The sequence below is a fragment of the Agelaius tricolor genome, unplaced genomic scaffold (genome assembly GCF_023055355.1).
Source record: "Agelaius tricolor isolate 1412-34295 unplaced genomic scaffold, bAgeTri1.0.p SCAF_53, whole genome shotgun sequence".
In the NCBI taxonomy this organism is placed as follows: Eukaryota; Metazoa; Chordata; class Aves; order Passeriformes; family Icteridae; genus Agelaius; species Agelaius tricolor.
In genome coordinates this window covers 544124-685000 of record NW_027269313.1, presented here as the reverse complement: position 1 = coordinate 685000, position 140877 = coordinate 544124, and the positions used below count along the sequence as shown (strand labels likewise).

Here is a 140877-nt window from a genome sequence, read left to right as displayed (position 1 = left end):
GAGCCCATCTAAGATGCTTCCTCATCTGCCCTGGGTTCAGTTTATTTGAGAGAACTACAAAAGTAAAAAAGTGACCATTCCAATGCTTTTCTTGAAGCAGCAGAGCTGCAAAATCCAGGCATAGATATCAAGACAGTTTTGATAGTTTAGTACTGCTGGCAAGTGAATATGACTGAGGAACCTAACCCTTGGGGTACTGGTCCGATGCTCTTACAAGAAAAATCCTCTCCCCTTTTTATCATGAATTAGAAGGTGAACTTTTCCATGTGCATCAGGAGAATAACATTCTTAAAATCAAAAGAACAACAGCAAAGGGACCAGGCTGTAAAATTCAACCTTGTATCAACAAGAAGTGTGTGTGGACTCACATTCTGCAAAACAAGCAGAGCATGAGTTGAATTTCTCCCTCTGAAGCCATCAGACATTGGCCACAATCACTTCCTAAAGTCCTTGTGGAACACAGGGGCTGCAGGGATACAGCCCAGAGAGAAGGAGGGTGCACAGCTGACCTGTGGGACAGGTTTTCCAGCTCCTGCCACACCTTCCTTACAAATTGCTTACCCCTGTTGCCTGCTTCACAGCTCTGCGGGGGCATTTCCTGCTCCAGAAGTGACACTGCAGCCTTTGATCCTGCCCGAGTCCCACAAATGAGAACCTACAGCAAGGGGCTCTCCCTTCTTCTTGCTCCCAGCCCTCACCAAACCACGTCCCCACCTGCACTTCAGCAGTTCACTCCAGCACGTGCTTGACACTAAGGTCATGCAGGACTTTGTTGTGATTTAAATTAAGCATGCATTTAAATGCTGTGTGGAGCTGGGACCTCAGTGAGGATGGCTGCTGGATCAGCCTGCTATGACCTCTGCTGAGCTGATTATAACTCAGCCTTTTGTAGCATTCTATTTTTTTTCCCCCAAAAGTCATAGTTTGCTCACTGTGTCTTACAACAGAAATTTAAATGGTCCCGGTTTTAGGTTTTTGTTCTTTTTTTTTTTTTTTTCTCTATAGCACTGTGCAAATTGCATAGATTTTTCTATTCCTGCAAATATTTGAGATGATAGGAAAGATGTCCCACACCCCCCAGCTTCCCCCCAACTCATTCTGTAACACCTTCTGTACACGAAGGAGGCATGTGAAACCTAAACATACCTTTTAAAGTTATGGGAAGGAAATAAAATCAGTTTCTGTAAAAATTTCAAGTTTCTGCAAACAAAGTTTAAGAGAAAACAGGTGGGTGCCGTCTTTGTGTGTGAATCGGAACAAAGAAGAATGGTTAATCACCCCACACCACAGACATTCCTGACTTGTCCTCTTCTGACCACTGAAAAATGTGTTGGCATAAATAATCAGGCAGATTTCCTCCACTTTCTCTTCTGAAGAATCTTTGCTTCCTTGCTGGAAGCTCAGAGAGGAGCTCTGAATACGCCTGACTTCTGGTTGAGAAGCAGATCTTTAATTTTTGTTCTACAGATTCATATCTGTGGATTATGCTAGTCTACTATCCCAAAAGGGGAAAAAAAAATAAAAATAATAATAAAAAATAAAAAAAAGAGAGAAAACAAACAGGCCATGGGATCATCTGCATCACTGCTGTGAACAGATTAGCCCCATGTCATGTGAAAACTCCTTATCACACAGCTGGGATTTTACCTGTGAGGACTCACTCCTTTGCTGTGTGGCCTGGCATGTCCATTTCACCCTGAAGTTCCAAAGGCAAAACATTCCAACGTCACTTTTTCCAATTTACCTATCGCCCATATTATGAGCAGAGACAGCTGATCTTCCTTCTGATTTTTAATCCTTCCCCCTTTCTGTCCAGAAGGACTGCTTAACCTAAAACCTTAATCCTTAAGCTTGGAAAGTCTGCAGTCACTTGCCTTCATAACCATGTTAGCTTTATCACTGCATCATCAGAAGTGCTATTTTTTTATTATTTTATTTCTTTTTTTTTTTTTTAACAGAAAAGTCGATGTGCTAAGCCTCTCCTCCAGCACTGCAGTCTTCTGATATTTCACCCTCAGATACAGCTGGTGTCCTCATAGCTGGGGCACTTTGTAAATTTAGGTTTATTTTATCACCCTCAGCAAGCCAGGGAATCTTGGCTAATGGGGAACCAAAGGGTTAGTAAAAATTTCATATCTTACCCCAAGAGAGGGAAAAAAGACCTGTTTGAGCAGGCAAAAACAGGGGGTGAAAGCCCAGCACTGTGAAGCCAAGGAAAGCTCTGCCATCCACACCAGCAGGGCAGAATTTTACCTGGGATGTTTTATTTGGTTCCTGGGTGCTCTTAGCTTTGGCTCTGCTCTCCTTGGGAAGCAGCTTAAACCCTGTTTTGTTTTGTTTTTTTCTTTTTCCAGTGAGAAACCACTCGTATAATTGAGCTTATGATGTTTCCTTTTTCTTTCCCTGAGAGTGGCTAATAACCTCACCCTTTATTAGAGATGGGAAAAAGCACATAAGAAGGAGATGCTGAAAACCAAAATTCATTATTTCTGCCACTCATGGAGGACTTTTTCTTCATTAAGAGAGTTATCTTGAGGGCATAAGGGAGCTTTAAATCCTTTTTCTCTGGTTCAGGCTTCTGTTCTCGTGCACTTTTACCACTCCATCCAAGCATTTCTCCACTTACAGCCTTGGCACTTCATTTTCTTTTTTCTTTTTGGTTTTTCTACTACACCTCTCACCCAAACACCTCTCCACAGCATTTGTTCCTTTAAAGACATACAGAACTTCTCCGTGATACATGAGATGCCTCTGTTAACACGAGATATGCAAAATATATGCTTCACATTTTCATGCCCCACTGTCAAACTGGGTAATATGAGATTAAATAAAGCATGTGGATAGTCTTGTTTAGCTCTCTGGTACTCATGAATGAAAAGCTGAAACCTCTTTTTTTCCCCTGAATATTTACATTTCAAGTCTTAAATGTGTTTATAGTATTAATATTAATATTAAATGTGTTTATAGCACTAATATATTTTTATTTTAACTAATGAAAAAATATTGTTTTTTCAATATATTGAAAATATATTTTCAATATGAAAATATATTTCATATAGACAATATATTCCACTTTTCTTTCAGAAAAGGGTAACTTTTAATGAAAAATAGGGAAAATTTGTAATATAGCAAACAGAGATTGACAAGTTTAGACTTCAGTGGTCACTTCATGTGAACAATTTAACGCTGCAGAATTTTCATTTTTTATTAAAAAGTCACTAATGAAAATGACAGTCCAGCAGCTAATATCTGATGCCATAAATTCTTCAAAAACTGAAGAAGGACCTAAAAATTGTCCTTTATAAGACTTTTGTGTGAAAGCAAAGCAGTTAAGCCTTTACATGAGGAGTTCCACACCTGATCTATAGGGAAGACATGCAAAAGCAGCCTTCTCTGCATGGAATTTTCTGGAATTACAAATTATTGTGTATTTCTGGCATGAGTGCCTGCACACATCTGGAATCCTGCAGGACAGAGTCAACCCAGCTCCACTGAAACCACTGCCACCTCACTGTTACCTCCTGGGCAAGGATTCTGGGGACAAGAAATGGAGATCTGTGCTCCCCACAGCACTGCCAGTGTGCCCACAACCAGCTCAGGTGGTTTGTTTTTCCTTCAGATTCCTCCTCTGAAAGGCTTGTTAGCTGAGCTGGCAAGATTAAAATAAAATAAAATAAAATAAAATAAAATAAAATAAAATAAAATAAAATAAAATAAAATAAAATAAAATAAAATAAAATAAAATAAAATAAAATAAAATAAGCACTCCTGATTAAATAAAAAGCAAGGCATTGGAGAGCCCGTGTAACTTCTGTTGAAAATTGAAGCTTACTCTGGCTTACCTTAACATAAACATCATTTTTTGCATGTCTGTTGTGCTCCTAATGCAGAAAATTATGCTGTACAGATGTTGTAGTGCCAAAACTCTTAAATTTAATCCATTACCTTCTCCTCCACTGGTATTATTTATTTAACAGCATCAGACAAAATCAAGGCTCCATCCTACTCGACTATTCACCAGCATTGTCAAGCAGAAGAAAAAAGAAAATATGCAATTACCTGAGGTATGCAGAGTTTGTCATGTTAGGTCAGATTGATCCCATCTCTGACAATGGCCAAGAGCAGATGCTTGAGGAAGGAATACAAGGTCAGAACAGCCACAGAGAGATCTTTGCCTGGTAATAGCCCTCCACATTCTGAAGAAAAAAATAAAATACAAATAAGGTAAGCCTCTACAAAACCGAATGTATTGCTGCATGCTGTGAGAGTTTGGTTGTGTAATTGCCCCTGTGCTTTGTGTCATGCGTGTCCAGAAGTGGCTTCCAATCCAATCTCATACTCTGAATGGCTCACATGGATCTGCATGGCTCACAGGGCCAGCAACTCCATCAAAAAACACCAAAGCACCCCAGAACAGAGCTTTAAAACTGCAAATTTTGAAAGTGGTGTCTTTCAAAGAGAGAAAGTTTTTTGAATTTTCAAAATTTTCAAGTTGTTTTTTTTTTTTTCAAATGTTGAAAGTGATGTCTTTCAAAGAGAGCAGCACCACCTTGTCGAGCCTTCCATTTTTACTTCAGCTCAGATTTTCATCTCTGGCCCGGTGTGGACACCACCACCTCCACAAACCCTCCTCCAAAACGGGTTTAATTGGGAATGAAATGGAGCACACACCTAAAATAACAGGAGGAAAATCCACCAGGCTGCTGCCTGAGCAGTGGAAGCTCTAAAAGCACAGAGGAATCTGAGGGAGTTAACACCATGGGGACGACAGTCACGGTGCTACTAATGGCCAACCCTGCAAACTATTTGGCCAAAACAGAGCAGGCAATTCCTTCATTTCTGTGGGACAATCCTCACTGTACTGAGCTTGGATTGAGGGGCCTGAAGCTTGCCAAGACTTTGGCTTTATCAAATGCTCTGCAGCAGCTCAGCCAAAATCAACTCGCTTTGCACCGGCTGAAGAAGCTTTCTGTTCTTTTCTGCTTGGGGTTGGTGCTGTGAGCATCACCTGGGTCTCCGAGCATTTCCAGAGGGGCTGAGCAAGCCAGCTGGGCTCTGTGGTGCTCCTGTGGCTCTCTTGCCCTTTTCCAGCAGGTTGTTTGGGCTCACAGGTGTCCTGCTCACATAGTTCTGTGTGTTTTATGCATTCAGACTCCACATACACATATTGCTTGTGTGTTTGCACGAGCCAGGGCAATTTCAAAGGAGCCCGTTTTCCTTTTCAAACGGTGGTGCAGTTTGCAATTGTCTGTATACAGCTATTTTTTAGCGTGGCCCCAAGCCCTGACAAGATGCTCTGTTCTGTTCACAAAGTGTGCAGGGTTGGAGGATCCACTGTGCTCTCCAGCCATGAAGGGCACTTGTTACCTTGGGAAACAAAGGCAAAGCTGGTTGAGGCCCCATGGGATATTGTTCCCCTCCTTAAAATCCTTTCTGAGCTGAAGGATTGACCGATCCTTCCATAAAAGAGCAAAGTGCAAGTACACCTAGATGGAAAAACTATTTTTTTTCTCAATTTGTTTAGATGTGTGGCAGGAAGGGGCTAATCTCTTGAAAAGGACCATCTGAAGATGGAAAAAAAAAAAAAAAGCCTGGCAAATGAGTGCAACAGGCTGCTTGTTGTGCCACAGCATGGCCTTGCTAGGTGAGACCAGAAGCAGAGTTTTGGAGGAGGAGCAAGGGGAAGCATCCTTCCCCTGCCCGTAAAGTGGAGGCCACACTGAAAACCAAGGATGCACGGGCGCTCCTCCTTCTCCACTCTGCTCCTGAGGAAGAGGTGGCAGGAGGATGAGGATGCTGGGAATACATCCAGAGGGAAACTCCACTCGGAGCAAGGAAGACGAGATGCCCTCAAGCCCTGTTGTGGTTGGTGGGGAGGTTTGCATTAATTTGAGTGGAGAACATTAATGAGTGGTGGCACACCTTGTTTGTATGGCATTGAGCAGCGCAGCTCCCCAGCTGCAGGAGTGAATCAGAAAGGTGCAAAGCTCATCATGCATATGAAATCATTTTTAGATACCGATCACGCTACAGGAAGTCTTTGATCTTCAAGGAAAACCTCACTTTGCCTTCAGCAACGAGGAATACACACACACAGTGAGGCAGAAATGTCCTCCTCAAGCAATATTTGCTGTTGTTTCACCTCCCCAGTGAAACGGGGGGTGAGAAAGTGACGGGGCTGAAAAAACCCTGAGTAGGAAACAGGACCAGGCTGCAGCTCAGGACACTTGGCCATTTAGGAAACGTGGCCTCCAGGCTGATCAAACCTGACTAGCAGTCATTTTCCCACAAGTTGTTTCCTATTATTTGGCAATCCAATTTCCAGCACGCCGCCTGTGCCCAGCCCCAGCAGTTGCTGAAGGGCAGGAGCTGGGTGTGAGGCACTTGTGCAGAAATCAGGGCAGTGTGGTTTGTGCCCCTCTTTGCCACAGGAGGTGCCTGTGGATGCCAGGGTTAGAATAATTCCTGGTTATTCCTTTCCTTCTTCACTCGGCCAAACCCCCCTGTGCCTTAAACTGAGCATGGGGACTTTGTTTTTTTTCCTCTGTAAACTGGATATTTTCTGCAGGCAACGCTGGCATTGAAAGCCTTTGTGTGTTGCTCCACCTTTGTTACAGATCTACCATGGTCTTTCAAAATTTGGTTTGTTCACCCTCTTCTCAATGTTTTGAATGCACTGGTAATATATTGGTGCTGTTTTGGTAACACTTGCCCGAAAAACTTTAGTTCAGCATTAGTCTTTAGTGTCTGCCATTCCTACCAAACATTTTTAAAGATGCTTGCTCCACTTTTATGCTGAACACTGTTTATATGACTGGAATGCAAACACGAATTCTACAAGATTTGCCAAGATGAATGGATTACAACTTCCACTTAAATTTTTCTGCAAATCTCAATGACTGCGGTTATAATTTTCCCAAATTCCTAGACTATGGAATGGATCTGTTCAGTCTAGGATGCCAATAACTTCTAAAGTGTGGTGATAAAAGTGTTGTGAAAATATGAAATTCCTGTTTTAAAAGTCTTCAAATTGCTTTCACTGTATTCACAAAAAAAAATTATAAAATATTAATATATTTCAGTACAACTACTCTTTCATTCAAGCCTCTGTAAGAGAAGACTATTTTTTTAAACCTTTCCAGCTATCAATAAGTTATTGGGAAACCATTTATATATTGCCAATTAATTATTTTAAAAATTGGCTCAATTGGAATTCGTTTAGCACTTACTGCTAGAAAAATGCATGGAACCACAAAAGAATTTTTAAGATTTACTTTTGAGATACCAATTTTCTGTATACAGTTATACAGAAAGTTATACACAAAGTTATAACTTTACAACTGGAGTTATACAGTTTTGCCAAAATGCTACTGTTATGCCTTTGGTAATTTTTAATCAGAAAATGAGTCAATTAATTAAAATGCAGTGAAATAGTAATGAGAGTTTTTTACTTCCTCTTCTGAATAGAACAAAAAGAAAATTCAAAATATCGAACCTCTCTTGAATTTAAAAGTTTGTTTTCTTGACAACTTTACTTCATGGCCATTAAAAATTACACACTGATTAACAAAAAGAAACCTGAAATAATAAGTGCCTGGATTAATTGGTCGCCTTCTGTGGTGTGTTTTTTAATTTTTCAGAATAAGTTTAATTGTGTTCCGTTGCGTGGCTGAGGCGACCCAATACACCCATGCTTCTCAGGAAGATCAATTAAAAGCCATTGCATCTTCTTCTCTCATGTTCCAGAGAAAAGGAGAGAATAGGAAATGATTAATGCTCCCAAGACTTCAGGGAAAAGCATCACTAGTGGCAGGGAATGGGATTAATTTGATTTTTGTCCTCACTTGCAAGAACATTTCTTAATGAACCGAAGAACAAGATCAACAGCATTCACATTTCAAAATCTGAGCTCTTTTTTTACCTTTCACAAACACTTTTTTTTTTTTTTGAGACAGGAAAAAGTTAGATGGCCCTCCAGACACAAATTCCCTCATCTGCACAGCATTCGGTTCCAACACTTTGTTCCAGGTCACATCTTTGGACTCCAAGGCCCTTCCCAGCCCTGATTTCAACCTCGAGTGCCCAGTGCAAGAGAAATGTGCTGGTGGAGCAGGATGAAAGGAGTGGCTGGATGTAGGGAGACATCTCAGTGGAGATAAATGTGTCCCTCTGGTATTTGAATATATTTTATTTTAAATATTGTAGATTTTTTTTTATGATGCAGAGGAATAATGAGGAGGATTTTATTTTATTTTATTTTATTTGAAGGTAAATTATATTATATTTAATATTTAATATTTAATATACAAAATATACATAATATATAATATATTATATATAATATATATAATATATATAATATATTATATATAATATAATATAATATAATATAATATAATATAATATAATATAATATAATATAATATAATATATTATAATATTTATTATATTAGAATTTGTTAAGTATTTAATTGTACTTTATTGTATAGTCCTTTGTGACTGTCAGTTGACAGTCTTGATATACATATATGGATTTAATTGATTAGTGAATTAAAATATTTATATTAGAATTTAATTATTAATCTTAGGTAAATAATTTTTATCATGTATTAAAAATCATATTATAGTTAATATATTATATACATACTATATATAGATACATACTAACTATAGATAATAATATAATATAATATAATATAATATAATATAATATAATAATATATAATTTAATAATATAACAATATCTATTATATATAATTAATATATAATATATTAATATGATTAAATATTCAAAAATTTTATTTGTGAATAAATACAGGTGTAGTAAATGAGATAAGAATTGGGGGTTTTTTTGGGGTTTTTTTTTGAGGTTTAGAGAATACGAATTTTAGAAATTTCTCGGGAAGTTGTGCTTTGCTTTTCTCTGTGAGGAGAAACGTGGTGACTCTCTGGGGCCCCGGGGACAGCCAGCCCGGCTGGAGAGCAGATCCTTGGGAAGGACAGGGGAATGCTGCTCCTCAGCCTCATCCCCAAGGCACGGGACAAATGAGGCAGGACAGACCTGGCTGACAGGCACTGGAGATATTTTAGATTTTAGAGGATTTTAGGTGAGCAGAAGGTCCTGACAAAACTTGGCAGAAGCGAGGTCGAAATTGTGAGGAAAACAGCCAGGACTGTGATCTTTATTATTTCTTTTTTTTTTCCCCTCCAGTAAAGGGATGAGCAGGAGTTACTGCACTTCCTACCTGAGAGCATTCAAGCAGTGGGATTCTTCTGTACTGTTGAATTTTACACAGCAAGAAGAATTACTGCTATACAGTGAAACTTTTGTGTCTGCTGCAATCTTCTTTTTATGGTGCATTCCCCCAATGCTAAAAAGTCCATATAAACTTGTTTTTGCTGGTCTGGCTTGGGATCTAATTAAAAAAAAAAAAGAAAAAGAAAATTAGGAATAGTGTGTGAGACTTATTAAAACTGAAAACTACAAAATGCAAATAAACCTATTCAGCCTGTGGTGTGTACTTACACTTAAGTGTCTTCATAGGATACATCTATCTGTATCACTGCAAATCTTTCAGGTGTTCTGGTGTTTTGGGGTTTTTTCATATAATTTAATAATATGTAAAATAACTTAAAGCAAGAACAATAGGATAGAGAAAACCATGAAACAAAGACTGCAGAAGAAAAAAATGTCATCTTTGCCTGCTATTTCCACAGAGGTAAGCTGATGAAAAAAAAAAAAAATCAGTGTTTGATGGTTAAACTATGAAAAGGATTGAATAGGAAAAATGGAATTTCTTGATTTTGCAAGGCAACATTGGAGACAGTGGAGGGTATTGATGCATTTAGACCACAGAACTCTCCAGGAGCAGTTGCCTCTGTATCCCTTTGTGAAAATTAACAATGAGGGAAAATCATAGACCTCCAAACCTTTTTTCTGGCCTCAAAATCTCCACTGCTCAAGTCGTTAGTGCCTGAACAAGGTTAGCTATCCATGGGCAGAAGAACTGAGGAGGATTTTGAGCTTGGCACAGTGGGAGCATCCTGGTGGCAGGATGTGTGTGGCTTGGCTGGAACTCCTTGGCTGGTGGGCAAAAGATCTGGAATCAGATGGGCTCCAATGCTGAAATGGCAGGAAGCCTCGAACGAAATGAAAAGGTCTGGCAGGCTTCGTAATCTAGGAGTGAAATGAGAACTCCCAAAACGTGTTCCAAGGCTTCTGCAACTGGGGTTGTGTGTCAGGCAAGGAGATTAGTCCTAAGGGCTTGTCTACCCAGGAAATGGGCTGGTTACACTGAAATAATGATACCTCAAGAGCTTGGCTGGTCCATTTCCTGATGCAGATGAGACCTTAGCAAGGCAAAGAAACCCTTGGGAGAGAGGGAAAGCACAAAGCTGGCTGGGCTCACCCATCAGGCAAAAAACTGTGGCTATCCCAGAGCTTGGTCTGAGGGTGGATTTCGGTCCTGCTTGCTGGGGAGGACGAAGGTAAAACAGCTCATGGCAGATGAAGAGGTCAGCTGGGGAACTGGGCTCCTTCTGGTGCTGAACACTGAGGCAGGAGCTGCACACTGCCCAGGAATGCCAAGTGTCCACCTCCTGTGATTCACACCTCCTCTGCTGTCCTTCCATCCCAAGGGGCAAAGAGCAATTGCTTTAAATAAACTCGTGGAGCACCACACTGCTGTGATTTGATCAGCACATCAGGTTTGGTGGAACAAAACTGGTGAACACCAGCCCTCCAACCCCAGGAGTGCAAGATGAAGAGCGAAAAGACCTTTTGAGCTCCTCACCAGCAAACCACCCCTGAGCTGGTGTGCCAAGGGGTTCTAGTTGCTGTGAAATCACATGGCAGCTTGATTTTACACTGAGGACATAGAAACCCATGAGTAACTGGCTATGAAGGCAATTAATCACTCAGTACATTAATCCCAGGGACAATTAAGTAGGTAGGGAAACCAATTAATTTGTTGGAGTCCCTATTTTTTTTTTTTTCTAGTCATGGGTTCTTGTAATGGAAATTCCCATTTGCAGCTTGAAAGTTGTGAAGAGGGAAAACAGATATCACTGTAGCTCTGGACTTTCTCACCTGGAAGGCACAAGAAACACTTTGAAATTAGGGAATAAAAAAAAACTTCAGAGGGCTTCTATGAAATGATCAAAAGGGAAACAGTTAAACATGCGAGCCCAGCTCTAAAGCTGATGTTTAAGTTAGAAGAATGTGAAGAATGACAACTTAAGAACATACTGAGATGAATGAGACGGTCCAAACCTCTTGGAGCTATTGCTCCAGGCTCTCTGCAGACTGAGAAGTACCTGCATCAGCTGTGTTTGAGGCACATTTATCAGAATTTAATTTGCACTCACAATGACTAGAAACACGTTGTGCAACATGCACACTTGGACCTTGGAGAATGACCAAGCACCAGGCAGAAGCTTCCACAGGCAGCAGCACCTGCAGTAAAAAAAAAAAAAAACAAACCAAAAAAACCACCCCAAAACAATAAAAAATTACTGAGAACAGAGCAGGCAAGCAGCAACAGGTCTGATAATCCAGTCTAGAGACAGGGAGCAATTTCCAGTGCACATTCAATGGAACTGGAGCTAACTGGCAGAATAAACCTGACTTCATCCCCAGCATATGTAATTGACCTAGTTTTCCTTCTGAAGAGCTGCAAACTTAATATTGTTCTCACCTTTTCTACCCAAAATGTGTACCCTAAGTGTTTTCCATGAAGCTACTAATTTCTTTGTGGCTGTTCTGAAAAAACTTTGCCTTTGCTGGTGCATTTCCTAATACCCACTATGTCCCTTTCAATCTGTCCCAGATACCACCACTGAGCATCAGCAGATGATTCCAGCTACATCTCAGCCTTCCCCTGAATCCCTTCCTCTGGCTACTACTGCAATCAAGTCAAAATTGAACCTTTCTTTTTCTTTTCCCTTTTATGACCCTTCCCTGTTCTTCCCTTCCCTGTTCTTCCTTGTTCTTCTTCCCTTCCCTTCCCTTCCCTTCCCTGACCCAGAGCAGAAATCACTCTCACAATAACATAACTAATAACATATCTGCTAAATCTCTGCTCAATTATATCACTTCTCATTACATTCCATGTCAAGTTTTGATGCTCGGCATGTTTTACTATTAGAATAATAAGTACCAGCTTGATTGCAGCTATATCTTTTGAAAGACTACACCAAAAGGAGTACCACCCACTTGCAGTTGTCAGATTTTCAGATAAATTAGTTCATTACTGAGGAAATGATGGCTTTTTTTTTTTCTGCCATCTTCTTTTGAAATTAATTCAAATATTAATATATTGATTGGACAGGTGGCATTTACATAGAGACTGATATGTATAAATAATTGTTACCTTTCTGAAGACAGAATGGGATGCTGAAATATTTTTGCAGTTGTAGGTGAGGATTTTTTTTTCCAACTGTGCTGGTACTATTTATGGACTTTCTTTTGTGTTCTTTTCTGCATCTTTCTTTTGTCCTACCTTCTCCCTGTTAATGGGATCCACCCAGTCACCTCAAAAGCCTGGGCTTCCATAAAAGATCTGGAAAATCCTCATATTTTTTGTGCTGGAAAAAAGGAAACAAAATGTCCCCAGCTGTTTCCACATGTTAGTGTAAAAAACATTACTATGTGCAGTCACAAGACAGGTAAGGATGTCCATAAATTATGAAATACACTTGAATTTTTGGGGCTTTTTAGTTGCTTTTTTTTTGTTTTTATTTTCTTTTTAATATGCATTATAGCACCAGTCTCCTTAAAGATGAGGTTACATTTCATGACAACAGGATTGGTTATCCCTGACTAGATAGTCTGCAATGCAATCACTGGAAATATGAACTCACATCACAAATGGTGCATCTTCAGTTATTCTAGAGAACAGAACAGCTGTGAAGATAAAAACTGGGAAAAAATGCCTTCTACATAATTGTCACAACACAAGTATAGGTGAGATGTTGCAGAAGAAGGGCTCCTTTGAAATACAGCATATTAAATTAAATTAATGCAGAGAGAAACTCAGCAAAAAGTGTGGTTTAAAATAAAGGAGGTCAGGGTGGGCATTAGGAGACAATAACTCTGGAGAGATCAGAAAGGGGAGCAGAAAAGAAATGTAATTTTTAAAACAGACTAAGACTTTAAGAGGTATCACTGAATCATAGATAAAACACCAATGGAGAGAAGCACATAATTGCAATACATAACACCTACAAAAAAAAAAGAGAAATCTCTAAATTACTGAAAGGAATTGGTAAAGATTATTAACCCAATTAGATGCAAGAATGAGCCAAGCAGAAGGTTTAAATTAGCAGTTTATCCATTGGAGTCAATGAAGCCAGCCAAATTGCATCAGCTGAGGATTTGGCTGATCATTTGGAGATGTGGAATAGGGAAAAAAAAATTAAAAGTGCCATAAATACATGGGATTAGAGAAAATTCAATGTTTCAACAGAGATGAATGGCCAGCAAATGGATGAGGAAGACCTTGGTTTTCTGCTGGCCATAGATTCAAAATCCTGAGCAAAATCTCTGCAGAGGGATTTTGTCAAAACCCCTCCAGAGCAGCAGCAGCAGCAGTGACAAGCTCAGAGAGAGGAAAGGTGTGCCCAAAACAAATGACATTATTAGAAGAACAGAGCTTTGGCAGGCACTTCAGCAATGTTCCACTTTCTGCAGTGTGCATCCCTCTGCTCCCAGGGAAAATGAACTGGAATTGACCCACGGGCACCACTGGGACTTCAGCAAAAGCTGACGAAGAAACAACTTCATTAGGAAATAAACTATAAACTGGAGTCTTTCAAAAAGCAGAAGATAAAATACATTGTTTCCTTTTTATATCTTCAAAGGCATGCAAGATGGGAAATCAACTACGCCTGAAATCCTTCCACAGGCAACGAAAATACCTGCTGGAGTTGCTTCAAAAGAAGAAACTTGGGCTAACTTTGTAATGTATCAATAAAAATGTCATCAAACTGCATATACCAGACAGATTATTCTGTGGTAGCAGGTACTTCCCTACAAAGCCAGAGATGGCCTTGATCAATTTTATGGTGTGTCTAGAAAAATTAGGTATCAGAAAAACCGGCTAGGAAGGGGAGCTCAAGCCTTTTGGAGGCTGTATATTATACAGGTTGGTTAGGACACACAGAATAAAAATTATTGGCTGGTATTTGAGGGCTTAAGTTTTAAAAATACTGAGGTGTTAGAGAGACATATCAAGAGATGTAAGGGTTCTATTTAGGTCTTGGGAAAAAAAAAAAAGGAAATGCTTTTCTCAAGGTGTACAAGCACAAGCAAAAATAGATTTGTATTGAATTGCATACATCTAGTAAAATACACGAGGAGGGGGGAGCACACTCTGAAAAATGACCAGTAAATATAGCCAGAAACCGTTTGTATCTAACCCATAAATTCAAAATCATTTCACAAATCACTCAGTACCTCTCTCCTCTGAAGACAAAATCAAAATGTTTCTCTCCTTAAGAAGTCTTCTTAGCAGTGAGCATAATGCAATATTGGGATACCTTATCCCAACCAGCAAACTGTTGTCATCGTCCAGAGGTCAGATGATGTAAAATGACTGCAGTTTCAATCTCATTGACTCCATCTAAAGCCATGCTGAAGGTAAATGAAATCCAGCTGTGTCTTTTGAAGGACTGAATTTCATAAAACTTAATTTGCACCTACAGCAAAGAATATTTTGCTTCTAAAGATTTCAAAAGTGAAAAAAAAAGTGAATTTGATTAAGCTTCGTGGTCACTGCTTTTTAGCAGTAAGTGAAGTCAGGATGTGCCTTTAGCTGCTTAGAAATCCTTGTTATGGTAATTGCAGATTTTTTTTGCAAAGTCGGCTTGTTGCTTGTATTCTAGTGCTGGATAAAACTTCCTTTCGACTAGACGGCATTCTATTATTTTATTAAATCAAAACTTATCACTGAGGAGTGGATGCACGCCGACAAATTACTTAATGAAGATCTAGGGCCATTTGTGGTTCACGTTTTAGCGACCAACGGATGTGTTTAGTTTGGTTCCAACCCAGTTAATTTTAACACTGGAGGAATTCTTTTTCATTAACTCCACTGCAAGTTTCACTGGTCTCTCCAAATACAAGTTTGTTGTTTTTTTTTTTTTTTTTCTCCCTGCTGCCTGCACTTCCAGGCATGTTCTGAGGCTGGGGAAGTGTGACCTGTGGTACCCACCAAACCCACCTTGCGGTCTACCACAGCCTGCCAGCACCACACACATCCATTATTCCTGTCTCACGCCTCAGTTAAAAGGTTTTGGAGAAGGACTGGTTGTCTGGTTCTCTTTGCAAAGTGATTTCTTGAGTCCTGGTCCTAGTGAAGAGTTTTTGAGGAACGCTGGGGGCAAGTATAAAAACCCAGCTGTGAGTTTACTCAAGCATTTCGACTGTTAAAGATTCAGCTTCCTCAAGGGAGCAAAACCTCTATTTCTAATAATTGCCACTTGTGCATCTGTCGGAGAAGGAAGTTACTTCCAACATCCAGCACGGTCCTCACCAGTGCACTTCTCTTAAGCATTCTCAGCAACATAAAAATACATCTTTCTGTGGGTTTTTAACATTCTAGGGTGCGCCTGCAGACAAAAGTGATCTCACCGTGAAGAGCTTGCTCTTGGAGATCCCAGTCTGAGCACTACCACGTTGAAAGAAAAGCATTTCAAATTTCGTTAGCAGGCTAAAAGTTTTGTGTTTTAATGGGAGAATTTTCTGAAGAGTTCTTAAGAGCCTAGATTTGCACTATTTACAGGTAAAGCTTCTTGAATACACTGCCGTCTATAAGAGTACTTGCGTAAAGGAAATTTTCTTGATGAGATTATGTCCCTTGTCTTTCATAGATCAGCACTTCCAGACAACCAGCTTCTCCTCAAAGTTATCTCCCAAAAAGGAAACTCGTAGAGGTTAAAAAAATATAAGACCTACCAGGGTAAAAGTCAGATCAACACATTACTAATCTTTTTTAGACAGGAAAGTGAAATTCTCTCAAGAGCTGGAGAACATAATATTCTACAGACAGACTGGTATTCAGTTGTTCAGGGAGCTGACACAATACTTACTTGCCCCTTGCATAAGGACTCTGAAGCCTGGCTCTGGTAGGACAAAACAGCTGTGAAGAAGAGGAGAATAAATACAAGTTCATACAAACTTGTTGTAGGAAAATGAAGAATTTCTTCCAAATCTGGGGGGGGGTAAAAAGAGAAGCCACTTCCAGTTCTGTGAGGGGACATTAACAACAGTGCTTCACTGCTGACTGTGTACACAGATTTTGCTTTCAGCATCTTTATTTTCCACGTTGCTTTCCTGATGTCTCCTGCTCACTACGGCTGTGTTCACTTTCCATGTTAAACGCACCAATTTGCCATCCTGAGAAGATAATTAGACCCCGTGGAGAAACAGGTTTGGCTGGGGGGAACGGGCTAGGAGGAAAGGAAATTCAGGACAGCATCATCTTGATCTTTCCACACCATCTTCTCTCCCCTCTGCCTGGGGTCTTGCTACCCTGGGGCTCACAGGAACAGGACACAGGTGTGTCCATGCAAACCTGACTCACTGCACCACAGCCAAGCCCAAACTGAGGGATTTTGAGGGATTTTCCATTTGCAAATTGAGGGATGAAATGCTTGGGATCGGGATCAGGCTCAGGCTGGTCACATTCTCCGGGTGAGGAAAGATACAGTCAGTCCCAGAGGCTGGAAAGATGCTTGTGTTTGGTTCTTCTTTTTCAACTGTTGGTTGAAAAACCAACAGTTGTTTGGTTGGTTTTGGGGTTTTTTTGTGGTTTTTTTTCGCCTCACCCATGGCTTTTTCTTCCCGTGGCTACATGGTGGAACATCAACCAGATAAACGAGCAAAGGCTTAATTTCTTTAATTTAAAACCAAAGATCTTCTACTGTGGCTTCCAACCACCACGGCGGTGGGACACCACCTGTGCTGGGAAGACAGGAAGGAGCTGAAATCCCCCTGAAATCCCGGAGCGGGGCTGCCGAGGGCTCCGGAGCCCCGGGACATCCCCCGGCACCCCGAGAGGAGCCAACCATCCCCATCTCCCTTAATGGGACACTTAACCCGCCGAGCTAATTAACACCAGGGGGCTGTCAGCAAGATTAACCCCTTTACTGCCGGGGCTCTCCAGGAGGGTCCCCCCGCTCTCCCACCACCCTCGCAGGGTCCTGCACCCCCCGGGCTCGCCCCTCTCCTCTCGTTAGCCACAGATCCCCCTTCCTGAGCGAAACCAGCGCTCCGAGGGGCTCGGGGTGGCTCGCCCTTTGCTTTTTCCCCGCTTCTTGAGAGCCCAGCGTGCCCACCTCGCTCGGAGCGCCCTGGGGACGGCAGCAAGCCCGCGGGAGGAAGTTATGGACCACGGGAGCCCCGGGGAGCATCTCCCCGCCCCGAGCCCCCCGCGCTGCCCCCGCTTCCTCCGGGGGTCCCCCCGGGGCTCGGGGGGCTCCTCCGGGACCGGCGAGCGAGGGATTCCCCCCTCCCCCGCCTCCCAAAGAGCGGGGGGATAGGGCGGGAAAACACTTCCAGAGTATCTCCATGAAGATCCAGTTTCTTTCTTTCTGGTCAGAAGCAACGTGTTTTGTGGTTGTGGGTTGGTCTTTGTCGCTCGCTTTTAATTTATTTTAATTTTTTCTCTTTTTTTTTAAATTTGTTTAGGTTTGTTTTTGGTGGGGTTTTTTTTTTCTCTTTTTTTTTTTTCCCGTTTGTTTTTGTTTGTTTGTTTGTTTGCCTGGGTTTTAAATTTAAAACGCTGAGAGACAAAGAGGTGAATTATCTGTCTCGGCGTTGATGGTACGTCAAGGATTGCAAAGCCCAGGCGCTCTGTTCCTGCGATGAGGATGATTTATAGAAAATTGCAGGCAGAACACATGCACATTCTGGCAGCCGTAAAGACAGTCCCTCCCTTTTCCTTAATGTTCTTTTATCAGCTTCTTAGGAGGTGTCCGCTCCGTTTGTCTGCATGAAACCAGGAGTCTTAGTAGGAATCCTCAGTTTTGGTGGGTTTTTTTCCCCCTTTTCCTTAAGAAGAATTCTCTAAATCCAACAGTGCTCCTTCTGCCCAGATATTATCCTTCCTCCCATTCCTCACAGCACTTGTTTGGGGTGGAGGGGGGGGAGCGGAAAGAGGGGAGAGGAGGAGGAGGAGGAGGGAGAAGATCTTTCTCCTGTTTAGTCATTAACTTGCACGGCTCAAAGAAAAGGAAGATTTAATGGGAGAGATCCTGCATGTGTGCTTTGTCCTCCCGGCATTCTTGCGGATGGGAAGATCGGAGGATGCATGGGTTTAATATTTGGCCACCACCTGGGCGACCGATTTTCGTTCATTTTTATTTTATTTCATTGCTGTGCTCAGTGCTCCTGCGCTTGGTCTTCAGCTGAGCTGAGAGAGACACAGTGAAGTTCTAACACGCCTGACTTCTCAACAGAGTCAGTAAAACCCAAAAAAATTTCCAGGAGATCACCTCAGGTTCACCACTCACGTTGCTAACTTTCCTCGGGAGCAAGGGAGCATCTCCCCCCTCCATCCGAACCGGAGCTCCGTGGTTCTAGTCCCTCTCCCAGCCATGCAAAGCTGCAGAGCTGGAGAAACCCCACTGATGTTCCAACACCCAGCCATGCCCTTGCGCTCAAATTGATTTTGCCTCACTCCCCGCGTATTGATTTACTGAGTCTGCACGTAAAACCCTAATTCCTCCCGCCCCTCCACCCCCATCCCCCTTTCCCTCGCCAGACATAACCCCAGAAAGAATCTGACCTGGTGCTGTGGGAGGGGAGGGGGGGGCTTGGTTTTGAGCTGAGGTGGGGGTGCCGAGCAAAAAAAGAAGTAGCTCAGGACAATGCTTAATAGAAACGAGACTAAATAAAAATGCAGGCTACAGCCGCTTTGTCTTTGTCTGCTTGCCTTCATCACCCAGATACCTTTCTTTGTGAGCCTTGATCGTTAGTTTCCACGGTTTTAAATAATCAGTCACAAAAGAGGCAGACAACTAGGTGTTGGGAGGCATAAAAGTTGTTTTAAGTGGAATTATTTATTTTATTTTGCGGGCGGAAAAAAAAAAACAACAAAAAACAACGTTTCACCAACGTAGAAGTGATTTTGGTGATAGTAGTGCAAGCTCTCTTTTCTCCCAAACGCTTGTGAGAAATAAAAAACCTGGAGATGACTGTCTTTATTTCCAGGAGTAGACTTCAAAATACGTGCCAGAAATGGACAATTCGAGTGTCCTTTCTCCACATCAAATGCGAGCTGGAAGGGGGATTAAAAACCAACCACGTGGTAGATCTGGTTTTATACTTTGCAACCTCCAGCTCCATTTATGTTCTTTACCCTGCTCAGGGAAGATTAGCCTCTAGATGGATGTGTCTGAGGGATCACCTCGGGGGCAGATCTGCATGCAGAAACCGGTTTTTGTCATGGCTGGAAGAGAGCTATGACCCAGCAGAGCGCTCCATCCCAGCGGCTCCCCCAGCATCGCAGGAGCTGCTGAGCGCTCCTGCACTGCAAGCTTTGTGAAGGCAACAGCTTGGGAAGGGGAAGATCTTCAGATCTTTCCCCCTTCTTCTCCTCCTCCCTGGCCTGTGAGTGATTCAGTGTCCCAAACCTTAACTTTTTGTTACCACCTTCCTCCTCTTAATCTCCTTCATCTTCAACACCTCCTCCTCTATCACTACCATCTTCTCCTCCATCTGTCTGCCTGCTGGATCTCTCTCGCTTGCTTGCTTTCCCCCCTCCTCTTCCACCTCCCTCCTCTTTCTTCTTGCCTTTTCCTCCTCTCTTTTCTTCTCTCTTCTTTCTCTTTTTCCTCCTCTTCCCCTACACGTTGTTGTTGTTGTTAGAAAGGATTCTTGCACCCCCTGGTGCTCTTGCGTTTTGTGTGGTAGGAGAGGAGATTGTCTTCTTTCTCTCTCTCCCTCTGGTTGCTCATTATTCAGAGAGAGACACAGAGGGTGAGAGAGAGAGAGAGAGAGAGACGGATATCTCAGGTCATCTGCAGCTGCAGCAAACCAGTGAAGGAGAGAGAGAGAGAGGGAGAGGGAGAGGGAGAGAGGGGGGGAAAAGCAGGGAAAGATGGCGATCCTCCATTGCTGAGACCTGGCAAGGAGCACATGAGACTCACAAAACAACTTCCACAACAATAACAAGAAGAGCTAGGCAGAGAGGAAGAGGAGAGGAGAGGAGGCAGCAGCAAGAGCAGCAGTGCCGGGACGCTCCTGTAAGTTCTTGCAATTAAAACCCATCTCTGGTTTGGCATTGGAGAGATCATCTCTCGTTTGTGTTGTGTGCGTGTGTGTGTGGTGTGTGTGTGTGTGTGTGTCTCTCTCTCTGTTGTGTGTGCGTGTGTTATTTTGTTTGGTCTTTTACGTCTGTCTTTCTTTCCACCACCTTCCTCTGAAATCCATTCATTCGGTCAACGGAGGAAGGAGGAAGAAATAAAGGAAGGAAAAAAAAAAAAAAAGAGAGAGAGAAGAGAGGGGAGCGAGAGCGGGGTGTTTTGTTTGAGAGAGAAGTCTCTTGCATGGAGGAGGAGAAGAGGAGGAGGTGCTGGTGGTGGTGGTGGTGGTGGTGGGAGGAGGAGGAAGGCGGTTAATTAATTTTTTGTTGTTGCATTACGGGGGGGGTGGTGGGGGGGAGAGGTGGGGGGAAATATGGGGAGATAAGTGAGATACCAGCCGAGCTTTCGGGGTGGGGGGTGCCTGAGAGGATATGTGTGTGTGTGCGAGGTCTGGATGGTGCTGTGCGTGTGGACTTGGATCAGAGACGGAGAGACACACGGAGGAGAGAAAAGCTCCGTGCTGGCACGACCCAGGCAATCGGGTGACCTCTTTCTTCCTTCCTTCCTTTCTTCCCTTCTTTCTCTCTCTCTTTCCTTCTTGCTTTCTTTCTTTCTTTCTTTCTTTCTTTCTTCCTTTCTCCCAGCCACTCTTCCCCCTCCTCCTCCTCTTTCCTCCTGGTCCCCACTTCTCGCTGCCCTCCTCACCCCGGCGGTGGTGCCCCCTCCGCGGCTCTCCTGGAGTTGGGATGCGGGGGTCCCCGGCGGCTGGAGCCGGGGCTGGGGGGCTGCTGGTGCCCGCAGGAGGTGGCTTGGAGGAGAGGACAGCGTTCAGCTGGAGAGCAGGAGCCATTACACACGCTTGTGCTCTCCTTTGAGAGAAAGGAGAGCGAGAAGGGAAGAAAGGAAGGGGAAGGAGCCCACTTCTACTCGCTCAGTTCCCCGATGTCCCTACCTTTAAACCAGGCAAGGGAGAAGGCGCTTTCTCCCCTTTGCCCCTTTCTCAACCCACCCGGAGCAGGTTTCTCCCTATCTCTCCCCCTCTTTCCCTTTCTTTATCTCCCTGTCCTCCATTTGCAAGCTGTCTGCTTTGGTTCCAGTCCAGGCTCCACAACACAAAGCTTCTCCTCGCTCTCGCACACATGCACACACACAGTCCACAGGCTCTTTATGTCTTCTGGAGAAACCTTCTCCTTCCTTCTCCCCCCTCTCCGTGCCCCCCGGCTCCCCTCAGCACTGTGGTTTCTATTCTCCTCACACAGAGAATCCTCCTGGAGCTTCATGTGGTTGTGATCTGATAGGATTCCTCCCTTCCCTTTCCCCTTCACCTCCCTCTCTTTTTTTTTTTTTTTTTTTTTTTTGGGTGGGGGGGGAGAAAAGGGCAAAAAGTTTCATTTGTTTCTCTGGTGTTTGGAATGGGAGAGACCTCCCAAGTTTTTTGAGTGCTTTCTTGCTCCTGCTTTGTGTGTGCGTCTGTGGGGGTCTGTTTGTCTCATGAAGGCTGCTTGCATGTCTAAGAGGAAGTGACTAGTTTGGCAGAGAGCTGTGATCTGAGTCAGGTAAGCCATGTCATGTTCTCTAGCTCCACCAGAAAATGGAGGAGAGAGAGAGAGAGAGAGAGAGTAGACAAAGCTGAGATGGGAAGTGCTCCTAACATTGTGGATGTCTCTCCATGTTTCGAGGCTTTGCTGGGCAGAGGAGCTGGCTTAATCATGATTTTTTCCCCCTAAGGTTTTCCCCTTCAGATTTTTTCAATGCACAACATTGTGATGGGTCTTCTCTCGCTGTCTTCATGCTATCAGGAAATGAGGATTGGAGGAAATTGCTCAGATTCTCCTTCACACAGAGAAACACATCCTCAGGCTTTTTTTCTCTGATGCTCTCATGCGGAGGTCACCTTTCTAGATATTTTTCCTTGGTTAAAGACCACAGGATTTTGGAGGTTGATCAGTTGGCCAAGTAAATAGTGTATATAAGCATATATTTTTAGATTTCTGAAAGAATTTGGAGGTAAGTGCGTGCAGCTTGAGGCTGCTCAGGTTCTTCCAGAGGGTATCATGAAATGTCTCTTTTTTTCCTAGGTGATGATGCCTAATTTTTGGGATTTTTAACATCTCATTTTCAAGAGCATTCCATCTTTTGGATGCGTTTTAAATTAAGATGGAATATTTCTCCCCACTCACTAGGTTGCATTAAAGTGATACTGGCAAGCTTTTAGTAGGTTCCTCAGAGCATCATAACATACATAATTTCTCTTGGAAAAAGCAAAACAGTTTTCACAGCTGTCTTTTTGGTGTCATAAAATACTGTTTTTTCCTGAAAACTTACAGCAACATTCTTACTGTGATTTTAATGTCATTATGGAAACCTGAGATCTTTAAAGCGAGATAGCAGTTGAGCAGGAATCCGTGTGCTTTGTTTTTAACCCACCTTTTAATCTGAAGCAATTTTGAGTAGACCCAAAGCAGGCCTCAGATCTTTTCCCACCCACTGAAATATGCACAGTAGATGCAATTCCTCAAAAAGTTCAAAATCCATCCTGAAATGCAGGAGAGGGACACTGGGGTGGGGTGCTGCTGAGCTTGAAGGCACAGCTCCATGGAAAGGTGTCAGTGATGTCCATACATTGATTATTCTAAGGTGTTTAAGGACAAATATGGGAAGATGTTAAGTGGTAGGATGGGCGACCAGTGAATCTGAATCAGAACACCCTCCCAGATGTGCAAAAAACCAGAAGGATTTGAGGATTGCAGTGACGGGGTGATGAACTCGAGATCCGTCTTAGAGGTTAAAAATCAATGCCCTTGTTTTATTTTTGCTGTGGAAGAAATGTTTTAATGTGCAATCTAATATACCTCGGAAGGATATTGCTTTATCAACTGTGCATTTCTAAAGTTCTGGTTGCTGATGTGTCACCCAAATTATTGAGGTTCTCTGGTTGTCTCCATCTTTCAGAAGAAGGCCATGGAACATACCATTTCAGAGGTATGTTTAATCTTATATTTTGACAAAAATAGAGGCTAACTGCTTTTGGTTTTGGGGTTTCGTTTGTTTGTTTGTTTGTTTGTTTTTGCTGCTGTTGTGGTGTTTTGGGTTTCTTCCCCCCCCACCCCCCGAGGTGATATTTTTTGATGTATTTTTTCAGACCTCTGCACAGGTCTAAGTCAGCCATTGAAGAAAAATTGAAAAGATTTCCCACTGACCTTTGCTCATTTGGGTCGGATCCCAAATATCCATCCCCTACATGGACTGTATGCAGAGTGCTCATGGTTCAGAGCTGTGAATTCTCCTCTGGCTTCTGGGGAGGTCAGCCCAGTGCTGGCAGTGCCCTGCAGACACACTGCCCTTGAGCGTGGCATGTGCAATCCAAGAACGGCTCTGAGATTTAAGATCAGGATCTTTTTGGGAGGGCCTCTTAACGCCCTAGAAAACCAAACAATGTTGCAGTAGTCCTAATGGGGGTTTTTTTGGTTGTTTTTTTTTTGGGGGGGGGGGTTTTTCCTGGGTTTCCTCACTATGAGATTGAAACCTCTTCAGAGAATTGTACTCTTGTTAATGGTGCTTCTTGCTGTGGTTCCAGGCAGACTGAAGTTCACCTTGCTGTTAAAATTCTAGCTGAAGAACTTTGATTTAAAAAAAAAAAAAAAAAAATCCCAAAACAACACAAAACAGTTCTACCCAGAAAAAAAAAAAAAATCCCAAACAAACAAAATCCCCAAAACCCATTGGTTTTTTAAAGAAGCTCCAGAAAGATGATCTTAATTCATGCCATGGTGGTGACATGAATGTTTCTCCTAATCAGGCGTAAATTTCTTCATTCAGACACTGGCTTTCAATTGCTTTTGGTTTGGAGCACACAGAATCTTTTATTGGTCCAGTCTCTAATAGAAAGAGTAAGCATTGGTAGCTTATTCTCCAGTATTTAAATATGCTTTCCTTAATCACTTTTCTCACACCTACTAGACATAGCCTATGAACCACTGCTTTAAAAATATTTAAAGGATTATTTGATTTCCTTTTACATTTTCACTAGCTTCACACCAGGTTATGTTGTTGAGAAACTTGATATGTCATGTTTAGAATTTCCTTTCATAATTAAAAATATTATTTTTTTGCAAGAAGAAAACTAAAAGTACAATAATGTGTATGCTTGGAGTGTGAAGAATATGAGTACATAATGGGGTGCTGGAAAGGGAAAGCAGGGCAACTGCAAGTGGAAATGGAAAATAATGTGATCATCCAGTGACCTTTATAAGAAAATTCATTAGCATTGTGCACTTTGACTTAAAAGAGGAATTGACTTTTATGAAGACCGATAAAAGGATGATTAAAAAGAGAGTTGACAAGTAGATGACTATTGTTCAACATAGATGTCTGGACATCTGGCAGATGTTTCTCTGGGCCCCAAGGAATGGGCAAGTTTAATTTTAGCCTTAAAAAGGAAATGGGAAGAACTTAAGTCTTATAATAGTACAACTTGCAGTTTGAGGAAGATTACTTCAGAAGAGCTCAAAAGATGTCTCTTGAAATCTGGAACTCCCAGAAACCCAGTGTGAATTAGCATTTCCTATTGGGTTTTCCCATTATTCCAAACAACATGTGTGGAGTTACAATATAAATTGAGATTACCTCAGTTTACTGAAACACTTTCCCTGCGTGGTGTTGTGGATAATTTCCTTAAACGGGCAGAACAACACTGCTTTGAAGTAAGAAACTCCATAAAAAGGGCTTGAAAGTGTGAAACTGGTGAATAGCTGTGTACTACTCATTAACTAATATTGTCCCATGATGAAGCTTCACCAGGCAAACTTAGGGACAAATGCAGAAGTCCCCAGTGAAATAGGGATTGGAAGAAGCTGCTGATGGAGGAATGGGGTCCTGTTTTCCACAGATCAGGAAAGGTCTACAAAGGCCAAGATGTCTGTATTATTTTGTTTCCTTACATTTTGCTACACTTCCAATCTATTGTGGGAGAAAAATAATGGAAATACTCCTTTAGCATTGTGTATTTCTCTTATTTTGACTCTTAACAGATACTTTTCTACCTTGAAGTAGAAGATTATATATTTTATGGACTTGTTCTGGATGAACATGGTCTGCTACCAGTGCCACAGCTGTGTGATTGGCTTAACTTGCATGCTTGATCCAAGCTGTGTTCAAGTATGAACTTCCAATTGCTGGCTTCAGCAGAGATGTTGAACTTCATCAGCCCAAATGCCTGCTTGCTTTTCCATCAGTTGGGTACTAAACAATCAAGAAATCTCTGGGCCCACAGGAGGTGAGCAGGAGGTCTGCTGAGAATTAATTGAGGAGAGAATGAGAAATTCCATCTCCACTCTTCAGAGAGTGAGAATAATTTTTGAGGGGGGGCGGGGGGGGAATAAAAGGAGCGTGATGAGAGTGAAGGTTGCTTAAACATCAGCTAAGTTCTCAGAGAGAGGAACTCAAAAATTGTTTAATCAAGAGGTGCTTGGAGGAGAAGGTGGCGTGATGCAAGTCCTCAGCTGCTGGCAGAGACACAGTTAACACTGTACACGGTTGAACTTCAGCATGGCACTTCTCCAAATGAGTTGACTGTTGAAAATAAAATGTTCCAGAAGAACTGGGAGAACAGGAAAGAAGTTAAAATAGCATGGTTTGTATGCCAGTGCTGAAAGAAGAAAAGGGGGGAGGAAGGGAGATAGATCGACTTATGATAATTATCTTGTTGGTTGTAGCAAAAATGAAAGGAAAAAAACCAAAAAAGGTCTTTAGTAGAAGTTTCCAAACTTAATGGACCAGGTTTAATAGATGTGGTCTTTATTTGCATCCTGAGTTTTGGAAGTGTTCTTCTGCTTTCAGCTTGTGTTTGGGAAGTTCAACACATAGGTAAATAGAAAGTTGTGTGAGTTCTCTTGCTTTTGGGTTCTGTTCCATTTTGTTCTTTCAACGTTAAAAACAATACCAAAGATCTAAAAAGTCTGCCCCTCATCTCTTGAGCTTTATTAAGCTGTGCCAGAGGTTGCAGCACAAACACGTCTCTGAAGGGATTTGAGGAAGAGCAGAGAGTTTGAGGTAGGGAAAGGGGAGCCATTGTGTTTGGTGTCTAACAGTTGAACACAATCTTAAATACAATGTAATTTTTTTTTTCCCTCTGGGCTCTTTTCACCTGGGAGTTGAAGGTCTTGGTGCAGTTGGTTTGGTCAGCTTGAGGCAACAAATGTTACTGCAGTAACTCAAAATCTCCCTGCCTAATCACTACTTGAAGGAACATTTCCTTGAGCAGCGTTTGGCAAAGAGCTTTCCCACATGGTTGGTTTTGACTGCTTTGTAGCCATTTTTGAGATACACTTGCTATCAGAAGATAACTCCCAGACCTGGCAGCAGTGCTATACATTGTACTTTAGCTTGATCAAAAGTCTCATCGTTTTCGGCTGGTTTTTGTGGTCTGTAATTATAATTATGGACCTCCACAGCTGCTGTCTAGGGGGAATACAGTGGGGTTTTGGCTTGGGCTAAAAGCACCTTCTTAGGTAGAAGATGTTAAGATCCATCAGGAGAGGCAATTAATTAAGTTGAGTTTAGCAGGTAATTGAAAGAAGATGGAAACAGGAGACCTCAGGATGTTCAGGAGTTGTTCTTGAGTGGAGTCAAAGGAAGTCTCTTAAAGAATACTTGTTTAATAATGTCAGCATAGAGAGCTGTAGGCGCAGCATCAATGTCATGAGTGATTAGGAAGGACTTATTTAGAGCTTATTAGGGTAGCAATCATTGCAAGGCCAGTGTGTGTTGAGGACAAATAATTCTGGGAAAGCACTTGTATCACTGGGTTACTTCTGTTAGTTTTGAACCAGTTAAATTAAGGATTCAGTTCTTGACGTGTGTCACTTGTTACTTCCTGGTGGAAAATAAGACCTTCTAATTGGGATTATGTGTGAAGAAGCTAAGTGCTTGCATTATGTGACAGTGTTTTTCCTTCTCCTTCCAGTTCCAGGAATATGCAATTAATAACTTGAAGTCATTTAGATAATGGGTGCTCAGCAGCCCGGGATGTTGTATTTGCAGCACTTGTTACAGATGCAGGCTTTGTGCTGACCTGAAGATTAGGAAGTGGGATGTTCATCAGAATGGCATTACAGTTGCTATTAAAAAGGTCTGGAAAGGGGCCTGAGAACCCCAGCTGCTGTCATGGTGTGGAGGAAGTCAGGCCTTCAAAGGATACAAGGATTAGAGCGTCAGGAAAAGTAAATGGTAGCATCAGCACAAGTAGAAAATAGGCAGAGCTGTTCAGCAAACAGAAAAAAAGTAGGCTAAGGCATGCCATAATTATGTGCAGTGGAAACTTGCTGCTAATGGAGCAGTGGCATGGGGTAGAGAGGCAGGAGAACGATTTTTCAAGACAAAACAAAGCAGACATTGCAGAGAACGATATAGGAGGACTGAGGATTCAGTGTGCTCGTGATAATGTGAAAGAGAAGACTTTGTTTTGAAAGATGCTAAAAATGGAATCTTCTGATGCACATGTGGTCAGTGTTTCCGTGGCCTCGTAGGACAATGGGGGCTTCTTTTGCATTGCTGGGATGAGCAAACCCTTCCCTTCCGCCTGCAGCCCTTGGGTTCAAGCAGTGGCTTGAGATGGTATCTGGGTGGCTGTGGAAAGAAGGCATCACAGGATATTCCTTTTGGGAAGAAGATGGGTCATCCTGGGCTGGACTGTTGTCATGCAAATGCTTCAAAACACAATGGCCACTTCTCACAGGGGCCAGGCAGGCACATTCCTCCCACACGGCTGTCCCCAGACCCCTCCAAAGAAAAGGGCACAATGGGAGGGAATGTAACACTTGGAACCTGTGCTCCAGCAAGCACACAGCATTTCCTTGAATTTCTCTTAATTTTTCTCTTTAATTTCTTAAATTTTCTCCCCCTGCTTGTCAAATAAACAGCAAAGATAAGGGAGAGACTACTTGTGCTGGAAGATTTTGTTCCATCGTGATGGTGATGTGGAGGGTGGTGCATTTACCTTCTAATGACTGAGTTGCTGGAGAATTTGATTGAGTGTGTAGCTGGGAGAGGGATCATTAATAAAGGCCTTGCTGTGGTCCAAAAGTCAGAATTCAGCTGATGATACTTTAAAATGGTTGGGGTTTTTTTTGTTGTTTTTTTTTTTGTTTGTTTGTTTTTGTGGGTTTTTTTTGTTTGTTTGTGTTTTTTTGTTTTAGTTTGGGTTTTTTGTAGGTTTTTTTTGTTTGTTTTCTTAGGGGTTTGTTTTTGTTGTTGTTTTTTCATTTCTGCCTCCCTCTTATTGCTACTAAATGGACAGCTAAAATAGATCCTAGGTCAGAAATTCAGAGGGATTGGTGAAGGTGGTTTATGTCAGTGGTGATTGTTTAACAACTTCTTTGTCATTTCCTTTTTTTCCTGTTCTAATTTTTGATTTTCACGGTTTTATTAAACAAAGTGAAAACTGCAGTCTGGGCTAAACTTGGAATAGCTTGAGGAGTGCTGGTCTTGAGGGGGATGCAGTGAGTCAAGGATGAGTACTCATCTCTAGTTGAGCAAACTGCTGCTGAAGAGAACTTAAGAGGCCCATGGATATTTATTTATTTTAACTCAGGCTTGGATTCTTCAGTCATAGTCAGACCCAGCTGGATTTGTGGGCATGTGGCTCTTTGTTAAGGGTATTTGGGTCTCTCTGACCAAAAAGAAAGGAGACCAAAGAATGCTGTCCAGTCCTTGAAATATTGCTCTTTTCTTTTTTCTTAATTCTTTCAACCGTCTATCCCTCTACCCAGTAAAATAGGCATAATTAGGATTTAACATGGATGTTGGAAATTACCACCCTGGTGCTGGATTCTGCTGCTGTGTGTGTTAAAACAAACCAAGATAAGGAAAGAAAGAGCCTCCTTTTGTGAGTGGTTCTGGTGTGTGAGACTGGAGCAGAGCTGGCCTTCTCTGGGCGAGCACTTGAGAGATGAGATGTGGTTACCTGCCACCTTGCCTTTGTGTCCCTGCTGTCATTCTGACTGAGCCTGTCTTCCCAAGTGTGTTGTTGCTTGCGGTGAGTATGGATGAATGTATTTATACGTGCACAGAGCCTACTTAGTTGGTGATGCAGCAGAGTTTGGAAGGCAGTGGCCAACGGAGTCGTCTTCTTGTTTTCCTCTGTCTTGTGAGACAAGTGGCGCCCTGAAGACAAATAAATAAATAAATAAAACGTCAATGTGAACGAATTTGGAATTATTTCTCTCTGTATTTGATTGGAAGCTCTGATTTTGCATTCCAGTTTTGTCTACAGCTGGGTGGCTCGGGCTGCAGGATGTGGGACCTCCGAAGCCTTGCTTCCATCGTGCTCAGCTAAATAGCTTGACAAGTGTAAAAAAATGTAACAAATGGCTGATGGAAAATCGAGAGCAGCCAGACAGCTCTCAGCCTGGTTAATTAGCTCCTTGACTGCTGAATTGTTCCTGCCCCGTCATATGGCTGTGGCTTGCAGCCCTGCGAGAAAGGGTTTGGCTTCCTGGCCAGGAGCGTGCATCCCAAAAGTTGAATTAATGTAACTTGAAGTCAGTGTGGACAGGTTCCTTTTGGTCTAAATGACCTTTTATCTTTGCTGGGGGTGGGCAGTGGGGAGAAAGCATATCGGCTTTCAGCTGTGTCAGGTCATGCAGAGGCCAAGTTCTCTTGTCTGTGATCAAGCATATGGTGTGAAACAGCCCAGTGTGCAACAGCACCGGGGCAGAGGAGCACTCCAGCAGCCCTTCTGTAGGTAAATGTGACCCAGGGCCACGTCCTGCCATGCAGGAGGGGTGTGTTTAACCCTTCAGTGGCTCCTGGTGTGTTTCCATCCTGGTAGGTTGGGAAGGAAGGTGTTGTCGCTCAAGCGCGCGCGGGTTTCTCCTGCCAGAGCACCCGTGCTTGTGTGAGACCTGAAATCTCTGGCTCCAAGGGCTTCACTGTATTACTCACTGGGGCTGCTGAGAGAGTGACTCAGTGTGTTTGGGTCTTTGTGTGAAAAAATGTGTAAACCTGAATTATTTTTAAAGTGATCAGATTGCAGAGGTGATAAAAAACCTACAGTGAACTTTCCATTCCACCTCCTCTACCAGTGTTCTGCTCTCCTTCCACCGTGGGTCAGGGGGGAAGACACAGATTTTCAGTGTGTTGTTCTCCCAAGGAACCACATGAAAAAACCCTGCTGAGGCTGTAGTGTAGTCAGAAAATGTCTTTCAGACAGTCAGAAGTTGCTTGGCAAGATGTCAGGCAGGTTGACCAAAGGTTGCACAAGTTGTGCTCCTGCAAAACGAACATGGAATGCTCGTTGCCCTCCATGGTTCTCCGGTGCTTCCACAGGTTCTCCAGTTGGTGTACAGGATTATAGTTTGCTTGCTGGTATTCTGGTCTTATCTCTGAAGATATTTATTTTAAGAATTCATGTCTACATAGGTTTGTTAATACTGTACTGTAATATCAGATGGGCTGCTGAGACCTCAAGGGGGTGAGGAATCTATTTTTAGTGTGTTTGAAGGGTAGATGATGTTTCAGGTTGTGGAATGACTTTCTAGGGGGCCTGTCACCATATACTGAAGTTTTGTATGTCATGGCAGTGGAGGCCAGTCATATGATGATGAGTTAGTAACTTAAATGGGACATTAAAAAAAAATCCTGCTCTTTGGGGAAATTTTAAAGATAGATGGAGCTAAAATGTCACACCGCCTGTTCTCATGCTTTTTTCCTTGATGTGCTGAAGACACCTAATCCTCTTTACAGGTGAATTAAGCAGTCTGCTTATGAGCTGAAGGCAATACCTGCTGATCTGTTGACATCCAGATTGGAGGGTTATTCATGTCTCAGTAAGACTTTTAGTAGTGGATGACCACAAGAACATTTTAGCTGCCCAGGTGGTGTGAAGAAGACGGTCTGTGATCTCCTTCCACATCAGAAGTCAGTCACATGTAGGAAGTTGGATAGTAGCAGTGCCATCCTCTTTGAGCGTGTTTGACACCCCGGCCTGCAGAGGTTTGGAGCTTTAGGTTGAAAAGATCCAGCCTCAGACAAATGCATGTGTGCAGCAATCTGAGCAGTGAACCCAGTTGCGCCTTTGAAGCACTGCACTGTGGTGGCAGCCACGGAGAACAGATTTTAATGATTTATTGTAGTTAGATTTTATGTGGCTTTGCCTCCTATTTCCTTTGGAAGACAGCAAAGCTGCAACTTTTTACAGGATTCCTCTTACATTCCTGGGATTTTGTTTAGTGTGCAGGCATGTGCGCTTTATTTATTTATTTTGTAACTGCTCACTGCCACTGCTAGGAATGTTAACAAAGGCTTTTTAGTAGGTCAGACCTCACCACTGTTGCATTTTCATAGTTTCCATAGTGCATTTGGTAGATAATAGATGGTGGGGAGGTAAAGCCCTTTATGCTCTGAGAGCTCATTCATGTGAACAGTCGCTGTGCCCTGATTCTGAATTTTCACTGCAGCTACTTGTGTGAGTAAACATTGAAGATCAGAACCTTAGCTGCATGGAGTAATTCTTGTGGAGCTTTTCAGGGAGGCGTTTTGAAAATTACATCCTGAATTGAGGATGCCCTTAACTTTCAACAGCTTCCACCTACATACATGAGATGCTCATTTGTGGTTGCATGTGAGGGCATGGCTGTAGCAGATTTGCAGGATTCAGCGGAAGCATATGCATTAGATAATTCTTTCACTTTCGTTCGTGTGCTCCTTCTTTCGTTCTCACTCTTTGTATTTTGACAGCAGGAGCATGTATGTTATAAATACTCAGCTTTGACTTCAATTAGTGCTGGCATGTCCCTGAAGTACTGTTTCATGTGACTTTGCAGATGTTCTGCTGAGAACATCCCTGTTGCTGTGTTGTCTGTGGATGATGCTCACGTGTTCTGGAGCCCCATCACTAACTGTGGTGGTTTTGGAAGCTGTTTCTCCTCCTCAATTTTCCTCTTAATTAAGGGATTGGCTTGAATAGATACTAGTATGGTAATGGCTTGTTGAAGACAAATGTTTTGGATCAGGAAAAATGCAACCTGGGTCCTTTTACAATGGCAGAAGTGTGTACCTTTGTGTGTGTGTACATAATACGAGTTCCTATCCATGTGGTTCATGCTGCTGTGGTGCTTCATCTGGCAGATCATTTAAATATTTACTCCAAAAGAGCTTGTTCTCTGTTGGTGTGAAGCAGCATTTCCAGTTATTTTTAGGTCATTTTCATTTTAGCAACCCTGTTGGAGATAAACCAGATATGAGGGCTCCAGACCGTCCCTGCATTTTGGTAGAGATTAATAAAATAAAACTTAATGGTTTGATCCCAAGGGGGAGAGAACAGGCCATCTGGTTAACAGAAGGTTAGGCAAAGCAGTGCAGCACTGAGAGTGCCATAAACCAACCCAGAATATCTGGTAGTGTGTCCAGTGGCTGTGTGTGTGAAGCTGAAATGGTGCTCTGGGATCTGCAGAGCCAGCAGTTCTGTTACCACTGCTGTGACGCAGGAGATAATTCTGTTGGGCAAGCATCAGCATGGGGGTGGATCTACAGCACAGGATGTGTAATGTCAACATGAAGCATGGGAGCTGGCAGTAAGAAGGAAAGCAGCCATTTCATGCCAGTGCAGGAAGCCCAGATAGATTTTTTTTTTTTTCCCTTCCCCCCCTCTGCATCTTGTCCTTTTGTGCTGCTTTCATACTTCGTATTAAACAATTACCTTCTCTGCTTTGTCACCTGGAAACTTCAGCCCAGTAGGGTTCCATTTCTTCCTCTCATCCTGAACCTGTGGGATTTTTTTTTTTCTTGTTTTTGTTTTGTTTTGTTGGCTTTGTTTTTATTTTGTTTTGTTTTGGATGCATATTTCTTTTTTAAAAAACCCACACGAAGCAAATAGCAATGAAGTGTGCTCCAAAAGCACGTCTGATGGGTTATAAAAGGGGCTGGGGGGAAGCTGAAGGGCTGCGCAGATCTGGAGAAAGAGAAGAGCTCAGTCATGTGCAAGTCCTGAGCTTCAGATGAAGCTCCACTGTAGATCCTGTTGGCTTTGCTGCAGACACAGTTCGTTCAAAAGCTGTAACCATTTGAGAACATTGAACTGCAGCTGGGAAATGCAGAAGGTATGAAATGCTGGGATACTGTGTAGACCTTGAAACACTGAAGCTGTAGAAAGCTATGGTAACTCTTCCTGCTTTCTTTTTACCAGAAATGCACTTTTAGAACGCCTTTGTCCCATGTGGCTAATGCATTACACCCTTCTGGGTTGTTTTTTGTTGTTTTATTTTTTTTTTTCAAGAGCCAAATATTGTTACTACTCTATCTAAATCTGGAGAACAAAGATTTCTAAATAAGTTTTCTAGGCATTCAGTGGACTTTGAAAATTTGGTGGTATGGCTTCTGTCAGCTCAGTCACACACTTGGCCAACTGGTTTTGGGTTTTTTCCCCACCCATAACATTTGGAGATATCTTCCTGTAGCTTCAGGGAAACTCTGGGATACCAAAGCTTGCTCCTTGATGAGCACAGCAGAGCTGAGCTTCATAATCAGAGCTCTCATGGTTTCCATTGCCTGCTCAGCAGGACCTTCAGACAATGTATTACAGATCCCCTTGAATGAATCCTTGTCCTGGATGCCGTTCTGTGGCAGCCCTGCAAAAGCATGACTTTCTTCATGTGTTCCTAAGAGCTGGAGTGGGAGTAGTCAACCCACAGGTATGTTTTCCCAGTTGCAGTTTGGTGATGGGAGGAGGGGATGCATATAAAACATGGCTTGTGTGTGAAGACTGTTTGTTCTGTTCTGCAGTAGCTCCATCCTTAAAACTGCTCCACTGGCCCCGTTCGGGTTTTTTGATTGGAGCTGTGGCACTTCTGCATAGGGCACATGCAAATAAATGGCACCGAGGAGTTACATGGGACTGGAACATCATCTCTCAGGGCAGAGCTCCTTCTTGGTCCCATAGATATGCCACGGTGTGGCTGTTTCCATCATCAGAAGTATTAAGGATGCAGGCGAATCAAAATATTTTTTTTTAAAAATAAAGTATGGGCACCCCGTTCTGTCCACCGATGTAATTTCCACTGCAGGTTGTATTTTGTAGTGGCTGGTTATTTTGTGCTTTTCCTGGTGGTGTTGGAACAGTTTTCAGAGCACGCTGGAGGAATGTTCATCAGAAGTGAACAAATGAACAATGCCACCAGAGATTGCCTGCACGTTTTCTCATAGACCATCTCTGCACTGCGAAGAAAATGCATTGTCCTTGACTTTTTTCCTACTGAAAAAGGTGCTACTTGCTGAAGATAGTTTATTATAAATAACTACTAAGATGATAATCTCACCACAGCATGCTTGGCAGTCTTCCACTGAGTTAGCCTGTTTCAGCAAGGAGCTGTCGCTTAAGATACAAAGCAATCTGCAGGGACATATGATCACACACACTGACTGTTTTCTCAGTCATCATGGATGCCTTATCGTTTCCTGTGCCTGTAATTAGGAGCTGGAATTATTATCTGGTGAACCAGCAGGATCCACCTCCAGAAAGATGGACCTGAGTTCCCACCTCACAAACATTTTGGTTGCAGAGAAGCTCTCAGCTGTGGAGGCTCTAGCAGATGAATGTCTGTTAGACATGGGCTTTTTTTGCCTTTTATTTTTGTCACAAGGATGGACGTGAACCACTGGGGAAACTCTTGATATATACATATATATATATGTGTATGTATATGCTTACAGCAGTCATTCCTATTAGAAATTATGGAGAAATGCAAGCCTACCCTTGGCAGTGGTGTAGAGAGGTTTTTTTTCCTTTTTATTGTTAGCTTTGTTTAGGTAAATAATGACTTCAGGATCTCTGAATGTTTTGTTTTGTCGGGATGCTGTCCAGAAGAAAGATTAGGATAAAGAGATAAGAGACGATATCCACTTTTTATGAGAGTATCAGAAAACTAATATTAGTATCTGTATACACCTGGTGTCAAGATTTGGCTGTAGTCACATAGCTGGATGGTGGCTTTTTTTTGAATTTGAAAAGTTTACACTGCTTTGTGGTACATGACTGTTGAGTTATCATGTTATTGCAACAGTTATGTGATGGATATCAGTGGCAAACTTCCTTTCAATTAGAGTGCTGGCAAGTGTTTGCCTTTTATTTGTTTGAAAACAACTTGATCAGGCCATCTTTACTGCTTTGTTGACGGTATAATATGAGTCAGAACTTTTTTCTAACTTCCATGTTACTCATGGATTTTATTCTGTGGTGCTTGATGCTTCTCAGTCCTAAAAACTTCTCTTTAAAGCTTGGGCATCTGTGGTTGCTTTGAAGAGTGGAGTGTGATATTTAGTGGAAGAAATTGGTGGGATTGAGGTGGAACAAATGAAGATACCAGCAATGATGATGGACTTTTTCTTCTACTGGATTTGGCAGATGATGTTAAATCCATGTATCTCAACGAGATCAATGAGAAAGCAGGAGACGTGAAGAATTTAGGCAGACACTGACTTGCAAGGCTTAACAACAGCCCTTTTTTTTTTTTTTTCCCCCAAACATTGCAAAAGCATGTAATTGACTCATCCAGACAGAGAGATTCCAAATCTTTATCTAGTGATGGTATCCTTCCCTAGAAACTCTACAAAGGCTGTGGTCTTTTCCTGTGAAGTTGTGGGAGCGGATCAATGGTGGAATGGGCTCTGCTCGCATCTAAGATGAGGAAATTCTTGGAGCAGGTTCCTGGTATTCAGCATCTCATGTGTGACTGTGGATTGCTCTTCGTCTCAACAACTGACCCAGATGCTTTTGCACTCTGGGATGGCTCTTCAGAGTCTGTCACGTCCATAAATCACCTGCCTTGGACGTCCTTGTGTCTTTAAGGAAAATCCTGTGGAACTGTCAGCTCCAACCTTACTGAAGGACACACTCTGAAGAGCCAGCTCATTAAGCGAGCTTTGAAGGGTGTGCTCTGCAGAGCAGCTTCCTGTTATTTGGTTAATGGTTGACCTAGTTCTACTGCCATATGCCTCCTGGAACGCATTCTAATATAAAATATGTGCTAAAGCAAGACTGGGATAATAGATGGAACATCAGAGCCTCTGTGGAACAGAAATCATATAATGCTGTTGCGTTCTGGAGGGTTATCATAGTTACTAAAAATGGCAATATCTTCATGGAACTGTGCTGATTCTGATGGCAAGCTCAGGAATGTTAAACACAGCCATCCATGTTGGGTTTTTTTTTTCAGGCTGGCCTTGTACAAAAGGTTTGTATCAGTAATTCCGCCGTGCTCGGTGTGTGAAGCTAAAGTTAGGTAGTGAAGCATTCAGAGTGATATTACAGCTGTGAGAAAAGATTAGATTAGATTTGGCTAAAGGCAGGAGGATTTTTTCCCTGTGGTAGGTGTTTTTTCCATTGCAACCATGGATTAGCAATTTTTTTTTTTTCCTTTTAAAATGCTGGCTAGAAGCCAGAAATTGGTATTTGAGCTTTTTACCTGATAGCAGAGACTGCATATTTATGTACATACTTACACTTAGGCGCAAATATGAGAAATTTGGAGGTGCTGGGTAAAGTTCAACGTCCAGCCTGGATGTGTGTGCTGAAGTTCTGAAGAACTTGACCGTCTGTGGTTTCTGGTTGATTTGGTTTTGTGCCCTAGGAAGAGGAAGGATGTATGATAACAACTGTTTTCATAAGCAAGTGTGCATTATGGCAGAACAAGGGGAAGGGAAAATTAAAGCCACGTTTTGTAACCTCTCAAGAGCTCGGGACTCTCTATCAGTAGAGGCTGGTGATTTATTTTTCTTCTGGAAGTGTGGGAAACTGATCTGCTCAGCAGACAGCACCACGGTTGTGTGTTCACACAACCTGGCAGTGGCCAGCCTTTGTCTCTTGGGCTGCAGATGGCTTGCAAGCAGCCCAGGTGTGAATTCTGGGCAGAGGTATGTCACCACAGCGGTGGGGGTGGCTGGGGCCAGCCCAATTTGTCTGTGTGGGAAGCAGAAAGCTGTCAGGACACGCAGAGGCAGCTGCTGCTGATGAGCATGAGGAGCGCCCAACCTTCAGAGAAGTGGTGGGAAGTCTTGGGAGTCACAGTAATCTTGTGTCTCTCCAACTCCTTCAAGCCTGTTCAGGTGCTTCTGGTGGCTCTGTGACCTTTTGTGTGAGGCTGGGAGTATTTTGGCACATTTGTGTGGGACACATGCAGCAACAGCCTTGTGCAGTTTCCACTTCTGCCTTAGCATTTAAGGCTGAACTGAGCTTTTTTGTAGGAGAGCTGCCTGGTGGAAAACAAAACTGCAACATTTTTAGCAGGACACGGTGCGTTGTGTGAGCCGTAAATCATATTGGTCATGAAAAAAAAAAAAAGAAAAAAAAAAAAAAAGAAAAATCTCTGCGACTGACACAAGCACACAAGCACAGCTATTTGTGCAACCTGATCAGAACAAAGGATAATGCTTCTGCTGCAAGATCAGACAGATCTGACGTTTCAGCAGGCTGGGCAAATGAATGGCGGAAGTGGTCCGCCTCCTCTTATCCATTGTCTCAAAGATGCAGGCTCATAGAGAAGAAAGGGAGTTTGAATAGGCCTTCTGAAGGAATATGCTGCTTTGTGTTCTGTGGGAAGAGAGCAAGGAGGAGTTCTAGAAGTTCTCTGCATTGGCAGGCTGACAAGCTCGCAATGGGAAAATGTGGCAGTGGACTACTGGTGTTGGAGGAGCACTTTCCCTTCTGCAGCCTGCCTAGAAAATCTGATCTGTAATTAGGAAACTGGTGAAATGTTCCAGGCCTGGAATATGGGACCAAGCCTATCCTGAAGGAAGGTCAGTGGGTCTTTAAATCCAGTGAACTCTGACCTCCTGCTTGAGACTTCTTCTATACTTCTTTTCTTTTTTTTTCTTTTCTTTTCTTTCTTCCTGTGTCCCCTGAATAGTATGTGTGTTCTGGGATACCTCTCAGTTGTGTTCCTGATGGGATTTTTGCACAGGAAGGGCTGGACTGATCAAATTACTGGGACAGCCAGGACCTTCTACTTGGGAGATTCTTGTGGGTTTTGGTGTTCCAGCTGTCAAATTAACCCAACTGGGATTTTAGTAGCAATCTCCCTTTTTAAAAGCATAATGAAGCCAAAGAAATGTGAGAAGGGAGAGAGCAGGACAGGGATTTTTGATAAACTGGATAGAATTGTCGGTTACTTCACATTTCAGAACTACAATATATGACTTCCAGCTTCAAGGGGTATTTAATCTGAGAAATGAATCCTTTGGAGGGTAGGGTGTAGAATTTATATCAGTGACCTGGCTGGTTAGATTTCTGTATATTACCTTTTTGCATGGTCACTGGGACTAGAAGATGCTAGCAGTTATAGGTGCACCATGATCAGAAAGCTTTCATATGGAACCAGTTTTCTGTAAAATCGAGCATTCCTTGGCTCGGGCATCAACAGTTGTATTTTTTTTTAGCAAACACGCTATTTTTCTTTAAGTTAATGGAGAATAGATTTGTGTCTGTGATAACAGAACCAGTCTCGGTCGTCCATGAGATCCCTTCTGCCCTTTGTTTTCCCACGTACAGCCTAGACGATGCTGTCAATCCAAAAGGGACATAAATTAATTCCACAGGATGATGACAGTCCATCATCAGCATGCACTGGGAACAAAGCTTGCTGCTTTAGAATCCCACTTTAAAAAAGCACATCCGAAAGTCATCAGACTCTCCTGATTGGAAGCTTCTGTTGAAAATTTTAAATGTGTGATGCTTGGGCTGCCATGATTGGCGTGTTCAGTGTCCCAAAGCAATTGTGAAAATTCACAGAATCACAGCAAGGGTCAGCTTGGGAAGTGACCATTTGAGGTTTTTTTGGTCCAACCTCCTCTTGTCTTTTCAAGAGGCAGCCCCAGGTCCCCCAGCCTTTCCTGGTGAGGGAGATGCCCCAGGCCCTTCCTCACCCCCACAGCCTTGGCTGGCCCCTCTCCAGGAGCTCTGTGTCCCTCCTGTCCTGAGGATCCAGAGCTCTGGAGGCCCTCCAGAGGTGCCTCCAGAGGGGCAGAGGGGCAGGATCCCTCCCTGACCTGCTGGCAATGCCCTCCCAAGGGCACTCCAGGATCCCCTTGGCCTCCTTGTCCCCAGGACACTCTGCTGGCTCAGGGACAGCTCTTTGTCCCCCAGGAGCTGCAGAGCTGGTTGTGCTGGTGCTGGGGGTTATTCCTGCCCAGCTGCAGGACCCTGCATTTTTGCATTTCAAAAGGTTCTGCTGTGCCCATACCCTTGAGAAGGGCAGCAGAGCACTCCCAGTTTTGTATCATCAGTGAACTTGCTCAGGGGACACCTTCTCACAAGCCACTAAACAATACTGGACCCAGTACCAAACCTTGGGGACACCACAAATTAGGGGACTCTGTGCCACTGGTGACATCCTCTGAGACCTGCCCTTCAGCCAGTTCTCAGTCCACCTCACTGTTCCCTCTGTTTATTCTCAGCAGAGGCCAAAAAGCCATCCCAGAGGATGTGCCATGCTGGATTTGACCCAAAAACCACCAGCATGTGTTTCCAGCTTCTTTGACCTAAGGGGAATAATATTGGGGATGGGAAATAATACCACTAGTGTTGCTCCTTTATTCAACCATGGCTGCAAACTGTGTCTAAACTAAGGCAGTGTTATTTGGATAGAGCGATCAAAAATGTTTATATTCCAAAAATGTCTAGTGGAAGAGGTTCACTGAGCTTTCAATCCATGCCTGAGTGTGAGGACAAGGAGAAAAATCTCATGGTTGCACATAAATCTCTCTCTCAAAAAAAAAAGGAGGAGTATGAGTGTTCTCTCAAGTTATAAAGTTTTGGGTCTAAAAGTGAAAGAACAGTATCAGCCTGGCACAGAGATTGAAAGGTCAACTGTGTATCAGTAAAGGGTGCAAAATGATTTCTTACAATCCTCTACTCACCTCTTCAGGAAATAGGAGGGACAGCAGAAGATCCTGGCTAGGTTCAGAGATCTTGAGAAAAGTATCCTTTGAAGCTGTTACTTTCCCAAATTTATATTAGGCAGATCTTATCTTTGTGGGATATTTTTATTATTTTCTTAGTAATATGACTCCTAAATATATGAGGCAGCTGGACCAATCCCTGCTTTCTAAAAATTCAGAGCACTGTGCCAGTCATTTTTTTTGCCAAAAAAAAAAAAAAAAAAAGAAAAAGAAAAAAATGCTATATTGTGGCCTGAATCAAAGAGGAAGCATGAGAAGCATGGAGGATTGGCTTGCATGAAACTTTGAATGACAGCAGTGTGCTTGGCATCTATTAGGTCAAGCAAAGTGGATGTCTGAAGTTCCTGTGGACAAAACTTGAATTTTGGAATTTACCAATTACACTTAAAAGACTCCAACAGAATTTTGGGCTGCCATTGAATGTTCTCAGTGGAGCTGAGCTGAAGGAGACAAATGGCCAAAACATGTATCCGTACCATCTTTAGATCTATGTCTGACATGTTTTGTGGTTTGGTTTTGGTTGGTTTTTGGTCTTTTTTCCCCTCCACCAAGTAAAAGGGACTGAGAATGTGTCAGTGCCTCAGGGATCACCCAGATGGAGGCACCTGTTTTTTGCAGCTCTAGGAGAAAGGGACCATGCAGAAAGTGCTGGAGAGTCATAGATCTCCTTGGCCATTGGCTTTTCTGGTGTATCAGAAGACTTTTGGATCTTTCCAAGACTGAAATAAGTAATGACCTTGCTTTGATGTATCAAACAAATAACACCAGTGTTGTGCCTTTGAGAGCCCTGATCCCAAAGAGATAAGCAAGGGTTTTCCTTTGTGTCTTGGACCCATTCCATTCAAAACAAAAGCATCCCACAGGTCAGGCAAGAAGGGTATCTGACAGGATTTAAAGAGACTTTTCCTTTTTTTTTCTGTCTGTTTTGTATGCCAGTAATTTATATTTGTTTTAATGTGTCGGGTCTAAAAGCTCGTCATTCAGCCTCTATGTGTAAAAGACAGAAAATGTGGAACAGAAAATGGTCTATGACTCACTCAAGCCACTGTGTTGGCTTTGCAGCCTGTATGGACTTGAAGGAAGACTCCTGTCTTCCTTTTAATTAAAAAAAAAAAAAATTAAAGAAAAAGTGATCCTGCAAAGTAGTAGATATTTGAAATTGTTAGAATAGCTAAGTGGACTAGGCTGGAAATGCTTGTGCTGGTAAAGGTTTGAAGCCTGGAAAGTTGTGCTTCACCATGAGAGCTCTCAGGTAGTCCATTCCTCCCTTTCAGAGGTTTTCAGGAGTGACATTAGGAGGACTAAAAGCAGCCAATTTGCCTGCCTGTGTACAGTACTACAGGAATCTGGAGTCTGTATGAAGCTCTAAAAAGATGCAGTGGCTGGAACCTGAGACTAGAAAGATGCCCATTATGGCAACAATTCCTAATTTCCAACTGAATTGCAGAAAAAAAAAAATAGGAGCTATTGGAATTTCTGATGGACTGTCCAAAGTTGTAAGGGGTCAAGTGTAGATTCTCTTCAGATGCTGTGGTGGGTAAAAGGCTTGACTGATTTGTTTGTGGACAAATTGTGTAGCTGTAAAAGCTGAACCTTCAGCAGGAGGACTCTCCCAGTGCTGCTATCTCAATTTAGGGATTAAAGCCCCTCTGATGAGAATCCTGCCATGTGGAGCTGCAGGGAGTCCAGGGAGGTGGTTGGGTTCTACCAGAATGTGCAAGATTCTTCCTCACCTGGCAAAGGAATGGGAAGCAAATAAACCAAATTAGGTGAGGTGATGAGGCTGACTGTGGGTTTGTAGTTATCAGTTAAGGCTTGATTAGCTGTGCTGGGCATTCCTCCATATCTCCATTTTAGGTTTAAAACTATGGACAAGTGATATGCATCAGGGTTCTCCAAGTGGGATCTGTGCAGGAGGTTGGTGGAAGCTGCTTTCCTCTTCACATTTTTCTGTTGTCTCTACCACAGAGGGGAAAAAAAAGGAAATAGACTTTTTTTTTTTTCCAGTCCTGACAGAGCTACTGTAGATTTTCACACAGTAATTTCTAAAGGATAAATAAATCCCCCAGAAGGAACATCTCTGATTTCCTCTGGAATTTAGCAGCACTTTGGTCACCCCGGACTTTAGTCCTGATTTTACAGATGGGAACCAGAGGCTTTTGTCCTGTAGTTACCGTGGAGGAGGTTGTTGCACAAAACCCCAATCATAATTTGTCAACATGTCAGTTTCCTGGGGTGACCTAACATTCTACTATAGATAGCCCAACCAAACCATCTGAAATTATTATTAGCAGTAGAATTATCATTGTAAACGCTGTTCAGTAGATCTGAGGGTCTCGGCAATTTCAGTAGTAATTTGGTTTCATTTTTTTGTTAGTCATCTCTCAAAATCTCAGGCTTTGGTCTGTCAAGGGTGATAAATCTAGGAAACCTAGAGATTAGGCTATTTTGTCTTCTGTGCTTATAAAAGACTTTAACAGTTAGCACTGTCATTAGATCCTCTTTTTTGATAACTGATGCAAAAACAAGTCAGTTTCAGGGGAAAAATAGTTCATTAGCTTGGTTTTGAAGGTCAGCAGTAGAGGCCTCACTGTAAATGCATTTTTTTTCCTTTCTAAACCAATTACTACAGCAGGATGAAGGAGGATTTTGATTCCCTAATTGACAGGTTGTTTTCAATTCTTAATTTATAGTTTCAGTTTTGGAAGGGTTCTTTCAAAATTCAGAACTCTGTATGGCAGCAGTCTGAGAGCAGACTGAGAGAGATAGAAGCTAATGGGAGAAGGAAGGAGATCAGGAATAAAGAAGGAGAAAGATGTTGAAGCTGTTCCCCTTGTTTTTGGAATGAGTGACTCTTTTAACCTGTAAATAACACTCTTAATTAGTGGTGTCCCATCATGAAATGAAAGTAAAGATAAGATATAAAAAGATTGCTTCCTCTTGACAAACCACTTTTTCTCCCTTTCTCTCCCATGTTCTCTGTCAGATCTTTTCTCCCAGGCATGGGTTGCAAGTCCTTTTGTCTTCAGCTTGAACATTTCCTTTCTTCTAGCAATCAAGCCTACAGATATAGGCCCTGTGTGCTCAGCTGAAAAGGAAACAATTTTATTTTCCTTTTTTGACAGTGAACCTTCACTGCTGAAATGATCCTGTAGTGCAGGTGGCTTAGAGGTACATGATATCAGTTATTTTGTCAGCTTTTGCCACACATCTGAAGGCTCTCCAGGAAGGGTGAACAATAGCACCAGTCCCTGGTTAGCATGTCTGGGCTCTGCCTCCTTCAGCTTCTGAGACCTGGGAGATCCATTGCAGGTTCTGCTTTCAGGTGAGCAGAAACTCACTCCTGTTTCAACCCTCCACTTCATCATAAAAGGCTGTGGTGAGCACTGATCCACACAAAGGTCTGGTCCTCAGCTGGGGAAAACTGGCAGAGCTCCAGCAAATTTCTAGAAATAAAAAACCTAGAGAAGTCTCTAAAACCACAGCAGTTGCTGGGGCTTGCACAATATTCTACAGCTTGCAACAATACAGCAGCATGAAGCTGGGATGACACTGATGGCTTAATATTTTTTTGTGATCTCCTGGGGTGTTTTTCTTTTTTTATGAGAATGAAAATCCTAAGGCGAGAACTTTGCTCCTGTTCTCTTGGTGGCACTGCCTTGCGTGGCTTTGTTTTTCTTTGAAAACTGATAGCAGAAGACTATCCAACCTTCAGGAGTGGAGCCATTATATGTGGGGCTGTGCAACAGGAGCCAGAGTTTAAAAATAAAATACCAGGCTGCCTTCCTGAGGATCCAGACATAGCAAACACACACGCACACACATACGCAGGACCTCGGCTGGCCACGGTTGTATCAGTTACAGAGCCCAGGGCAGCAGACAATGAGAACCAAAAAGGGAGCCTTGTTCCTCAAAAAGAAAGAGGAAGAAATACAAGGCTTTTGTAGCCTCAGATGCCAGTTTCTGGTGTGCACAGGAGGCCCCTCAGCAGCAGAAGGTTGAGGGACGGACAAGTGCCAAGTCATTCCTGGTGATGTTTGCTGTAGGTCCTTCCCTGCCTTCTCTCTCCCACATTTTCTCTGCCCTACTGAGTAAGAGGGTCTGAGCTGAGCAGTCCTTTTGAGAATGTGCTCCTTTCTTAAGAGAGAAAAGCAGTGGCTTTTATGTCATACTGTGGGCTGAGTGACCGGGATGGCAAACACCTTCAGAAGAAAGGAAGGACCAACTATTTTGGCTTCAGAGCCGTGCTGCTCACGTGTTTATCTATTGGATTGCAGAAATAGCAGATGATCAGATCATCTTTCTAGAAGATCTGGAGGCATACAAGGGAGATAGTGGATAGACCAGGAAGAATAATTTGTGGCAGGAAAGCAGAAAGGTATGGCTTAGTGCCAGGAATACAGCCTGGAAAGCAGGGCAAGTTATGTTAGAAAGGAATGGTCTTTTGAAAGAAAAGGTGACTCTACTCAGACAAACAAGTCTAGGAACCTAGGAAGATACAATTCTTCATTAATTATGAATGTGGAGAGGGATGAAGAAGGTGAAAGATTTAACCCTTTTTTGGCTGCTTCCAAGTGCTGATGTGATCTCACACCAACTCCTGGCCAGGGTGGGAAGCCAGGGTTCCTCCGGGGTCTGGGTGTGGAGCAGCTGGGATTGTTCTTCTCTCCGGTGACCCTGACAGAAACTGTGTGCAGGAGGCAGCTGTGTACAGCCTTAGCTGTAGCCTGTGTGCCACCCCAGGTGTGCTGAAAAATTGGAGCCCATGCTTTTGACTGGGTGGTGTGCCCAGATGCACCTTGCAGTAAATGCAAGCTGAGTTTTCAGCCAGGTGTCTTCCAACCGCACCAAGAATGTTTGTGTATCTCAGCTGACAGCTACAGGCAGGAAAAGAAAAAGAAAACACCCAGAGGAGAGGTGTTTTTCCTCATCTCTGCCCAGGCAAAGTCGCAGTCACAGCTGCCCATGACACACTTGGCTTTCAGCAGAGCTCAGGCTGGTTCTGCTCGGCAGACATAGGATGAAGCATGCTCAGTGTGCTTCCTTTCAGCAGGAATGCCAGCAGTATCTTGGATTACTACAGAGGCTGCTCTGTGTCTGTAAGCTCCTTTCGCAGAGTTTGGGTTCACATGAAATGGGATCAGGAGTCCTTGGTAGGCTGTGCATGGCTCTGAGCACAGAGCCTTTTGGAAGGATGTGTTTTCTCAGACATCCAGACTCTCAGCAGGGAACATTTATTTTATTGAAAAACCTTATTTTCAGAAAAACCATAGTAGCTTCACATACTGGTTGAACATAGGCTGAAGGTGATGTGTAGCCTAAAGGTTCTGTAGGACGTGATTCTCATACAATCTAAACATTAAAAAAAAAAATCTATAAAATACCTTTGTCTTGCTTGTGGTGATATACAAACAATGAAGGATAGGTGCAACTGTCAGCATGTGAAAACTAATTGCTTGGTTTGCTGCTGTCATAAATTTTGTCAGCCAGGGTGGAGTGGAAGTGTGCACATGCTTTTGTGGCTCCAGCTAGCATGTGTGAAAGAGAGGTCTGATTAAATCAAACTTCCTCTTCTATGGCCTTGAATATCTCCTGCTTTAAAAAAAAAGACACTAAGGAAGACCCAGAGAGTTCCTCTTGCAGGTATTTTTATGAAGGTGCTCTAAAAGAGACTCTCTTTGATGACTGCTAGTGAGTGTTGATGGGGTTTGGTCCAGATTCTTTGATAGAACAGAATTATTATTATGTTTCTGATTATTTAGAAGAGTTTGGGAAGAAAGACTCAGCAGTCTGGACAAGGTCCTCTTTAAGAGAAAAGCCTCTCAGATCATCCAAGAATTTCAGTTTTTCTAGCTGCCAGCCCTGCAAAACAAATATTCTTCCTCACCCTCATAAAAAGCTTCCCTAAAAAACCAGGTTTTTTTACCACGTGCATCCTCCACTGCCATGTCAAGTAATATGAGGGTTAGACCATGTTCACCAACCCCAAACCCCATCTCTCCACTGGTATTCTTCTCTGCAGCTCTGCAGACATTTTGCCGAGTTGACCTAAATTGTTCAGCAAAAGGCCTGGATTCTGTGCAGAAGGGTGGAAATGGCAACTCCAGCTAGAAAATAAATACAGAGATAAATAAAGAGCATCAGTTGCATCCTTGTGTGTGGTGTTTTGATTTACCCTTCCTTCTGGAATTACAACTTCTGCCGTGCTGGAGAGCATTTTTTAATTTCTTCTTCTGGTGGGAAGTTAGTGCTGGGATTCCAGGGGGGCACAGGAAGGTAGCGTGGCACCACAGGGAATGGCTGGGGTCTGGAAAGCCACTTTGTGCAGCTGGCTGTGCCACAGACCAGCTGTGTGACCTGGAGCCAGGCTGCTTCACTTCTTTGTGGTTCTCCACTGCCAGGGAAAGGAGGAAGGCTTTTTTTTTTTTTTTTGTGGTGCAGACCCACCCAACTTGCTTTTCACACAGGCAGAGCCCACCAACAAGTGTGGCCTGAACTTAGTGAGCCAAATGAACAGGTTGTGATTGGATGGAGTAGACTGTCGGTATTGCTGCCTGAAATACTTACAGATGTCTGATTTTTTTTTTTTGTTTCTTATCTGCAACTTGAAATTGTGAGCCTTCAGATTTCATTTTGAATTTGCAGCCATTTGAAAACCAGGGAGATACTTCAGCCTCTGCTGTCTCTGAGAGCACAAGTCACTTCCACTGGCCTTAATGACTTGTCTGTGATAAATGAATGGAAACCTGAAACATATGATCCTGTCTTTTGTCATGCTCCAGTGTTCCATAAACAGCAGAAGGGAAAATGAAATTTGCGCAGAACTGATTGTACACTTCTCCCATAGACACTTTGTCAATGAGGTCATAAATTAATGTGGAACTTTGACTCTGCCTGCATTCCTGCAAACAAGAACCCACGCCTGAATGAATGCTTGTTGCTTGAAGTGAATAAAAAAAAAAAGCGCAAATGCCTCTTATTCAAATGACTTTTAAAAGGGAAAAAAGTCTAGAGTGGACTGCAAACCACATTATGTTCTTCTTTTTTTTCTTTTTTTCCCTTCCATACCGTTCAAGGACGTTGCCTAAAAACAAATCAAATGTCTCAGAACACTCTTTGTATGAATTCTGGTGTCATGTATGCCTCTTTTGGGATGAAAGAAACAGGGAGGACATCCACCTGGCTGGCAAGTGGTGTTGCTGAATGCTGTGTCTGAAGAGCTGTTCACTTAGCTGGACTCTTCATGCAAGGAAAATATGTTGTTTATATATGTGATTGTCCTTGTCTCCTCTCCATTTGTAAATGAAAAGATGCACCCTGTCCTTTTCAACCACCATAAATCTATTTTTTTTTTTTAACAGTTGAGTCTAACATAGGTTTTCGCACTTTAGGTTTTGCTTTCTGATTTTCTTTGCTTGTTTGTTTCCTTTTTTTCCTTTTGCTTGTTTCCATCTTTATTCCTTTAGTAGGAACAAGATAGAATTCTTTACGTGGTTCTGCTTTGAACTTAATCCTGCTTTATTTAAAATGTGCTTGAGCTGGAGGATTCAAAGACACTTGATCTACTGAAAGTACTTAGATGTACATCTTGGAAAAGCAGCAGGTTGGGAAGGTTTTAAGTGCCTTCCCTTTCATTCAAACTTGGTTTGTTTTGTTTTTTTTTTTTTTTTTAATGGTTCTACAATAATTAGTAAAGATAATAGGAATTATGTACCCATTTGCTTTGGAACTGTGGAATGCAGCACAAGTGCCTTTGCCATTATCATAGGTGAATTTACTTTGTTGAAATCACTGAAAGCCAGAAAACCCTTCCTTTGCTTTCAGAACATTACTTCTGAACTTCCCCAGATTAAAAGGCAAGCTAAATTCCATAATTCTGTTTGTATCTCATCGGGCTGAAGGTTCTGTTTGGTTTATAGATGGATTTTAAACCACCACGGGGCTCCACTCTTCTGGGTTTCTTTTGCATATTTTGAATTTTTTTTTCCCATCTTTTTTGGCTTAAAAACATCTAACCCACTCCTGTGCACTTTTGCATGCAGAGTAAATGTCAAGGTTTGCCTAGCCATGGAGTTATTTAGACAGAGGCACTGCAGTTCCAAACAGCCTTTTTTGGGTTCCAAAGCACGTAGCCAAAAGCAGAATACCTGTCCTGAAGAGCCACTGTCTCACCAATTTTCAATAATGAAACAAAATAAGGGTTTTTTCTAAGGCCAGGTCTTATTAGAAGACCATTTATTGGCCATTTATTTAACAGTTCTCCTGAGGCGTGTCTTTATTGCTTCTTATTATACACAAAACCAAAATCCTGACAAACCCTGAGTTGCCACTGGGCTGCCTTTCCTTGAATTTGTCTAAGAATCTTGGTGGGGTTTTAAGTGCATTTTGTTTTCTCCTAACTGGAGATGGTTCAAAGTTTTAATAGGTACACATGTAAGTGTTTTTTTAAAATTAATTTCCCCAAGAATTCTCTTCTTTTAGACCAGGAAAACTGAAAATCTCTTGCAATCTCCTCTATTACAAAAATAAAGATTTGGGTGCAGATTCCAGGTTACTCAGTTGTTGGATAATTTAGTTTTGGTTTTGTTTTTTTTTACCTCAAGAGATATTTATCTTAACAGCCTAGTCTTGAACAGAACTTTCCTTGTGGCAATAGACACTGGGGGTTAAATATGCAGTTTGGCAATTGTTTACATATTCTGGAGTGAAGTTTTTGCTTCACTTTTTCTTTTATCAGGTGTCATCCTGAATCTTTTAGGCCACGTGTCAATGGTTCTTAAGAAATGAGGGTCATATTATGACAATGGAGACTGATTATTTTGTTCTAAAATTAGATTTTGTCACCTTCCTAGATAAATTTAAATGCTCGAAGATTGCTGAGTTTTAAATCATTAAGAGCATCTGCAACAGCTGAAAAAAAAAAAAATAAAGTGTTGTGTAATGGACTTGCAGAAGAGAAAAAAACTCTTAAGAGTTCTGCAATGTCCACATATTTGCAAGGATTGTAGCTTTTGAAGGATGCAGTTGCTTATAATCTAAGCCCTTATTACAAAGAAAATCAGGGTTTTTTTTTTATTCTTTATGATCCATTTCCTGTTTGAGTATTTCTTAGGAGAAAGAAAAAGAAATTGGATGTCAGTGGCTGACCCTCAAACAGCTTATTTAAAGCAAAAAGAATTAAACTAGGACAGAAGAACTCCATTAGGAGCTTCAATTTCTTACCATTCTTGATACAACTGAGCTATAGTACTAGATTTCTCCTTAATTTGAATGCATTCATAGTAGTGAGGGACACAAGATGTTTATTACTGGAAAGACATGAAATAAGAAACAAGGTTAACAAGAGGTTGGTTGTAGTTTCTTTTTTTTTTTTTCTTTTTTTGTGGGAGATTGTTCTTAATTATTACCTGCATCATTAAGTATAATTTTTTTTACAGACAGGGACAAACAGCTTTTTCCCTGTTTTAATGCAATAGTTTCTAATTCCTCTTTGATTAAACCACTTTCTGGCTGGAGAACTTTCATTAACCCTGGTCGATTTGCACATGTTGTGATCCATAATTGCAGGATCACTCGGAACTCCCTTTCCTCCAACCCTGAAGTGCACTGTAGATGTTCCACTTGGTTTCTTCTAGAGCCCGTCTGCCATCTATGTATCACATTAATGATTATGATTATGAGCCAGAGTGCTATTTTAAGACTTGAGCTTTGTATTATTACACCAACTGCAAAAATCTGATTCCTGGAAGGAGTAAGTGAGTGAAAATGGGGAGGAAAAGGAGCAAGGTTCTCATTGGGACCCAGGATACTCATGGTGCACCTCAACATGCAATCCGAAGGATTAAATCTATATCTGAAGTTGTTTGGGACAAATAAGTTGTTTTTTTGGGCAATGTGTTACCAGCAACTTGCTCCTCCTTTTCTGCAGCATCCCTTCTCAGCTGGCAGGACCAGCATCTTGGTGCCACCACCACGAAACAGACAGGGGACCTTCACTTGCCCAGGTGGAAAAGAACTCTTGGGAGGGGTAGTCAAGGAGAAAAGGTGTCAGCCTAATGGTAATCACTGGTCTGAGATCTGTCAAGTGCTGGAAAAGTATATGTTCTTTTACCTGGGGCAGAGATGCTGGCTGCCATGCTGCGTGTGAGTCAGTGGGCAAATAAAACTGTGTATTCTGTCTGGTATTATAAATGGGTCAGTGATGGATTTGTATTACCTGAGGAAATGAACTGGCGGACACAGAAGCTTCTGCTTGCTGCCCTGCAAATGTCAAATATAGCAGAAAGCTTGGGGGAAGGGGAGGGATAGCTGGAGACAAAGGCAGTGTTAAAATAGCCAGGGTGTCAGTGGAGCTCCTCAAACAAACATGTGCTTCTGAGGGGTGGGCTGGGAGAGCTGAACAATCTTTAGGCTTCGTTAATCAGCATTTTTTCACCCTCCAGCAGGGTTTCAGCAGTGGATCTTGCTTTATAATTGGAGTCATGCATGAGGTGGGCTTGCATGAGGTGGTGTGCTGCTGCACTCAGCTTTGCTGGCTGGCACAGAACATGAATTCTGGTCCTTTGGTTTTGTAGTGTTAAAAACATTCCTCTGAAAGTCCTTTTCCGTCCTCTTCACAAGCTCTCTTGTACTTTTAAAGTACTTCTGGAGCACGTAAGATCTCTGGATGGACTGAGGGAGAGGGCTTCTCACTCCCCAGGGTCCTTAGGAAGCTGAGCTCTTATGGGTGTGACAGACAGGCAGAGGGCTATGGCTCACTTGGATCTGATCCAGGCAATGTTCCTTTGGTTCCCAGCTGCCCTGTGAACTTCTCTTAGCGAGTCTTGAGTGACCAAACAGGGTAACGTGGTGCCAAATTAGGGAAGTGATCTCTGGCTGGAAGATTACTCCTCTCACCAGCCAAGTTCAATCTTTGTCACCACGGCTACAAGAGGTCCAGTTCAGTTTCTGCACCTAAAGGAGGAACATGAGTCCAGAAAAACAACTTTTGACATACATCTTTCAAGCTAGTGATATTCTGGCTTTATTTGGCATCACATTTTTTTAGTTGGAGGCCCAAAGCAGAGCCTTGCTCTTTTGCATTTGTGGTTTCTAAGCGCTAGTGACTTGGTTTTCACCTCTGTGACTACACTCAGACTGCCTGCATGTGTTTTAAACCAGCTGTGTTGGCTGGTCTAATCTCAGATCTCTTAAGATTAAAATTCTGTGGCCCCTAAAATAATCCAGCAGTTTCTGTGTTCCCATGGTTTAGCCCTGTCACCAGTTCATAAAGCTGTATTTAGCCTCTGTAAAAATACTGTGCTTCTTGCAAACTGAGATTTGGTCCTCTTTAAAGCTCGCAGCACTGCCAGTGACCATGGAATGGAGCATGGGAGTTCAGGGTGAATGGCAAGATTACCTCTGAAGGCACTGGAGGGTGTTTTAAGGGCAGATGGCTATCAGGAGATAATCTCTTCTCTCTTCAGACTTTGTGACTGTTCTTTCAGTCCACGGTCCTGCATGGAGTTTGTCATACCTGCTTTGCCACTGGCAGGACCCCCTTTTAAACAGCTTTTCCTGGCAAGGACGAGGTCTTTGCTGGGGTTGTGCCAAGCTGAGGAGCCTGCTCCTCCCCTGCTCCTTCCAGGGTGAGGCTGGTAATGCATCCTTTGTGCGAAAGCTCCTGGAAGGTATTTGCAAATGCATGAGAAGGAATTAGGTTGTTTTCTGGAGTACCCAGGCACCGGTGCTGCCGTGTTCTTCAGCACCACCTACTGACATCTTCTTCCTCTCCCTCTCAAACTCAGCACACACCGGGGTTTGCACCTCTTTCTTACTCGAGGTAATTACCAGTACATTCTTGGCTGGAAATTAGAAACCCCAGACCCCAGTGCTTTCAGTTCCATTGTGCCATATGGGGAGCACTAATGAGCAGGGTACAAAAGCCAAGCTGCTTGGCTCTGGTGTCTGTTTTCCTCGCCTGGGCCAGCCCTCTTGCCCCTGGTGTCTGTGGAGAAGAGCACTGAGGGGCTGTGGGTTGTGCTGGGGAGGTGAATGACTTGGCTCATGTCCTGTTAGCACGGGAACCCAGTGGCAAAACCACATTTCTGCCCTGAATTTTTGCCCCATCCTGCTTCACCTCCCTCTTAAACTAGTTCTGCGCAGCAAATTAAGTGTCATACTTAATAAAGTCCTACTCTGACCATCCGGTTGTTCAGATTCTCATATATATATTTAGTGTCTTTCTGAATTCTGTAGGGATTAATAACTTGCCATGAAAGTAATTCAGAAGATCAGAAGAACCCATCCTAGCCTTGCTTGGAGCAAGAGCATTTAATGTTTGAGAGCCTTTCTCATCAGGGAAGTTCTTTATCCTCAGACTCTGTTGCCTGTGCTCTGTATCGTGTACTGCCTCACAGCTAACCCAAAGGAAAGGGAAAAAAAAGGCCAGAATTGTAATTTGTATGACAGTCTATGTTTGTCATTTGATAAGACTGTGGCATTTTATTTGCAATCTGCTTTTATTTCAAAAAAGTTTGAAGTTTGAAAGTACCCTTCAGGCATTTGGATGGCCTCTTAATGTATTTTTTTTTAACAGATCAGGTATATATGTAGATCCCAGGTCAGAAAGAAAGAGAAGAATCATTATTTGTGAGAAAAGAAGGAGTCATCAGCACTTAGGTAGCTTGAATCAGTAAATCTCTAGCAGAAGCAGACAGATAAGTGCCACTATCTGTGATTCTCCTTTCACACTTTCTTCTAAAATCCATGGTGTGCCTTTATTCTGCTATGGTCTTACAGTGAGATGACTAATAGGTATTAATACTCAATAACTATGTTTTTCTGGGGTTTTGGATATTTTGTTTACTTGTTTTGCCTTTTTTCCACCCCCATTTTGAGAAGTCATAGTCGTGGGGAGCCGGTGTAGTTGATACCAGTGTATCAATCATTTGGACCCATTTAAACTCATTCATGTGAGAGGTTCTGTGAATCCTTGTTTTCTTAAAGTGAAAAAAAAATAAAACCCAACTGTTCTTCAGGCAGCAGTGAGAATCATCTCTTCCATGAGCTTTAAGAATAATGTGGTTTAGGTACTTTTTAATGTAGAAGATTTTGCAAGCTGTGCTAGATTTAGTGTGGTCTTGGTGTCTGTATTCGGGAACATAAATAAATATCAACTGTATGGGAGTTAGCCCTCCTATTTTCCAAGACAGGGAGATTTCTAAAAAGTTTGGAAGATAATGTACAAAGCATGTAGAAGAAGACTTTGTTTTGTGAAATCAGATCTGAAACCCACTTCAGGTTCAAACAGTCTTTCAGGTAGCCGGATAAGGACATTTTGGGAAGAAAATGAGTTTGTGTCTTCTCAGTTTAGATTGTTTTTATTATTGTTTTGTACTGAATCTTCAATAGTAAAGTTATGCCTGAAAATACCTTACATTTTGATATACGTTTCCATGTAAGTCAAGGGAAATTTTTACTTGAAGAATGGAATCACAAGCATCAGCTCTCTTATGTCCTTAGCTGTTGAGTTTCAGAATGGAACAAACAACCCAAAACTGGATGTATGGAGATATTGATAATTAAAGCTGTAACCAGTGATATAGTTTTATCATTAATTCCTTCACAAGAAAAGATGAACCACAAAGTATGTATAGTATGGAATTGCAACCCAACCCATGGAGTTCTCTCAAAATCTGGTTGTATCAAATAAAAAAGAAAAAAAAGTGAAGAAAGAAATGGCATTTCAGTTTAGTTTATGTTGTTACCAGCTCAGAGAAGTAACTCCAAAGACAGTCCTCAGAAGACCAAGAATTCCAATAGCTTGACTTTTCCAATGACTTTTTCAGTCATTGAAAAAGACCCATGAGTTGAGTACATTTACCTGACTGTAGTTGAGAGTTGAATTTATTCCCTGAATTCTTAATTAATTATGGGGTTTCCTTTCATAAATGAAAGGAGAGGTTGGCATCCTCCAGTTGGAATAGCCTTCAGGTTTCCAGTTTCTCAAATGTGCCCATTTTTGCATTCCCCCTATGATTTTCTTTGTTTAGTCCTGATTTTTGCTGTCGTGATCTTACATTATAAAAAGTGTTTAAGAAGAAAAAAATCAGGGGCAAAAAAAGCCCAAAACCAAAGATGAGAGCTGCAGCTCCACTGTACATGGGCTGGACCTGGCCAGGAGCCCAGGCAGCAGGGCTGGAAGGTCCTCAGCACAGCTGTAGGCGCTGGTATAAAACCCAGGCTTCTCTAGCAGGAGAAAAATGCCTGAGGTGTTACTCATGGGAATTTTGAAAACTTGTCTTATCTGTAATTATATGCCAGCAAATTTTGTTTCTGTGGTGTTTGGTAGTTAAATTCTGGATGGGTGGGGAAGACTGGAAAAACCTCGAGGACCATGGAGTCCTCATGTTCACCCACTAAATGATGCCCCCCAAGGTACATATGCACACATCTTTTAAATACCTCCAAGGAGGGTGACTCAAACACTTCCCTGCTCCAAGCTTGGGGGAAGAGATTTTCTCCTCAGCTCCAGCTTTTTGCTGAGTAAAATGAGCGCTCTGAGTGCAACCTGCAGTTGTAGGGATGAAGAGGGCTCTGATCATCTGACCAGAGGAAGGGCTGGAGATGCCTTTGTTTCACATGCAGTGTTACTAATGCTGAGCTGGAAGCTGGTGGAGTGTTGTGTGGTCTGACCTTTTTAGTTGTGGTTGTGCATGTGCATATTCCTAACTTGGAGAAGCTCTGCTGACTCCATCTCAAAATATAACGGATGGGTAGTTCAAACCACAGAAGCTCAGTTTTGAGGTCAGTGCCTTGGGCTTCACAATTAATTTTGTATTTTGAAGCTTTAAAACCAAACTTAAACATAATGATTTGTACTACTTTGGCTGCTGCCAAATTCTGTAATTACTGTTGTTCAACAAGCACAATTATCTTTTGTTTTGGATTTTTAAAAACCTCAAAATCTAATGCAACTGTTCTCAGATGTTCTCAGGCGTTTGTGAGTGTAGAGAGGATGCTGTAGACGATTTGAGACCACCTTGTGTCTTTAAAACGGTGGCTTTGAGAATCTCTGCTGCCCAATGTTTTGAAAGCTTTTTGCTCGTAAGAAAAATGAGAATACCTCCATATTTAAGAAGACGTTGTAAATGCAAATTAGCCAGACAATGGCATTTTAATAATGTTTTGTGAGGTTAGCATTGCATTAGTAAGGGTATTTTAGAAGTCACATATTATTTATACACAATGTGGTCTCAAGAGATTGCCTGTGAATATGTTCAAGGGCTTCTGGGATTTATGGATTCATTTAATGGTGATTTTGTTTGGTTGCTTCAGGTTTTTCTTCCCACACTTCTGCTGCTGAGTTACTAGATTTGGTAACTCCTGTCTCACTCCACCTCCATTTCCCCTCTAAATTTTTTTACTGAAAATGTAAAGGGTTATGGAATGAGTTAGCTTAGCTGACCATGATGGAGACGTGAACTTTGCTTTGTCTACGTGGCTTGGGATGTGGCTTGACAGTGTTTTAACATCTGCTCTTGAAAATGCTCTTTGCTCTTTTCACCGGGTGAGTCTCTCCTGGTGTCATCTCCCGTGTGGACAAAAAAGAAGAAAGATGCACATTGTGTTACAGTTTCTTCTGATACATGAGCTCAAACTGGCAGTGTGAGTTTTTAGCTCTCAGCAGGTGATGGGTGGTGGAAACATCACACTGAAGTCCACTCAGCTCTACCTGAGCTGAGGTAGAGCTTGTTCCTCACGGGAAGAGCAGCAAGATTAACCTTTCTTGGGCTTGGTGCTGCCTTTGTGGTGCAGACCTTGCTGAGATTGGAGCTGGAACCCATTGGAGAGTCCCCATCAGTTCTCTAATCAGCAGCTATTAATGATATCTCTCAACATGGTTGGTTCAAGCTTGTGTAGAGGGCAACCAGCATCCTCAAGGATGCATTCTCCAAGCATCCACTGCGTGCTGGAGATGAATGAAGATGGTGGTGGCTTTCACCTCTTGGAGCTGCCAGGATTGTCCTTTTTTTTTTCCATATCCTCAGCGTTGGTCTCCCTTCTGGTTTTCTATTTCATAAGCTGGCCTGAAGTTTTCCAAGAGAGAAAGAGCTTAGAGGGTTTTGCAGTGATGTTTCTCAAGGGTCTGAAGTTTTCGGGGGGCTGAGGAGGGCGAGGTCTGAGGGGAGGGGGGGGAAGAGTGAGATTTTTGTGTGTGTGCGCGCCCGTTGTTTTTCATCTCTTCCACACAATGGAGCTTTCAGAGAACCTCTCTTAAAAGGCATAGCTACAGCCTTTGTGTGAAGGGTGTGTCTGCTGGCAGGGTTTGCTGATGCAGACAGGCTGGGTGGTGATTAACAAAGGTCATTAGACTTTGGAATCTGGCAGGGCAGTGGGGTGGTGTGTCTTCTGCGCCAAGCAGGAGAGCTCCCCAGGGACAGGCCCGGCTGGAGCCTTCCCGCCTGCTGTCCCCCCTCACTCCCCCGCGCCTCCTCCTCCTCCTCCTCCTCCTCCTGCTGCTCCTAGGAGGCTCAGCTGCGTGTCGCCTCTGCCTGTAGGACAGCTTGGACCAGTGTCTTGACGCTGTGAATGCAGCGTTTTGTGGAGCCACGTTTTGTCATCCATGGGACAGGGGAACCCAACCCTGAGGAGATGTTTTGGGGAAACCTTCTGCTGAAGGAGAGAAGGTGCAGCTCTGAGGGAAAGGCACAGGGAGAGGAGAGCAGGGACACGATTTTGGAGGGCAAGCCATGCAGGAGAAATGTGAAGGAGATGTGATTTCTGAGGTGTGGTGATTTTTAAAGCATCACCTTGAGGAGGAGGAGTTCAAAAAGGGAGGGGGAAAAAAAAAGAGGAAAAAACATAGAAAGAAAATAAAAAGCTGGTGTGCTTAAGCTGAAGCTGAGATAAGTGAGGCCATGTTGTGCACAGGCAAGGAGCTCCGAGGCTCTGAGTGCAGGAGTTGTCTGAGCTAAAATGGCTGCTCCCAAAGCTCAGAGGACTAGGGCAGCTTAGTGAGTCTTAAAGCTTCAGTGACGCAGGGGCTCATATCTCTTGAAAGTGTGATAAACACATTCAGTGGAGCTGTGGCTTGTTTGGCTGAGATGAAAGGACTAAGCTTGGGGGATGGGTAGTGAAAACTGGATGATCTGCTTTTCTGTGAAGTGCTCTAAATGCAGGAGTCGTCTGCTCCATGGAAAAATTTGTTTTCAGGTCTAATGGACTGTGCTAAAGGAGACGTGGGGTGGGGCTTCACTCACTGCTGTAATTTGATCCAGAGCAGATAGCAACCTCTTCCACACAATTTGGTCTGGTGCTTGCACATAAAAGCTTGAGTATCTCGATTATTGTAACTTTGTTAGCTGAAAAGAAGCTGGTGCAGCGTTCATTTTCTTTATTGGTGGTGAGAGGCAGTGGGGGGAGAGAAAGGACACCGTGCAGCCTGCAAAGTAGAGAAGGTAAATGTGAGGAGAGCCTCTGTGCTCAGGCTGTCTGGAATTTGACCAGCTAGAAGTTTATTTTAGCAGGCTATCAGGAGAAGCATTCTTTCATCTAAAATCCTGGTGCAGTACCCTCTCTTGTTTCTGTGCCTTAATGTTTTGGAGCTTTCTCCTCACTTTGTTAGGTTGCTTCCTTCATACTCCACATACAACAAACACATGGGATTTAAGTTGCTGTGGGCTCCTGTTGTATCTTGGACCTCTGAAATGCTCCATTTGTCATCCTTTTCCAGCAGATGCATGGAAGTTTAAAGAGGCAATTGCTGTATTAGCATAGGAAGATGGCTCTTGTGCCTGAGCACTGCACAGGGTAGGAGGGTCTAAGTCTTTTGTTTGGCTTGTGCTTTGTGTCTCCTGTCCTTCATGGCAGTGCAGCCCTCTGTCGCAGGATTAATTGTCACAACTGAACCACTGTTCTTCACTGTGTCTTGTGTTGCTTTCCACTTGAAGGCATGCAGGGTTTTTGGATAAATCAGGGAAGTCCTAATGACTCTTGAGTCTTTGTAACTCATGTTTCCGTTGTATTTTTTCAGTGTGGTTATTCCCGTTGCTGTCCTTTTCTTCCTCCGGCTGTCTCCATCCCCCAGACTGCTAAAGGCACAAAGGTCTTGTCCCTAGAATAGACAGAAATGAAACTAAACATTTTAACAAAGACTGGAGGTGCCCTTAAAAGCTTGGTGGAAGTAGGGCAGAGCAAAGTATTCTGCCTTGGGTTTGTGTAAGTGTATCTAACCTTGCTGTTAGGTCTAGGTTTTCAATATCAGGACAGATAGTAGTATGCTGTGAAGAAAGACAGATTTCTCCCTGTGGAAGCTTTTGATGCATGGTACTGAGTGAGGCAGGAATTGGCAACTTCCAGGAAGCTTAGAGTGTGGCTCCTGAAGGCAGAAGCTGCTGTATTCTGATAGCAAATTCCAGTGTATGACTGGGAGTAATGTGCCATTGCTCTGCACATGGGCTGTGGTCTTTGAACAAGACCAAATTCTGAAAAAACAGCCCGATGGAAAAGCCAAGAGGACAAAGTCCACTGGATCAGTAGTCACTTGTCAGAGAGTTGAGTCAGCAGCTTGTGAGCTACCTAGATAGGACTTCTTGTGAATCTGAGCAGACGCTTCTTAATAGGGTTAGGAAAGGTTGAGTTCCACACCGCTGTGTTTGTGGAATCTCTGCAAGTGACTGAGTCATCAAAAGCTTGGTGTTACCTTGCTGTTCCCAGGATTTGTTCCAAAAGCTGCTGTAAACTCATACCGTTCTTCTCCTGTTTTCTCTTGCAGATTTTTCTAATGTAAAAGATCATCCTGAACCATGGAGGTCCTGCAGTGTGATGGCTGCGATTTTCGAGCTCCATCCTATGAAGACCTAAAAGCTCACATACAGGATGTTCACACTGCTTTCCTGCAGCCAACTGATGTCTCTGAGGAGAGCCCTACCCAGCCAAGGTCTGGTTCCATCAATGCCAGCAACCAGACTGAGGTTGAATTTTCTTCTGTAAAGGATGAATTCGCAATTGCAGATGACATAGCAGGTAAATCTCAACTCCAAGACTGATCTCAGCTCTTAAGATCTCAGCTCTTACCCCCCTATTTTACATGTACATATTTTACGTGTCTTATTTCAGTGTGTTTTGGTTTCTGCCTTAATTGTGGCTTAAAAATCTGCATTTATCTTTATGGCTGGCTCAGCAAAGCAGATATCTAGCATCAGCCATACTGGCTCTGACCATGGCTTTTATTTTTTTCCCTGCAAATGCAAGCATGGAGGATGGTTTTATTTCCCAGCTTCTTTTCATGGGGCTCTTCATACAGATTTTTTTTTCATTTTCAGCTTTTTCAAGGTTGTTCTTCACTACCATGAACCACCTCAAAATTACAACTTTTGTTAGTTTTCAAACTGAAACTAGTTTTATTTTTTCCCCCCAAGAAGGTCATTTTGGAAACTATCCACCCAAAATTGTACACCACAGTCATTTATATGTAGAAATTATGCATAATGGTCACTTTCCTGACCATTGCCAGGTCTGTAGATATTACCATAAGCAAGTGAAGGAATCCTGTAATGGTTGTTGTCAGTTCAGGGTGTGGTTACATTCTTAAGCATACAGGGTGGGTGAAGGAAAAGCCTTTTTTAATTTTATTTTATTTACAAATTTACATATACGCCTTAATTCTCATTTTAGGGCAAAATGCAACAAGTCAGATGGGGACTGGAAGTTACTATAGCCAGAGCCAGACTTTCTATGGCCAGCATATGGCTCCAAACCCTAAACCAACCAGCAAGTTTTTCCAGTGCAAGTTCTGTGTGCGTTACTTCCGTTCCAAAAACCTCCTCATAGAGCACACACGGAAGGTTCATGGAGCACAGGCTGGGGGGAGCTCAGTGGGGCCACCGGCTTCTAGTTCCCTAAATTACAACATCATGATGCATGAAGGGTTTGGTAAAGTTTTCAGTTGCCAGTTCTGCACCTACAAGTCACCCAGGCGTGCGAGGATTATTAAGCACCAGAAAATGTATCACAAAAACAACCTGAAAGAGAGTTCAGCTCCTGCTGCTGCTGCTGCTGCTGCTGCTGCTGCTGCTGCTGTGTCTGAATCAACGTCTGCTTCTGTGCCAGTGCAGGAACCCTGCAAGGAGCTGCCGGCAGAGGTGGTGGAGCGGAGCATTTTGGAGTCGATGGTCAAGCCCCTGACCAAGTCTAGGGGCAACTTTTGCTGTGAGTGGTGCAGCTACCAGACACCTCGGAGGGAGCGCTGGTGTGACCACATGATGAAGAAGCACCGCAGCATGGTGAAAATCCTGTCGAGCCTGAGGCAGCAGCAGGATGGAACCAGCGCACCCGAGGTGCAGAGTAAGAGTGCCCAGAGTGCCTCTCCAAACTCGAATTACATGTCCATGAACACTACAGGACGTGAGATGTCGAGTGCTAACGTCTCAAACTTCAGGGGATCTATGGGCAATTCACTCATCAGGCCCAACTCTTCTACATCTTCGAAGTTTTCTTCTGTGTCTTACCCTCAAATGAAGCCTAAGTCACCTCACAACTCGGGCATGGTTAATTTGTCTGACAGATCCCGCTATGGAATTGCTGATATGACGAATTCTTCTGCTGACCTGGAAACAAGCAGTATGCTAAATGACTCCAGCTCAGATGAAGAGCTAAATGAAATGGACAGCGAGAATGGCTTAAACTCTATGGATCACCAGACCTCAGGAATGTCTGCAGAGCAGCTGATGGGATCTGATGGCAACAAACTATTGGAAACAAAGGGGATTCCTTTCAGGAGATACATGAACAGGTTCCAGTGTCCTTTCTGCCCTTTCCTGACGATGCACCGCCGAAGTATTTCCCGTCACATTGAGAACATCCACCTGTCTGGGAAGACGGCTGTCTACAAGTGTGACGAGTGCCCCTTCACCTGCAAGAGTTCCCTGAAGCTCGGTGCCCACAAGCAGTGCCACACGGGAGCAACATCCGACTGGGACACCATGAACTCCCAGGCTGAGAGCATTGCCTCGTCCCTGAACGACAGCACGGTGTCCTACGAAAGCGGGAATATCAACGGCAGGAAATCAGCCGGGATGATGGAACCCGTGCAGCCGCAGCCGCCGCAGCCACAACCACAGCAGCAGCAGCAGCAGCAGCAGCAGCAGTCGCCCCAGCCCCATTCACAGCATCCATACAAGTGCACGTTGTGCAACTATTCCACCACCACTTTGAAGGGCCTCCGAGTTCATCAGCAGCACAAGCATTCCTTCTGTGACAACTTGCCAAAATACGATGGGCCGCCGTCAAACGCACCGCAGGAGAGCGAGGCAGATGCTCACCCCTCTGCCAGCACGGTGAAGAAGAGCCAGACCTCCATCCTTGGGCTCTCATCTAAAAATAACTTTGTTGCAAAAGCCCCCAGGAAGGTCTCAAACGACTTCCCTTTGGATCTCTCTCCCGTGAAAAAGAGAACTAGGATTGACGAAATAGCGAGCAACCTGCAGAGCAAGATCAGCCAAAACAAACAGCAGGAGGATGCTGTGATTAACGTAGAGGATGATGAGGAAGAGGAGGAGGACAATGAGGTGGAGATAGAGGTGGAGTTGGACAGAGAGGAAGAGCAAACAGAACCAATGATAGAGGTTTCCAGTTCTTACGCACCCCAGCAAATGTGGGGCAGGGAGGCTAATGATTCCCAGAAGGAGGCGAGCTTCAGGAGCATGCAGCACGACTACAATTCCACCAACGGGGCGGAGATTGAGCTCACTTTGTCTGAGGATGAGGAGGACTACTACTCTGCTGTCAGCATGAAGGAGCATCAGAGCCCTAATGCCTCTGTTCTGGGCAGCCAGTCCAACATGTACGGTACTGACCAGAACAACGAGAATTCGGAGTTCAGCGACTCTGGCAGGCTTTACTATTGCAAACACTGTGATTTCAGCAACAAATCTGCCAGGAGTGTTAGCACCCACTACCAGCGCATGCATCCCTACATCAAATTCAGCTTTAGGTACATCCTGGATCCCAATGATCACAGCGCAGTGTACCGGTGTCTCGAGTGCTACATTGACTACACGAATTTTGAAGACCTGCAGCAGCATTATGGGGAGCATCATCCTGAAGCTATGAATGTACTGAACTTTGATCATTCTGATCTGATTTACCGCTGCCGCTTCTGCTCTTACACAAGCCCAAATGTTAGAAGCCTGATGCCACATTACCAAAGAATGCATCCCACAGTGAAAATTAACAATGCAATGATATTTTCGAGCTATGTTGTTGAGCAGCAAGAAGGGCTGAACACAGAGTCTCAGACGCTGAGAGAGATCTTGAATTCTGCTCCAAAAACTATGGCAACCTCCACCCCCGTGGCTCGCGGGACTGGTGTGCCAGCTGGTTTTAACAAAAGTGCCACCAAGAGTTTCAGTCCTGAATGTGAAAATCAGAAGGAACCTTCAGTCAACACTGTGGTTGTTTATGACTGTGACGTGTGCTCATTTGCAAGCCCTAACATGCATTCAGTTCTGGTGCACTACCAGAAAAAACACCCCGAAGAAAAGGCCTCATATTTCAGGATCCAGAAGACCATGCGTGTAGTGTCTGTCGACAGGGGCTCTGCCCTCGCCCAAATGTCCTTTGAGCTGGGGGCTCCCATCTCCCCGAAACTCTCCAGCTTGGGTTCTCAGCCTCCACCACCCCCTCCACCACCCCCAGACCTCTCTACGGAGCTCTACTACTGCAAGCACTGCTCCTACAGCAACCGCTCTGTCGTGGGGGTGCTCGTTCACTACCAGAAGAGGCACCCGGAGATCAAGGTCACGGCCAAGTACATCAGGCAGGCCCCACCGACCGCAGCCATGATGAGGGCAGGGGAGCTGCCCCCCGGCATCCAGAGGCCGCCGGTGTCCATGCAGCAGCTGGGCCGCGAGGGCTCCGTGAACCCTCCGGAGAACGAGATGTTCTTCTGCCAGCACTGCGACTACGGGAACAGGACAGTGAAGGGCGTGCTCATCCACTACCAGAAGAAGCACCGCGACTTCAAAGCCAACGCGGACGTGATCAGGCAGCACACGGCCACCATCAGGAGCCTCTGTGACCGTGGGCAGAAGAAATCGGCTGGCAGCCTGCCCGCCCACGCCTCCGGCGCCGAGCGGGACAAGTCCAAGCTGAGAGCCCTCAAGTGCAGGCAGTGCAGCTACACCTCCCCTTACTTCTATGCATTGAGGAAGCATATCAAGAAGGACCACCCGAATCTGAAGGCCACGGTGACATCCATACTGAGGTGGGCGTTTCTGGATGGCTTGATAGAAGCTGGTTATCACTGTGAATGGTGCATTTATTCACACACAGAGCCGAGTGGCTTGCTTGTGCATTACCAAAGGAGGCATCCCGAGCATTATGTTGATTATACCTACATGGCCACCAAACTCTGGGCGGGTCCCGATCCTTCCCCTCCCGCCCTAGTGATGCCAACAGAGATGAAGACCTACAAATGCAGAGACTGCATTTTTGAAGCATCTTCTATTTGGGATATTACGAATCACTACCAAGCATTTCACCCTTGGGCCATGAATGGAGATGAATCTGTGTTGTTAGATATCATTAAGGAGAAAGATACTGCTGAGAAAACGATGCCACAGCCTGATGAAGGTGGGGTCAGGATGGAATCTGAAGACCAGATAGCAGCACCACAGATGGATCAGGATGCAGAGTGTGCAGAGGATCCCAGCCTTTCCCATGAGAAAACTGTCCAGCTGGCTTCTGCAAATCCTGCCATCTCCTCCACTCCATACCAGTGTACAGTGTGCCAGTCTGAGTACAACAACCTGCACGGCCTCCTGACACATTACGGCAAAAAGCATCCTGGCATGAAAGTGAAGGCAGCAGACTTTGCTCAGGATATAGACATTAACCCAGGGGCTGTGTACAAGTGCAGACACTGCCCCTACATTAACACACGCATTCATGGTGTCCTCACACACTACCAGAAGCGTCACCCATCAGTAAAAGTCACTGCTGAGGACTTTGTGCACGACGTGGAGCAGTCGACTGACATAGCTCAGAACGACGTGGAAGAGACAAGCAGGATTTTCAAGCAAGGCTACGGTGCTTACCGCTGCAAACTCTGCCCCTACACCCACGGAACCCTCGAGAAGCTGAAAATCCACTATGAGAAGTACCACAACCAGCCCGAGTTCGACGTTTTTGCCCAGTCACCGCCAAAGGTGTCTGCCTCAGTGGAGCCAGACATGGTGACCGAAATCAAGGCCTCCCCAGAAATTGCTGCTGAGGACGTTGGGGAGGTCTCCATGCCGGCGCCTCATTTCTCCAGTTCTCACCTAGTGTCTCACACAGTTTTCCGGTGTCAGCTCTGTAAATATTTCTGCTCCACCCGGAAGGGGATAGCAAGACACTACCGCATCAAACACAACAACGTCCGGGCGCAGCCGGAGGGCAAGAACAACCTCTTCAAGTGTGCCCTGTGCTCCTACACCAACCCCATCCGCAAAGGGCTCGCGGCACACTACCAGAAAAGACATGACATTGATGCTTACTACACTCACTGCCTGGCAGCCTCCAGGACAGTAAGCGACAAACCCAATAAAGTGATCATTCCATCTCCTCCCAAGGACGACACTCCTCAGCTCAGCGAGGAGCTGAGGAGGGCTGTGGAGAAGAAGAAGTGCTCGCTCTGTTCCTTCCAGTCCTTCAGCAAGAAGGGCATTGTGTCCCACTACATGAAGCGTCACCCCGGTGTTTTCCCCAAGAAGCAGCACGCCAGCAAGCTGGGGGGATATTTCACTGCCGTGTACGCTGATGAGCATGAAAAACCAGCCCCAGCCGAGGAGAGGAACGACTTTGAAAAGCCTGAGGTGGAGGCTGAGGCTCAGGAAATGGAGTGGCTTCCCTTCAGGTGCATTAAATGTTTCAAGCTGTCCTTCAGCACGGCAGAGCTGCTGTGCATGCATTACACTGACCACCACAGCAAGGATTTGAAGAGGGACTTTTCCATACTTGGAAGCGGCACCCGCTCTCAGAGCCCTGTCTACCAGTGCAAGCACTGTGATACAAAATTGCATAGCACGGCAGAGCTGACTGCACACTTGAATGGTCACAATGAGGAATTCCAGAAGCGTGCCAAACGTCAGGAGAGGAGGAAGCAGCTTTTGAGCAAGCAGAAATATGCAGATGGTGCTTTTGCAGATTTCAAACAAGAGAGGGTAAGGATTTGTGTGTCTGGTCTCTTTCTCTGCCCCCTGCTCCCCACCAGGGAGCCCACCAATGCCCACTTGCATGTTCTCTTTGACAGCCAAATGACCACAGGCTAATGAATGACTCAGAGTGCCAGTGAGCTCCATAAGTCAATTACACATCCTGCTTTAATTTCCTCATCCATCCTCCCTAGGTTCTGTAGGAAACCTTGTTCCTTCCTACCGCTTCCTTCAGTATTTTCTTTATCTTCTTTCCTCCCTCCCACGCTTCTGGAGGGCCATCTGTGTCTGACACTTGCTTGTTCTTTTGTGGCAAGGCTGCCATGTACTTTCAGATTCTCTACAAAATGTCCCATCCCCTTCTTCCATGTCCCTCTGAATAACACATCAGTTTTCTTCTCAACCTTCTCTCTCTCAGCCCTTTGTCTCATTGAGCACTCGGGGTTAGCATGACACGGATCTTTCTGGTGATAGGAGCTTTGGGCAGGTGCCTCATAAGGAGAGGACCAAATTGTTTTTCCATTTCTTGCCCACTTACCCCCTTCCTTCTGCTTCAGTTTGAAAAAATGCACTTGCGCAGGAAAAGCTTTGCACAGAAGTTGGGGAAGTTCTGGGGTCGTGGAGGAGGAGGAGGAGGAGGTGGAGGAGGCACAGTTTCAGGCCAAACCAAAATGGTCTTCTAGAGGACCACTGTTAGCCATAAAATGAATGTTTCTTCTGCACAGATGTCTTGTCCATGTACTTTGTAGGAATTAATGATCTCAGCAGAAATTGACCTTGCAGTTCTGCAAGACTGGACATCAAGTGTAACATCAGGTCTAAAGTCTGGTCTGTGCTCCTAAAAAACAAGGTGGCAAAACCCGCCTTCAGTGGTTTGTGCTTGTGTGCTCAAACAGGCTTTTGGACACTTGGAGGATGTTTCAAAACTCAAGGAGAGGAAGGTGGTTGGCTACAAGTGCAAGTTTTGCGTGGAAGTGCATCCAACACTCAGAGCCATCTGTAATCACCTCCGCAAGCATGTCCAGTACGGGAACGTCTCTTCCGTGTCGGCCACTGTAAAGGTAAGAATTCCTGAAAGGTGACCGAAAGGGACTGAAACTACTTGCATTGTTTAAAATAAAGGCCTCGTTGATAACCTGTGGAGGGCTCTCGTGAAGCTCTGGATGGGTTTTGAACTGGGCATTCCGGTTCAGCATGATGTTTTAATCTAACACTGAGTTTCTGAAGTGCATTTGGTTCGTTTCAAGATGTTTTTTAACTTATTTTCACTCTCGATCCAGGGGCACGAAGACTCTTTAATCCTCATTTCTTCCCAGCCACAAAGGAGTTGGTGTCGTTGATGACCAAAAGATGGTTTATGAGTGGGAAACTTTATCTCAGCTGCTTTATGGGCTACATTTCTACTTAGTTAAGCTCAAAAAAGAGTAGTTTGTTTCCTTTTTTTTTTCCTGTATGTATATGATTTTTATTTTAGGAAGAGGAAGTGTGCACATACAAATGTGTGAAGCTGCTTGTGGTGCACCTTTCCACATGGAATTTGCACACTGGCTCCAGACAAAGCACTCAGTGGCCACCTGAGCCAGTGATCCCCTCCAGGTGATGAGATGCAAACGTTCTTCCTTTCTCCCTGTGGAAAGGGGGTGCCTCCTATGACATCTCCAAGGACAAGTGGTGTTCCAAAGTCCGATTTCCAGGATGTTTATTGGCAGGGGAAGTGAAAGTGAAGCAAGGCTGTGGGAATTAGCTCTTGTCAGAGGCTCCTGCTGCATGAGTGACAGGCCTTTTGTCGTGACATAATCTGCTTTTTGTGATGAAGCCCTGTCCTCCACAGCCTAACTCTCCCCACCTAAGAGAGCTTTCATTGCCCTACCACTGACCTTTCCTTGCCTTCTCACCTGGTACTCCTGACAGATTCAGATGCTTCTCTCCTAAGAGTCCTTTCCCTCTTCTCAATTCTCAAGTGATGCTTGTGTAGGGTCAGTGCTTTCTTTTGAGTAAATAAAATCTTGCATCAGGGAACAAAAGCTGAAAGCCATGGCCTAAAGAATGTGCTGGAAATGCCTCTTACAGGGTATTTAAGCAGCTGCACAAATGCATGCTCTAGTTAGAAATGGGAAAGGAAGGTTATGAAAGAAAGTTAAAAAAAGGACTTTTTCTGTTTGCTCTATATTTTTAGAGGATTCTAGGGTCTTAGTCTACCAGTTTGTTTCTTGAGAGTTTGATGCTGATGAACAAAGTCTGCTGAAGAGTAGACAGCTGTATTAGTCTTCAGGGTAGTTACAGTCAGCTAGAGCAAAATAAACTAAAATTAACTTCTCTGTAATTTACTAATTATTATGTGATCAAATTTAGAAGATTCACACCAAGTTCACACCAAGACCATGGAAAGATAGGTTTCTTGGCTTTTTGCATGATCTGACACAAACTTGCTCAAGGAGTGAGACCTTTTTTTTTTTTTTGACATATGCATGCATGTACATAATAGATGTAATTATGTTTTTCTCTCCCAAGAATAGGTAATTTTTTTTTTTTTCCAGAAAGCCATTGATGTGGAGCTTGTGTAGGGATATGTTTAGAGGAATAAAGCAGTGGGAAGCCTGGATGTTCTGGTGAACACAGGGGAAAGACTGAGGGGCAGAAGGGAGAGAGAGAATTGATGGCTTTGGGGGGATATGTCTTTTTTAGCAGGAAGCTGAAGATCCTTCAAACACAACTTTGATGGAGGGTTTTGAGGGAGCCAAAGACCCTGGCATTGTGGAATTTACAGAAGCTGAATATGGAGCATCCCTGGAAGATGAAGCCAGGCCTGGGGGCTACCACTGCAGCCAGTGTGACCGGGTTTTGATGTCTATGCAGGGTCTGCGGTCCCACGAGAGGAGTCACTTGGCTCTGGCCATGTTTGCCCGGGAAGACAAGTACAGCTGCCAGTATTGCTCCTTTGTCTCTGCTTTCAGGCACAAGTAAGTTGTGGCTTTTGCTTTTTTTTTTTTTTTTTCCTTCTTTTTTTTTTTTTTTTTCTTTTTTTTTCTTTTTTTAAAAATTTTTTTTAAATTGTTTAATTATTTTGGGTTTCCTAAAGAGTTGCCAGCTAGCGGTGCTGGTTGGTGGGCTGACACTGAAGGAGAGCTCTCCTGAATTGATGCTGAGCCACACTTTTCTCGTGGTGTTTACATTGTTTTCCACTCTGCAAAGTCTTTGGCCGTTATGATTGGCTGTTTGTGAAAGATTGCACCTCTATGTGTTCCTGAATTCGTGTCAGCCTTCTTTGCATGCAAGCCAAAGAATAAGGATTATTTCAGTATGCAAACAGTGCAGCCCCACCACTTATGCACCTTTGTCAAATTAACAAAGAGAGTTAACAAGCCAAAAAGAGAAGAGTTAATCTTGCATATTTAAGAAACTTCTGCTGCATATAGTTACCTTGTTTGTAATGACTACTTTTTTTGTGGGCTGATTTTTCATTTCTGATGTTTAAACAGTGTCATAAATTTACCTTAAATCAGACTTTTTTTCTTAATTATGGCAAATTATGCAATTTCAGTCAAATATTTCAAATTCATAACAGTATGTTGAATGAGTGACTCCCTCATCCTGCTTCCTTGTCTGATACATGGTCATAATAACAGTCACATTTCTTATCATTTGTTTCCCTGAGATTTGACTTAGCTTAAAGTCTGATAGTTTTAAAAATTATTTTAATAATAAAAATGTATATGTCCCCCCAAAAGATGGGGTTTATGGTATATTTTCCAGTGGCACCCTGGACCTGATTCACAGGTCTGTGTTTCCTCTTCATTTCTGGGGAGAGAGCCGCTTGTTCACTGTTTTAACAAAAGGAGACAGATCCAGGTGCTCATTTGATGCAGGCACTCTTAAATTTGGTGATGATGTCGCCGTTTTGCAGTCAAATGCAGGTGGAAGAGAAGACATTTTTTTAGTTCCTTGTGTTAAAAAGCAAAGTTTCTGCTGGTGTCACAGCATTGCAAATAGATGTCGCAGTTGGAAAGGTCCCCGGAGTTGAGCAGCCAAGGGTAGGAGAGGGACTTGGGGGAAGGATGTGCACGGCTGGGTGTATCCCACCCTGCTTTGGAAAGGCTGGCAAATGAGGGGAGCCCCTGCAGGGCTTGCTGTTTGCCTGGTAAACTTGCTTCAACAAAAAGACTTCTGTTGAGTTTGGTGCCTCTGTTTCCTATTGAGGATAAGTCATGTCCCAGAAGTTGCAGCATGGTTGAATCAAAAAGTGGTGGATGGCAGGGAAGAACTCACCACCTAACTTGATGATAGGTGTGGTTTCTGTTGTTGAAGTTGTTTGCTTCTTTTTATTTTTGTTTCTGATGCAATTATTCCCCTGGGAGATTAGGTCGGTGAAGGAACCCAAGCCAAATGTTTAAACAGCCCACTATTCTCCCAAATCTGACCAAAACTATAAAACCTCCTTCTGCAAGAGTGCAGCTGGCAAACTGTGTGGTTGTGAATACAGTTTTAATTACTGCCATGTTGAGTACCTTAAGGTATGTATATTTATAATAGCTTAATATGTATTACATACCTCTTTGGCAGTCTGCTTTAATTGTTAAGTAATCTCATGCCCTGGAGGCTGTTTAAAACAAGTTTTGTTTTATGAAGTATTCACTGCGAGTCTTCAAAGCCTTACTCATTTAGGAGATGTTTTCCCCCATTTCTCTGGAAAAGCTGTGCGTTTTGTCTTGTCCCAAACTCCATCCTGGATTTCTGCTAAGTTGTATTTGTATGAAGTGACCCTAAGAGGAGATACAAGTTCATTTTCTATTTTTTTGCTGTTATCAGATGTTTGAATACACAGGCTTCAGTGTTAGCTCTCGTAAACAGGGATTTTCTGGCTCAGGCTCTTGTCAGTGTGGGACTGAAGATCACGTGAAATCTTGTGTAGTGTGACAGGGCTGGAACAACTGCTATTTGAGCTACATGTTGATACTCTGTAAAAGAGCAGGACAATTTGGGACGAATGAGAAGAGCTACGCCTGAAATACTTCTAGAACTGAGGTGGGGGTGGAGGGCAGTTTTGGCAAATTGCAACTCCTGCAGTGTCTCTGCCCCGTTGTTGTTCCATCGCTGTGCATGAGATGACTCAAGCTAAGACCAGATCACAAAGCATGAATGTGTCCAAAGTGGAGGGCTGTACTGGAAATATTTACAGCTTGGGCTCAGACTACCTGCCTGCCACCCAGAGACAGTGAATTCATGTCTGTCAGCCACAGCACAGGAACTGCAGAGCTCTGCAGGATTCACTCAGTTAGAATGAATTTGATCTTCTGTTAGAAAATGTGGGAAGCATCCTTTTTTCTCCTCCAAACTTTAGTGAGCTGCTAGGACAAATTGTGTTGAGAGCAGTTTTTGATCACTTCAGAGTATTCAGGCTGTTGGTACTTCCATTTTCCCTGAAGAAAGTAGAGGCTGGTCTTTTGCCACTCCTTCTTCTCCTGCTGAGCTTCATGTAGAATCTCCTACACTGCTGCTTCTGAAACTCTGCTGCCTTTTAATCCTGGAACTCATCAACTGTAGCCTGCTGGCACCCTCCCCAGAGCAGGATCTCTAATCTGCTTTTCCTGCTGTAACCAAAAGAAGGCTTCCTCAGTAAAGCTGGTCAACAAAAAAAAATTTTTTTTTTTTTTTTTTTTTTACTCTTGATCACCAGGAAAAGAGGGGACATACGTATTTTCACAAAAAATGTTTGGCAGTAACGACAATTTTATAAGAAAATAATTTCTTGCCTGTTTCATGTTTCTTCAGCTGGTCCTCTCAGTCTGGATCATGCATAACTTAATTTATACTAATCTTGCCCTATAAGTTTATTTAGGTGGCTTGCTCTCTGCATATACAGAATTGGTGCCAGCTCTGCTCCTTTCTTTGACACTCGATGTGACTTCATTGTGCGAGCAGACCTGTTGAATTTGTTGAAGAGAGAGTGTGAGAAAGGACCTTTACTTGCTCTGCTGCTGCTGTAAAGTGCTTTGCTCTGCCTCTGAAGGCACAGCTGGAACAAAATTGACCCTTTTCTGTCTCCCTTTTTCTGTCTCCCCTCAAGCCTGGACCGCCACATGCAGACCCACCACGGGCACCACAAGCCATTCCGCTGCAAGCTCTGCCCCTTCAAGTCCTCCTACAACAGCCGCCTGAAAACCCATATCCTCAAGGCTCATGCTGGTAAGTTCTGCCCTCTCAGTCTTGCAGCTGAAATGGCCCACTGTGTTCTTGTGGCTGGTCACAGATGCTGGGGTGAACCGCGTGTTTTGTCACCAGAGCTGGGTAAGGTTTTTCCGAGGGCCGCACTTGTGGCTGGACAGCCGACGGAATCTGTTGGGCTAAGTGGGAGTTTGGGTAGTGGGAAGGGCAAGGATTTAAACTGATGGGTACTTCAAGAAGTTTTTTTCTTCTCTTTTCTCTTACACGAATGATATTTTTTCCCTTATTTCTGCTTTTCTCCAAGTGGATTTCATCGCTTGTACCGTAGATGCCATAACGAAACTGGCAGTGAGCGTTGCTCTGCTCTTTGCATTTTTGTTTGTGCTTTAGGTGACTCTGGGAAAAAGACTGTGAACAGCACCTTGGTTTTTGGTAGAGTCTTATGCTGGCTTTCCTGTTAAAACCTACCCCTGCAAGCACTGGGAGTCAGGTCTGTGTGCAACAGGCTCAGAATGTCAAAATTGCATTACCAAACATGGAAATTTGTCTTGCAAATTTCAGTATGGAATCCATACCAGCAAGCAAGCAAGACATGCTTCTGAGGAACAGGAATTGGGAAGGTGATGTGTCACACAGAGTAGGTCACCTGAAGTTGTTGCACCTTTGATTATTAAAAAGTGAGACTCAGGATTTCCTCGTCTTTATTCCTTGGCCATAGACTCTTGGCACCGTCACACATCCTTCATTGAAGGGTTATCTTTTGGTTTGCAATCCAAACATGCACTCTGGTGCAGATAATAGGATAGTGACCAGTCTGAAAATCTGAGAACTAGCCCAGCTGTTTAAAAGTTGTGAGTAGAAACTCTTTGAACAGGAGTTTCTGATTAAAAGGACCCACAAGTATGTTCCTTCTTTTATTATTTGGTTACTCAAAGTCATATACTCTGGGGTGGAGGAGGAAGGTGGAAAAATGGATGAGAAAAGGCATAAGAAATTTGTAGCTGTCTGCTGATACAAAAAAAAAATCGTTGTTGCCATTGATCCAAAGGCATTTTTCATCTACACAGAAATACAGGAGGAATTGATGGTCTTGTGTACTTTGTTTCCTGTATTTTTTTTTTTTTTTTTTGGATTTCACAGAGCTTGTGCCAGTTTCTGTACTTGGATGGATAAAATAGATTAGCTTCACCTTTGCCACCTTTCTTTTGTATGGGAGGAGCGTGGCACTCTGTCCCTTCTAGGAAATCCAACTGTATGCAGCAGTTCCAGTTCACAGAATCCCACGTCCTGTGTGGAGGAGCCATGGTTCTTTATTTTCACCAACCATTAAGTAATGTTTTCTTTATGCTGTTAGACAGCTGGGCTTCTTGCTTGAACCTGCCAGATTTTCAGACCCAAAGTTACCATGCAACTAATATTTACTTCACACTTCTCTTCATGTAATTCATTGATTTATTTATTAGGAATTCATGCTTCTGAGCTTTGTTTAGTGGACAGACACCCCATGAAGGGCCATGTTTTGCATTCTACAAGAACACAATTTCATGGTTGCCTAGATAGTGCTTGCACAGTGACTTGGGTAATAGAGTTTCCAAAGGCTTATGGATGTTTCTGCCTCAGTCCCATTTCTACCAAGTGGATGGTCATGTCACAGAAAAGTTGCTTGTATGTTTTTCAGTCAGAACTTTGCTTTGGTGTGTTTTGACTCAGTCATTCAGAAATATGTATTACTGAACAAGCATGTCTGGCTTCCTCAGACTCCCCAGTTTTTCAATGGCATGGTGGTTCTCTGAACCTCTCTTATGTTACCTTTTGTTGTTTTTTCTTTTCAATTGTCAATCATCTCATTATGCATTTCTTCAGAATTTAAAACTTCAGTCCTCCTGAATTTTCCCTGAACTCTCCTGGAGATCTTTAAAAGTCCATAAAATCCTGAATCCTGAAGTGTTTTACTCAGTCTGCCTCTCTGCCTCATTTTCTGGGTACGGATCAAAATTCAGTGAACTACAAAATCCGTTCTTGTGTGACAGCTGGTACCAGTGTTTCTGGCATTTGTTTTTCATCCAGTGTGTGTGCCATCTCCTTTGGCATGGAGCAAAACAGTTTACAGTTACTCTAAACGGGCTCTCTGTTGTTTTCATCTGAACTTTTTCACCTGTTCTTTATCTTTTTTTCCTTTTTTTTTTTTGCTTGTGTTTTTGAGGAATCCTTGTTACCGATTTCTTAATCAGCAATTACTCTGGAAATGCAGAAATGGATGATTGTAAGATAAGAGCATTGGTCCTCTTCAGTTTCTATGTATTCTGGAACACAGTGCTTTGAGTACATATCAAGTGTTGAGAGCCACTACATAAATGCTTGCATTTATTTATTTGCATGTGTATTAATATGATCACTTGGTGAGGCGCGAAACTAGCAGTCAAAAAAAGTGCAGAAGACTTCTGTTGGGCCAAACTGTAGCTTTTCCTCTGCAATCAGGCACATCCTTTCATGCCTTGATGTCCATTGGAAACAAAAATTGTGGGCATATTTGTTAGTGTGTCCAGGCTGCTTGGTATGTAATCATCTTTTATTTGCTTTAATGTCTTGTGGTGCTTTTAAGTTCATGCTTGGTGCACGTTGTCATCCAGGAATCTCTTTGCACTGACAGAACCATGAAGGTCTATATCTGTATCCCACTGGTGGTATCTTGTAACCTTGGAATATCTTTTGTCCTTAAATTATTGTGTTTCATTGAGCAACTCATTGTGCGTGCCACTCAAGAAATGTTGTATTTCTGTTTGCAAAAAGGAAATATGTAACTCGTACAATGCACAGGTGAGGAATGTCGCTGGAAAAAAACACAAAGGGGAGTTTTTTTGTTTCACCACTTCAGACTCTTTGAGTGATCTCTTCTTTTTCAGATGCACCAAAAAAGGGCATTCTATGAGTTTGTATTTTGTCCTGATGATTAGCATGGTTTTGCTGGAGGACAGGGGTGGGAGTTTTGTGGAGGATGGTTGCTAATCATTTCAGGTGTGCTTCCTCTGAATGGCTGCTGTGTTTTTATATTCTCTTTTGGTTCACTTATTTCTGGTGTGGGAAACAGTGCTGCTTTGAGAACCTTCTTTGCTGGATTTGTTGAGAGGTGGAAAACATTTTCTGCTTCATCCATTACCAAAACTCTCGTTCTTCTGTTGCTGTTCATGAATATTTTGCTTCTGTATTAGTTTTGGCACCTTTTGTACAACTCATATGTGGCCAGTGTTAATCTTGTACCTGGAAGTGGCACTTCCAAAACAATAATTTGGCACCTGTATATAATATCACATTATTTGTGTTGGGACAGTTTCACTTTGTGTTCCAGTTGCCTTCATGCCTCCGTGCAAAACAAATCTTGATTCAGGATTTGTTTCCCCTTGTTTGCTGTCTCTATGGCTTGGAATGTATTCAAAATTAAATCCACTACTGTGCATTGCTTCTGTTCTTTCACTTCTTTTAGTGGTTTCTCATAACACACTTCCACACAGCCTGGTAGATACACCCTTTTGTACTTGGCATTGCTGTGTTCACCAGCCTTGACTTGGTTGCCACTTCTTTGAAGATTGATGCTGCCTTATGGCAGGTTTTTCTAAAGGAAAACTCTAACCTTTCCCAAATGTAATTACACCACACACTTTTTTTTTTTTTTAATTTTTTTTCTTTCTTTCTTTTTTGTTTGTGGAGGGCCTTTTGCTGGAGTTTTGTAGTGTCCTTCTTGCTTCATTAATAATGACGCTGGATGTGCTGCATGCAGAAACAAACGACTTCACCATCTCTAGTTGCTGTGCTCCCAGACAAATTTGGAAGTGCTGTGGTTAAGTTGCTCCATTTTCATCCCAGAGTCTGTTTTCTTCCCATACCATGCAACACAGGCATGCTGAAAGTCTGGTCTCTGTTTTTTCTTGACATCAGCCGCTGTACAAGGATCTGCAGTTACAGAAAGTGATACTTTGGTCCAAGGCAGGTGTCTACACCCACAGACTCCAGACTGCTCCAACAAGGAGGCATGCATAGCTTGTTTCCTTTGGGATCAGTCTTTTTCTCTGAAGAGTCCATGGGAATTTTACTGCCAAGTTCAGTAAGAGAAGTGTGAGGGCCCCATTTTGTTTCTTTTGTGAGCTGATGACTTGCCTGTATTTCGCTCACCCAGGTGAACATGCCTACAAATGTTCCTCCTGCTCATTTTCCACCATGACAATCAGCCAGCTGAAAGAGCACTCCTTGAAAGTGCATGGGAAAGCACTGACACTACCAAGACCCCGCATTGTCAACCTTGCAGCCTCACACGCCCACCACACCTCCAAGAACCACACTCCTGCTGAAGAAGTGGAGGACTCTAATGGTAAGAGGTGCCTCAGAGCAAGAATTTAATTGTCTAAGGTGCCGCTTAATATTTGTATTGCAAACCAAATGGCAGCAGGCAGCTTTGCACCAAAAGCATCTTCGTTTGGTCATTAAGAGGAAACCAGAAGTTGCATCAGAACCCGAGAGTTAAACGTGGTGTTGTAGGAGGTGATCTGCTTTAGGTCCTCACCAGCTCATACTACAATTATTTGTCCCCTCACTGCACCAGATGACTTTGGAACATGTCGCTGCTGGCTTTGCTAGCAGAGATCTACATTGTAGAAAATATTTCAGACTCATAATTTCCATTATTATGAGGGGTCTTCAAATTCCATCCATGCTCCTGATTTTCTTTTATAGTCATAGAATCATAGAGTGGTTTGGGTTGGAAGGGGCACCTTGATGATCATCTCCTTTCACCCCTCTGCCATGGCCAGGGACACCTTCCACTATCCCAGGTTGCTCCAAGCCCCATCCAACCTCGCCTTGGACTCTTCCAGGGATGGGGCAGCCACAGCTTCTCTGGGAAACCTCTGCCAGGGCCTCACCATGCCCACAGGGAACAATTTTTTCCTAATGCCTGATCTCATGAGCAGAGCACTTTGATGGAACCACATGATTAAGCTTAAAATGTGAACCTGTAATAGTAGGAAGAGTAATTGCTGCTGTTGTCTGCTGTACAGAGGGTACCAAAAGTGCCTTCAGATACTCGGCTGCAGGAAGGAGAACCTGAGCAGTGTTTCCTTTTCCTTTTGAGAGCTGTTGATCCCCCTGTGCTGGAGGGATGTGTAGAAAATGCTTGGAAAGCAGCAGAGGGAGGGCCAATGTTTAAACAGAGAAAATAGAAGAGGTGGTGTGGGGTATCACAGCAAGATTTAAGGCTTTTTGAGTAGTAGCTTATGAGGCGTCTTCTGGTGTCACTTCCTACCAGTTAAGAGGAGAGCTCTTCTTTGGAAAAAACAAACCTTAATTCCTGGATGAGTTTCATTCACATGGAAGGAGAATATTTGCAGATGTTCAAAGAACTGGAATGTATGGAAGGTGTGTCAGAAGAGGGGAAAATAATTTTTTATTTTCCAGAAGCTTGAGTGGTTCTAGCTGCTAAACAGCAGGAGTTTTGTTGTTTGCTGTTTTGCTTGGGATACTGGTGAACTAAGGATGGGAGGTAGATATTATCTGTAATTGTTTTGTAGCATTTTTGGTCTCCTATTTTCCTCTGTTTCTCACCAAACAAAAACAACAAAAAAACTGAAAGTGAAATCAGAAAGAGTGGAAGTTCAGAAAATGGCTAAAAAGAATTGAAATAAGTAAATCAGCATAAAAATACCTCATTGAAGGAAAAAAAAAACAAGGCAAGATATTTTTGTGATTTAGCAAGTCACTTTTTGGGTCAGAGTCAGAATCTTAACAAGAGATTTTGACCAGCTGCTCCCAGACACCCTATTTGTCAATGGGTTGTCTGGAACAGTGCAACTACTGAGATTTTTGGTAATGCTAGCTTAAGCTAATCCAGCAAGCTGAGTACATCTTGAGATGTGTTCTACTGCTTTATTTTTATTTTTTTTCTGCTTTTAAAATAAAATGTTCCACTACTGACTTAAGAAGTGGAGAATAATTTTCAGTAGCTGTCCAAGCCTTTCCTGTGTGTTAGCAGTCTTTTGTTATTGGTGTGAGGACAATAACTCAGTTTTGGGAAGGATGGTTCAGTTACCTTTTTTTTTTTATTTTCCTTATCCCAGGAGCTCAAACTCTTGATTAGTGGAGTTAAAATTCAGGATACCTGCTGTAACCTGTAGAGGATGATTTTGCAGCCTTTAAGAACTCTTCCTAGAAATAGTTAAAACGATGTCTCTGTTAACAACAGCATTTCACTGGGTTGACTTCGTTACCTAGACCTGTATTACAGCCTGAGACCAAGGCCAAATTTGTCCCAATTAGCTAGATCATCTTTAAATGGGGTTAATGGTTAAGTCACTTTGACAATAATAGAAGCCACCCACTGGGGAGCTCATCAGACAAGTACAGGTGTTACAATAATAGTGTTAGCATTTTCAGCATTGCTTGAGGAAGGAATAACCTGCTTTAAGTAGTTTTTCCACATTCTACAGTTGGCTGCAGATGAGGTTAATGGTGGCTGCTCTTGTGGCATCACATGTTTTTTTGGGTTTTTAGAAGGCAATAAATCATTGCCTCCGTGGCCCAGGCCTGTGAGTCACAGGTGCTGTGCAAGACCAGATGAAACAACTGGTCAATACTAATAGGAATAATAGGAAATAATAGGAAATGCAGGCACTGTTATGTCCAGCTGGAGTATTAGGAAGGGCTCACGTGGTGTGGAGAAGCTGGATTTTTGTTTGTTGGTGTGTGTGAATAACCTGCAGTGTGAGCCATGATCAAAGCCAATTCACCAGGGAGGCAGCACTGAACCTGGGCTGGGGTGAGAGGCAGACAAAAAGCTGCATCCCATTGTTAGGGAGCTTGTTTTGTAGGTTGGTGGGTGTGCAGCAGGCTTGTGTAATTGAAGTGGTTGCAGAAAGGAGCTGCTCCTGCCTGTGAATGGATGCTGTGGTTGGAGTAGGAAATGCAGCAGGGTGGTTTGGGGAGCTGGCAGGACTCATCCTGTGGATTGTTAAGCTCTGTAAAAATGTGGAAGAGGGAGAAGGGTGCTGGATTGCAACAGCAAAGTGCATGAACAGAGCTGCTCTGCAACAGCAACCCAGTGGAACTTCTGTGATGCTTCTTTTCCCTGCAAAAATTGTTCCCTGACGGGCCTTCCTTAGATCATTCCTTTTGTTCTTTTGGACCCATCCATCCATTGAAAGAGGTGAATGTATTCATATTTCTCTGGCTCATCTCTTTCAGCTCTGTGTTGGTAGCAGCAGACCTAATCTGGAGTACTCAGCTGCACATCCCAGAGGTGTTTTTGGGGTGCCTGGTAGGCTTTTCATGGAACTGAAGCTGAAGTGGAGGAGGTGCTGAATGTTTTGGGTAGACCATCCCTTGCCAACTATAATTCTGGTGTCATTAGAAGGCATAGCAACCTCTTCAGTCCAGTTAATAACAATCACTCAGAGCCTGTGTGCTTCTCTCAGGGCAGTAGTGCAAGAAGGTGCCGGTGTCACTCTGGGTTGGTCAGCAGAGAAGGCTTTTTTTACAGATGCATCATTCAAAGATCCTGCCTTTTTTATCCTACCCCTCTTTGCCTGCCGGGCAGTATTTTAATACATAAAGAAACTGTTTTCACTGTGTCCTTTTCTAACCAAAAGTAAAGCACTCTGTGGGTTTTCTGGGGGGCGTGTGGTGTGATGATATTTTGGTTTGTGGGTGTTCTTCTTACAGATAAGACACAAAAAATTCCCAGAAAATACTGGTCATGAGTGCTATTTTTCTGGTTTTCATGGTATAGGGGCACTCTGTAGTTTGTAGTGCCCAGCTCTTGTTGACACAATGAGGTTGCCATTGTGGTAAAATGTTCTTTGGCTCTCCTGATAGTTCACAAGTATTTTTTTTGTCTTGCAAGAAGGAAATGGTGGGGGTTTGCTATATATTTGCATGAGTGTTTGGCTCGTTTGTTTGAATTTACTTATTTTCAATTTACACTGAAATGTTCATTAATAGTTCTGAGCCCGTGAGCAGCAAAAGTTAATTGTAAAAGGAAATGCTGCAAACTGCTGGGAGGACTGGATGAATCTCCTCACAGGATCTGCTTCCAAGTTCCTTCAGCCTTTGTGAGAGCAAGAGCTTGCATTCATGTTAATCTCCGGCCAGAAAGGGTTTTCTGGGTTTTTTTTTTGATGGTGGTGTCATCCAGTGGGGCTATGTGTGTCACAGGTAAGTGTTCCCAGCTCTGCTCCTATTGAGGGCAAGGCAATGTAATAAAAAAAAAAAAAAAAAAAAAAAAAAAAAAAAAAAAAAAATTAAAAAAAAAAAATCTGCATTTCCAAGGCACCAGGATGGAATGCTCCCATCTCTTTCCATAAGAAAGAGCTGCAGAGACACAGAGCAGACACACAGAAATTGTGTGGCTGAGCGTGAGAAAACACGGCGCAGCAGCAGGAGCTGTGTGTGCAGAGGGATCATCAGCTGAGGGCAGAGCACGTGGCCACAGACACTGCCTGTGTGAGTGGGGTTATGAATTTAAAATCACTGTGTTTGTGGTCAGGGGCTGGTGATCTGCCCTCCTCTCACAAACTGCAGACACATGAGCTCAACCCCTTGCCGTAAAGTAAAGCAGAGTGACTTAACAGGCTGATGAACAGTTCCATCTTGTGCCTTCAAACACAGCAGAGGCTTCTGGAGAGCATGTGAAATACCTGTCCTAAATTGCTCTGGCTGCTGTTACTGATTTTTGGAGTAGCCCTTTATTTTTTGAAAATAACCCCTTGGGCCTAGGCATGTTGTAGAGCAAAGCACTGCTCTTTGTTCATAAGGCTGGCAGATTTGGAGCCTCATAAATTTCCTTGTGCCAAGGCTGCGTGCAGTAATTCAAAATTACAGCTTTTAAAACTTTTAGTGTTTAAGAATATTGAGTTGTTGAAATTAAACAGCAAAGTGCCAGGCTAAACAGACCTGGATGTGGTTTCTAATGTCTCCTCAGTCATGCTGCTGTGGTATAAGTCCATTTCTTTTTACTGGCCTCCAGTTCTTGATCTATAGAAAGTAGCACACTATTTGTGTGCCCTTGAAGTTCAATAATTGTGCTTTTCACTGCTGTGCAAACCAAACAGGATTTATCATTAATACCAGCACGTATCACAAAGCTACATGTAAGTAAGGTCAGAACTAGAAGATCTCTTGAGTCTCCCAGTACATGGTATGTCAACATCTTAATTAAATTTAATTAATTGCAGCAGCAAATGCATTGAAAACTGCTAAGTGAAACATCCAGTGCCCTGTTCCAGGTTTTTTTTCCTGAACTTTAGCCTTTGCCAGTGGAAAATAACTTTGCCTCATGTAGAGGCTGAAATATAAATACATCTGCTTGCTTTGCCAGGGCTAGGCTGGGCACAAAACTGCTTGACTAAGTCTTGTTTCTTGGACTGTTGTTCCAGAACTGTAAATCCCTTCCCATTTCTGCACACTTCTCCAAAGTAGATAGTGCATAATCAGACTGGATGTCTTCTTCTGTGCTGCCTCACAGATGAACCCCTGAAGGATTCAGAGGGCCTTTGGCAGGTTTTGCGGAAGCAATTTCATGCAATACCAGAACGAGGGGAGAACTATGGGCAGCAAGGCACCATTTCAAGAAAAATCCACAAATCTGGTGCCAGTGAGTCATGATTCTGCCTTCCACCTTTCAGATGAGAGTGGCAGGCTTCCTGTGTGGCCAGACATAACTACTACCCTGATTTTTGGGTTCTCCTGTTTTTCATTGTTGTTGTTGTTGAGTCTTTTAAATCCATACCATGGATTGTGGCTGACTTGCTTATTTTTATTCACGTGCACTGTTACTCTTGATAAGGGATATTTTTCTAACCTTGCAATCAGGGCAGAAAGTTCCTAAGGTGGTCCCTTCTTCCCCTTTGGTGCTGTTTCTCTGGTATTGTTGCTTATGTGTCTTTGTGTTTTATGGCTGCTGCTGTCTGGGGAAAATCACAATGGGTCAGTCGTCGCAGCCAGAAAACTTGGTGTTAGAGCAGAATGTGGTTTAGTTCTGGGTTTGGGGTGGTTTTTTTGGGAGGAGGGCTTGGACAAAGCCTCTTTTGAAGTTTCAGGCCCTTTTGTTTCGCTGCAGTTTGGCTGGAAGGGCAGAGAGCCAGTAGTGACTGCAGGGCACATCCAGGCAGAGCTACAGCAGCTAATTGCCTTAATTGCCAGGTGAGATGGAAGGATTGCGTCCCGTTAAGGATGCAAGGTGGTGATCTGCATACTGCGGAATAGAAGATGGTTTTGCTTTTGTAGTTACACTTGGGCTGCAAGGAGCTGTCTGCTTGTTCTGCTTGTTTCCCTGCTTTTGTGCCCCACAGGAGTGATGCCTCATGCTCACTCTGAACTATCAGATTAACCTGTGTTACCTGCAGGCTGCTTTTTTTTTTCTTTTTCCCCAGCTGTGTTCTTTCTTTCTCTAACCTAGAGCAAGTTCCTGCTTTCCCCTCAGCCTTTGCTCTTCTTCCCACAGTGGCCACGCTGCCTCACAGTACTTTTAAAACTCTGTGGTAATTGTTGGTTTGTCTTACTCCTTGTGGTCAGTGTTAAGCTAAACATCAGATGCTGGATCAGATAGGACTTTTCTCCTCCATCAGATTGGCAGGGACTGGTGGAACAAGCACAGGGCTTGTTCACCTCCACTTTTACTGAACAAACTCCTCGCTGTTCCAAGGTCCTGAGGCGCTAGGGGGATGACCTTGTTCTCTGAAGCTCTCTTCCACTGGGGTATAGTTGTTTGGCTTCTGGCCTTTTCCTGCAGCATGTTGAGAACTGTTTTGTGGCTGGTGGAACAGAGGGAGATGTCATTGGCTGTGCTGAGGGGAGTGTCAGCTCGCTGTTCATTGTGCTTTTTTTTTTTTTGCCTTTTTTTTTTTTTTTCTGGTGCTGTTTTTTGTGCTTGAGCTGAATGGGCAAAGGCAAAGCTGAGATTGAGCAGGACACAGGCTGGAGAAGGTCGGTGTCAGCCTGGTGTGGAGTTGGCCACGCTGCTGTGGTGGGATTGCTGTGGCCCTGGAAGGCTTGCCTGGGCTTGGGAGAAGACAAAATGTTTGGGCAGGTTAAGAAATTAATGAAGGAAGAAACATCTGATGCAGAAAGAAGTTACCTGATAGCACCCAGAGAGAAAGAAGGAAGCATATCCTGACTCCTGTTGTGGGTCAGGATTTTGTTGGTGGTGGGTTATTTTTTTGTTTTGTTTTGTTTTGGTTTTTTTTTTTCTGAGGTTTTTGGTTTCTTTTGGCTCTGGTTTTTGTGTTCAGGATAAAGGACAAAGTGGTAGATCCTGATCTCTTGCGTGCCTGGGGCATTTGTGATCACTCAACACAGAGTGAAAAGGATGCTTGAAAGGGGTACAGGGTGTGCAAGAGGGCATTTCTGCAGAGCATCATACCCACATATCACAGCCTTCTCTGTCAGCCTCACTGATATCCTCCCTGTCACCTGAGACTCCAGTTTATCCCATTGATTTAAAACATGCTGGAGGGATCTGGTGCTTGGCAGAGAGGTAAAACTTCTTTGCTCATTTTAGCTCTGTTGAAATGGATGTGTGTTATCATCATAGTTGACAGCCCAAGATTTGACATTGAAGTTGCTGGTTTTATTTCTTCTTTAAGGAACATTGTTACTACAAGTGCTTGAAAACACTGCCCGGAGTGTTGTGGGCTCAGAGCCGGTGATGGAGATGAGGACTTTCTGTTGGCAATAAAAATAATGTCAAGGTGTGTGCTGGAGGTCTCCAGAACAAATTAACACAAGTTCAGGTTCCTGAGCTCTGTGGTTAGAATGAATCCTTGGTGCCCACATACTGCCACTGTAATTTTTAGGGCCAGTTTTAAAGCAGAATGCCAATAAGAATTGCTTGAGAAATTGATTTCCCACCCACCCACTCCTCTTCATTTCAAGCCTTAGAGGAGAGTGAGCATTTAGGTGACAGAAACATGTGTGTTTGTGGCACTGTGTTTGTATTAATACAAATATGTAGAGGATCACATAGGGAAGGAAATGTGAAAATTACCTGATGAATTGTCCTTAAAAATGAGAAGGAACTCATGGAACACAACAGCATGAGGATCAAATGGCTACTGACGAAAAAGAAAAAAGTTGATTGGTAGATTATTGTCTTGAGTGAAGAATCAGTTGAAGTAGAACTTTGTGAATTCCAAAAAGAGCCTGTTACCAGTAAGTCCTTTTAATAGGTTGGTTAAATCAGTGTCTTGCTAAAGCCATTTCCAATTCTGTTTGTGTCCCCCTCTTCTGTAAATGCACTTCCATTTATGAAGGTTGAATTTGGTTCAACAGTATAATGAATAGCTAGGCAAACTTTTCATTTTATGCGTTTTATGGAAATAGGTAACATCATGGAGGTCCCAGTGTTTGATATGTAGCAGAAATCCTGGTTTTAAGTGCAATCCTGTATTTAGGCAATGGAACTTGATTCTGTTGACAGTGATAGGGTTGTGTGCAGCCTAAATGTGACCAGTAAGCAGCCAAGTCACCTAAAGAACAGGAAAGTTAGATTGATTAGAGGGCAGGAAAGAAATATTGTTGTGGAGAGAAGAGATGAAAACAAGGGATAACTGGAAGTGATGGTGAAGCATTTCCTGAGCACTAAACTGATCCTTCCAAATCACAGCGTCAGCAGAGCCCGGGTGGTGCCAGCCTTGAAAGCTCATGCAAATGGGAATTTCTGGTGGTGTTGAATACTCTAAAACAGAGGAGCATGGGGATCTCCTGGACTGATCTTTTTCTTCTTACAGAAGGACTGTGGTATAACTTTTTTCATCAATTATATTGCTCCTCCTTAGATCTTAATTAGTTCCTGCCGCTTTCAAATGCATCATCTTTGGCAGACTATTGTAGGCACTCTTGATCTCAACTGTGAAACTCCAAAACTCTTGTGCAGGCAGCAGGGTGAGAGTCCCTCTGTGGAAGTGATTCAGATGGTAAAAATTATTTATTACTTTTGTCTTAAGAGGTGAAATTTATGTCCCTTGGAAGCTCCTTGGATATTAGCACAAGAAGCTGCATAGCCTCTGTGCTGTCTCAGTCCCAGTCAGGGCTATGGTATGCACACAAATTCAGAGGAAATTCAAAGTTATAGAGAAGTGTGGATATAGCTTCTCTCACTTCTTCTGAATAAACAAGATTGCATAGTTTATGTGCCTTTCTCATTGCTTTCTTCTGAAATACATGTAATATCTTTCTCACAAAAGCTGGTCTGTCATGATCCAAGAAGTGGTCTTTAGAGATAAAGCTGAAATAAATGCCACCAACAAGGCTTGGTTTTGTTTTGTTTGGGGGCTTTTTTGTTTTTGTTGTTTTGTTTTGGGGTTGATGTTGTTTTTTGTGGAGTTTTTTTGGGGGTAGTAGTGGTGTACAAATTGTCTAAATGGTGATTTTATTCCAGGGCTTTATTTTCTTTAATTTATGGTTACTCTTTGCTTTTTTCTTTGGGAGCGTGCAAGTGAGGGCACAAATTTTGTGTCTGTTATCTCTCACACGTAGCATTCTGGCAATGTAAAGGTTCTTAAGCAGAAATCAGAATTTAGGTAGAGGACTAGGCTCACACTCTGTTTTTAGGCACTCAGTGAACAAGACTTGCACTGTCTGTTTCCCTGAGCTTCTTCATGAGCGTTCAGTTGCATCTCTCTGAGTCTGTGTCTCTTCTCTCTTCCCCTCCCCTCAGCTTAATTTATTGCCAGAACATTTCACCCTCCCACATACTCTCCCTTCCAGGTCAGTGCTGTGTGGCATAAAGTGAACAAATGTGTGCAGTCTTCACAATCTTTGTATGGCACCCTGCTTCGCCACCTTCCCACTTTTCAAGCTGTTGCCATTCATGGCTATGTGCAATCCTGCCACTCAGTCAGCTGGTGGTTTTGAGCCCCGTTGAATTTTGGAAGGGATTGTGTTCCTAAATCTCCTAAATTCCACCCTTACGCTTATTCCTTAAGCATTTTAAAATAGCAATTTGCCTTATGTTGTCTGTTGGTGTTCTTTGGTGCAGCATTGCATCTTTACTCGGTTCTACAAATTCTTTATCCAGAGGAGACTGCTGCTTTTCTGAAACCCTTGGATTTTTTTTTTTTTTTTTTTTGTCGCTCTTCGCAGAAATTTTCTTTTTATGAATGAATTCGGATAAAATTAAATAGCACTCCAAATATTTTCTTCTTAGTCTCTCTAGAACATTTCCTCGCAGATCCAGAATGTCCTAGGCCTATATTAATATTTAATTTCCATTTTTTCCCTCCCAAAGTGTTACTAAGCACTTTCTTTTATTTATACATTCCCTTTGGGTTTTTTCCTTATCTCATGAGCCAAACATCTCTGTCCCTAATTTCTGTTCTTACAAACACTGGTCTCTTTTGACTGGTTGATGTTTCTGTGTGAATATACCAGGAGGGCATGGTGTCTTCACTTTTATCTCCCAGTGACTCCTCCTGGTCATTGAGCTATTAAATTATTGAAATTCTGTAAAATCAACAGCGTCACTTTCCAGTGCACTCCAACAGCTGCTTTTCCTGAGCAGGGTTCCTCCCTCCACCCCTGTCCATCACTCTGCAGGCATCAAAGTGTTTATGTTACATATGTCTGGTTCTGTCCACCCTGAAAGGATAGAGCAGTGCTTTAATTTCCTCCCTCTGAAAAGTCCTTTTCCCACTTGTTTCTCAGCTGTTGCTCAGTGTCTCTTTACTTTGACGTGTCTGGGTGAATTTCTGGCCTCTTGTTGTTGGGTTTAGGAGTCTTGTGGAAGTGTTTTGCTGTTGCATGTGGTGTTCATTGATACCTCTGAAAATACCTGCCAACAGCTGAAACATCGCCGAATTTCTCTGTAAATTTATGTTTTCAGTTCGGGATCTGAAACTGCATTTTTTTTCCTCCTGGAAGGGATCCCAAAGTTTTGTTTTCGTTTAGGTATCTCAAACATGTTATATGCTACACAGGATCCAATGAAACTTTGGATTTTCATTTTGCTTCTGTGGTGGGTTTTCGTTGTGTATTTTCTTTGTACATTTTTTCCCCAGCGTGTGACCCCGGAGTATGCAGGGAATCAAGCTGAATTTTCATTACTTGCTCTTTTGGCTGAGGTAGTAACTTCCAGATTTGTTGGCAGACTCAGATTTGTCCCAGTCCTTGGGACTGTACTCTGGATGAAGTTTTCGGAGTGACAGCATTCCTGAGCAGGGATTTTAGTGTTCTAAGCATTCTGGAAATGCCCCTGGAGGGACACAGTGAGACTTGCTTGTGTGTTCTTACCAGAATCCAGCAGTAATTCAGATACAGCTGTGTTGATAAATCACCCCATGGACAATCTTTTCTCCTGCTTTCCTTTCAACTTCTGGAATTTGGGGTATAAAAATGCTCTCGTGTACTAAGGAGAGATAATGCCTTTTAGATGCAGAGGTGCTGGCAGGGATTACATTATTTGTTGGCCTTGTTATTTGTCCTGTGCAGGTAATTTGTAGGTAGATGCCATATGTAAAATCTCAAAATTGAGATTCGCAGCATTGCCACTGTTTTTTTCCATTTTTAACTGCAGCAATCAGTGTTAATTTTTGCCTCTTGACATGACTGTAGGTGTCCTTCATTTTATCTCAGATCATCCTATGCTGTTATCTTGCTTTTGGAGTTGCACAGTGAAGTCCTTCCATTCGTTTTGAATAAAATTGGTCTTCAAAAAGGAGTCTCAGTGTTTTGGGTGTGGGCTTTTTTTGTTTGGTTGGTTGTTTCAAATGAGTCAGGGCTAAGTGTTCCATTTTCTTCCCTTTCATTGCATATATGAATGTGCTTTATTTTCTTCTGCTGCCTTAAGGCTGTCAAGTGAAAAAAAAAAAAAAAGTGCCTTTTTTCCTTAAAATGTAAATGGTACTTCCTGGTGTTTAATTTTTCTTAATTTCCCTTCCATTCGTGTTTATTTGCTGCTGCTGTGTTTTACATGTACTTAATACATATTTTCTTAAATCTTCCTTTTGCTTATTTTAAATGTTTTTTTGCTTTCTGATTTTGTAGGCTTTTAGGGCTTTTTTTTTTTTTACTTTTTTCAGACCTGGATGGCTAAACCCCCTTCCTGCTCTAGGCCAAGGCTGTTAACACTTTATCAGAGTGCACCCAGCCCTTTTTGCTTGGGGGTGCAGGAATAAAAAGAGGTGGAACTTGCATTGTGTGTGTCCATGACTCAGTTTTTGGGTCAGTTCTGGAGGAAAAGCTCTGCTCCTTTGTTGGGGCAGCACCTCCAAAAGGTGTCTGGAACATCAGCTCACTCTTCCAGCAGGAGCAGAGCAAGGAAAAATGCAGTTTTTAAAGCAGTGCTCTGTGGCTGTGGATACGCATCCCCTGGCCCTTCTCTAAGACACTGCTTTTGAAAAAATAAATTTAAAAAAAAAAAAAATGTCCCAAAGCTCACCCCCATCCACTGTTTCTCATTTGCTGGCAGTTTGCATTCTGTGTGCCAGAATGCATCTTTGGAGGCAGGCTCTGGTCAGCTGCTGCTGGTTTTGGAGCGGCATAATGAAGGTGGGGCTCACTGAAACCCAGTGGAAAACTTCCTCCTGTGCCTTCAGTCAGCTTTGGCCTCTGTCCAGGGTGTTCCTGGTGGAGCTGGGCTGCCCCTTCATGCCAGGGGAGCTGTCTGGTGAGCTGGTTCTCAGACACCATCAGGAGCCCTGTGCACATGTGTTAATCCTGAGTGTTTTCCTTCAGGAAGTGCTAAATCTTGCGCTGCAGCAAGTGTAATGAAGGAATTTGGCAAGGGAGAAAGGCAAGGAGTACACTAGGTCCTGCGTGCTGCCATTGTTCAAGGGTACAACCCACTGGAAAAACTCTTCAGATGGCTTTTTCAAATTTCTTTAAATGTCATGACTCTTTCAAGTGTAATGAAGCAACCTACTAAAAGCTGTGGGGTGGCCTGTGTGAAAGGTAGAATTTTCTTCTGGCTGTTGATGATGATAGGGAGAAAAAGCTACTTGATGTGCCTTTTTTTTTTTTTTATTTCATTTTATTTTATTTTTTTGGTTTTGTGTGTGGGAATCTACATGGAACTGTCTGCTTCTGCAGTTTTCACATACCAGATTCCACAGGGCTGTGTAAATAACCGATGGAAAGTCCGAAATCTGGAATAATAGACACCAGATGATAGGGGGAGTGAAAACATCTGAAGCACAGTAGATCTTGTGGGCAACAGCAGAACTTCCTTCTCCTGGAAAGAATGGTTTTTTAGACCTGTAGCTTTCTTAGCCGTGGATATCTCTGGGACTGTGACCAGGAACATTGGTGATGTGGTGGAAATTTTTGATCTTTTCTTCCTCAAGAGGGGAACAAGTGAGCCACAAAGTAGACTTCAATACCCTAAGAGTAGTTTGACTAGAACACATTAAAAAAAAAAAAAAGAAAACAAAGAGAAAAAAGAAACAACAACAACAAAAAAAACCCTGTTTCAAATGCTATGAACTTTCTTTTCAGGCTGCCTTACCCTTGCCAAGAGATCTGCCTAACAGTTGTTTTGAGCTTTTAGAATCACTGAACTTGGTAGCCCAGAGAAGTGAGTCAGCAAATCCCATCTGAGCCCTCAAGGTCCTGTTCCAAAGGAGGGGTGAGCCCACAGTTGCTGCCTTTGAGAGAAGAGAGGCTTCTGCAGAGGGCTCACAGCTCAGGGCTGTCCTGTGCCAAAGTAAAGGATGTGGGGAGCCTGCTTCAGACACAGGGGAAGGAAAGCCTTGACATTTAAACAGGTGGAGCTCACTGTGAGCCCTCCTGGTGAACAAACGTGCTGTGGAAGTGGTGGAAGCAAGGGATGATAAATGCTGCCTTGTAATCCAGCCTCACTCAGCTGATGGGGCTTGGATAAGAAAAACAAACCCATTTTGCCAGAATCTTTCATGTCTCTGCCTTCCTCTCTGCTATGTACACCTGGTGGTGAAGCCAGGGGAGCCTGGAGACATTTACCTGCTGTGCCTGTTTTGTTTCATGGTCTGGTTTGGTTTTTTTCCTTGTCATTATTTGTTACTCATTTCTTGGGCATGTGTAACCCCCTGCCTGTGGCAGTGGGAAAAGAAAGCAAGCATTTTGCTCTTTTGAAGACAGGTGGAGAAGTCCCCACATTCAGCGTTGTATAGGCCTGTTTGCCTTTTGTTTCCCCATACTAATTGGTTGGATTGGATGGTGTTAAGTTCCCACAAATGTGTGTCTGTGAGGGAATTCTTATATATCTAGCCTTGGGGAATTCAGCTTTGGAAAATGAAGAACACATCAAAGCAGGAGGTGGCTGGTACAGTTTGTGTCCTGACTTCCCTCCCACCTCCCCCCTCCCCTAGCTTTTCTTCCCCCTTCTAGAAAGCTTAGGAAAAGAGCCTTTTGTCTTCTATTCAGGAAAATTGCACTGAAGTTCATCTGTGCTTTATTCATCTGCTTTGATTTGTGCCATTCATGGGCAGCTGTGGGTTATGTAGAACAAAGCAGATGAATTCCTAACCTCCACATTCAAGCAGTGTGTTGGGAAAGGTTCAACACCACCCTCCTTCCCCCCACACTCCTTTTCAGGGGTATCTAACCAGCATATTACAGCTTTCAGTTTCAGTACTGAGACATCTTTGGACTTTGTTTCCTCCACATGCCCTTAAAATGGTGTGGCAGAGTTCTGCTGGCTTGTAGAAGGGATGTGTCTTTGGAGATCTCTTTTCTCAGTATGGCAAAGCAGCAGTTTGAAAGTTTGCTTTACTGGAATTTATGATTAAGCATCTTTATTTTCCAATGATGATTTTATTTCTAATATCATCAGCATGAGTAGGGAAGAGTATCCATTTCTTTTTCTTCTTTTTTTTTTTCCATATAGATAGATTATTTACATGTACCCTGTTCTAGACCTTCACCTTTTGTGAACTGGCATAAGAAAGAAAATAGATTACATTTTTTCTTCTTTTTTTTTTCCCATATAGATAGATTATTTACATGTACCCTGTTCCAGACCTTCGCCTTGTGTGAACTGGCATAAGAAATAAAATAGATTACATTTTTTCTTCATTTTTTTTTCCCATATAGACAGATTATTTACATGTATCCTGTCCCAGATCTTCACCTTGTGTGAACTGGCATAAGATATTTGAGAGGATCTGCTCTGATTTTATGTGCCAAACACATAAAACATTTGGCAGTATGATTAAAGGGCTTTACCTTCAAAAATTAAGTGTCTTAAAATCAGGCTTCTTTTTTAGACTACTTTAATTTAAACGTGTCACTCATTTTCTCCCCAAATCAGATCTAAAAAAGCGTCATTTATATTTCTCACCTTATAAATTGTAGAATACACATTAAATTAGATTAAGAAGTGCTGCACCTCTTAATCCCTTCAGAAAGCAGGATTAGTTTCATAACCAACAGCCTGGTCAACCCCCTCCAAAAGCCAGTAGGTTCTGGAGCAGGCATCATCAGACCTCTTTTAGATTTGTTGATCCACCTGGAATAACAGCTCCGCTCTGTTTCCCTGCAGACTCTTCATACTCGGAGCCTCCTGATGTTCAGCAGCAGTTGAACCACTACCAGTCCGCAGCTTTGGCCAGGAACAACAACAACATCAGCCCAATCCCACTTTCTGGGAGTGCTGCAGGAGTGGAAAAAGCGGAAGCCATCCTTAACTGTGAATTTTGCGAGTTCTCTTCGGGTTACATTCAGAGCATCCGGCGCCACTACCGCGACAAGCACGGAGGGAAGAAGCTCTTCAAGTGCAAAGATTGTTCCTTTTACACAGGCTTTAAGTAAGTACTCTGCTGAACAGATGAACTGAACTGGTGAGGGGTTTTTTTTTTGTTTCAGCGCTTGAAAAGACTTCTGAGGTCTTTGATGGCCAACAGGAACATGGGCACTGCTGACCAGGGAGAGGAGCGTAGGAAATGCCATGCCAGATCACAGCAGCATCCATGTAATCCATTTTCTCCTCTCCTGCAACAGCCGGGACCATCTGCTGCAGACAGCAGCACAGTTGCAGAGGGTTTCAGAATCATGGAATTGTTTAGGATGGGAAAGACCCTTCAGATCATCGAGTTAACCATTAACCCAGCACTGCCAAGCCCAGTGTTAAATCTTAGTGACACGTCTGCACATCTTCTAAATCCCTCCAGGGGTGGTGACTCAGCCGCTGCTCTGGGCAGCTTGTTCCCATGCCTGACAACCCTTCCTGGGAAGAAATTTTTCCTTACATCCAATCCAAATCTCCTCTGGTGCAACTTGAGGCTGACAGGTTCACAGCATCCCCGTTGTCCGCTTGGCACAATCCTTCCTGCAAAAGTCACAAAATCTCAATTTTCCCCTGAGTTCCAGACACATCCCTCTGTCCAGCCGTGCCAGTCTCATCTTTTGGCACATGGAGTCAGTGTGCTCTTGCACCTTTAGGACTTTCTACTTGGAGAACATCCAGTGATCCTGGATTCCTTTGTCCTCCAGGATGCCCTCCCAGGGGACTCTCTCAGCCAGTCCCTTAACCATGCCAAAGTCTGCCCTCTGGAAGTGTAGTGTGGCAGTCTGCTGCACCTCTCATTACTTCTCAGAGATTGTCTGAGAATCAAAAACTATCATTTCATAATCCCTTTGTCCTTAAGTGTGAAAAATTTTCTCTGCAGAAATAATGTAATTTCCACATACAACCAGCATGAAACGTGGGACAATCAAGTGTCCAGCAGTGGCAGGGGAATTTATTTCACCTTACTGAAGAAACCCTTCTCCTGTTATTTTATTGCCCCCCTAGTCTTTCTAGCTTAAATTATAGAAAGATGCTATTCTCTAGCATATCTGATAGCATACAGAGACATTTCAGAAAATCCAATTATTTAAATTTAAAGGCTCAGTGCCTTGTGCGTTTGTTTGTGTGTGTGTTTTTAGCTGCTCTTCTGTAAGAAAAGAGAAAAAGGCACATGTGCAGTTCATCATTTGAACTGATGAACTGCACATCATCAGTTGTGTGGTGGGCCCTTAAGCATAACACCCTGAGCTGACATTTGAGGTCTTAAACTTGTTAAGAGTGACAGTAAGCAGTAGGACTGGATCAAGGGAAGGAGTTCTGTTTAAGAAAATGTTGAGCACAAACCTGAGAAAATCCACTGGATCTTCCCTTTGTTGCTTCATCTTTGCTCTCCCCATGTTAAAATTTCCTGCTTATGTTTAGTATCCTGATTGCTCTCTTAAATACTAGATCCAGTCTGTCTGTGTCTTTCAAGTGCAATTTTCTTTCACCTTGATATTATGAAATAAATCAGGCAGCATTTAAACACGTTCACAGCAGCGTATTTTCTGCCTTAAAAAAGGGAAGAGGGAAAAAAAAAAACCCAAAAACATGCCAATCCCCTCTTCAAGCCATCCTAAAAACTTAAACCAAAGTTGACAGAAATATACCTGCCGAATTCAGTGATTGCTGGATTGGGTCCAAAGCCACTTTTTACTCTAGTTCAATGTGTCAAGCCCCTTAGCTTTTGCAAGGTTTATCACTGCTTTAGGAGAAAATGACCAAGTGCCCCAAGTCTAGAGACAGCTCTTGATTTCAGTAGCTGGGCTTGTTGTTAAATGGATGTACAGTTAATTTCTTCTGTTAAGTGTATCTCTTGCAACTTCTAAGTATGCAGCCAGTGTAATGCCAGCATGAAATTTTTGGTTCAGAAGTACTGTGAAGTATCCATTCATTCTTCCACACTAATAAGTACAGTATTCTAAGTCTTGGGTTTTCAGATCATTACAGCTGATGCTTTGAAAGTTAAACAACTCAGTGCCAAACTCGCTGTGAGCACAAATCCCTTTGGTACCCACAATCTAAACCGTGTAGCTGGTTAGATCAAGATGGTTAAGGATGTGTTCTGCCTGAACTAAGTTTGTCCTCCCCTCTGCAAGTCCAGAACAGCTGACGGATTTTGTCCAACTTGCTAAAAATTCAACCTTCGCCGGAGAAGGCGCACAGAACGTTTCAGCCTGAAGACAGATAGCGAGCATGAAAGGATGGGAATTCTTTTGCTATCTTGACTATAGCAGTGTGACTGTACGGAGCAGCCCGTGCAGCAGAATATCTTGTCACCAGGAGTGTTTGCTGCTTTGAGGGCAGGAGCCTGCAGATTCCTCCGCTCATGTGTCGCTCATGTGAGCAGCCCCTCTGCGGGGCCGCGCGGACAGGGCTGAGTGGCATCTGCACCTTTTTACAGCACACATCCCTTATAGAGAGCCGTGGCGCCTCGCTGCTGCCCTCCTGACTGCTGCCATTGTCTCCCTCCTCTCTCACAGATCTGCTTTTACTATGCACGTGGAGGCCGGGCATTCGGCAGTCCCCGAGGAAGGACCCAAAGACCTTCGCTGCCCTCTCTGTCTCTACCACACCAAATACAAACGCAACATGATCGACCACATAGTTCTGCACAGAGGTAAAAACATCCATGTCCATGTCTGTGTCCAGTGAGGGGAATGCTGGACAGGACCCTGGTTCTGGTTTCATTCAATATTTCAGTCTGGTTTCATTAAATTTTTCCTCTCTCTGTACATGAGGACAAATACGTCAAAGGACTCCCTAGCCCTTGATTGTCTTTTTGTTTCATTTCTGTAAGATGTGTTTGATTTATTTCCTGTGAAATTCAAAGTTTGACAGTGCTGAAACAGGGCAGGTTTGGGATAGTTTTTAAGGTTTTTTCCTCAGGGGAGATGAAAAACCATCAAACACCTGTTTAGAAAGAGTTGCCCTAATTTGCAAGTTTGATCTAGGCCAGAGTTGTGCCCTGACCGTGTCCTTGTTGTCTTAAAGGCCTTGCTATCATAAAGTCACCCAAAAGGTTTATCAGCAAACCATAGAGGCCTCAAAATATCCCTTGATAAATTCCTTGAGTATTTTCTCCTCCGTGTTCCTAGGGACAAAATAATTATCTCATTTTTCGCTTGACTGTAAGGCTCCTTTTCTGTCTACACCTCTCAATTTTTAAATATATTTTTTTTTTCAGCCTGCTAAAAGTGGGAGTAGGGATTTCTATATTTTATTAACTGTGGGCTTGGTAGCTCAGAAGAGACAGCAGTTTGGGCTCTCTGGGCTGGGATTCCTGCCCACAGCTATCACACTTGATGCTTGTGGATGGTCTGTTGGCTGCCGAAACCCAAACCCATGTGTTGGGATGGCACTCTGCCTGCGTGCAGGTTGGGCAGAGATTCACAGTGGGGTACTGGTGGTGAGCAAACACAGGTTTTGCATGCCATCTTTTTCCTGGAGGAGATTCTGGTGTGACAAGTGCTGTCGTAATTCCATGTAGTATACCACTTCTCAGTGCCGGTAGCTTGAAGTCCTTCTTGTACCAGCTCAGTGAGCTTGGCAGAATTCAGATTTCTTTCTAGCAGGGCTAGAAAGAAAACTGGTAGGTGTAGCAGGGCTTCTGTGAGGGAACATCTGGAGAAATGACCTGAAAGCACATTACAAAGCTGACATACTTGGTTGCAAGGGTTTGGCCGATGCTTTGGCTTTTACTTCCTCCCCTTGGAGGTGTTGCTGTGTCAGATTTTGCCTGGTTTTCTCCATTTTGTGGCCATGCCAGGGCTCCAGCAGACAATGCCAGGCCTTTAAAACAGAGGGAACTGGATGGGTTTAGGGTATTTTCCATCTTGACATAGGTTTGGTGTTGGGAATGTCCAGTTGCAGAAGTGGAAGAGCTCAAGCAGCTCTACTGCTTGTGCAGAGCTGTTTCTGACCAGCTCTGTCCCCTCCTGGATGAGTGAAACTGTGGATCTTTTCTTCTGCAGGACTTCCTTCTGTTGCACAAACCAACCTCAAAGAGTTTTTGCTGCTGGAGCAAGCCTTATGGCAAAAGGACATAATGATGATCTACACACCACAGTGCTGGGGGGGAGGAAAAAACAGAGTAAAAGAAGTTTTAATGCACATGGGATTATAGCTGATGAAGAGTCTCAGAGGCCACAAAAGGGTTTTCTTTGACATCGTGTATCCAGGGTTCATACTTAGAGTGATTTCTTGTGCACACATCCAGCTAAAAAACAGCCCTCTACTGTTGTGCTTAATTGTGTGGCAGCTGAAGCAGATGGTTTTGACAAGATTTAATGTGCACTGGAAAAGAGACTGAGGGATAGTCAATGTAGTCTGAGATAGCCTTCCTGTTTTATGGCCATTGCATTGGCAAAGCAAGGGCATAACCCTGAGCTGCAGCCCAAGAAAATTAGTTTTGAGGTAGATGGAGTGGTGCAGTATGTAAAATCAGGAGTGAAGGATTCGATCCACTCACAGTTAATGTCCCTTTTGTGCAAAAGGCATGTTTACAGATGCATGACTCTTACATTACTTCCAAGTTGCTGCACCCCTAATCCTTGGTGAACCAGCATGTGCTTGAAATGGAGAATATATTTGCCTTCTAATGAGTGGCTACAGAGGCTGAATTTCACAGGGTGAAAGCAGTATCAGCTAGAAGCTTGAATGCCTAGTGAGAAAAAAAAAAATATATTAGGCAAGGAATTTGCTTTCCATGAAGAATAAGAGGTTTCAAGAGCTTCTCTCATGTTCCTCCTGCCCCTGAGCAGTGCCAGGGCAGTTCAGCCTCTCTCCTGTGGGTACAGAGGGTGCTGCAGGCCAGTGGGGAGAAGTTTGGCTCTCTAGTTCTTCCTGGTCTTTATGACAGGCAAGGGGAGGCAGGGAATTCCTGATCTAGCAGCATGTTAGCCTTTAATTTACGCTGCACAACACAATTAGTGTGTCACAGAATCAGCAGGGTTGGAAAAGAGCTCTGAGAGCACCGAGTCCAACCTGTGGCCAGTCCCCACCTTGCCCTGAGCCCAGAGCTCTGGGTGCCACCTCCAGGTGCTCCTGGGACACCTCCAGGGATGGGGACTCCAAACCTCCCTGGGCAGCCCCTGCCAATGCCTGGCCACCTTTTCTCCTGTTGTTACCCTTTCCAGTAGCATTCCCCTTGTTGATTTTGAATATTGGTGTTTTCCCAGGGCTGAATCCAACTTACCAAGTTCACTGTTGGATAAACTTTTAAATCCTTGGGAATTTTTATGCTTTATCCTTCCTTTAAAGAACCTAGTGATTTTCTTCTTCCTTATAAAGGAATAACACCTATATGTTTTGAATAGTAACCTTTAAGGTAAATTTTCAAATTTACCCACCTCCCCATAGGCTTCCTTGCTACAGATCCTAGTTCCTTGTACATGCTTTTTTTATGGCATTTTCCATTGTACATACAGCTTCACAGATATATGCAGAACCCTTGTGCAGTGCTTGCTTTTGACTACTGGAATCCAAATACTGCTTGTTCTGTGGGTGCAGCTTGGATTTCCAGGCAAAAATGTGTATTTTCAAAACCCAGGATGACCAAGTAATTGGTCTGTGTCTGGATAGTAGGACTGCTTTTTTAATTTTTTTTTTTTACCTTTGAGGGAAGGAATTGAGTTATATATGCTTTGATGTGCTGCTGAACAAAGATCTCTCCTTACAACTAAGGGCTAATAGAATCCTGAGCCTTGAGCCAAAAAATGTATGTCTGCTTTGAGTTACAGTACTGAGAATAGTTAGTCATTAATGTCCTTTCAGTTCACTCCCTGATACAATTAGCCTGAATATTCCAGCCTAGTGGAAGGATTGGACTTCTTGAACCAAGATGATGCCTTTGTTAGGTGTTTATTTTGTTGTTAATTTTTTAATTACCACTCTTGCAAAATTGTTCCACGTTGTTGGGACGTCTTTTTGTGAAGTTTCTGCAGTAGTCTTTGATTAGACACAGATGGAACTTAGAAGAAGTCTCACGGGGGCAAGGAAGCTACCTCTTCAATTTTTGTGTGGGGATTTATGGTTTGCTGTAATTTGTTGGTTGTCCAGACATGATAAGTGCATTCTAAATGAGTAATTAAATAAACAGAGCTTTGCAGGGGCAAGCTGGAGGTGAGACCATCACCTTAAGAAATGTAACATTCCAGGTGCAGTTAGCCCTACAAGTTCCAAAATCATAGCTTGGAGGACGCTCACTGACATGAACACATCATGTAAAAGTTAAAAATCATTCCCTGAAATTGAAATCCTTCAATCCAGAGTTCATATTTGTGTCTATTTTGCCCTGCTCTTACTGTGTTGCCTTTGATTTGGGGGCTCTGTGTGTGTGGTTGTGAGGTAATAGATTCTGTTCATGTGAATAAGAAAAGGCTGCTTTACTTCAGGCTGGTAGATTTAAAGTTTTATACCACGGCATGTTTTAGCCTTTTTAATCCGTGCCAGCTGTTAGAGGAAAGGTGAATGTTACAATATTTTAATCAGTATTTCTGTTTTTGAAAACTTCCCTTGGCTTTTTCACCTCTGAAACCAGCTGTGTCACTTATTTCTGAGAGCCCAAAAGCATGCAGCTGCAACAACCTTGTAAAAAGTTTCTCCAGTGATCTCAGCAGCACAGCTTTGAATTCTGCTGTGTCTTGAGCCCTATTCTCCCCTCCCCTGTTTCCACCCTGAATGGCCACTGTTTGGTTTCTTTATACTTAGAGAAGCTGCTGTTGGTGTAGAAAATAATTGTAAGTCTTTGGGTGTTTGTTGTTTTTTTTGGTTTTTTGGGGGGGTTAAGGCATAGCCTTGGGGAAAACTTCAAAAAGAGGAAGTTGGGAGATAGATAAGTTTTGTGCTCAGGGAGAAGCTAGGCAGGATGGAATATTTTGTTGAGCTGTAGAAAAAAAAAGGTCTTGCTGTAAAGGGAGTGTGTGTTTCTGTAGTTGTCTTTGGATGTAATTTTACCCTCCTCACTAGAAGAAAGGGCCCTTTGGCTCAGATCCATGTGTGCACTGCCACGTCTCACATTCCTTCAGCCTTCATGCCTTCATGTCTACCATAAGAGATTCAGGCTTCTCTTTTTTTTTTTTTTTTTTTTTTTTTTTCCCCTCCTGTCCTTGGGGATGAGCCTGGATGAGGAGAATCAAAAAAAAAAACCCTCCTTTAGTGTGCAGTGCATACGGAGGAGCAGCGCTAAGTTTCAAGCGTTCTAGCTCAAAACGCTCAGTTTGGGTAACAAAAGCCTTAATGAGGATCTGCTGGTGACCCTCAGCTGAAGGGTGAGATTTGGGGTTTCTCTGGTGTGCACAGCATGGAGGGAACCACAGTAGATGAGTGTTGAGGCACATCAGATTCTGGCTGTGTCAAATGACCGAAATTAATTGCTGCTCTGTTAAACATCACTGCTTTGTTAGAGGGAGTGCAGAGTTTAAAAACTCAGCAAGGGCATTTTCAGTACATCATGCGTGCAGAGTCTGGGCTTTGGGTATTTCAGGAAGTTCTGCTGCTGGCTGAACTTGCACAGCCTTTTTCCAGGGAGAAGTGCTGCCTTGCTCACCTTCTCAATCCCCAGAGGGCAGGTTTGGGTGTGGTGATGAGGACACCAGCTCCAATTTGTGCAGAGCCAGCAGTGTATGATGCTTAGGGAAGCACACCCTGCAGCTCCCCTGTTTATTTCTTTTATAGAAGCAGTTCCCAGCTGCTGTCAAGTACTGAACAAAAACAAACTTTTGGTCTGGGCTGATTTATGGCTGAGTTTTGTGTTCCTAGGCTCTGCTCCTCTGACTTATAGATGGGAGTCTCGCTTGGCCCCAAACTTTTTCATTCCCATCCTCTTCACCCCATCACCAGTCACAGAGGACGCCTGCATTTGTGGCTTTCGGAGATGAAGAGGGGCAGGGTGGTTTTCCTGGTGTTGTTGAGTGAGTGTTGTGCTGTCCCCACAGAGGAGAGGGTGGTTCCCATCGAGGTCTGCCGCTCCAAGCTGTCCAAGTACCTGCAGGGAGTCGTTTTCCGCTGTGACAAGTGTACCTTCACCTGCTCCAGTGACGAGAGCTTGCAGCAGCACATAGAGAAGCACAATGAACTGAAACCTTACAAATGCCAACTCTGCTACTATGAGACCAAACACACAGAGGAGCTGGATGCTCACCTTCGAGATGAGCACAAGGTAGGACCCATTAGCTTTAATTTGTGGCGATCTAGTCTTTGCAAATGCTGAATTCATTTATTTGCATGTCTGGCTAGCCAGCTTGACACCGGGGTTATTTTTTTTTTTATCCCTCCCCAAATCTGAAAGCTAATCCCATGTTGTGCTTCCCTTTGGGTTATTTTTTCTTCCTCCTCCCCAAATCTGAAAACTAATCCCACGTGGTGCTCCCCTTTCTCATTTTTCTCTTTATTTATCTTTTTGTTGTTGTCGTTTCTTCAGAAACTGAAAAATAATCCTTTCTGAAGCTGTTCAGATTGATCAGAATTAGCAAACTGCTGCTGCCTGCAGAGTGTGATTATCTGGAGAAGGCTCTTGTGTATGCTGGGTTTATCTAAAGGGGGGGTGGGGAAAGAATTGTGGAACAATACCAAGGCAGTGTGATTCAGCCCCTGTGAAAGGCAGGAGATTCCAAACACAGGATTGCTCTGGTAACTTCAGCAGCATGACATGCCACGCATATTTTAATAACAAAGAGGTCTATACATCCCCTTTTACCTTTAACAAGGGAAAGACAAACAGCAAGTCTAACCAGGTCCTCAGCTAAGACTGCTTTGGAGTTTTTGTGGATTACCTGAGAGCATATCTGGTCCAGCCTTTGAGAAGTCATTAAAGGTTCTCCACAGACTGCTAGCTTTGAATTTCTGTAGCTGAGAAATGTGTAAGTTCTAGAACTGAGATGTGTTTTGGAATATTTCCTAGAGTGCTTCCTTGGCAGGTTTCCAGGGGAGGCAGCTATATGCCTTCCCCTCTTGGAGCTTAGCTGCCCACTAAAGGTCCTCACTAAAAGCTTCATTGACTGAATGACTTTTCCTTAAAGCCAAATATATATGGAAGGTATTAGCAGCAGAATCCCAGGGAAAAAAAAAAAAACAAAACAACAGTTTTCATGCTCAAAAAATATTTGGCCATCTTATAAAACCAAACTTTGTTAATTTATGTTGGCATGCTAGGCTCTCTGCCATCTTTATTACTTCTGGAGAATCTTCTGTGATTCAAATGGTACAGAAGGAGTTCTGTACCTCCTGGTGCCTGCTGTGTCCCAAGAGGAACTATTGCTTGGGGTTTTTTGACACAGTTCATCAGTCTGGGATAATTATTCCCTTAACTTAGCTCTCCCTTCTGATCTGGACCTGCAGTGGTGGTGCTGGTAGTTTAAGGTATCATTTCCCCGTTTTTGGGGGGTAAATTATACCTCTGCAATTTGTGTCTTAAGTTCTGGGCTCAGATACTACCCAGGTTGTACAGTGCACCTTAAAAAGAGTTTCCTTCACATGAGCTGAGTTGAATCAAGTGCCTTGCACTGTTTGTTTGTTTAAACCTCTGTGGGTGATGTGTTAAGTTCGAGAGCCTGATCACAACTGTCTGTAGCCCAGTACTAGGAACCCTCACACCTCCATATTCAGGATCCTTTGCTGTTTGGATGTACCCTGCAGCTTGCTCCACATCCTCCTTGGGCTCGTTCACATTTCCTTTCCCACAGAGGGGTAAAGAGCAGCCAGTGGGTGTTGCTGTTTCACTCAGCCCCTTGCGGGATGCGCTGCGCTCACTGCTCCCTCTGCATCCCCTCTGCCCGCCTGGCTCAGTGCCTGTGCTGCTGCTGGAGGGCTGTCTCTCTGCATGAAAGATGAGTCCAAAACCCTTCCCAGCAGTGATCAATGAGCTCAGGGGGCGCTTGTCATGCAGCAAGTATTAGCCTCGGTGTCCTGGTCACGCTCCACGCTCTCCGCCTCCGCTGTAAATCTGGGCTGCTGCTCCTCTTGGATGTGGAGCAGTTCCTGACTCCTGTGCCCTGAGCTGCTCCTTTCATACATACTGCTGTGAGCTGTTAAGTAGCTGGGTGCATTTCACCCCAGGGTTAGCTGAATTTGACTGCTGGGTGAAGTGTTCCCATTATAGGCTGCTGTATCAGTTTGCAAAGCACTTCGCAGCCCGGGCGTAATGAAAATTAATCTGTTATTAATGAGTGAGAGTGTATGTGCCACACAGCAGCCATGTGCTCAGTGAAAAAAAAAAAAAAGAACCATCCTTTCATGAATAAAGCTGAATGAACCCGTCACAGAGAGTTCCCCTTCAGCGTGGATGTGTGGTAGCAGTGTTTGATCACAGCAGCTGAATAATGCCATAAAAATGAGGATACGACTTGATGTTTTACATTTCTTGGATGAAGAAATGAGCGGAGTTTACCCAATCTCATTAATTACCAAAAAGAAACCAGAAATGAGAAATGCAGAATAAACAGCAATGGAAGAATCACTGCCCCTGGAAATAAAAGAGGGTTAATTTGGTTATGGGGACTGCATGTCACCTCGAGCTGAGCAGGCTTTGGGGTATACCTGGTTTTGTTCTGCATTTGTGGCCACTTTTCTGGCTGGTTGGTGATTGTGCTGAGTGCTAACAGAAGTGTTTCTTTCAAAGGTGAGTCGTAATTTTGAGCTGGTTGGACGGGTTAACTTGGACCAGCTGGAGCAAATGAAAGGGAAAACAGAGAGCTCTAGCAGTGATGAAGAAGAAAAAGAAGAAGAGTTAAGCCCCAAGGCTCAAGAGAGAGGTCAGTACAGCTCTTTGATGTGTTGGGGGGGGTTTTGTTGGATTTTTTTGGGCACTGCAACCTGCCTCACCACTCCAACCATGCCAGGTCAGCTGTTGAGTGGACAGCACATATTCTGCAGAAATAGTAACAGAATCCTACTGAATTTCCTGAAGACACAGCTCCTGTGGGAATCTTGTGTTTCTAACCCTCCTTACAAGTTTTTTATCTGTTCAGAAAGAATACATGCTATGAGATAGCATCTGTGACTAATCTGCCTGTTCAGATACCATCTATGAGGGCTTGGAAAACTATGTAAGTGTATTTTAGGGGCCTGTCAGATTTTCTGTTTTGGTAACCAGTTTCCAGCTTTCACTTGGCATTGCCCAAGTGGGGGATGAAGGGCTGCTTTATGGGCTGTTATCTGTCTCTCTGCCCAGCATTCTTTGTCAGACAGTCAGCCCTGTTTGCATTTGCTGCAGTTGGCAGCTCCAGAGCCAGGGTACATCCATGCCCACCTGTCTGTGCCATTTTATATTTAAATACGTGCCTAGGTTTGTATTGAGGAGTAATCCCACTGATTTCAACAAAGCTAGGCCATATAATTTTGGTTTGGTTGAATTTACATCAGCAGAGAAAAAAGAAGTTCTCTGATAATTAAATGAAGGGTTTCCTTTCCAACAACCTTCTCGCATGAAAGGCAAGTTATTCCAATATCTGGTGTAACTGTGTTTTGTTCTGGTGCAACAATGCATCCTATAATGCAACAACCATTTAATATCTTTAGTCCCCTCATGGTTTGAAGGACAGGCCACCCAATTCTTGATGCTGACAGCTCCACTTAGCCAAGTTCTGTGTACTTCAGCTGAAGGTACACCACCATGTTTGGTGAACATTTTCCTCCTGATTTTTAGCTTTCAAACTCACTCAAGAGCTTTTCACAAAAAAAAAAAAAAAAGGAAAAAAAAGGCATCTCTGTACATGTTTTCAGGCATTGAAAAATTCCCATTTATGGATTCACAGGTATTTTATAGAACTAGGGGGGGTTCAGATCATGCTTCTTACCTTATAACAGCAAGACCCCAGCATCTTGGATTTTATTTTGTGTCCCTGCAGCATGAATTCAGTTTGTGCTTATCAGCAGCGCTTCAGGAGCACTTAGTGATGGCTTTTAACTTAAATGAGAATGCAAGCCAATTGGATAGGAAACCATTTATGTTTTAGAGAAAAACACCCTGCACAAGGTCTTAGAAGGCAGAAAAATCATAGGAGGGATGCCAGTTCCACATGTGCATCTCAGAGTTCAGCATTCCTCAGGGACAGCTCCGGCCCTCTTGGCTTCCTCTGGAGCAGCGACTGTGCCATGATTTGACTAAAGCACCAGCTCACCTCAGCTGCAGATGCAGCAGGCTGATTAATGTCCTGTGTGGACCCACAGCGAGCAGGGGGTGAGGAGTCAAGCTGTCCTTGTGAGGATTACCTGAGCATTACACACGGGCACAGGTGCTGAGGTCACCTTGGAGGCTGTGGTGCCCGCACCAAGGAGGAGAAAGTGCTCTCTGCCAAGCCCCACAGATCCCTGTGCATGTGCCACATGTGCAGCAGGGGCAGCCCAAGGTGAAGTTCATTGTTTAAATTGGCTTTAGGTTACACCCTGGAAGTATAAAAACCATCACCTTCCATGCTGGAGTGTCACATGGGCAAGGGTTAATAGATGTGCTGTCCTCGTGTTGCAGAGTTAAGCGAGGCAGCATTTTGATGATGCTGTACTCTTTTTTTTTTTTCACCTCTATGTTTTCTTTAATCTGTGGCTGGCTAAAATGATTTCTGCGTGCTTGTTTGGATGACCAGCCTAAGAAATTCAGGCGTGTTTTCAGGTTTGCTTTGCAGCAGTTCTTTTTTCTCTGGCCTGTAGGGTTGATGTTTCACCATTGTTTTTTTCAAGGTTTTTTTTTTTTTTTGTCCTTTTCAACCTCTTAAACATTTGTAGTAGATATAGTAAAATAGATAGACAATACAGAAAACACTGCAACAAGGATATTAGAAAAGATCCACTTGTATTGATTGTATTTTTCTAGGTAAGTTGTGTGAATTTCCACTCTTAATGTGCAAGATTTTTGAAAAATGTCCCAGTGAGACAGGAACTGAAGGATGCATGCTGGCATCTCCCTAGGCACTTTCAGGAGATCCTTCTGACCCAGAAATGGTTTGCCCTGGTAGCAGAAAGCCAGACCTTTGGTTTCAAACAGAGCCTGTCACAGTGGCTGATGCTGTCACAGCTTCCAAACCACATCAAGCTGTGCAATCCTGGGTGCTGCTGGGGTGCATTTGGCAATTCCAGCCTTTGTGGTGTTAGCAGGAAGTGGGATTTGCTGAGAGTGCTCCAGGTATCTGTCTGAGGTCTGTGACCTTGGGAGAATCAGGGTTTCTTCCCTGGATTCACCACTTTGACTCAAGCTGCTCTGTGCAGTACTGAAGGTGCAGATAAGAACTTGTGGCTTCTCCAGACGGGCTGCTGGACCAAGCAAAGGCCATTGTCCATGTGGACAGGCAGAGGTGGGCAGCACTCTTGGATGGGAAAGGAAGGGGTGGTAAAGGATATAGAATAAAAGGAGAATAAAAGACCATGTCAAGAGCAGCTTTTCCAGGTAGAGCTGTGCCTCAGAGACGTTGTTACTGATCTTTATGTCTTGGTCTCAGCAGATCAAGAGGTGTTTTTCCATAATGGGCAAAAATTAAGTGTCAGTGAGTGTTTGTATGTGTGACAGAGCAAAACCACAGAGAGGTCAGGTGTGTGTGCAATGTGTTGCTTCCCCTCTGCAGGACCCAAAGAGCAGCTTCTGATAATTCTCCAGGGAAGCAGCCCAAATTCACATCCCTAGAGGCAAAAGTTACTGGGGAGTAGGATGAGCAAGATGGTGTTGTCTGAAGGGGTGGTGGATTTACTAGAGTAACACTTGCTAAACTTAATGGGATTTGCAGGTATAAATTATGGGCTGGCTTGGGTTGGAAGAGCCCTTTAAAGAGCATCCAGCCCCACCCCTGCCATGGCCAGGGTCACCTTCCACCATCCCAGGTTGCTCCAAGCTCCATCTGTAGCTATACTCTTAAACAGAACATCAGCAGCATTTGCTTCCAAAACTATTAACCACCAAAAATATTTTTCCCTGTGTCATGACCAGTCTGTGTGTTGCAGTTTGTTTAAACATTTGTTTATGTTATGCCATGCTTAAGGTGTTAAAAATCCAGATGTAAAAAAACTGAGCTGATGGCATTTGCTGCTTGCATTCTGGTGTTCCCCAACACAGCAGCTTTATGGTATTTAACCACATAATAAATGAGCCCCCCAACAATAAGAAATACAAAGTGGATGGGTTTTTTTTTTTTTCCTTTCATGGGAAGAGGTCAAAAAATCATGTCAACAACCATTCCATATAAAACTGAAGTAAAGGTTAACTAGTGAGAAGTGTGTCACAAAAATGCATTTGCAGGACTTAGGTGTGGGTAATAGGGGATGTGTGAGCAATTTTGAGTTCACAGGCTGGTCCTGAACAGAGTAAGTCTGAGAGTGAAGAAATCAAGTGAGCAGAGATCAGAACCAAAATTAAGCAAAATCCCTTTTCTTTTATTATGTAGTTCAGGAGGAGTCAGAAAGACATTCTGTTGATTTCTTGCTTAAGATAATCCCTGCTAAGGAATTAATGCTCTGAGCAGATGGTGCTGTCTCATTTCCAGCAAAAGAATCAAGTGAGATAGTTCATGCAATTATTTTCAATGGCTTGTGCGGTGATCTTCTTAATTTGTGAGAAAATGTTTCATCTTTTGTCAGAGCAGGCTGTGTTCACATGGAGCTTGGCTTTCTGGAATGTCATTCCCTGAGCTGCCAGTGACTTCACTCATATTACAAGGTGCTTGACGCTTCTGCAAATGAGGCCCCAAGCACTTTGTGTGAAAGATTAGGGTGAGCACGAAACACCTATGCAGTTAAGATGCAGCAGCATCTTAAAGTCTCGCTTAATCCATGAGACTTTAAGATCTATTACAGGAAACACATGTTAAATGTACCAAATCCGTGTGTTTCCTGAAATTTGTACTACTGGTTCCAGAATTATAGGCGGACTTGAGTGGGGATTTTTGATTTTGCTTTCCTAAGTTGCAGTTTTTGGTTCAGAATTTAAATTCCACAGTCTCCTCATTTGTTGAAATAGAGGAGCAGGGTCTAGTAACTTGTTAACCTTACTTGCAGAGATGCTTTAAGACCTAGGGTGGGATTTGTCACTTGCAGTGTCACTTTTCTTTTCGGCAGCTGCGCTTTCCCAGTTATTTGACAAGAAAGTCCTTTTGCTTCTCTGGAGTGAGAGGTGCAGCAGAGAGGACCCGGAGCAGGATCACTGTGGTGGCAATTCCCTTCTTGCCCTGGCATTTCTGAGCTCATGGGCTGTGCTGTCTTTTTCCCAGATCCCATGATGTTTCCTGACAGCAGTGCTCCAGAGAAACGCTTCCCGTGCGAGTTCTGCGGCCGATCCTTCACCGAGGGCTCCGAGTGGGAGCGGCACGTGCTGAGGCATGGCATGTGAGTTGCTTTCTGTTCCCTTGCCAAGCAGCCAAAGGTGGCAGTAGATCTCTGTATGTTCCCCCCACCCCACCCCTGCCCTCCCAGAAACCTGCAGTAAATGCCAACACATTTCTGTGAAGACCAAATTTGTTGTTGGGTAGTCATCGAATGTCTCTGCGTCCTTTTTAACTCTGCTGCCCAGGGTGGCTGTAAACTGTAGGGTTTAACTGTGGTTCTAAAACTTAAGATTGTCCCTAGGTTAATGCCTCTTGGCCAGGATTAACTTCCCCTAAGTGTGCTGTTGATTTTTTTAAAAAAAATTTTCCTCTCTAGGGCAGTTTGCATACTGTGAGATGATACACATCACAGATAGGAATCTCTGGAGCAATCTGTTTCCTTCTTTTGATGTAGATCTCACTGGTATCAGAGACCTCTTTTCTAGCCAGAGTTTGTTCAAAGAGTAGATTTCATTCAAGGCTGCTGACATGTGGGAAGCATCTGAATACAATATTGTGGGTTAACTGCGATGGAATGAGAAACAATAACTTCTCTTAGCCTTAAGAGAATGTAAGTCTGAGCATAAGTACTGGAAATGCTGTAACCTATGAAAAGTTTTATTGGATTTCATTAACTCTTTGGGAAAAGCACTTCTTTCCTGTACCTTTGGTGCCTGCTAAGTCTTGTTTACAAGGGACCTGGAAGATGGGAATAAGCTTCAGGTGTCACAGTTGGAGCTCTTCCTTCTGACCCCAAACCTGTCCCAGCGCAGAACAAACAAAGATTCCGTTTCAGGGCTAGAATGTCTCACCAGCAAGTTCCTCCCTCCTCCTCCTCCTCCCTTCCTTTGGAACCAGTGGCGTGGCTGCCTTTTTGGAGAGTGATCTGCTGCTGTCCCTCCTGTGACGGGCCCGGGCTGGCTTTGCTGTGTGCCCTGACTGTTTCCTCTGTTTCCTCTGTTTCCTGCAGGGCGCTGAACGAGAGCAAGCACAGGAGCGGCGAGGACAGCCAGCCCAAGGAGGACGTGGAGGACACGGCCAGCACGCTGCCAGAAGAGAAGGAAAGCATCGAGGCCATGGTGCTGGACTACTCCCACACTGGGGAAACAGCTGTCAGCATGGTGGCTGCTGACCAACCTCTCCTGGACACCCCGGAGGCCAAAAACGAATAAGGAAAAAAGCGAGTTTGGTGTGGTTCTAATCGACAGTACTTGAACAGTGATGAGCGGGGCGGGGCGGGGCAGGGCAGGCAGAAGGAAGAAATAAAGCTGCTTTTAGGACTGAATGATCTATTTTCAAAGCACTGGTACCTGTGTGAGTGTGTGTATATTAAAGTTATTTAAGTGATGGAATAAGTGGCTCCATTACATCACTGCATCTTTGTTTTCCTCCCGGATCTGACGATGGGAAGTTTACGCTCATCTTTGGACTAATGAAGCAAAACTCCCCGTGTTTTTCCTACATTTCACATCGTGCTTTGCAGTGGAGACTTCGATTGTTTTATGAGTGGAAGCGTCGTGAGCGTGGAAGAAGTGGTAGGGGGACAACTTTTAGACGCACAAGTTTGTGTGCGTTTTTCTAGTTTTAATACATAACGCTTTTCCAGACTGAAAGCAATTGCTTTAGAAAAGAAAATTAAAAAAAAAAAAAGAAAAAAAAAGAAAAAAAAAAAGGAAAATAAAAAAAAAAAACCACCACAGGGAAAACAAAAAAAAAAAAAAAAGGAAAACAGAAAAAAATAAAAAAACAAAACAGAAACTGCTTTGCTTAAAACAGTCACCTGTTTCCTAGTACCTCAGAATTAACCAAGGGAGATCTCTGCATTTGTCAGTACTACCTGTTGTTGTTGTGGTTAAATGTAGAGAGACTGCTGGGCAAGGTGGTGAATGGAGGAAGAAAAAAAAAAGTTTTAAAGAAAGGAAAAACAAATTGTGCTTAAAATCCCAGTGTGGGTTTTATTTCTTAAAATACTGTGATTTTTTTAATTATTTTAGTAAAAAAAAAAAACAAAAAAAAGAGAGAGATACTTTAATTCCTAGATAACTGTTTGTGAATTGTCATCCTTTATTCCAGGTAAGCTGTTTGTTAGTATTCAGTTATAATTTTAGTATTTGGTAGATTTCATGTGACTGATTGTGCGGTTTTGTTTGCCACACGTTTTGTTTTCTATCAGCCTGAGGTGTTACAAATACAGCACAATTAAGTTTCTCATGTAAAAATGAGTATTTCTTTTTGAGTGGGGGACAGGGAAAGGAGACTAGATCTTGTGAATAGAACCTTTTTTTGTTGTCACTGTCGTCGTCGTCGTCGTCGTTGTCCTCGTTAATTTTAAACATAATGGAGATAACAAAGAAGTTTTAACTTTAAAAATAAAAAAAACTAAAGAACCAAACTTACAGCACAGCTATGCAGCTCATGGGCCAAACACATGGGTCCTCATAACCGTTCTGTTGCTTGTCATATTAACATCTATCAGTCTCACAACTGTAAATTTTCGTTGAGATTGGCTGCCTTTTTTTTTCTCTTTTCTTTTTTTTTTTTTTTTTAATTCCGTCTGTGGTTTGTGCGTGGGTTTTTGGTTGTTTCTCTTTTTTTTTCTTTTTTGTATTTCTGTTTTGTTTTTCTTTTCGTTTTGTTTTGGTGTGGTGGGAGGGAGGGGTGTCTGTTGTTAACACATCTTTTTGCAAGCGGAGGTGAGTTGGTTACACACGACATTGAGCCTGGAGAACTACTTTTAACTCGATTCAGTGGATGGAGTTGCTGAGTTTTTTTTCCCCTCCTCCTTAGCTTTTTAGCATGAGGGGAGCAGTGTAGAATGGATAGGAACCTTCATACCTTAAGTGGCTGATCCTGCAACTACCCCCTGGGTAGAAAGCCTATTTAAACTCAAATTTGGGGATTTTGCCTGAGCGGCCAACACAGGATCTGGTGCCCACGGTATGTTCCGATTGTGAACAAAAAAAAAAAAAAAAAAAAAGAGGAGAAAAAAAAGAAAAAAAAAAAAAGAATTAATTTCAGAAAAAAAATTTAAAAAAAGAGAAAAACGAGAAAAGAAAAAAAAAACTGAAAAAAAAGTTTCTTTCCAAAAAGTAGAAAGTACTTGACTGAAACCTAGTTTTAGAAATGCATGTGTCTTCGTTTGTTTTTTTTGTTTTTTGGGGGGGATCTGGGGGAGGGGGAGGGGGGAAAATAGGAAGCTCTCCAGGAAATTGTGTCCTGGAGAGCTTTACTTAAAAGCGATGGCAAAAATGTTGCATTTGTGGAATAAGTGCTACTTGAGAAGCATGGTGTTTTGCTTTTGGGGATTCATCAATTGTGTGTTAGGGGGATTCTTTCAATTTTTCTGTTGTTTTGTTTTTGGTTTTTTCTTTTTTTTTTTTTTTTGTTTTGGTTTCTTTTTTTTTTTAATAGGGAGGGAACATCATAGAAAAAGACACATTGGAGGGACAAGTATAAGTACACATTTTGTGTCTGTATTTGTTTTTTTAATTGGCCTCATTTCAAATATATTTAAACAGTTCCATACCTGGATTGGGTGTTTGTAATGGTTACCAAAAAGGAAAAAGAAAAAAAAAAAAAAAAAAAAAGAAACAATGATTGTGACATGCTTTTATCACTACTTAATTTTTCAAATAACATGTAAATATTGTAATCCATTGGATTTTGTTTTGCTAACCTGTAATAAAAAATATGGGACCATTATCCTTTTAACAAGCTTAGAATGTCATATTTTTTTCCTTTTTTTCTTTTCCCAAAAATGTATACCTGATATATTGTGGACACACATTTTAGGTGCATTATTATGATTCTGTTGACTGTAATGACATAGAATTGAAAATAACATTTTTTTCATTGTTTAATTTATACAGAGGACTTTTTCAGAGTTTGACAGAAGGAAATAATAGCAAAATGCTAACCCATTGGCTTCAGCACTCGGTATTTCCTGATTTTAAAATTACTGCTTACTGATGGGGGATAGGAAGGGGATACTGAACTGTTGCACTGACGGGTTTGTTTTTTTTAAAAAAAAAAAACAATGAAAATTAATAAAAACTTTTTAAGAGTGCCTGCTCGTCTTGTGTGGTTTTTATATTTATGTTACTCTGGAGGTGGGTCCCTACAAGTTACTGGTTCTGCAGCTCTTGGGGGGAGCAAAATCCTCCTTTTTTCCCTCCTGCAGCCTTTCCTCCAGTGCCTCACCGGGAATTTTTGATCTGCAGGTTATGGAGAGTGGCTTGCCCTAGCTCACACAGGTCTAGGGGTCTACAGCATCCCCCAAAAATGCCTTGAATGTGCCCCAGCCCAACATCCTTTAGAGGTCAGGGGCTCCCTGCCAAGCTCTGCTGACTCCTCCTGAACCCAAACAGAGAAATGAGGAAACTTTGCAGGGAACTTTGTATGGGAAGATCAAAATAGATGGAGACAGGCTGGTGTTTGGATTACCAGCTCAGCCCTGTCATGAGCTGCTGCAATATTGCATTCCCCAGTATCTGATGACCTGCTGGATCCAGCACTGAGGCTGTTCTTGGTCTAGAGCTGGATATTCACCCAAAAAATCTGGAGCTGGGTGTATTTCCTCATTCTCCTCCAAAAACGCAAAGTGATGCTCGTGGTGTTGTCACAGAATCTTCCTTTGCTAAATACAGCTTTTTAAGTGCATGGTGGTAAGATTTCAGAAGGTTGTTGGCTTGTTTTGGGTTGTTTTTTTTTCCCTATCTGGTTATGTTTTAATCAGATCCTGTCCCCAGTTTAAGCAGCTTTTTGGTTGTTCTGGAGTTGGATGTCAAAGGATGTGTATGCTGTGAAACAGCATGAAACTTTTGATCTTGCTTTACTTGCTCATGCCTTTTTCCCTAGGAGTCAAAAAATAGAGATATACTTTATTTCCCTGTTAAGATGCTTATTTCTTTAACCTGTGTTTACAGGAAAAGGGTAGGGATGATAGACACTACATTTTTCAAGGATCTCTAGAAACATTTATTCAGAAAGGCCTACAAGTATTTTGCACATTATGTGTTCTAGCCCAGAGCCTACCTGCGCTTTGACTAAATTGAAAGAGGAGAGGGCTGCCCAATTATTATCACTAATAATAATTACACCACTGATGTGACAATGGAAGACCTTGGGGTGAGTTCTAGATCCCTGCAGCTGCATTTTCCCACCCAGCTTAGTGTCAGGATTGTGTGAGTTAGAAACAAAAGCATTTGATATCCCCATCTTTAGGTATCAGGATGTGAATGGATGATAAAATCACAGAATGGTTTTGGTGGGAAGGAACCCTAAAAGATGATCTTGTTCCAAGCCCCTGCCATGGTCAGGGACACTTTCCACCATCCCAGGTTGCTCCAAGCCCTGTCCAACCTGGCCTTGAGGGATGGGGCAGCCACAGCTTTCTCTGGGAATCCTGTGCCTCACCACCCTCACAGCCAAGAACTTTTTCCTAAAATCTCATTTCCTAAAATCTCTTCTAAACCCATTCTTCTGTGATTTTAACCCTCTCCCCCTTGTCCTGTCACTGCAGGGACAGTCTCACCCTGTCTTTCCTTGAGTTCCCTTCATGATCACCTGTGTTGGCTGAGCTGAAATCACAGCAGTGGGAGGGAAGAAGCAAAGGGAATGGTTACCAAAAATGATCCTTTACCCACATTATTACCCCTCTGCCTCCACGGGCAAGTCCCTTTCTTTGGGCTGAGAGCCCAGGGGATGCTTGTGCCGTGGGACAAGTGGGATTTTGCACACACTGTGCTCCCAGGCTCATTGTCCTCCCTTTGCTTATGGAGCCTGGGTAAATGTTTGCCTCATTATTGCTATCTTGACTGCTGGCATTTCCCTCCAGCCTGGAAGAACAGTGGCTGAATGCTCCCCATGCAGAGCCCTTGCCTTTGTATTCCACCCCGGAGCAAAGGCTCTGCAGGAGTTGCTATGGGAATAGGAATATCAGGCTGATATCTCCCTCCCTTCCAAACATCCAGCCTCTCTGGAGAAGAGTTCAGCCTTTGAGGCTGCCCTGTGACTCAGGGACAGCACTGAAGCTTGGCAGAGTCACTCACAAGTCTGGATCTGTGGGGTTTCCAGAGGAAACCTTCCTCTTTGGGAAGTGGGTGTGAAATTTTGGTGCTCCTGGCCCGTTTATCTTCACGTGAACCTGCATGGCAAAAGTCCCCAGGCTAGGAGGAAACTTCTCAGCACAACTGCTGGTGCTCAGTTCAGTGGAAGCTGGCCCGAGTTTCTGCTCTCTTCCTCACCCTGGAGTCTTCCTTCAGTGTTTTTCTGAGAACACACAGGACTTTTGCTCCATGAGAGTCAGCTGTTTGGCCCCAAAGCAAAGAGATCACAAACACCACTGGCCTGGTGTCAGCAATAATCCTTCTTTTGGCAGGAGGCTGGAACTCTAGATCTCCAGATCTCCCTCCTGAGCCTGTTTCCCAATTCCTGTTTATTTGGTGTTCTCTAAACCCTTGACTTGTCTAAACCCTTGGCTTCTCCAGCTTTGTCTCTTTTTGCAAGCCCATGTCTGCTTTGAGGATGTGCTCACTGACTCTTCTCTGAACAGCATTTCTGCCTGTCCTGTGTCACATCGTTCCTGACCAAAAGGCAAATCTAAAGGTAGGAGCAAAAAAATGGGCATCTAAATGTATGCTCAGTGGCACAGCATGTAACTGAGACAGTGATTTCTTACCAGAATCAAAGTGGATTTTATACAGATTTTCTCTTTAGGTTTGTAGGCATCACTGCCAAGGGACAGCACACAAGAGCCTTTAACACATAGAAAATTATCATCATAGAGGAGAAGATATCAAATTCTATTTCAGATTTAATTCATTCCAGCTTGGGTTCTCCAGTCCTTTCTCTTCACCACCCACACAATATGCTGCAAATCAAGCAGAACACCCAAGATGATGCCTGTTTGGGGAGATTTTGGGTTTGCTTTGCTCTTGTGGTTGAGCTGATGTTCTCCCTCTTTATATCTGGAGCAAAGTTCTGTCAGCTCACAAAAAAAAAGGGGAAAAAGGCTCAAAAAATAAGCAAAATAAAATAAATTCTCATGTAATCCACTGTATTGTCCACAACAGACAGAGTGTGCAGCTAAGACTCAGGTAGCACAATTGACTTTCCTTTTGCTGCATTTGAGATCTGTTCTCTTCCAGCTGAATGTGGGAATTTATCAGATCAGGTGTGTTCCCTCTCTGGCTCAATGTCTTGACTCCTGAAGGAGAAAAAAAGAAAATCCCGTGGTGAGCAGGAAGGGAATAATCTGTCCCTAATGAAAGTCTCACCTTCATCTATTCTGACAAAAGTTTTATCCATGGAAGTAGAAGTCCTGCCTCTTTCACATTCATTTTGTGTTCTGATAATATAACTTACAGTACTTTTGCTACCAATTCAATTTTAGATTTGACTGAACACCTAGTTTTTCTGATGAGAACTGAGAGGTAAAATACTTTTGTGTTAAAAATTTTTGCTATTTCAATATGCCAGAAAAGAAATGTTTCCTAAAAGTTTGTTGTGCGAGCTGCGTTACTCTAAAGTTGTTCATAAAATGTGTTTTTCATAAAATAATCAGTCAGGAATTGCAACTGATTAATTTTAGTAAGGATGCTTTGGGAAGAGATGAAGTCAGGTGCTGGAATGAGAAGAGACATGCTTTCCTTCTCAAGTAATTTCTCTCTTTGAATATTTGGTGCAGCAGCAGCAGCAAACACGCCTCAGCTCGATTCTTGAATTCTCTGTGGAGTTTACACTCCTGTTAATGAAGAGCTTAGCTCAGTCTAGCCAACTGTACATGCATGACTTCCAAATCTAAGTGAAATCTGTCTCCCTGCAGCTGTTCTGTTGTGCTCTCAGCAGCATTTAGGGGAGAGGCGGGTATTCACCAGCAATGCCTCAAATTAATTTAGCTCGTGCTGAAAATGCTGGAATGAAATTTAAAGTTTTCTCTGCCACTGAAGAAAGCCGTATTTAGCTGCTGTGCCAAGTATTGCTTCAAGTATTCCTTGTGGAATCATTTAGACCAAAGCCACTGCAGGCTTCTAGCAGAGATGCTGCAGTTAGAGGAATTTTAAACTGTTGCAGGTAGTTTTTGTCTGTAAGAGCCAACAGAAAATTAGCAGGCAAGCTCTGTAGAGCACTAGGCTTTTGATGTGTTTTCTCCAGGAAAAAAAAACCCATATTTTCCTCTTCTTAGACTCCTTAGGACTTCAGGCACGTGATTGTTGAAGCCACGTGATCTGAGTAAAAATAGTGATTCAGAAGTGAAAAGGGTTTGGTTTCTCATAGGTAAATAAATATCCAGCACCCAAAAGATGCTGCCTGCAGAAAGGCATCAGTCCTCTGAGATGCTCTGCTGCAGCTGCAGAGTATTTCTTGCTGATACTACAGGAATTCCCTCCTGGAAAACAGGTTAGGGAATTCTGTTTGTTCCCCCTGTTCCTCAGCTGCTCCTTTAAGCTCCTCTTCCTCCTTCCCTCATGGGATTACTCTGGAAGCCAAGTGGGAAACGCTGGCCAGGATGGGGCTGGTAGGAGTTGGTTTGTTCAAGGAGACATTATTATGGTTGTTGGTTGGGGTGCTGCCAACAGGATTTGTGTTTCTTCACCCCAGTGGCAGAAAAAAAGATTTTTGGGGGTCAACAGCTTCGAATACGACTGATCCCTCCTTGAGGAGCTGGTTGTGCTTCTGTGCTGTTAACCAAAGGAAGGACAGGTGGTCAGGTGTTGGTATCATATCCCATGTAAATGAGTCAATGAACAGCAGAAAAAAAGAGTATATATTATATTCTTAACACCAGATTAAATGTGTGTGGCTGTTTAATCCATTTAAAAGTTCATGTTTAGCAATTAGGACTTCATTCTGCAGAGTCTCATGCTGTAACCTAGATTTCTTTCCATGTCATTTAATTGGGAAGCTGACAAGGAGATGTTGTATTTCCCTCCCATTAATTTATATCAAAAGGGGTGCTGAGTCAGTGGGCTGTTCCTGGGGGCATTCTGCATTCTGGGAGAGCATTAAAAGGATAGAATTCACCTGGGTTTTGCCTGTAGAAAAAAAAAAAAAAAAAAAAAGGTAGACTTTCTCCTCTGTGTCATCCTTGAGAGAAAACTTTGTGACGATACACTGTGAATTCAAATAGGGGCATGATCCAGCCAGCAGTGGAAGAGTGCTGTGCCAACAGGTGGTTAAAGTGCTCAGGGAAGAGGTGATCACTTCATTTTCTGTGCAAAACTGGAACCTTGAGCAAGACAGGTTTCCAAGATTTCTCAGTTAAAAGTGTCCAGAGGAAGTTTCAGAGAGCTCCCATCCTGGAATGCACAGCAGCAAATGCTGTAAATGAAATATCGAGGGTGCAATGCAGCTGGGCTGTTCTCCAGCACCCAGGTGAGCTTCTGCTTTGTGAGAGTTTACTGATTCTGTGTTCATTCACATTTTCTGCAAATACCAGGGACTCCATCCCGTGGCTGGTTCTTCTGCACACAAATGTGGTTTGCCTTTTTATCAAGCTAAAGTATCTCAAACCTTGCCATTATACTTTTTTTTCCCCCCTTTTTTGCTCCTTTTTGGTTTTTTTAGATAATTAATCTGAAAGCTAAAGATGGAAAAGGAAAAATAAAAGCAGAGAGTGATGATACAAGCCTCCTTCCTGGTTTCTTTCTCCCTTTGGGGTTATCTGTAGGTCCTGCCCATGCTGACACAGTGGTTTTCCACACAAACCTCAAAGCAAAGGATGAGTCTGAGATTTGGGAGCTTGAGCTGGGCGTGAGTTGAACCCTCTCAGGTCCAAATTTTGCAAGGAGTTTGGAGACATCAGGATGTGAGCACTGCCCCAGTCCCATGGTAGGTCACCTGTAGCCTGTCTGAATCCTGATCACAATTTTGTGGCTCAGATCCACGTCTAGAAAATTAGAAAATCTAAACTGATTTCTCTGCAACCTGCCTGCACAGCTGTTTCATTGCTGGACTGCTTTGCTCTGCTCCAAGTTTTCCAGATTGCCTTCAGCTGACTCTGAGCAGTGGGAAATCTTGCTTTCCTCCTCAACAGCAGGTTTCCAGCACAGCTCTGGTTAGTCCAGGTTGTCTCCAGTTTCAGGCTGGGATATTTTTCTTTTAAAGGTAGTGACAGTCCCCTCTTGACTAACTTTACTGTGTCAGGAATAGCACTCACCAAACCTATAATATTAAACTTTGAGCCTCTCAAAGCAGGAAGAGTTGTACAAACTTTTGCATTCAAAATCCCCAAACTTTAATTCCTGTTTACAGTCCAGTAAGAGACAAGGGCTTAGAACTATGTATAAATATCTCCTGTCACCATTTCAAGGTCCCTTTCAAGGAGGATCACTTGCACTAGAGAGGCTTTTGCTGTCCATGAAATATTTCAGTTATTTTAAAGCTAATGTTTCTTTTCACCAGCAGTAGATAGAGTTTGAGCAGAAGTCTGTTGGTATTTCATCCTCTGCCACTAATGCTCTTTCAAAGACAGTAATTAGAGGATGGAATGAGAAAAATGGAATAAGACAATAATCTATTTTGCATGACAATGGCATAAAGAAATCACGCCACACAAATATTTCTGTAGTGTTTCCTGTAGTAGGAAGAGAGCAGAAACCTTTCACCAAAAAATCTTACTATGTAAAGGACAAACAAGTTGTGTCTTGCTGTTGGGGCAGTAAAGGGGTTTAACATCCCTTTTTGCCAGATGGGGAACTGGTAGAAGAGGGAATGTGGTTTTGAGGAATTCTATCATAACCCAAAAATTAATTCTGGTGAGTTGGGTCCTTGTCCACGACCTAAGCCTGAAGATGTTTAGAAAATGAAAGGAAATATTTTAAATTAAAATATGTAACAATAATTAATATTTTCTATTAAACTAAATATTTAAATAAATTTAAAATTTTTTATTTAAATATTTAATTAAATATTTTCTCCAAGTTATGCCTCTGTGCATGAAAGGCACACATTTTTCTTATTACTATTTTTATTTTTTAATACTTCTTTTTTCTTTTTTTTTTCCTTTTTTTCTTTGAATCTTTCGGGGTACCATATATTAGGATTTAAATGAGTAATGACTAAAATGTTGTCAAATATTATCAAATCAAATACTGTCAAATAAACAAATTTAGTGAGAGCATACCCTTTTTCCGAGAGGCAACAAATTTCCACACCTCCTTGGGGCCCGTTAAAAAACACTTTTGAGGAAAGAAAGGCTTTTCTACCCATTTTAGGGAGAAGCAGCCAACCATCTGTGTGTCTGGAGCACAGGAGAACACCCTCTCCTGTTGGACCAAGCACTTCCAGAACTACCCCATGGAAGCAGGGGCCTGTTTTGGGTGTCCCATCCATTTGGGTGTCCCGTCCTCGCCACCTCCTTGTGGAAGCAGAGAAACCCCACAAGTCTCACTTGGCTTGGAAAATGGGAGTTTCATGCTCCCAAACATGGTTGTGATGGGGAGGATGGGTAGCATTAGCTTGGCCAGCAGCAGATGGCTTTTTCAGGAAGATGTTCTGGGAACATGCTCAGGTTTTGCCTTTCATGTGGTGTGTGTGTGTGCAGGCTGGCAGCTGACTTAGACTAAACAAAGGGTAATACTGCCTTGTGGTTTCCTTCTGTCAACACACTGCGTGGTTGGGTGGCGTTCCCAGTGGCAATACACATCAGGTATTATTTTCCTCCCTCTGGGATCCCTAGCAAGAATCCATCCTGGCTGCAGGTCCAGGTTGCAGCCCTGTCCCCTGCTCTGCCAACCCTCACCTTGTTTTTCCTGCTTTTCCCTATTTCCCAGGGTAATATCCAGTCCTGGTGATGCTGGGGGCCTCCAGCCCTCCAGTTTTGGCTCCCCTCTCCCCTGGCCTCTGCCAAAAACCCTCCTGTTGGCATCATCCACCACTGAACTCCTCTTCCACCACGAGGACCTTGTGCAGGACCCTTTTCTCTGTCCTGGTGGAGGCCAGCACGGTGTAAATTGCTGTTCACACCTCATTTTCAGGCCAGATTTTTAAAGCACAGCCTCATGCAGGTGAGGGCTGCAGGCCTTGCTGTCCTGGTTCAGAGCAAATTTGGGAGAGAATCCCCAAAGGGGGTCCTCCAGGAAAGCACATTCAATCGGCTCCTCCCCGCAACCAGTGCGGGAGAAAATACCTCCTTGGAGCAAAGTGGAAAAAACCTGTTTATTAAGCAATAAAACCTAAACAATATTAAACAATGAAACCCCTTGCCGCTCCAAAAGAGAGACAAACTGAGAAATCCCCCTCCCTAGGTTGCAGCTCAGCTCACTCAGTCTCTGATCAGTCCCTGTGGTGCTGGAAATGCCGTGGCCCAGGCCCAGCCCGGTGGGTCACAGGTGTGAGCTGCCAGTGCTCTTCTGGTGTTCAGTCTGGAGAAGGTCTAAACAGGTCCAAAGAAAAGAGGAAAAACCTCCCCACAGTCCAGAGAACTTGTTTGCCTCAGCTAGCTAAAACTAACTAAAAGCAAAGGAGAGCTCTGTCCTGCTGTCTGTCCATCCTCAGACATCACAGTCCAGGAGCAGGAATGTGGAGCAGTGAGTGCAGTTTCTGAAAAGAAACTCCGTGCTTCTTCTCTCCCCCCTTCACTCTTGGAACAAGTCTTAAAGGTGCAAAACTTATTATTCAGCATAAACGGAACAAGACAGTTGGGGATAAAAGCATCATTTAGTCAAGCCAGGACACTTGCTCAGGACCATCTCTTCCCTCTGCCCCTCCCCTGCCCTCAGGCTCCCTCAGGAATATCCAGGAATATTCTGGAGCCAGGGGAAATGGGCAGTGCATCATTGTCCCTGGTCTAAAATCACTGAGAAGTAACAGAAATCACCCAATTCCCAGGACAATTCCAGCCCTGCATGCTTTCACTTGGCTAATGAAGACCTCAACAATATTTTAGTGATAAATTGGTGCTTAACTTTTAGCCTGTTATGTACGTGTTAATTAAATGTTTTAACATGCTGTACATGTTTTATGTATTAATAAGCAATAAGTGTACAAGTTACACTTTTTTTTTAATGTGATTTAGAACTAATTGCAGGGTGGTGAGATTTCCTCCTTTATATACCTATTAAACCCACATAACTGCTGTTTTTACAGTTGATGGGTGTTCAGTTAACATATAGTAATTGCTCTTTAAGGGCTTCAGTAAGTGCATGTTTGAGACAATTTACAATGCTGGCAATTTCCTGGTGCAATTCCTCAGAGGTGCAGGGAAGTTAATCACACCCAGCTCTGGATTTCACTGGGACTCCCTCTCTGTGCACCTTGCTGTGCACGCAGCCACAAGGGATTCCATTTTCAAGGATGATAAACACACAGAGGAACATTCTATTCGCTATCACACAGCTGTTTGGGCTGAAAAAAAAAACAAACCTTGATATCATCAAACCCAACCACTAATCCAGCTCTGCCAAGCCTGAGGTGCCACATCTACATGTCCTGTAAATCCCTCCAAGGATAGTAACTCCACCACCTCCCTGGATAGCCTGTTCCAGTGGTTAATAGCCCTTTAAATGAAGAAATCCTTCCTAATATCCAAACTAACCCTCCCCTGGCCCAGTTAGTGAGGAGCTTTCTGAGGCTTTTCTTCTCTTCAGAATGTGGAATTTCTGTGGTGATTGGTGGGAATGCTAAAGGCTGGTTTAGACTGAGAAACAAGGTGTATAATGTTAGTATATTCTCCAAATTGCGTCTTTCAGGGCACACAGCAGCTGGGAGAAATCCCTGCCTGGCTAACTTCTTTATATTTAATTGCAATTCCTGGGCTATCAAGGACTCTGTGACTAAAAGTCACTAGGTTCAGGACATATGTGAATTCATGAGAAATTTCAGGGAATCATAGAAACATTTAGGTTGGAAAAGACCTTTGAGATCAGTGAGTCCAACCATTAAGTGCAGTAGTGCAGTAGTGAGAGCACTGGGCATAGGAAGGAGATGTCACCATAGTAAATGATCTCTGGGCAGTGCCACGTGTGACACAGAAACACAAGAAGTCTCAACTGTGGTTCCAAGGGAAGCCTATGGTACAAGAAAGACTCCTCTCTCCTTGATCAACTGAAAACTGATTATCTAAAGAGTACTGATGGACTGAGAGTTAGTGATCTGAGAGGGAGATGTATTAGAAATTTAGTAGGGAAAGAGGAATGTTTTTAGAAAGTTTTCATTCTGAGTTCTCTGTCTGTTTCTTTCTATATATAGTAGTAAGTTAATAAAGTTTTTCTTCTTCATTCCTAAGTTAGAGCCTGCTTTGCTCTTTTCCTAGTCACATCTCACAGCAGACACCAGAAAAGATATATTTTCATAGACGCACTGACATTGTACCAGTGTCAAACTGTGGCACCCAGCACTAAACCATGTCCCCAGCAGGAGCCACATCTACACATCTTTTAAATCCCTCCAGGGATGCTGACTCCACCACCTCCCTGGACAGCCTGTTCCAATGCTTTTCACCATTCCTGTGGAAAAAATTCTTCCTAATATCCAAATTAACCCCCCTGGTCCAGCCTGAGGCCGTTCCCTCTGCTCCTGTCCCTGTTCCCTGGGGCACAGCCCGACCCCCCCTGTTGTGCTGTTGTGAGGGTCCCCAGGATGAGGTGAGAGATGAGAATTGACTCCAAGTTCTCAGTAGGTTAATTTGTTATATAATTATATTATATTATGTTAAAAGAAAATTATATACTAAAACTATACTAAAGAAAGAGAAAGGAGACATCAGAAAGCTAAGAAAGAATGAATAATAAAAACCCATGCAAGATTCAGAGTCTGACACAGTTGGCTGTGATTGGCCATTAATTAAAACAATTCACATGCTGGGTAAACAATTCTCCAAATCACATTCCAGAGCAGCAAAACATGGAGAAGCTGAAGCTTCCCAGCTTCTCAGGAGAAAAAATCCTGGTGAGGGGATTTTTCAGAAAATATCACAGTGACACCCCCCGGCTGTCCCCTCCTGGCAGGAGCCGTGCAGAGCCACAAGGGCCCCCCTGAGCCTCCTTTGCTCCAGGCTGAGCCCCTGCCCAGCTCCCTCAGCTGCTCCTGATGAGCTCTGAGCTCCAGCTCTCCATTGCTCAGCATCCCGAGAGCAGCTGGGATGCAGGGACGTGTTGTTGGAAAAACAAATCAGGAGGGGCATCACTCCGTGTTTCCTGGTTTATCCTGCAAAGCCACAGAGGAAAACAACCATCTGTCCCCTTTTCTCTCGGTGGATCAGGCAGTCCCTTCTCTGTCTGCTTCCAGAATGAAGCCAGGGATGCTGTGAGCCCTGGTCCCTGCTCCTGAGCTCGGTGTCACCTCGGGCAGATCCCTCTGTGCCCCTCCTGCCCCTCTGGGGGTGTGTGACAACTCTGCCTGCCTTCACTCCCGGGGAATATTGTTCATTCCAGGCTGCAGGCTCCGGCAGTAAGCTGTTCAAATGCTTATTTAAGGCAGATTTAAAACCAGACAAACAGCACCACCCTTCTGCCCCATTAATTTAGACATTTTGTGGGCAGGAGGAAACTGCTTCCTGAGGCAGCAAGGTGCTCTTGCTGCTTAATTGACACAGTCATCTGAAATCCAATCTACCAGACAAAGCAAAGGAGGAATGAAATAATTTGAAGACTGTATGCCAGTGAGACAGAGCATGTGGAAAAGAAAGCAAATTTTTTTTTTTGTTCCACTTCATTCCTTTTGCATAATGTTGTATCCTTTTGACAAGGCAGCATAATAAAGCTTAACTCCCTCTCTGCTGTCCACCCTCCAAATGCTGACTTAAAAGAAAACAGCAAAGCTCTATCTTTAGTGTCAAATGAACAATGGGCTCTCTTCCAACAAGTAGAAATGAGCTGATTTTGAAAGAGTTCTGGAGAAAAGTGCAAAATGTTCTTACTCCTCATGAAATAAATATTTGAATGATAGTCACTTGGCTCATCCTGTAACGTGTCAACTCAGACTCTGCACTCCAGGTTTATATAAAATATTGGTTGGGATGGAGAGAAGGGCCAGAAAGCCCATATTGCAGATAAGAAGAGACAGAGGCACCATAACATCTAATCCACTTCAGAAATAGTAACTAATTAATATTTCCACCACAAGATAGTATATTTCATCCTATCTCACTGACAGAGCTTGGCCAAAGCTTTCCAAGCAGGCTGCAGGATGCTGAAGCTCAGTGCCTCAGGCAGCGCTGTGCATTTCACCAGAGGCTACAGGGAGCTGCAGGGACTCACTCAGCACAAAAAGCAGGAAAAGTGCTTTATCCTACAGAGTGATGGAGACCCAACAGAGCACCAGGGGCTGAGATCAGCCAAGAGCCTGCCTGGCAAAGCTCAAGGCTTGAGACAGAGGTTTTGCCAAAGCTACAAGGCAACTCAGGGCTGTCCCCACAGAGACAGGGACAGCCTTGATATCCCACAGCTTTTCTGATTTTGTCTCTTTTTTTTTTTTCTTGCTTTTCTTCTTTATTAAGCTGTTCAGCTTGGAAGAGACACTTTGCTGACAGTGTTTAGGCTGCTGTTATTTTTGTTGAGAGCTTTCGGAAAAGTTTGGAAAAGCTGATTTAAAATATGTTCTGGCAGGCTAAGGAGTTGTAGATTTAGCATTTTTGAAGGAATGCCTTCATTTATCCTACTTCAGGGTGTTTGGGAGGGACACCACCAGTCTTGTCCCCCATTCCAGAAAACAGCCACTGGGTGAAATGGAGCTCACGATACTCCCTTCACAACATGGCAATAATGAAAAACCCCTCGTGTGTTTGTGCTTGCTCAGAGCAAAACACAAATCAAAATGATAATTTACCTGGATGTGCATAATGCCAGGCCTCAGCAGCTGTCAGAGATCTGGCAGCTCTGCATTGTGTCAGTTGCTCACATGTCTCCCAGTTATTTTCCTCCTCCAGTGCAGTGTTCCCCTCTGATGATGATGTATCGAGACTTGGCACTCGCAGCTGGGAGAGGGAAAACAATCTTAAAGGTCAGGCTTGGGGGTAAGGTTGGGATGAATCCTCCTCAGTTTTCTCCTCCATGGAGTGACTCCTGCCTCAGTCAGCTGTGACAGTGCTGTCCTACTCCTACAGGCAGCAGGAATGTGGGGAAAGTGAATCCCACAGGAGGTTCAAGGTGGGCATAGAGGGTGTGAAATGTTCCCTGTGAACCTGGTTCACAACGTGGACTGGTGTCTTAGATAATTTTTACTTTTACTTTTACCTGCCTTCTGATGCAACAGTGGCTGTGGAAAGACACCTGAAAGAGCAAAGAGCAACAAAATAGGTGTTCAAAGCAAGTTGCTTGGAGGCATGTGATATTCTGGCTTTTTCACAAGGCTTAGAATTTAGGATTCTTGCCTGTTGAAGTAGAGTGATAGTTAAATGTAGCCACATATCCTGTTTGCTCTTGGTGCTTCTGAAATTGCTGCCTGTGAGTAGCTAGCATCACCTAGAAGCTCCTGTGGTGGTGAGAGTGATAATGTTAATTTGGCAGAGAGCAGCAATGTAAACATGTCTAACAATGCTCATTGCCCTGGGAAGAACTGGAAGTGGCAAAAGGATTTTTTTTTTTTTAATTAAGAGTGTGGTGAAAAAAAAAAAAAATAAAGCTTGCTCTGGAAACCCTGTAGGCTTCTATCTGCATCTGAGGTATGATTCAGTGTTGATGTGGCAGTGTGATTTGCCCTAAGCGCTTTTTCCAAAGCAATGATGGCTGGAAACTTTCCACAGGCGAGGCTGAGGTTTTCTGCTGGGAGGTGCTGATTCCATGAATGCAAAACCTGCCGTTCAGGAGCTTTGCTGTGCCTGGAATTTCCTGGAAAATCAAAGCCAGTGGGTGCCACTTGCTCGAAGTCCTAGCAATTGCCTTTGTTTAGGGACAATGTGCTGCTAGGAGAGGGAGGGGTTTAGTTTTGATTGGAACCTGCAGCATCCCTGTTCCACCAAGACCCACAAACCCACCCCAGAGGACTTCAACACCTGAAGCAAGAATCCATGCTCTCCAATTCCTCTTAAACCTAGTGCTGAAGGCTGGGCTGTCAAATGAGGGCACAGCGACCAAAGAGGGATTAAAGTTGAGTTATCTCATCCCTGCGGAGCAGAGATGCAGAGGGAAGGTCTCGGGTTGCTGTTGTTGGTTGCTGCCCCAAGATGTGCAGGATGTCTCTGCTTCGGCCCACGCCACTCAAGAACTACTCTGGACTCTTCACTTTTCAGTCTTGAGGTTTTTTATTAATTCTTACCTATAAAATTTTCTCTCTGCCCAGCCAAGATCTGCTCAGCAGGGCAGCCACAGGCACTCTGACCACCCCCGAGGCAGTGTTGTCCTTTTATACTACAAACTACGTGTAACATATTTACACTCAATTCCCAATACCTATCACCTGTGTTAGACAGTGCACTTCTACTCTAAACCAATCCCAAAGTGCCAGCATCACTGCAGAAAATGGAGAACAAGAAGAAGAAGAAGAAAGGCTGGACACGGCCAAGTTGTTCCATCTTGTCCCCATAACCCCCATACCAAAAATCCTAAAATCTACATTTTCACCCTGTGATCATTTTATTATTACACCATTCAAACCTCTGTGACTTTCAGGTCCTCATACAAAGCTGGCAACTTGCTCCAGGGGTCACAATCAAATCTCCAGGTGCTCTGGGCTGCGTGCCAGGGTCTCTGAGCCCCCCAGCAGGGTCCTCAGCAGCTCTGGACACCTGGAGGGATGCACTGAGTTTGGACAGGAAGGGGACTCTGCAGAGTGGTGGCATCTCAGCCAGGCAGCAGAAGTGCCAGGGGGTCAATGCCTTTAGTGACAGCTTCTATGGAGCTTGGTAAAGAGGCAGGCAACTAAGAGGAGAAGCTCCAGTTACCATCCCTGGATCCAGGCTGGACACCGGAGAAAAGGATGAGGTCAGGATTACAGAAACAGCACAGGCTGAGGAAAGGCAGAGCATGTCAGCCAGCGTTGCCCTGGTGTTTTTCCATGACCTCACCAGGCTTGGTTTCTCACCTCCTGAAGCCCAGGGAGTCTCACTGAAGATCCTAAAGAAGGGCATGCACTTCTCACACTCCTGGTGAAAAATTCTCTGTGCCAGGGAGCTGGATCATGCCTTTAGACTTGCAAGCATCCCACAGTAGCTGTTTTGTTTCCCTGTTGTATCCTACCACCAGCTGCTGCCTGAAAACTGGAGTATTTTCCCCTCTCAATTTTTCTTTTTCCCCTTCTCAATTTTTATCTTTCCAGAGATATTTCCACAGCAAAAAAAAAAAAAAGAGTTTTCAACTGTCAGTGGACTTGCACTGGTTCAATATTCTTTCTTGTTGCACAAAGTCTTGTTACAGGTTTTCCTGAACCTCAGTTTAGAAAAGGTTGAGTCTCACATGATGCCCAGAGCTGTAATGCTCTCTTTCTTACAAAAACACCTATTTTGCACAACTGCACATCTGCGGCTTGTTGCTCTCTGTCAAGGGGACTGCAAAAAAAAAAAAACCACAGAAGCTTTGTCAGCTTCTCCTTCCTCACCCACACTGGTCAGCCCTTGTTTCCTCCAGCAGTTCATGCTGCTGCAGAAAAAGAAGATTATTCATAATATTCATAATTTGACAGAGTTCACTCTGTCAAATTACCCCCAGAAAGATTTAATAAATACAATAAGACTCTGAGTACTATTAAAAATATTTTTGATAAAGAGAAAAACATAACACAATGGAAGGTCACGTCCTGAGTATTTCCCAAACCATGGCAGCGACAGCAAAGGTGTTGATCCCTTGTGGGGGCAGCTGTGGCTCTAAATTTTGTTTCCATTGCCAGGGCAAGTGCTGCCTGAGAGTTGTGGCAGGAAGGTGGTGCAGGACACAAAGTTGTTGGGATGCACTGGGCAAGAAGAAGTGGGAAAGGTGGTGGCCCTGCAAGGAGAGGCTTGGTGGGGACCACGAACATGGAAAGATGGGAACACCATGGAACTAGAAGGTGTGTGAAGATCTGGTGTTTGGGTAGCTGCCACACAGTTCCATGAAGAGTTTGGATGAAGCTGTTCCCACCCAGTTGCAGAGAGAAAAAAAAAAAAAAAATGAAGAGGGAAATCTTGCTGGCTTCACACATGCACACACATGCATCTCTGCAAGAGCAACTTCCTGCTGAACTGGAACTGAAGTGTTTGTGAGGTTTCCCCCAAGGCAGCAGCTCTTCCACTGGCACACATCACCACCCCTCCCCTGGTTAATGGATTTACCTCCTTTTGTACCCCCCAAAAATCTGACCAGAGGCTCTGGCCACAGTTCCTTGCTGCCCTGTCAAGTACTCAGAGGTGCAGATTTACACGACTAGGTCCTTTGAAATCCCATCTTTTGGTTCCAGTGACAAAACAAGCCAGCCTGGAGCACTTCCAGTGATTTGGAAGGTCCCTCTATAAATAGCCAGCTGGATCCAGCTCCTCAATGTTTCTAACCATGGTTGCAGTGACGTTGAGCTGTGCCTCATAAATTTGTGAGAAATTATGGGAGTTATTCCTGCTACTGCCTGAAGAGCAAAAAAAAAACCTGAAGAACCTCCAGGAGCTCAGTGCATACATGATTTCAGAAGCCTGGCTGACCACTGGAGCTGCTGCTCAGCTGAGTGGCCTCACCTGGCAGGGATGAGAGGAGCAGGATGAGCACCGTGGGCTCCTCTGTGCCCCAGCTCTGCCTCCTGCTTGGCCCAAGTGATTCAGCACAAAGAAGGACAATGCAAGTGTCTTGGTTTGGAGAGACAGGAGTCTGCTAAGGAAGGCAGGAGCCTCCCCTGAAATGGAGAATGTAAACCCTCCCCACCCTTCCAAATTGCTATGAAATTTAAATTAAGGGGCTCTCAGGCAAAAATATGGGAGCAGGAAATAACAGTTCTTTAATAAGGAAGAAAATAAGGATAAAATAAGCAATGCAGTACACTAGAAGAACACTGACAGAGTCAGAACCCAACCTGACACCCTGTGTTGGTCAGGGTGTTGGTAGCAGTCCAATTGGAAATGTGGCTGCAGCCCTCCTGGAGTGTCAGGGCTGGTTCTGCTGGAGCAAGGGGGGCCTGTAGAGAAGGATGTATTCATTCTTCCTCCAAAGATCCAGTGGAAGAAGAGACAGGTGCTGTTCCTCTGGGGAATCCAGTGGAGAACCATGCTGGTGTTTCAGAACCTCTGGATTATATCTGGGTAGCAATGCTTGGCTCCTCCCTCTGGGCTCACATCTCACAATGGGATGTTCTAGTTCTTATCAGCCATGCAGTGGCATTCAATAGTCTGTTATCAGCAGATGTCCCCTACTGAGGGAGGAGTGAGTGTGGTCACTCAGAGAGAGAGATAAGGCAAACTGCTCACTCGACAAAAGACAACTGCCATACAGATGGTAATAGAAAACATCTTGCCTTGCAACCTGGAACAGCAAGGTGTCCTCTTTCAGGAAAAAAAATGTGTATTTCTTGACAAAGAACTGCCCCTGAGCGAGGCTGAAGTGCCTGGAGAGGTGCAGGCTCAGTTTGCTGGTGACATCCCCACCCTCCGTGCCTCAGTATACCATCCTCTACTGTTGGGGAAGATGAAACAGGAAAGCCCTATAGATATGATTGTCTGGCAAAAGATTTTGAGAATAGAGAAATTATAAGCGAGATTGAAATGAAAGCAAGCTTTGAGATCCTTTAGTTACTGAACGACTGGAAAACAATGGTGTGGCCGGACTGAAGATAATCCTCTTTTGATGAAACAACACCCTCTGCTTGTAGACAGGTCCAAGGGGCAGAGCAGACCCCACTAGCTTGGCAGAAGGGGTTCAAAGAGGAGGTTTTAGGGTTTAAAATGTAACATAGTATGGTAATATAGTGATTCTTATATGCTGTATGTAAATGCTATAGCATTTGTATATTGTACTAGATTGGTTAGTGAGAATCAGAATATTCAACATTGAAGAACATTTATTGTATTGTAACGGGAACTTCGCCCTCTCAGTTCATACCCCTTCTACTCTCTTATCCTTTTACTCCCTTAGCTCTTACTCTTAGCTCTTGCCCCTCTTGTCTCTTAGCTCTTGTCTTTTACTCTCTTACCCCTTTTACTCTGTAGTTTATGGTAGAGATAATTCATGCTGTTAATGTATAAAATATTGTACGATCCAAACTATGTCTTTTGACCACCCCGGCCGGGAGCAGCATCTTATTCATATACATCTAGTTCCCGGACTACGTTTAGATAACATCGGGGTTTTTAAGGTGAGAACAGAAGCTTCCAGGGTGATTATCACCGGTTTCCCGGGGTAGCTGGGACCACTCAAGAGTGATTATCGCCTCCATGATTACATCTACCACGATGATTACCCTGTTACATGTGAATGCTGACTTCCCCGAAGTTCTCTGACAATATCTCGACACCTGGACTGAGTCTTTGTCTACCTCTGCACATGTAAAGCCACGGTTATGCATGGTGAAGAGACACGAAGAACATTCGGTCATCTCTGCCTTGCTCAGAATAAACCGTAAAAGAACTCGCTGCCCGAAGCAGCATTTGTGAACAGGGGGAGACTCCGACACTCGGAGGTCAGATCCGTGTGTTCATCCAGGGCCGATCCCGGGCTCGACGCTGCCCTTGGCTGTGGTGGCTTTTGACGACCGAAATTTGGTCTCGCGGACAAATTAATAAATCTTTGCTAAATTTTCTAATAAGTTTGGCTCTCAATTTGATCATTTATAACACTCTCTTACCCCTTTTACTCTCTTATGCTTTTACGCTCTTACCCTCTCATCCTCTCTACCCCTCTGTTCTCTCGGGCCTGCTGCGGCTGGCAGCTCCCAGCAGGGCCCTGCACCCAGGCCCTTTGCAATAAACCCCAAGTTCCACGCCCTGGCTGCAGAGATCTCTCATCTCCGCCCTTCCTGACGGTGCTGCCCCCTGCCACTCCTACACTCCACCTCTTCTTTCCCACCTGCCAGGCTTCTGAGCTCTGCCTCAAGTGCTGAGAGCCCATGGGGAGTGCTCACCCTCCTCTGTGAGCAGCAGGAGTGGAAGGGCCTGAGAGGAAAGCTCTGCTTTTCATTCTGCTCACATTAATCCTTGCAGGGTGGTGACAGGAGCTCAGGAAACAATTTAGTGATGATCCACGGACCAAACCCGTCTCCTGCTGCCTCGGGGATGTCATCTCCAGGGTGTCTAGGGAAGGGAGAGGCTGTGGAGTGCTCCTGTAATTACTGGGGTCACCAAAGCAGTTGTGCGCTCGCAGAGGATCCCCTGCTCTGCAGCAGCTGCCTGGCAGATGGAGATTAAATGCAAACATCAGAACTGGTGAAATAATAACAACAGCCGAAATAATTACAGTAACAACCGTAATAATGGGGTTGTGGAGGTGGAGGGAAGCTGCTCATAGGAATTTCTGATTTGGGTTTCTCAGCAGATTTGTCTGTTGAAGCCACGCTTCAGCTTTGCCTATTCAGTGCATGCATAACACCTCAAAAATCAGCTTTTTCTACCAAGCCATGCACATAAAACCCTTGCAGGTTGCTGCTGCTGTCCCAGGATCGCTGTTGGCCAATGTCTCTGTTGTTTCTGTACGCTCTCCTGTCTACAATGCCTCTGCTCTGTTGCACTGATATTGATCCTTGCTGCAGGACAGGCTATCTGCAACCCTGCCACAAAACCCTGGATCCTGGCTGGATCCAGGACCCTGAAGCAGGTGCCCAACAGTAAACACGGTACCATTTCCAGTGTTTAAGGATTTTACCAAAATTTTCAGGATCATTGAGTCTGTCTTCTAGAAACGAAAGCTGTGTTACAGACTGAGGGAGTGAAAAATCCAAAGCCAGTTTTTTTATGCCTGAGTATTTTGCTTTCTGCAGTTTCAAGCCTCTATCATTATAACCTAGTGAGAAATGGAGGTTGGACAGATTTATTAAAAAAAAAATTGTGTTTCCTTTAATTAACATCTTGTAAAATACATCTCTGCTTTAAATATGGTTCTAAATGGCTCCTGACACCATTGCTGCTACATCCCACCCGGATCTTCCTGTTGGTGGGCAGCTGGGGTGGCTTTTGAGAGTTTCATTTTCTCAGAGTGGAAGAATATTCCTGAAGACACAAAAAAAAAAAAAAAAAAAAAAAAAAAAAAAAAAAAAAAAAAAAAAAAAAATTGAGGAACACCATACATTCCACTTCTAGGGACTGCTGAGTTTGAAATCATTGTTCTCTGGATTGCATTGGCTTTTACCTGGATGCTATTTAATCCCATCATCCAACTGACAGCATTGTGTCAGGATGTATGGGATGGCTCTCAGGAGATTACCAGGCAGGCTGGGAAGGATCTTTTGGTCTGAACCTGCTGTATTATATTACTCTGGAAAATAAGAAAAGCCCAAGATTTGCCCTGATTTCACAGAGGTGTTGAATGATTGCAGGTGCTTTTGATTTTTTGGAATTGTGTGCTCTTAGGGAAAAAAATGAGGTCGACCTGAAGTTTCTGTGAACTAGATTTCTTCCTTTTTTTTCTCTCTCTTTTCTTTCTTTTTTTTTTTTTTTCCCATGAAAAAAAGAAAACTTCCTTCCTTCCCAAAATTAATTTCCATGCAGACCTTATGACCCTCAGCACCTTGCTATCTTGTTAACTTGCTCATTGCAGCACTTTTTGCTGCACAGGTTGGTGAGCACACAAAGTCCCCCCATGGGAACTTCTGCAGTGCTTTCATCACCCTGGAACTGGGTGGGAGAGAAAACACCAAGCTCTCCTCCTAGAAACTGCCAGTGTGTGGTTCCAGAGTTATTCCTCTGGCACTATAAGGGATTTTACCTGCACTGGGGGGTAAGCAAGGTGAGAATTTGGCTGCAAGTCTCACAAAGTCTGATGGATTGAACATAACCTGGGGACTCCCAAGATGCTGTCAGTCAAGTCCTTTATTTATAAATTTTTCAGCTCCCTTGATTGTTACAGCTTGCTATGACACAGGTGAGGTTAGGCTTTCTTTTTTCTCCCCCACTTCTTTTTAAAATCAGAAATACTTCCCACTCCTTTCAGGAATGAGTGGTGTTAAACTAAAGGTTGCTGAGGGCTCTACAGCTTTACATTGTCACCCTGCATAGCCTTGTTTCCAAAACCCAAATGTCTCCTCTACTGTGCCTCTGAAGGGCAGGAGTAGCTGTTCCTTGAGGCTTAGATAATTTATTTTCCTTCATGTTTGCTGATATTGATGGTTACATTGCAGAGAAGGAGCTGCCTTTTCTGGAGGAATGCAATGTTTGGCCAGGATTCGATTTTAAGACTGAGCAGCCAGGAGAGCATCAAAAACTCAGGGCAATGATGAAGCCAATAGCCTTGGAAAAATGTCCTCAGAATTTGGAAGGAAGTGGCAGGAGTCAGGAAAGCTTCTTTCCCTGAGAATGGGACTGAAGGAATGCAGAAATGTTCCTTGTGATGGAGCTAAATTTAGGGCAGACAGTTACTTACAGTGCAACAGAAAAGCTCAGGAGGGAAATGAAGGTTTCTAATCATGCTGGTGAGGAAAACACTGAGGAAATGCAATCCATTTGTCTGAATTTAAGACCCAAGCATTGTGTGCATCTTTCCTAACCCACCCTGCACGAGGAGCTGAATCTCAGCCCAAAATTTGTGCCTGGGCATCTCTGCTGGCACTGGTGGGCTCCTTCTGCATCCTCCTGTGTGTAGGTGAGAACTGGACCTCCTGGTACTGCTCAGAAACACTCACTGGCATGTGATAGCTGCAGGCTCCTGGCAGGATGCTCCCTCTCCAAGGCACATTCCTGAAGGTTCACTCAGTGCTGCTAGGGCAGCCTTGTGTGTGTGTGTGTGTGTGTGTAGCAACTGCTTGGTATTAAGTACCTAAACCCTTGGTGAGCTGCTTTGGGGTGGCATAAACAATGTCATCTGGAGATGACTGTTCCTCTCCTCCTTTCAGCCCAGAACAATTGGGGTAATAGATGAGGTTTCCTGGACAGATGAGAGTGACTCACCCAGCTTGATGGACAGAAGGGAGGGGAAATGAAGTAAGGGGCCCAAAATAGTCTTAGAGACATTGGCTTGGAAGGGAGGACAAAACAGGGCACAGGCTAGAAAATAAAAGGCCCACAGTGATGTGACATTAAGACCATCTGGACAATGTTTGGCAGCAGTTGAAAAGCAAACAAAGCCCTGAGAAGGGTTTCTAAAAGTGAGGGGAATATAAACGACAAGCTGATGGGCAAGTGCTCAGAAAGAGCTGAGCTCTCCTCATCTCTCTGCCTTGGTGCCTCCACTTTTGAAAAGGGGAAAAAACAAAACAAAACAAAACAAAACCAACCCAACGCTCTCTCAGGGAATGTGACAGTTTGGAGAGAAAGATTCCACCAAGTCTTGGCTTGCTTGCACTTGGAGGAGCTCTCTGAGAGACCTGGCTGAGACAAGGGTGCTGGAAAGGCAGGTAGCACAGTAACCCTTCACCAGCAATGCAAATAAATCCCAGCAATAACAGGAGAGCTCAGGGGCTGACATGCAGGAGGGAGCAAACGGACCTGTGCGTTTGCACAACATCTGCCAAAATGATTGAGGTTGCTGGGTGCTGCTGCCAGAGCAGTGAAGTAACAGTGATGGCATCAAAAGTGGTGCAAGGAAAACCTCAAAGACTTGAAATCCTTAGGGGGGCAACAATAAAAAAAAAATAACACTTTTGGGGTCGTCCTTGGTAGCTGCTTTGGCCATGAGAAATGCTGTGGTGGAAGGGGAAGCAGGAGCTGCTGCCTGCTTTTCTGAATTGAGTAAGGTGGCTTCCTGAAAACCTTTTATTTCTTTTTTTTTCTTTTTTCCTGAAGAAAACACTAAAGCAGAAGGTTTGCTGTGCTTGTCAGGCTATGGGGCTTTTTCGGTTTTTTGGTTTTTTGGGGTTTTTTTGTGTGTGTTTTTTTGTTTTTTGTTTTGTTTTGTTTTTTTGTTGTTGTTGTTGGGGTTTTTTTTGTGGTTTTTTTTTTTGGTGTGTGTTTTGGTTTTTTGGGGTTTTTTGGTGGTTTTTTTTTTTTGTTTTTTTGGGTTTGTTTGTTTGTTTGTTTGTTTTTTGTTTTGTTTTGTTTTTTGGGTTTTTTTTCCCTCACTGCCTATCTTTTTATTAAAAAATCCCAAACCATACCAAACCCCAAAGATATTCTAACTACAACTTTTTCAGGCTGTGAGTCAGAGAGATAAGGAAAGGAAGAAACGCCAGGGGAAAAAAAAAAATCCCTGTTTAATTCCTTGTTCCACTCCCCCTGATAACATTGATTTTGATCCAAGTGCCACAGCAACATTGTTGGGAATGTTTCTCCTATCTCCAGTCCAAAATTAGAGTGAAGGAACTTTGCTGGCAGGCATCTAAGCTTTGTTTTGGGGAAGCATATCTGTGTGGGCAATCATGGCTTTGGGCAGCAGCTGAGGATGTGGGCCCTTATCCACCCAGACTGATGGATGGAACAGAAGTTTTCCTACCCAACAATTCCAATAAATTCCTTAAAAACACCACTGCTGCTGAAGTGGACAGGTGTCATTCTGCTAACAGCAGACAGGGGGATGGTTTGCCATCCTTCCCTGTGATGTGTCTGTGCCTCCTCCTGCTGCTCAAAGAGCAGGAAAAGTGATTATCAGCTTTGGGGTAAGACACAGGGTTTTCGTGCTGCTTTGTTCTGTGTGTGTAAAAGAGGAAATTCCCCCCTTTCCCCTCCTTCTTCTGGCTCCGCTCTTGCCTCCCCAGCCCTGGTTTCTGGATCCTTTTATCACAACTGCTGCAAAGTTCCTTCTTATCTAAATTGGCTTTTGTGGTCTTGCATCTGAGGAAACAATCCACTGCAGGAGCACAAACCACAGGGCTCCAAACTCCTGATTTCACACTGATTTCCCTGCAGCTGGCCAGCAAACCCCTGATTTCCAACTTGGCCACTCCCAGCTACTAAATTCACAAGAACTGGGAGTAAGAGTTGAATGATGTGAGGGTATTTAGTGAGGGAAATAAGGTTTCATTAATTAGAAATTAATACAAGTGTAATTAAGCATTCTGCTTCCATGTAGACCTTCAACACCAAGGGGTTGGGAGGAGTGTGATCTTTCCAAAAAAAAATGTATTTTCCCCAAGGTTTTCAGGCTCTTTATCAGTGAGCAGAGCTGGGGAGGATGGCTGGAGGAGACACCAGGCTCCTGTGGTAACTCAGGCACAGACAAGGGAGGTGCTCATAGTGGTCAGACGCGAGGAAAACCCTGCCCTGGGGCTCTCTGCCATGCCAGATCCACAAAGGAGCCCGAGGAAAACTGAGGCAGTGAATTGGAGCATCAGCAACCCATTCAAGTAAAATAACCCTCTGGTGGAGGTGCTTTATTTAAAAAGTCAAACAGGAAACCAGAGAACAGGTCTGGAAGGGATGCCAGCTCCATGGCCATGCCCCAAGGCTGGTTTGAGCTATGGATGTTTGTGTAATCTCTTCCTCAACCCCTCCAGAGGTGGAGGCTGACACCATGCCCTGGGGCTGGATGTTTTTTTTCCTGAAGCTGGAGAAAATGACATTTTCCATATTTTTGTGTCCCATCTGCAATGGAAATGGGAGGCAGGTTGTTCCATTCTCCCCTCGGGGCAGCTGAGGACACCTCCCACACCTCCCTTTGCTGTCCTCTGAGCTGGACAGCCACCAAAGGCTTTTTCTGTCCTTGCAGGTCAGGATTTCCAGGCTCTCCATCTCACTGTTGCCCTCCTTTGCATTTGCTGCAATGGGCCCTCATCTTCCTTGGAATCTGATGCCCACAAAATGACCAAATAGGTACATTACATGCAAAACCTTTGTGTGAAGAAGCAGAGGGATGACTTCAGATGTGTTAGGCATAACTGCTGTATTCCTGCATCCAGACAAAACTTGTCTGCATCACTCTTGGCTTACATGTAATTTGTGACCACCCAAAAACCCCAGATATTTTTATACTGCATTTGCACAATTGATTATTCCTTCCAGGTTTTTTTTGGTTTTTTTTTTGTTTGTTTGTTTGGTTGGTTGGTTTTTTTTTTGAGTCAGTTAATTTACTTTCTTCATCTTTTCCCAGGTTAATTTCCTACTCTGTCAAGATCAGATTGAATTCCTCAGCCTGTTTTTCAAAGCCCACAGGCCCTCTCACTCACAACCTGCAGACTAATGAACAGACTTTCAAGTCCCTCAAATCAATAAAAATATTGAATAAAAAAAAATGTTGAACGCAGCCTTTATCTGAATATTGTTGCAAATTGACTTTTTATTATGCCCAGGTAATCTCTGCTTCACTGAGCAGTGTCTCCCTGAAAGGAGGCACACAGAGGAAGCCTCATGCAGGAAAATGCAATTTGAGACATCAGAGGTATGTGTGGGGAAAGGAGGCAGAGTTTGGAGGCAGAATTTGGAGGCAGAATTTGAGGCAGACCTGGTTTATGGCCAAGGTTTCACGCTGGCTTTGGGTCTCACCAAACTTGGGAATGACATCAGGAATCTCTTCCTCACCAAGCAATATAACCAGGAATGTGACTTTCAGAGGCTGCCAGACTGCACTGACTCACTCCTGGGCATTGAAAAGGGACAAAACTCCTAAGAGTATCATTCCTTCACTTGCTTTTACTGCCTGACAGCGGTCCAAAACTTCCTATAACACTCACCAGCAATTACACAGACTGCCCAAAGCTATCTGTTTCTCTGTTTCCACGGGTATTTCATATGCAAAATGCAGGGCTCTGTGCTCCCAGCAGCTCCTGTGAATTCCTCTGATTCCTGAATCCATTCTCGTTGCAACAGCCAGGGGTGGAAGGGCTCATATAAAAAGAGAAAAGGTGATAATGGATGTGTCTGCATGTTCTACCAGCCAAAGATATGGGCTAAGACACCTATTTATTACTGATTCTTCCAGCTGCTGCTTTGTTATATAAGAAAACTCCAACTTTTTCGGGACTTGAAATGAGTTTGCTCAGGTTCAGAACTTCTTCAGCCGTGGTACCAGTGTTTTAGATCACCTTTTTAACAGAATGCACCAAGCTGTAAACACAGCTTGCCCTGCCAATCTGAAATTGTGTGGCTGATTCAGCTCCAAAGTATATATTGCATTTTGGAATTTTCTTCCTCATGCAACAGAAGTTAAGCCCCTGGAGCAATTAAGTGATTTCCAAAGGGATACTGACTCAATTAATTGAATTTTGCATGCATTCAGGTGTGTTTCAAGATTTGGTGTATGCTGGAATTTGTCTCCTCTGGGCCTGTAAAGCTCTCCCCCTTTGGAAAGGCAGGATTTCTGTCCTTTATAGCAATCCAGGCTGGAAAAACTGCAGCTGTGTTGTTTCCTGGGAACCTGTGTGATGCCAGCACCACTAAATCTGCACAATTTCCTCATGCCACACCCAGTGCAGCTGGAAGAAGTGGCTAGAGAGCACAGGAAGGAACAAAATAGACCCTATCTAAAGTTTTGTTTGCAGCAACCCAAAGCTTTCTCGAGGACTGAGGCAGGATGTGCTGCTCCTCAGGGGGAAAGCTGCCTGGGATTCAGTGAGGGGAAGCTGCCCAGCAGGAAAATCCAGCCCTGTCCACACCTCTGGCTGCTCTCCTGCTACCCAGGCAGGTGCCAGGAGACACCAGGCAGCCAAAATCAGCAGGTTCTGAGTGAAGTTTTGCCTCTTTCCAGTGGTTTCTGACACAGCCTGCCGCCGTCCCACCACACCAGTGTGGATCCAGGTCATTTCCCTGCTAGGGAGAGGATATCAAAGAGGGAGGGATTTCTTTGGAAATAATTTTTTTAGGAGGAAGAGAGAGAGCTCAAGCAACAGGAAGCCTACTTTGGGTCCACTACTGCCTAAACATCACATTTCTCATTTCAATCTGATGTCTCTTACCAAAACTCCTCCTTCTTATGTGTGTACTTTTAAAACTCAAGGCTCATCTGGAGGTAAATGTTTCTGTTCAAACCTAAAGATTTACTTCACTCTAAAGGAGCTACTTTTCCCCCACAACTTTTTTTTGTGTTATAACGGAAAAATAAAAAAATAAAATAAAATTTTTAAAAAGCTGTAAAAAAAAAAAAAAGCTGTAAAAATTGTCACATGGCCAGTAGAACCAAGATAAGTGTAAAGACCTATTTTTTTGCAAAGTTCCAGGATTATTAATCTGTAATATAAGCAATTTCTCTGCCCATCGTGGCCACAATGATTTCTCCAGGTGTGGTCAGCTCATCCTGTACTTCTCAGAGCGTGCTGGTTTCACTGTCCAGCCCAGTGCTTGCTGTGGGATTTGGGGTTTTGTTCTGTTGTTGCTTCTCTTGCAGGGGTCTTGATGGTGTTGCCCTATTTTGGATAATCCCCAGGCCCCAAAACAATCCTGCTCTTAACTCCAAGAGGTCCAAACACAGCTGGGAGGTTTTTAAGACCAGTATTTGTCACTCTACAGCCTTGCTTTAGCACTGCCTCTGCACCATCTCCCAGCTACAGGAGGTTTTCATTGGACCTCCTTCCCATTCCTCCAGGATATACTCAGTCCTCAAACAAATTATTCCAGGCCTCTTGGAGACCTTATTTGCCATATTCTTACTGCATTTTTACAATGGAGTTTGTGCACATTATGAGCTTTCTTTCCATTTTTCTTTATTTTTAAAAAATTTTTTAAAAGACCTCAGGAACTGATTGGAAGAGGGAAGCGCTTTGCCTTCCATTTCACAAGTAAGAAGATGAGACAGATACTGCCCCAGCTCTGGATTTCATGGCCATCTCACTTTACAGGCAGTGCAGAGGCAGTCAGGGGATCCAGCCCTAAACTGGAGGGATGCCTGTTTAGGCAGAGCAGAGGAGATGAAATGGGTTCTCCCCCAGAAGAGCAGGTTAATCCCCAGGCTATTCCTCCTGCCAGTTTTTGGGTTTTTTTTGGTGGAGACAACTTTTGGCCAAGGCAGAGGGGAGGAAGGCCCAATGTGTAATCCAGCAGCTGGCTGCCCCCCAGGCATCTTTTGTGTGATCTCCAACACTTCTTGTGTGCTGCCAAACCATCCCCTGCCACCACGTGATGAGCTCTCACTGGTGCTAAATTATTTCATGAGAACCCAATCCCACAATAATAATAATAATAATAAAATACAAACAAAGCCACACAAAGAGGAAGGACAGGGTGGTGTGACTGTGTTCACAGGGGTCCCAGGGAGAGGGAAGAGATGGGGATCTGACTCCATGTTTCAGGAGGCTTGATTTATTATTTTATTATATATGTTATATTAAAACTATACTAAAAGAATAGAAGAAAGGATTTCCTCAGAAGGCTGGCTAAGAATAGAAAAAGAAAGCATGAATAACAAAGGTTTGTGGCTCGGACAGAGACTCTGAGCCAGCTGGGCTGTGATTGGCCATTAATTAGAAACAACCACATGAGCCCAATCCCAGATGCACCTGTTGCATTCCACAGCAGCAGATAATCATTGGTTACATTTTGTTCCTGAGGCCTCTCAGCTTCTCAGGAGGAAAAATCCTAAGGAAAGGATTTTCCATAAAAGATGTCTGCGACAGGGTGGTGGCATCCTTGCACCCAGCATGTAAAGGGTTGCTTTGCCACCTACTTGGGGGTGACAGCATCTGACCACATGAGGAGCTGTGAAGGTGAAAATGAGGCTGAGGAATTGTGTAATTAGGTGGTTTTTCTCCCTGTGATAAAGACTAAATTAAATATAACATTAAATAGTTCAGTTAATTAGGGTGCCACGGTGTAGTCTCTGCTCGTGCTCTAATTTGTGCCATTTTGAGAGTGGCTGCCTCTTCCACCTCTGCCTCCTTACAAATAAACCATATGTTTTCTGGATCAACTCATCCAATTATATCTTAATTGTTTTTAGGAGCACATCTCCCTACTACATTAATTGTCGTACAAGGACTTGTACACACACAGGGTCAGATTCCAACTGGTGATATTTTAATTATTATTACAGTGCAAATATGGTCTTTAATAGCTTATTGACACACCAGAGGGTTCAGAAAACTTCTATCAGGAAACAGACAAGTAACAGGATATTTTTTCTGTCAGGATTTTGGTGACCTCTTTGATAATACACCACCACTCCCACAGGGATGCCTGACATGCCCTGAGTGACACAAACAAGGCGATTCTCTCATTTTGTTACATTCCTGAAGTGTGGAGGGCCACAAAAAATTTACAAATCACATTTGTAAACAGGTAGTTGCAGATTTAAATGGAGCTAGGAAAAAAAAAAAAACCAAACCCCAAAACACCAAAGAAGGGTTTGGTTTCTGAGCTGCCACTGGCACTCGGTGGGGCTTGTCCTCCTACATCACTTTGCTGCTGCTGCTGCTGAATCTGCATCTCCCCACCGTGTGCATTTTAGCACCTTCCAATAAGGTGTGTGGTGAGAGACAGGGAGAGGACAGGAGATGCTGGAACTCTCTGTGTCTTACTTATATTACAGGTTAATAAGCCCGGAACTTTGTGAAAAATAGGTCTTTACACTTATCTTAGTTCTACTGGCCATGTGACAATTTGTTACACCTTTTTTTTTTCTTCCTTTTTTTTTTTTTTTTTTGACTTCTCCCTTGTAAAACAAAAAGGTAGTGGGGAAAAATAGCTCCTTTAGAGTGAAGCAAATCTTTAGGCTTGAACAAAAACATTTACCTCCAGATGAGCCTTGAGTTTTAAAAGTACACACATAAGAAGAAGGAGTTTTGGTAAAAGACATCAGATTGAAATGAGAAATATGATGTTTAGGCAGTAGTATACCTCTAGTAGGCTTCCTGTTGCTTGCTCTTCCTCCTAAAAAAATTTATTTCCCAGTGAGTTACATTTTAAGCTGCTTTGGTCGTGTAGGTTTTGTGTTTTCAGTGATGGGGTGGGAGAGATGAGGAAGATGTGGAGCTCTGACGCACAGGGAGCCCCATGCCCCCCTCCCACCTCTTCAGGCTGTGTGAGCAGTGAAAAAGGGCCAAAAAAAGGTCAAGCCACACCTAAGAGAGGAGCAGAATACTGCTGGAGCTGAGCTGGAGTGTTTGCTCTTTGGTCCTGCTCTCTCTGCCCCCAGAATATTCCCTGGGAAGGGACATAAACAGTCAGGACTCAGTGCATCCCTCCGGGTGTCCAGAGTTGCTGAGGACCCTGCTGGGGGGCTCAGAGACCCTGGCACACAGCCCAGAGCACCTGGGGATTTGATTGTGACCCCTGGAGCAGGTTGCCAGCTTTGTATGAGGATCTGAAAGTCACAGAGGTTTGACTAGTATAATAATAAAATGATCACAGGGTAAAAATGTAGATTTTAGGATTTTTGGTATGGGGTTATGGGGA

General features: G+C 43.5%; 1 protein-coding gene across 6 annotated transcripts; it reads left to right on the top strand.

Moving 5' to 3' along the window:
- Nucleotides 1-19764: 19764 nt before the first annotated feature.
- ZNF462 (zinc finger protein 462) lies at nucleotides 19765-110718 on the top strand. 6 transcript variants are annotated; one of them, XM_071455738.1, is made up of 13 exons: nucleotides 19765-20247; nucleotides 59012-59262; nucleotides 59914-65441; nucleotides 66329-66493; nucleotides 68118-68392; nucleotides 71497-71615; nucleotides 75766-75957; nucleotides 91087-91351; nucleotides 93855-93991; nucleotides 99309-99532; nucleotides 101990-102122; nucleotides 106560-106674; nucleotides 107623-110718. In XM_071455738.1, the coding sequence occupies exons 2-13, from the start codon at nucleotides 59043-59045 to the stop codon at nucleotides 107822-107824; spliced, it is 7575 nt and encodes a 2524-aa protein (XP_071311839.1). In that variant the 5' UTR covers nucleotides 19765-20247; nucleotides 59012-59042; the 3' UTR covers nucleotides 107825-110718. The 6 variants fall into 6 exon arrangements, with proteins under 6 accessions (XP_071311839.1, XP_071311843.1, XP_071311844.1 ...); XM_071455742.1 differs by having other exon boundaries at nucleotides 19766-20247; nucleotides 60349-65441; XM_071455741.1 differs by having other exon boundaries at nucleotides 19767-20247; nucleotides 68289-68392.
- Nucleotides 110719-140877: the final 30159 nt, after the last annotated feature.

Excerpts from the sequence above, each read along its gene's own strand:
- ZNF462 (XM_071455738.1), top strand. The coding sequence starts at position 59,043 with ATGGAGGTCCTGCAGTGTGATGGCTGCGATTTTCGAGCTCCATCCTAT. Across the intron at positions 65,442-66,328 it reads CAGATTTCAAACAAGAGAGG|GCTTTTGGACACTTGGAGGA; the intron begins GTAAGGATTTGT and ends GTGCTCAAACAG. Across the intron at positions 71,616-75,765 it reads TATCCTCAAGGCTCATGCTG|GTGAACATGCCTACAAATGT; the intron begins GTAAGTTCTGCC and ends TCGCTCACCCAG.